Here is a 144179-nt window from a genome sequence, read left to right on the forward strand (position 1 = left end):
GCTGTGCCCCTACCTTCCCAACCATCTGCTCCCATTGGTGGTACATGCCCTGGTCTCCTCTCGCCTAGACTACTGTAATGCGCTCTATGTGGGGTTACCCCTGAAAACCATCCGGAAGCTGCAATTGGTACAGAATGTGGCGGCTTGCATGATTACAGGAATACCCCGCATTAATGTACGCAATGGGTCCAGAGCGAGTACGTAAACCGAAAATGTACTTAAAGTGAAGCACTACCTTTTTTCACTTGTGCCGCCACTGTGCCACCTCTCCTTCTTGCGGAGCCTCAAAGCCCTGAGCTAAAGCCTCTGCTGCTGCGCCGCTGCACCTCTGCTGCTGCGCCGCTGCACCTCTCAGCTGATCACGACTCCCAGCTGATTCGCAGTTGCGCGATTGCGTCTCTTTCCACCTCCTCACGCACCGAAAGAACAGGCCACAACCAAAGGTTAAGTGTCCGTTCTTGCGAAGCGAGTGTACATAAACAGGGGAATGGTGCTACTGTAAGTATGTCCGTACTCGCGAGTGTCCTTAAAGTGAAGGTCCGTATAGCGGTGTATTCCTGTAAAGGCAGCCGCTGGTGAGATCACATTACTCCAGTGATGAAGGAGTTGCACTGGTTACCAGTTGTTTCCCGGACCCAATTCAAGGTGTTGGTTTTGACCTTTAAAACCCTGCACAGTTTCGGCCCAGTCTATCTGAAAGAGCGTCTGCAGCATCATCAGTGATGCCGCTCAACAAGATCGGCCTCAAAAGACCTTCTCTCCATCCCACCAGTTAAAACAGCTAGACTGGTGAGAACTAGGGAGAGGGCTTTTTCAATCATGGCCCCCCACTCTGTGGAATTCCCTCCCAAATGATCTCCACCATGCCCCCTCTATGATGAGCTTCTGCTGGGCCTTGAAGACCTGGCTGTTCAGGCAGGCTTTTGGGGTGGGTTAGGTTTTATTATTATTATTTGAGATTTTTAATGCTCTAATGTAATTTGTATGTTTTTATGTTGTACGTCGCCCAGATAGGCTGGATAACCAGCCAGATGGGCGACTAATAAATTCAATAAATAAATAAAGAACTGGGCACCAAATTGAACATAATAAAAAACACAAGACAGTGATAATTGCAAGGTCACCACCAATTTCCAACTGCTGAGGTATAGATCTTGCAAAAAATCACATTCAACCATATTCAGCACACTTGATACCAATTTCGGTCCTAGCTCATGCACTATTTCTCTTTCTGTGCTTCTCTTAATTGCAAGTGCTCAATTTTTTTTCTACACATACACAAATGCTTCCTCTCTTTAACTGGAGGAGATGGAATGAGTCACGTTCTCTATGCTCCTGGTGGCATTCCATTAAAAGCACTCAAGAGAGATTGCCACCTATTTCCTAACCATTAGTACCCACTGAGGAAACATCTACCAATCATCCTGGCCCATTATTAAGCAGTAATTTAACAAAAGAAGTGGTTGGTCAGTAGCCCTAACAATGAATATTTTTCTGTACTACAAATCATGCATTTTAGTAGATTCAAAGCTCTTGCCAGAGTAAGGAGAAAAATAGGCATCTTTGCAGGGTCAAGCCTTTTTCAGTAGGGTGACCAGGCTGACTGAAAAACAAGATTGTAGCTCAAAAGAGGCAAGGTGAGATAAACTCCAAGGGGCAATTCAAGTAAATAAGACAGGTGCAGAGAGAGAAGCAGGGATGGGGTTGGGTAGGCTGACAGAATTGAAGGAGCAGAGAAAATCTTAAAATACCTGGGAGCAAAAAGGAAGAGGCTGTGAATTGCACAAGTACTTTGTTGCTCAAATTTTGCTTGCCAACGTTTGCCATATTTTCAGTTTTTTAAATAATTCTGATAATGTCCATATTTATATATTTCCTTTTCATCAAAGAAAACCTAATTGCTTTCTGTGCAATGATGACATGCATCAAACAGAAGAGGGCACTAAGTCAAAGAATTCAAGGTTGATGGAAGTTTTTGAATACAAACTGAACCAGGGGCAACAGGTCTGACATTAAACAATGCAGGCAGGATTGGTTAATATAGTCTTTTTTTAGTGGGAAATATTAGCTTTATTAAAAACATCTTAAAGGAAACACAGTTAACTGGTTGGTAAAAACTTGTTGTGTTTTATTGGGCAAGAGTGGACTGGGGCTATTTTGTCTTCAAAAACCCATTTATGATACAGATAATTTATGATACAGATAATAATCCAGCACCTGGACAAGAACCATTCTGATGTTCCCCTAGATACAAATCACCACAGTTGTAACCTTTTCCACTTGTTATAGATTTAAGCAGCATTTGTTTAACGAGATTAAACTTTATAAGCCTTGTGAAGTGCTGAATTGGCACGGTGAACAAATAAGGAAAGCTTTTTGTAGAACTGCTTATGGCGAACAGTTCATTGTTCCTCCAATAATTTTGTTCACAGACAAGTACTGTAATTTCAAAACAAGCTCATGCTTTCTACCTAATTTCTGCTACCTCACTTTTATAGGCTCACTTTGAAATGTGTTGCCCACTATCTTTATCCTTCTACCCATATCACAAAATTTACTGTTTGCACAAGTCCTTAAAACAGGGATGGGGAACCTGTGGTCCTCCAGATATTGTTGGACTCCTATTCCCCATCGGCGCTACCCAGCATGGCCAATGATGAGGAATGATGGGAGACTAAGATAATCTGGAGGGCCACAGATTCTGCATCCCTACCTCAAACATACGTATTGAATGAAACACAGCTCCTTGCTCAGTTTTCTTTCCCTTTCACAGTAAAGGAAAAAGGCTGAAAACCTGCTCAATAGGTTGTATGTTCCTAATTAAATGAAAGGTTCTTTATATAGCAGTGTTGTGTAACTATGAAACACTTTCCCTCCCAATTCCTCTGGAGAAAGGAGGCTGTTGCCAAAGCAATGTGAATTGAGGAAATTTTAGGATTATGTGTACAATAGCTGCGAAGTTCACACTAAAGTCATCCTAAAGAATGAGGGAAAATAGGAATAAAATGCTGAAAAGAAGATCCCGCCTCCTCTGAGGCTAGGGTGACAGGAAGCAAAGCAGAAAAGGGATCCTGTACCTTCAAAAGGTTTGCAGGAAAGGGAACTGCAGCTAGTGTAGCTTCTCAGCACTGCATGGCAAATCGCATTTGCCAAAAGTTTTGTTCCGTATAACCATTAAAGTTACAAGAACCTTCCCTTGAGAAATGTTCACCCTATCAGAAGATAATTTTTATATTGTTTTAAATTTTTAAATTGTTTTTTAAATTGTTTTTTAAAAGATGTATTTTAGATTGTATTTGTTTTTAGTTACTGTAAACCGCTCAGAGAGCTTTGGCTATGGGGCGGTATACAAGTATAATAAATAAATAAATAAATAATAAATAAATTTCATTCCCCCACAAACAGGTTAGTAGCTGATAGGTAGGAGGTGACAGGTTTAGTGTTTTGGGTAAGAATTATTTTATTAGAAGTACAACAGGAATTAGACTGTTTGTAATCCTCTTGCTTCAGCTTTTCATTTGGACTTTGGAAAGCAAGGAGGCAGGCTGATCACATGACGGAGGAAGTCAGGTGCTGAAAATGTAAAAAAAAAGGTGTTTGATATCATGCCTGGGGCTGGGATCTGGGCAGTCTTGCACAGTCAGAGTCAGCTAGGAGGACATTCTGACATCATCAAGTCAACCAGAAAAGTGACGCTCAGAATCTTGTGCTTTTTTAAAAAGCAACTGTATCTGCACATACCAGCAAATAAAGCTTTTCCTGGTGTGAAGATAAGTATTGTCTGCAACCTGCTGTTAAAAGTGTAAGAGAGAGACTGAGAAAAAAATTGTAGTCCTGAGTTTAGGTACCATTTCAAGGCAAAAAGCTGCAATCCTAACTGCAATGGAAACAAAATTATTTACTAAGTTTATATCCCATCTTTCCTTTGCAGAACTTAAGGCAGATTATTATTACTATTTCATTTACAAATTGCTTCCCATAAAACATCCTAAAGTGATTTAACAATGAAAACATCAATAATAAAAGCATATTTAAAAATAATTTCAAGTCACTACAGATACAGACTAGGATAAAAATCTCCATTTAAAAGGCTTGTTAGAAAAGGAAGGCCTTCAGCAGGTGCAAAAAAAAAAAAAAGATGGCACATGCCTGATATGTAAAGGGAGTATACATGGTTTGCCCCCATCATGTTATCAGAACAACACTGTGAAGTAGGTTAGGCTGAGAGATAGTTACTGAAGGTCACTAATGAGCTTTACAGCAACTAGGGATTTGAACTTGGGTCTCCCTGCTCCTATTCCAAAACTTTAACCACTACATCGCCCTTCCAAAGAGACTAATCATGAAGGATTTTGCATATAGATATGACACACTCAAATCTTTTAAAGGTTGCAATCCTATGCAGATATCCTTGGGAGTAGGCCTCATTGAATTCAGTGGATCAGGCTCTATGCCTGCTGTACAATGGGATAAAAGCTACTCACGTTTTTAGCATGAACAGTACAGAAAGCATTTGAACAGCAGAGTCTTGGTAAGTCATTGACAATTGGCCAGTCATATTTATATAGCTGGGAGAGTTAAGAGGTGGGCCATTTCAGAAATAATGATAGTTCAGTAATATGAAATAAAAAAGAATAAACCAACCAATTCTGGACCAGCCAATCCATGGTTTCTCAAGTAGGACGGCCAGATGAAAAAAGAGGATAGGACTCTTGTACACATTTTAATAATGTGTAGAAAAAGTAATTGAGCAGATGAAACTTGTTATGTAAGCTACATCTGGTGAAATTCCATCTTCTACACAACCATTAAAGATGTTAAGAGTCCTGTCCTGTTTCCATCTGGCCTCGCTATCCTTAGGAAATGGGTCAACAAGCATGCAAGAGTCCCTGATTGAAGGTCAGTGGCCTTGACAAAGTATCAGTTAGCTTAATTCTTAAACAAAGATTGATGAAATATTGCATTAGAGATAGACTATAGGTAGATTAGAAAGGATGTAACAAGGCCACAGGAAACAGCTGAACTGGTAGTCAGAGCTGCCAAGTCATAGCCCCCAAACAGTAACTGAACATATAAATGCCTTTAAATGTCCTTAGGCACTAAGCAAGGCACAATCTGCAGGGAGGCATCAAAGACTCTATTCCTCAAGTTATGCAGTACAGTCTCAAGAGAGCTGGCATGGCATAGTGGTGAGAGTGTTGGAGGAGGCCAGATGAAGAACAGGGCTCCTACATCTTTAATAGTTATGTAGAAGAGGGAATTTCAGCAGATTTAGCCTGCATAACAAGCTTCATCAGCTCAAATTGCCGTTTCTGTATAACTATTAAAAGTGCAGGAGTCCCGTCCTCTTTTTCACTTGGACCACCCTATCTCTCAGTTACAATGGGCCACTCATTATTTTTCAACTTAACTTCACACGGGGCAGGGTGAGGCAGGGGTGGAAAACAGATAGATAGATAGATAGATAGATAGATAGATAGATAGATAGATAGATAGATAGATAGATAGATAGATAGATAGATAGATAGATAGATAGATAGATAGATAGATAGATAGATAGATAGATAGATAGATAGATAGATAGATAGATAGATAGATAGATAGATAGATAGATAGATAGATAGATAGATAGATAGATAGATAGATAGATAGATAGATAGATAGATAGATAGATAGATAGATAGATAGATAGATAGATAGATAGATAGATAGATAGATAGATAGATAGATAGATAGATAGATAGATAGATAGATAGATAGATAGATAGATAGATAGATAGATAGATAGATAGATATAAGGCGGAGGTTTGTAGCTCAGGGGCAGAGCATCTGCTTTGCATGCAAAATGTCCCAGGTTCAATCCTTAGCATCTCCAGGTAGGGCTGGGAGACCCCTCTCTGAAATCCTATAGAGCTGCTGCAAGTCGGTGTTCAGTACCGAGCTGGATGGACCAAAAGACTGATTCAGTAGAAGGCAGCTTCCCATATTCCTTCGTATGCTGCCCGTGACTTTAGCCCTTCCTTCAAGGGGAAGAGAAATGTAATAAAATTAAAAAGACAATTTCTTGTCTAAACAATAACCACTACAAAGACAAATTTAAAAGTATAAGATTTAAAATATCATCACAAAGATCTATATACAATATATTTGCAAGTAAAATTACATAAAAGTTTTACAGATGAATGAAATTACTTTTACTAAAGAGCAATCATATGTGTCACTGAGTTCAATTAAACTTACTTCGTAGTACACCACATACCTAGGAGTAAGCCCCTTTGAATTCAATGCATAGAACCACATTGTGAGACAGTCTTCAGTGGACAATGCAAATTATTACAGGGCTATGACTGCAATCCAGTCCCCAGCTGGGGAATGGCAGGACTTAATGGAGAGGCAGGACCCCTGCCACACCCACAGCGGGCTGCTTATGCCAGCCAGGGCGGAAGGTGGAGAGACAGACAAATGATCAGGCCTGATGCCACAAGGAGATTGCAGTGAGGCCAGTTTGGGATCCAGTGGACAGTGGGCTGGCTCAGCCCTTCCCTGGCCCCCAGAAAGACCCATTTTGGAATTTTCTGCAGGTTGCTGCCAGCAGGGATCTGGCTTTATTCCATAGGTGGAGGCCAAGATTGGACCCTCCTCCATGTCCTGTGCAGACAGGTTTCAACCACAGCCTACAACAGTCCTAAGGAATAAGTTGAATCAAGCTGTGGGGATCCACAGCTGCCACAGCTATTTACCAGCTATGACCAATCCAATTTAGTTAAAGTCAATGACAGCATGGCATTGACTTAAATGGAGGGTGAACTGCACCCAGATGTTTATTATTTCTCCACTGGATTTATATACTGATTTTCTGCCAAAGTATCAAAGGCAGTGAAAATATCAAAATACCAAAACAAAGACATGGTACAAAATATAGAAAGTTATCCTCTCAGACTGATAGTCCCTTCAGGAGTGAATGGTATATGACCCTGGCCTGGGCTTCCTTACTTCTGCCTTCCCTCAGGATACCCAAGTAGGTCTAGGGAGGGTGGGTGAGGGTTTACTTTCACAGGTCCTGTAATAGTCCCTGAAGGAGTTTGATGACATATTGTTAGGATCTATTCCATTAGTTTGACTGTAATTTGTTTTAAACTGATTTCAATATTGTAATTTTAAATTGTAACCTGCCTTGGAACCTTATGGTGAAGGGTGGCTGAGAAATTGAATAAATAAATAACGTTCCCTGACCTGGCCTTTCTTGCTTCTGCCTTCCCTCAAGGCACAGACCCCTTACTTCTCAAGTAAAGGAGGTGATAGCATTTTTAGAGGCCAGGCTCTTCTTACTACCTGTCAAAGAATCTTATGGCTACTACTACAGAAATGGGTCAAACCCTAACTAAATTATATTGTTTTCATCTGGCAAGTCCACATGTATGAAGAAACTGAGATGCCCAGAAGGCTTAATCTTTGAAACAGGAGGAATCACCTTCTACAGTTGCCTGACATAAGGAAAGCGACACCTGATTTCTTATGTGTCAGGAAAGACAGACAGGAGCAGGGCCTCTAAAAGAAATGGAAGAGTCATGAGTGGGACCAGAAAATAAGCCGAATACAGGAGCTGGGCCGTTCTGTGATAACTTCTATTTCCTCTGCTTTCAATCCTTTCCCAAACAAGGCTTTGATAAAGATATCTTGAGAAATGAAACATAAATGAAAATAATTTGTTCACGATACTTTTCAGTTGTTTCCTACTCAGTTGTCATCCCTAGTCTCCTCCTCCTCTGCATCTGTCTCCTCTGTGGGGACTTTCCAAAGCTCTTCTCCATTCCACACAGACAGTTAATTTTTGCAAAGGGAGAGCTGAAGCTTGCTATTCTGCCCTCATAATCCTCCTGTCCCTTGATTTGGGATATTCTGGAGAGTGACTGCACTGTGATAATTTAGGGGTTTACAAAAGCTCAGAAATAGTTTTGTTTCACAAATTCTACAGTCTGAGCATTCAGAGCAGTGTTTGAGAACTGAACCCTGTGTGTCTCCTGGAGAACACACTTTTTTTAAAATAGCAGGCTCTGCTGTTTAACATATGTCTAGTGTATTAAACTTTAAGAGTTGAAGCACTTACTAGCAATATGCAGGGAACATAGCAACTGTTAAATGGCTCCTGTATCCGTTGTATTTCCCATTGTTGTTATATGCCTTCAAGTCAATTATGTCTTACTGCGACCCTATGAATCAGCGACCTCCAATAGCATCTGTCATGAAACATCCTGTTCAGATCTTGTAAGTTCAGGTCTGTGGCTTCCTTTATGGAATCAATCCATCTGTTGTTTGGCCTTCCTCTTTTTCTACTCCCTTCTGTTTTTCCCAGCATTATTGTCTTTTCTAGTGAATCATGTCTTCTCATTATGTGTCCAAAGTATGATAACCTCCGTTTCATCATTTTAGCTTCTAGTGATAGTTCTGGTTTAATTTGTTCTAACACCCAATTATTTGTCTTTTTTGCAGTCCATGGTATGCACAAAGCTCTCCTCCAGCACCACATTTCAAATGAGTTGATTTTTCTCTTACCTGCTTTTTTCAGTGGGGAGGAGAGCCTGGCTGGGAGTTCAGAGTCTGTGAGTTCAAATTCCCGCTTGTGTCTCCTGGGTGTAAAGGACCAGCTAAAGATCACCTCCACCGTGAGTGGCTCAGGGGTTACGTGCCTTGTCACCTGTGCAGCCGTGGGCAAGATGCATAGTCCCAAGGAGTCCAGTTGCCCCCCAGCTGGCAGTTGCGGACAATGAAGGGGCTGGCTTGTGCAGCTTTGGCAAACTGAACAAGTCCTAGCCAGCTGGGGAGGACTAGCCTCAGAGGGAGGCAATGGTAAACCCTCTCTGAATACTGCTTACCATGAAAACCCTATTCACAGGGTAGCCATAAATCGGGATCGACTAGCAGGCAGTCCATTTCATTTTTCAGTTTTCACATCCATACATAGAGATAGGTAATACCATGATCTGAATGATCCTGACTTTAGTGTTCAGTGATACATCTTTGCATTTGAGGACCTTTTCTAGTTCTCTCGTAGCTGCCCTCCCCAGTCCTAGCCTTCTTCTGATTTCTTGACTATTGTCTCCATTTTGGTTAATGACTGTGCCAAGGTATCGATAATCCTTGATAAGTTCAATGTTCTCGTTGTCAATTTAAAGTTACATAAATCTTCTGTTGTCATTACTTTAGTCTTCTTGACATACAGCTGTAGTTCTGCCTTTATGAATTAGTTTCAAATCATTACTGGTTTCTGCTAGTAGTATGGTATCATCTGCATATCTTAAATTATTGATATTTCTCCCTCCAGTTTTCACACCTCCATCTTGGTCCAGTCCCACTTTCCATATTTGTTCTGTGTATAGATTAAACAAATAGGGTGATAAAATACACCTGTCTCACACCCTTTCCCATGGGGAACCAATTGTTTTCTCCATATTCTGTCCTTACAGTAGCCTCTTGTCCAGAGTGTAGGGTGCGTATCACGACCAGAGCTTGGAAGATTACTTTTTAAAAGTAATAATTAGTTACAGTTACATGGCCCAAAAAAGTAGTAATTACCAATACAGTTACAATTGCTCTGAAAGTAACTGATTACTTTACTTTTCCTCCAAAGTAATCACTACAATTACATTTCAGTTACTTTAAAAAAATGCCTACAAGGTGCTGGCCTTGGCTGCTGCACATCTAACTAGCCTAAAACAACATTAAAAATAAACAAACACATACAGAGGTAGTAGAATAATTATTTTTATTCATAAGATAGCAATGGTGGTCTCTCTGCTGGTAAGGGTGGTGGGGAGGGAGGCTGAGGCCACTACTCAGATCTTTGCACGCCAAACCAAGTGCAACCCCCCCCTCAGCCAGCCAGCCAAATCTCTCTCACTTAACCACCTCCCAGACCCTGCCCTGCCACCAACTAAGGGACACTCACTCAAGCAAACATTTTCCCCTGAGATGCAAAAAAGTTAAAATACTGCAAATGCAGCACAGTAGCCAGAGAAGGTGGTGGAGGCCACTTCGTGTGCCAAGTCCAAACACAGTATTCACACACACACACACACGTTGTCATCTTTCACCTCCACAGTTCTTTATCTCCATTCTGCTGCTGCCTCCTTCTCCTGCTTTATCCATGTTCTTGACCTCTGGATCCTTTTCCCCTCCACTCCATTCTTCACCACCACTATCCATTTTTTAAAATAATTGTTTTCTCCACTCCACCCCGTCTCACTCTCTGCCTCCTCCCTCGTCACCTCCTGCCCATCCACAGAGCATGAGGAAAGAGCGATGCTGCAGAGAAGCCCAGTTTGAGGCACATGATTTTCATCCACAAATCAGAGGAGCAGAAGACTTCCCCTGTCCCCCCCCCCAAGTAATGCTCAAAAGTAAATTCTGGAAACGTTACAATTACTCCACAAAAGTAGTAAAATTACTCCTAGTTCTATTACAATCAAAATGTAAAGGAATTACCCACTCGTTACTCAAAAAAGTAATGAATTACAAGTAATTCGTTACTTGTAACTAGTTACTTCCAAGCTCTGATCAGGACAATCAGATGCTGTGGCACCCCCATTTCTTTTAAAGCATTCCATAGTTTTTCATGATCTACACCAGCCTTTCCCAACCAGTGTGCCTCCAGATGTTGTTGGATCACAACTCCTGTCTTTCCTGACCATTGGCAATGCTGGCTGAGGCTGATGGGAGTTGTGGTCCAACAATATCTGGAGGCACACTGGTTGGGAAAGGCTGATCTACACAGTCAAAGGCTTTGCTGTAATCTATAAAGCACAGGGTGATTTTCTTCTGAAATTCCTTGGTTCATTCTATTATCCAATGTATGTTTGTGGTATGATCTCTGGTACCTCTTCCCTTTCTAAATTCAGCTTGGACATCTGGCATTTCTTTCTCCATACATGGTAAGAGCCTTTGTTGTAGAATCACAACTACACCTCATACGAAGGCTGCAACCCTACCTTCCTGTTCATCAGCTCCCACTGGTGGTACATGCCCTGGTCACCTCTCGATTAGATTACTGTAATGTGCTCTATGTGGGGTTACCCTTGAAAACGGTCCGGAAACTACAACTTATACAAAACGCGGCGGCTCGACTACTTATGAATAGTCGCTGCCGGGATCACATCATAACAGTGTTATTCGATCTACACTGGCTTCCAGTTGTCTTCCGGGCCCAATCCAAGGTGTTGGTATTAACCTTTAAATCCCTATACGGTCTCGGCCCTGTTTATCTAAAGGAGCGCCTTCAACGCCACCAACTATGCCGCCCAACAAGATCAGCCACACAGGGCCTTCTCTCAATCCCGCCGACAAAAACAGCTAGATTGGTGGGAACTAGAGAGAGGGCATTCTCAGTGGCGGCCCCCACCCTTTGGAACTCCCTCCCACAAGATCTACGGCACGCCTCTTCCCTAAATGTATTCCGTAAAGCCTTAAAGACCTGGCTCTTTCAACAGGCCTTTGGGATTTCCGGGGAGGGTTAACTTTTATGACTGAATTGCCTCTTACCCTGTATTAGTATTGTTATCATCGCTGTACTGTTTTATATTGTATTATTATATTTTATATTGTATTATTGTATTTTATCGTATTGTATTTTAACTGTTCACATGTACGTCGCCTAGAGTGGCCACCGGCCAGATAGGCGACACATAAATTAAATTTATTATTATTATTATTATTAAATTTATTATTTATTAATCTTGAGCATTACTTTACTTGCATGGGATATTAAGGCAATAGTTTGATAATTACTACATTCCCTGGGATCCCCTTTCTTTGGAATTGGGATGTATATTGAACGCTTCCAGTCTGTGGGCCATTGTTTAGTTTTCCATATTTCTTGACAAATTTTTGTCAAAATTTGGACAGATTCAGTCTCAGTAGCTTGTAGCAACTCTATTGGTATGCCATCTGTTTCTGATGATTTGTTTCTTCCAAGTATTTTAAGAGCAGCTTTCACCTCACATCTAAAATTTCTGGTTCTTCATCATACAGTTCCTCCATGAATGAAACGGTCATCCGGTCATCTCTGTTATAGTGTTCTTCATTTTACTGCTTCCACCTTCCTTTTATTTTACCTTGGTCAGTCAGTGTGCTCCCCTGTTGATTATTCAACATCCCTACTCTTGGTTTAAATTTCCCTTTAATTTCTCTAATCTTTTGGAACAGGGCTCTTGTTCTACCCTTTTTGTTGTCCTCTTCTATTTCCTCCTTTATATCAGCTCAAAGTCCAAATTTACTACACAGCTGTGCAGCTCAGGCCCATACATGTTTACTCAGATATACATTCTTCTGAATTACTCCCAAGTAATGGCATATAACAGGAAGGGATAGGCTTGTTAGCCTGAGGGCCTTATTATCTTGTAAGCAACCTTCAGGGGGCCACATGCATGCAGTGCATACATTATCACAGTTCAGGCAGGCAAAAGAACCCAAGGAGGACATGGAGCAAGGCCAGAAAGGGCTGTTGCATGAGAAGGCGTTTCTTAGGGAAAGTCTCAAGAGCCAGATATAAAGCCCTGGAGGACAGTATTCAGTCTTCTGGCATGCAGGATTCCAGCCATGCGTTAGGTTCCTAAGCGTGACTACTCAGAAGTAAGTTTCACTGGGTTTAATGAGCCTTACTCCCTAGCAAACGTGCTAAATCCCACCCCTGAAGATAAAGGGCCATGGGTTTCCCTTGCATCCAAGATCTACCCGTACCCTCCAATCACCTAACGATCTGCTTCCCTAGGGTTGCCTTGTGTGTGCAGTTGGGTAATTTTAGACCCTTGAATTCATTATTTTAAAAGTTGGTGGTCCCTCAGGTGGAAACTATTACTTCAAAATGTAGCAAGTTAATGTGTGCGAGAGAGAGATAACAGGCATACACGTTGCCAAATCGGGTCAGTTGCTGCTGCTACAGCAGCAGCATGAGATGGTAATAACATAATAGTAGCAACAGCCGCTTTCTTTTGCCAACGGGCATGTGCGAGCTTCCCTTGCGCACATGCCTACTAGGCGAAGGCGCTTCAGGTGTGCGAGCATGTGCAGAAGCGTAGGCTAAGGGCCAGACTCGCGCACTCTGCCTGGCAGCCTTTGAGCGGGCGAGGCGAGCGAATGAGACAAGTGGGAGGGGAGGGTGACCAGCCGAGGCTATCGCGCGGGCCCAGCTCCCTCCCTCTCGTGTCTCCTCCCCTGGTGTTGGGCGGCTGCTGCTTCTAGCAAGCAGTTCTCCCTCTCTCGTCCTCCCTCCCTTCTCCCTCCCTCCCCCCCGAGCTGGTTTTCCCCTGGCTGTTGCTGCCGGCTGTTTTCCTCCCGCCGCTATTTCGGCCTGAGAGAGGGAGAGCGACGTGACGCTTCCCTTTGACATATAAACAAGGTAAGGGTTTCTAAAGGCGGGGGGTTAGTCCGCTGTTTGTCGGCCTGATCCGCTTTACTCCGTTGGAGGCGACATACCGAGCTTTTGGCCCGTAGAGAAATGGCAGCGGGCGCTCCGAGGCTGAACCCGGCCTCAGCAGCTGTGTCCGTGGAGGCTGAGGTGGACGAGCCCTCTCTTCGCTTTCCCTCCTTTCTGTGGAGCGGATGGGTCCGCAGATGAGAGTCGAGGGACTGAGGTTCCCTTCTCCTGTCCGGCATTAGGGTCGACCTTATCAGGGAGGACGGTGGGAGGCGGGCGGGCGGAAGGAGAGAAAAAACAGATAATTTATCTCTTATCCTCCTCCCAATGTCTTTCCCTCTATGTTTGTGAGTCTATGATCATGAAAAACTAATAGAGTAGGGAACGCTGGGCGCGGGCTGGAAAATCTCCGAGGGGTTGGAAGGAACCACCTCGGTGGGGGGGGAGTGGGCGATCCTGTTTTTTGTGGGTATGATCCCTCCATCGGTTTATCGTAAGTGTGTGCATGTTAATGGAAATCTTCTCTGGTCGGGGGAGGCTGGGCATGAACTGGCCCTGGAAAGTCCCCTTGGGAGTCCCCAGAACTGTGGACCCCTCCCTTCCTAGTTAAACGATTGTGCAATTTGTGTTTTGAGTGTAGTGGAGAGAATGGCAATGGGGTAAAGGCAAACAGATGCTTGATTAACCAGGGGAAGGCCGGTCTGTCAGGTTTTTGTCTGGGGGTGGAAAACAGAAGGGTATAGACAGTGCCATCTCTCTCTCCCCTTCCCCCCCATCTATTTGAATATTTGCAGGATCCACAAATCGTTGTTGGGGGGGTTGTGGAGAGACACATCTGGAAAAAAACTGCTTACAAACCGCAAAAGGGAATCTGTAAAAATACTAGAAAATCGTAGCCTCCCCCTCCCCCCCATCAGTGCTGGCTTTGTGGGTGATGCTGGAAAGGGAGAGGAGTTATGTGGGGTAAGCGAGGCCGTCGTCGCTGCCTGGAAGTGAAGCAGCTTCAATCCATTCCCTGTCAGTTGGGATGGCTCTACTTGTCTCATAGCCCTCCCCCGCAAGCCTTTACTTTCAGTTTCTTGTGTATTTGTTGCCTCCCTTCCCGGATAAGACTTGCATATGCAAATTTTAGTAGAGCGTCGGTTAAGGCTGCTGCTGTTATCAGAGCGCCTTTCTTCGTGGCTGCGAAATATAGAACTCCCTCTCATCTTTTTCTCTTCTCCTCAAACAAAACAAAACAACCTTGTACCCGCATGCCTTACAAATATTTTCCACGACTACCAAGAACGGATATGGAGCACTGGCCTCTGCACGTGACTGTTTTTTAAGGGAGGGGACTGTTGTAAATGTGTCCTGACATGTTCTCTTTGCTGTTGGATATAGGTTCTTGATTAGTTTGATTAAGCGATTGCTCTGTTTGATGCTTCGGCTCTTCTTTTCTTTTGGTCATGGGATTTGAATGGGAATTCCCGCGTCTTCTAATTAACCTAGTAGTACTAGTGATTAAAATGAATCGGCAGTTGATAGTTTCTGGAAGGAGAGTGGAGATTTGCACCTCATATGGATGCAACCCTTTTTTTAGCTGTCATTTTTGTTGCTTGTTTCATAGAAGTACTTGCTCATATCCGGAAGTTGATGAAGTAAATTGTAAATTATTGAGACAAACATCATAATGGAAATGGATATCTTTATATTTTTACACTAAAGAGGATGGAAAAAAAATTACTTTTGTAACTAGATTTAAGATGACAAGACTTTCAAAGTAATTATTAGGCTTTTAAAATACATGCTGTGCAAGAGGTATATCACTACTTGCAGTAGCACAGAAATACTGTTATATTTCATGGTAGTTCTGTTTGAGATGTTTAAGATGGCATTGATCTGTGTTATTTTAATATGTCAATTATTACTGGAACATTTGAACGGAACAAGATCTGGCTCTCAGGATATTCTACAAAATTGTGGTAGATGGATGTAGATGTATGGTTAGGGTGATTTTTCAAAAGAATTAACTTATAGAGATATTTTTTTTTAGAGACTGTCAAACTTGCTTGTCCTTGTTGCATGCAATTCACATGCTTGTATCTTTTTCTGTTGCTTTTGCATTTCTGTCACTATATGCTATTGGTTTTTTTAAATTATTATCACTAAGAATAAAATATTATGCACACTGTCTGTATACCTTTGGCAGAAATGTGATGAATTATAAATTGAATGTAGACTAAGTTAGGTACACTTGGATCCCACCGAAATAATTTAGTCATAGAAGAGTTCTTTTTGAAATAAATAATGCTTAGATGCAATTCAGCATTAGTATAGAGTTGGAGAACCACCTGCCCAGGATGGCTGCTGGGACTTTCCCCAGGCCATGCCTCTGACCCATTCTGTTACTTGCCCTCCCCCAAGTACTTTTGCCAGATTGGAACATGTCCCTGAACTGTGATGCTTGTCTGAATGGAAGATGGAAACTTCCACTTATCCCAACCACAACCAGCACTGCTGTGTTTAATAGAGGTGTGTATGCATGTTATATATAGTTTTTCTGTATATCACAGCAACCATTGGATGGTGTCTGACATTGAGAGAAAATTCTCCTTGCATTATGTCCATGCAGTTTGGCAGTTGTCTTGAAATACGTTTTTATTACCTTGATATATCATTTGTGGCAGTATTCTTCAGTCTTAGCATACCCAGAACCAACCTTTAATCCCAATCTGCAATATGAGACCCAATTTACATTATTTATTGCATATGTCTGTCTTTTATCTCTCTAGGATAGCCAGTTGCAATTGAGGACAGCATGGTTTCTGCAACTTTAAGAGCTGTGTAGGAGAGGAAATTTCAGCAGATGCAACTGACCATAGAGGTATGAGAGAAGCTGCACTGCTGAAATTATCTCTCCTCTCCAGCTGTTGGAGTTACAAGAGAACCTATCCTATTATGCATCTGATAATTTTCTCATATGTTTGTTAAAGCCTAAACAACAACAAAAATGAAATAGTACAGGTGGCACTGGTATAAGCCACATGTGATTCCCAACCCCACCAGTCATCTGTGGGATTGAAATCAGTAGTTATTAATTTGAGCAGCTCTGCATTTAGAAATCATAGAATTGTAGAGTTAGAAGGGGCCTACAAGGCCATTGAGTCCAACCCCTTGCTCAATGCAGGAATCCAAATTAAAGCATACCCAACAGATGGTTGTCCAGCTGCCTCTGGAATGCCTCCAGTGCTGAAGAGACTACCACCTCCCTAGGTAATTGGTTTCATGGACGTACTGCTCTAACAGAAAGTTTTTCTTGATATTCAGTCGAAATCAGGGTTGTAAGGAGCTGAAAATTGAATTGAGTAAAATGAAGCAGGAGATTAAAGATATAGGGGTCCCTGTGAGAGAGGTGACCCTGGAGATTGGAACAAACGTGGAACAGGAAAAAGATTTGGAGTCTATGGACTTTAGAAACAAAATCTATTGTTTGGAGACACAGGAGATTAAAGACATAGGGGTCCTTGTGAGAGAGGAGACCCTGGAGACTGGAACAGGGGTCCCTGTGAGAGAGGAGACCCTGGAGACTGGAACAGGGGTCCCTGTGAGAGAGGAGATCCCGGAGATTGGAACAAACGTGGAACAGGAACAAGATTTGGAGTCTATGGACTTTAGAAATAAAATCTATTGTTTGGAACTCAATGTTATCTCTGAAGAAATTAATGAAGATTCTAGAGATAAAGTTATCAATGGCATGGATAATCTTCTGGACTGGAATGATGTGATGGAGCCCAATATAGAGAAAATCTATGGAATTAACTGCAGCCATGTGACAATGGAAAAACTTTCAAGAGATGACCCAGTGTATTTTGAAAAAAAGAACAGAGATATGATTTTACAGCAGTATTTCAGCAACCTATTCAGAATGGATGGCAAGAAAATATTTGGGATAGAGGTAATTCCCATCAGACTCTTACTATATGACTATGGCTTTGACAGCAAGATTATTATGGAATACTGATAATGGAAGATTGGATACTGAAATTACTGGACTTAACAAGACTACTGAAGATGGAAGATGGAAAATGGAATTAATAGGGATAATAGAACAATGGCTACTGAAATTACTGAACCTAACAGATTCTGATGTGATGGATTAATTGAAATGTTTATTTTGACTATGGTTATGACAATAAGATTATCATAATTAGTAATGAGATGGATTAATCGATATGCTTATCTGGAAAAAAAAATTGATAGATATATTTCTTAAAGAATTGAAACCTCTCTTTGACTTTTTGTGGAAAGAATAAAGTAATGTTTATGAGATTTGATGATTAAGTAAGATAACTACTGGAGGAAAGTGATTTTATAATATGACTTAAGAGACAGGATTGTTATATATTATAGACTTATAACTGATTTGATCTTTGACAAATGGGAAGTCAATATTTTACTCTTTATTTTTTATTTTATTTTTTTTCTTTTTGTTTAACTATTTTTGATTTTGTTTTTTGTCTTTGAATGTTTTATGATTTCGTCTTGTATGTTTTATGAAAATCTGAATAAAAATTATTGAAAAAAAAAAAGATATTCAGTCGAAATCTGGTTTCCTGCAACTTGAGCCCATTATTCCATGTCCTGCACTCTGGGATGATAGAGAAGAAATCCTGGCCCTCCTCTGTGTGGCAACCTTTCAGGTACTTGAAAAGTGTTATCATCTCCCCTCAGTCTCTTTTTGAAGCTAAACATGCTCAATTCTTTCAGTCTCTCTTCATAGGGCTTTGTTTCTAGTCCCCTGCTCCTCGTTGCCCTCCTCTGAACTCGATCCAGTTTGTCTACATCTTTTTTTAAAGTGTGGTGTCCAGAACTAGATGCAGTATTCAAGATGAGGCCTAACCAGTGCCGAATAGAGGGGAACCAATACTTCACATGGTTTGGAAACTATACTTTTGTTAATGCAGCCTAAAATAGAATTTGCCTTTTTTGCAGCCACATTGCACTATTGGCTTATATTCAGCTTGTGATCAACAATCCCAAGATCCTTCTCACATGTCGTATTGCTGAACCAAGTATCCCCCATCTTATAGCTCTGCATTTGGTTTCTTTTTCCCTAAGAACTTGGCACTTACTCCGGTTCCATTTCATCCTGTTGATTTCAGCCCAATTCTCCAGCCTATCAAGATCCCTTTGAATCTTGTTTCTGTCTTCCAAGGTATTAGCTTTCCTTCCCAATTTTGTATCATCTGCAAATTTGATAAGCATTCCCTGCCCCTCCTCATCCAAGTCATTAATAAAAATATAGAAGAGCTCTGGGCCCAGGACCGAGCCCTGTGGTACCCCACTTGTTACCCCCCTCCAGTTTGAGGAGGAACCATTGATAAGCACTCTTTGAGTACAATTCTATAGCCAACTGCGGATCCACCTGATAGTTGTTCCATCCAGCCCACATTCAGATAGCTTGCTAATCAGAATATCATGGGGCACTTTGTTAGAAGCTATGCTGAAGTCGAGTTATATTATGTCCACAGCATTCCCATAGTCTATGAGGGAGGTTACCCGATCAAAAAATGAGATAAGATTAGTCTGGCAAGATTTGTTCTTGATAAATCCATGTTGGCTTCTAGTAATCAGTGCATTGTTTTCAAGGTGCTTACAGAGTGACCGCTTCATAAATCTGCTCCAGAATTTTCCCAAGGAAAATTCAGGCTGACTGGTCTGTAGTTCCCAGGTCCCTCCTTTTTTAAGATAGGAATATTAGCCCTCCCACACTCATCTGGCACTTCACCCCTCCTCCACGATTTCACAAAAATAATAGACAGTGGTTCTGAGAGTTCTTCAGCCAGTTCCTTCAATATTCTAGAATGCAGTTCATTGGGCTCTGGAGATTTGAACTCGTTCAAAGTGGTTAGGTATTCCTTGACAATTTGTCTATCACTCTCAAGCTGCAACCCTGGCCCTTCAACTTCATATTTGCAGGAGGGTTGTACACCTTTTTGGGAGAAGACTGAGCCAAAGTAGGAATTGAGCACTTGTGCCTTTTCTTTGTCATCTGTTACCATTTTGCCATCTTTATTGACTAGCTGTACCACCATTTCTTTTCTCTCTTTTACTATGGATGTACCTGAAGAAAGCTTTTTGTTGCTTTTGGCATCTCTCACTAACCTTAGCTCATTCTCAGCTTTAGCCTTCCTGACACCATCCCTGCAATTCCATGCTATCTGGTTGTACTCTTCATGAATGAAAAACAGAAGTCTACAAATGGGCTTTAATAACTCTGTAAATAAAACTAAATACAAACACCTATTCTCAATAGCCAGTTCTCTCTCTCTCTCTCTCTCTCTCTCTCTCTCTCTCCCCCCCCTCTCGTTCTATATGTGGTTAAGTTTAACTTGATATTGTACACACAGGGCTCATTGCTATTATTTGCTTTATATAAAATCAGTTTTACTCTCAACTATGTTTTCACAAAAGATAACGTATATAACTAATAAAAATGGACTTAAAAGATTTAAATTCCCACTATCTTAAAAAAAGTTAATTATCTTGTAGGAAAAATGAGTCAAAAACCAAGGGAAGTGACATTATTTCTGTGGATTTTATACAAATCTTCATGTCATTTTCTTTGTTTTTCCCACATTACCATTTTTTTTGTTGGCTGGCTCTGTTTTAATTTACTCCTTTACTTGCTAAAGTACATGGTGTGTGTTAGAGATGTAAAAGTTCTGGAATTTTTGTAGAAAAACCTATCTGCACTAATATTGAACCCAAATCTCTTTTCATCACTTTAAGGATATGAAAGGTATTGTTTGTCTGGTTTGTTGTATTGATGAAGTAAAGTGTACATTTTTGGTGGTACAGGCCAATCCAGGTTAGCCCTTTTAAATTCTATTGGCTTCAAGGGCAACTAAAATTGTTTAAATTTTTAATGGATTAAAGCTTTCAGATTTATTTGAACAAATATTTACAAATATACCCAGTGTTTGAAATGGACCTGCAAACTGCTGCATCCTAACAGCTTAAGCCTATGCATGCATATTCAGCAACAAGCACCACTTGGCCTATAATCTGTGCACATTTACTTAGGAGTAAGTGCTGTTGAACATGGTGGGAGTTACATCTGAGTAAAAATGCAGGTGTTATTGTAGGAGAATTCTTTCTCCATTGGGATCTTTTGCTGGGGGTCCATGAATAAAAAATTGAAGACACAGGCTTGAAGCAAAAAGGTAGGCCTTTATTCTTTACAAGCACATGCCAGCACATGCAGGGTCAGCCTCCAGAAACATCCAGGAGAGACTGCACTGAGACACTGTGAGCAAGCTCTTTTATAACTTAATAATACAACATGTGACAGTAATTCACCAATCTTATGAGTCCTTGCCCACCCAACATTACAGTTCCTCCTCTCTACATTCATTCCAAACCAATCAGAAAGCATTAGCTAACTCCAGTGGTGATTTCCAAAATTCTGTCCATATCATAAATGTTACCATTGCCCTACTGTTCCTTCAAGACAAATGAATTTTGGGACTAGCTGGAACAGTTCTTTCCGTGAACATGTTCTCAAGCATACTTTTGTACATCGTTGCATGGTTTCTGATCGGTCAGGCTGACTCTGGCACCTAGAAATATTTTGGACAAGTTCCCTGAGTTAAGTTTGGGTACTTAACTCAGGGTGTTTGTGAATATATGAGCACCCCCAGTTCCAATTTCTTTGCTATAGGGGTTCTTGTCCTTCTATTTTTCTCAGAAATCCGTTTTTCTTATTTATAAAATACATAGCTCATGAAGGAGGATTTTATTTAAAACACTTGAGCTCATCTTGAAGTTGCACAAACAAAGGAAAGCTGGGTGACTCTAGCCTCTTTGGATATATAAACAGACAAGCAGGCCACCCCAGATGTACCCCTTTTCTTTATGGAAAGAGACCTATAATGTTATAAATTTAATACAATGATTTATTTTTAAATCATTACTATTTCTCTTCATTAACACATTTAAATACTTATTTCCTAGATGGCATTCAAGAATCAAACACTGGCAATTCCTACTAATCAGAACTTCCTGAAATGTTCCTTGCTTCCGGACAATGAAATAATTAATCTTCAGCCTAGTCAAATACCAGTCCAGTTTGCCAAGAAACAAAAGATAGGCATGACCCGTTGCCATCGCAACGGATTTTTGCTGTTAGCCTGAATAAAATGCTAAGATTCAGGACTCCACTAGGCCTGCAATTCAATACTTAGTTCTTTATAATTATAAAAGAAATGTGCCTTCTTACTAGTCATGATCATACATGTGTGGACATATAGAATTCCCCATTATTTCCCCCCTTTGAAGCTAGAATAGCTTCACACAATTTCTTGGCAGCTCTGGAGCTCCTTATTCTTGCCTACAGCTGGGCCTACTGGAAATGTCCATTCACTGCTTCAAAATTTTTCAGGCAGTTCATCTGCTGTTGTGCTCCTGAGACCCTGTCCTTGGTCTCAGGTCCTGAGGATTGCTTGCGGGCGCTAAGGCTTGCTGCGAATCTTCCTAGGGGCTTTATTTTGGTCCATTTCCTTGATGAGAATGGAGTTGAAGATGTCTCCTTATTACATATTTTTGGACTTGATGTAGTGTGTCTTTCAGCGGTTTCCAGATTGCAGTTAAAAAAATGAGCTGAAGCTGCTTTGCAGACAAGTATCTGTAGTGTGCTGTATAGACCTCCTTTGATGACGAGCAGGTGAAGGCTTTGCAACTGCCAGATAAAATGGAAGATTGGGTCCTCTCATCCTCCTCTGGTACCGATGGCTTGAGTCTGGCTATGGGTGGCTTTCTTCAGAGCATGCTGCAGGACCAAAACCGTTCCTCTTTAGGTGGTTGACCTGTATTTAAACGATTGAACAGGCCAAAACTGGAAAGGAAGCTGCAGAGTAGAAGTTAAGTTGGCCTCACCCCCCTTTGATCGTCTCTCTTCCGAGTCTTTTCTTGGCTTCAGATTATAAGGGCAGGGAGGTGGATCAGGAAAACCAGGGCTATCAACCAGGTTTTCAACTGGGGTTCCACTGCAGTGCCAGTTAGACTTGATGCCATCTCATCAGAGCTGGAGCTATCAGAAAACCTTCCAGGACGTCCCGAAGAAAATGTGGAATCTCTCCTGTAGCTCCTACTTGGGCAATCAGGTCTGGATCAACGCTTTCATCTGTGGAATAGGACTGTGTTCTTAGCCCCTCTGCAGTCTCTTCTGTCTTTTCTGGGCAGACGTCATCCTTCTTGGGCTTTGGGGGTGGTCATGGCATGTCTCTGCTACTCAGGTCAACTGGGCTGTGAGCGTGACTTGTGTAGATGCATGCAATTCTTTCCTCCACTTGGATAGCTGTATTGGTGGTCATCAGGACTTGAAAGGGTCTCTGCTTGGCCCTTCACGAAAACATAGTCACCTGGCTGGATAGTATGGCAAGGCAAGGCTCAGCCATAAGAACTAGGAGAGCATTCACTACTAGGGGTATTCTGCACCAGAGAGGAGAGACTAATGGCAATGTTGGACAAGTATATAACACATTTAAGGAGGTCATTCCAATTAAAAGCCTTAAGTTTCCTGGGGTAGCTCAATGTCTAATAACAAAAGGTCTATCAAACAATATTAAAGAAAAAAATGATGCGTGTCTGAGCACATAAGACCACTGATGAGCGCTCTGGGTGGTTGTTGACAAATTGTTGACAAGTGTTGCAGGAGGATGCTATATATACTGCCTCCTGGTGAATGCTTCAAAATCTTTCAAAATCTGTTCAGCCATCCCCCCTTTGCTCATGTGAGCCATACCATGGGTCACCTGAACAAGATGTTGCACCAGGGGTCTGGGGTCTGGACTATACCAGATGCTCCTAAACTGTGCACAGTCAGTGTTGACCTAGACTATCTGCTTCCGTATAAGAGCCCCATTTTACAAATCTGCAGACTTTAGAATATTAACACGCACAAAGATAGTAATCTAAAAGAAAAAGGAGCTGAGGAACTGCAGGCAGCTGCTTCAGCTTTCCTATGGCCTAGAAAATAGAATCAATTTCATTAGAATAAGCTTCACAATACATAACGAAATAACAGATAAAAGAACAAACAAAAGAAGAATGGCATTCAAAAGAGCATGAATCAATTACCCATGATATATAATGGAACTAGAAAAGAATGAGAAATCCTCTGTGTTTTATCAAAACATAGAATGACAGACACCAAACGCACATTTAGAATCAGTATAGATAGTTGCAGCTTAACCAGAGGTGATGAGAACAACACAGATGCTTGAGCGCTCTGATGATCCCTGGAAGAAAATAAGCTTCAGGAAAAATATTACAATGCATTTCACAATTAGAAACACCAGCATAACCAATAACTTCCAATATCATTTTGCATGTGTATTCAATTCCCAATGTCATTGCATATGCAAGACCCATCAATATGTGATACCAAATTCCTGAGCATGTGATACCAAAGCAAGAATAGAGAAGAACGTGAGAAAGATCAATACTGGGTATAACAATCATTTGCATCAAGGCCCTGGGTCTCTACCCAAGGCAGTACCATTGGCAGGGTCCCAACCATGAGGTTCTTCATCTGTGGGACTGGGAATAATATAGGATTAAGAATTATACAGTGCATGATAATATCAGCAGATGAGCCCAGAATAAGAATTTATCATAATTAGGAAAAACACAAAACGGGGTTTTGTTGATGTGTGTGCGTTGTTGCGTGAAACAGCATACGTTACGTTGGAGTTAAGTTGCTCAAGAAACTTCTCAGATGCATTAGATCAGGTTAAGAGTCTTTTATTAAGACATTATGGCTTAAAGCTTTAAGATCCCCCCATCTAGGAGAGAAGTTCTCAGTTCAAAGACATTACACAGAAGACTCAGCTCAACACAGATAGCTGGTAGAACTCTCCCAGTCTATCTTGATGCTGCCATGACAACGGCCTTGGCTATCCGTTCCCAGACTGGGCAAAGACATAACTTCTCTTAGCTACAGATTTCCACACTTTCAGACTTGATGGAAAAACACTCAGTGACAGTGTGGTTCAATGGTCAACAATCCCCCCTTTTCCCCATCATGTCTGTAACTCATTACAACAATAACAACAATACATTTCTCCAATACATCTTGCAATACAGCTTACATTTCAGTATAGTTCAGAACATCTCTGTACATTTAGCTAACACTTTATTCAATCAAACTTTGGCTGAACACATGTCAAATACAAAGTGTCAGGATCCATGTCCACCAGTTTATGCATTCCAGGACTGGTAATTACCCTCACAGTATATCTTTCTGGCGGTTTCCCTATGTTTACTCTTGTAGAACATCTTAATGGCACTAGGGCTTCTGCTCTCTCTGCCCCCCCATCTGTGCTTGTGCTTGGCACAGCCTGCGCAGGAGATTCCATTTCCTCAGCCTTACGTTTCTTTGATCTTCGTTTCCCACAAATGAGCTCATTTAACGCATCTCTGAGAGGAATATGTGTGCCCTCCACCTTTATGTCTGGATTTGGCTTAAATGTTTGTGATTGTGTGTCATCTGACCCTGTAAGAATGACTGTTTCCCTTTGATCCCAAGGTTTTTCTGAGACTTTAATGCTTCTGCTCAGAATTAACTGCTGTGTTTCTGGACACCAAACTCTGAAATATGCATTCTGAAATCCCAAAACAAAACCTTGCAGTGCTCTGGGCGCAAGCTTGCCCCTCCTTTTTCCCTGTGGAATGTGGATCCAGCATCTTGCCCCGAATTTTTGCATGTGTTGTATTTTTGGTTTTCTGTCAGTGATTTTCTCATAAGGAGACATTCCAAGAATACCCTGTTGTGAATATAATTCGCATAAAGAATTGCTTCTGCCCAGAAAGAATTCCCTAAACTGCAATCCATTAACATGGCTCTCATTGCTTCCTGCAGCACCCTGTTTTTTCTCTCTGCAGTTCCATTGGAAAACGGGCTGTATGGAGCAGTAAAATTCTGTTTTATTCCCTTACTCTCAAGGAAGTCACTCAATGCTGTACTCGTTAATTCCCCCCCCCCTGGTCCGAGTGTATCGCTTTCACAGTGGCGCCATGTTGAGTTTCGATTCTCTTAATGAACAGCTTCAGCTTTTGCTCAGCTTCACTTTTATGCTTTAACAGAAAAACATGTCAAAATCTTGAAAAATCATCCACCAGTACCATGAAGAATTTCACACCTCCACGTGAAGCATTTATTGGCCCTGATAAATCAACATGAACTAGCTGGTAGGGAGCTGTTGTGGTTCTTTCAGCCTCCCGCTTAATTGGTGCAATAGTCATTTTAGCTTTATGACAAGAATCACAATCCATTAACTGTCCACAATCTCTTAAACGCATGTCTTCACTATGCATTGGGGTTTTCTTAATCGTGTCAAGGTTTGCATGCCCCAGCCTTTGATGCCATTCATGGACGCAGCCCTGATGTACCTGTGCCTCAGCATTTAACACAGCACACCCTGCTTGACTGTTCTTTATTACAAACTGTGAATCATTAAGGCTTCCCTGCAAACACACTTGATCTCCTCTCGTTACATAACATTTGTCTTTGTGGAACAATACAGAAAAATCACAACTCACCAGTTTTCTGACTGACAAAATGTTATGAGCTGATTCTGGAACAACAAACATTCTGAAAGTATTCCCAACTTGTCAAATCTCACCAGACCTCGGGCTTCCACACTCTTTTGCGATCCATCCGCAAGTAAAACAAAGTCCTGCTCATTTGTAGACGTGTAAAACAAACTCCTGTCTTTAATTAATATATGGCTTGCCCCGCTGTCAACAATCCAGTTAACAGGTGCTAAATCTTGAGACTTCTGTTTACAAACAAAGTTCACATTTCCCTGCTTCAAGCCTCCGTCCCTGGAGTTTCGCTTGACTGCACAGTCTTTCTGGAGATGCCCACGAGCCCCACAGGCATAACAAGCCTTCAGCCGTTGCTGTTCTTGCTTGTTTTCCTGTCTGCTGCTGCTTTCTTCTTTCAGCTTGGCTCTTTGCTTTTCCTCAGCACTTTTCGCCTCTTGTCTCCGCTGCCATTCCTGGGTCAGCTTTTCCTCAATAAACGCAACGTTCAGACCTCCGTCAGGCCTGGCTTCGAAAGCCATGACCATATTATTCCAAGTCCCATCGAGTGAAGCCAGGATCAGATAGGTCTTCTGAAGTTCAGAGTGTTCGACGCCTCGGTCCGTCAGCTCAGCAAACAAACGTTTGAATTCCGTGAGATGCTCACTCATTTCGCACTCACCCGTGAAGCGCATCTGGTAAAGCTTCCGTGCCAAACACAATCTAGATCCCGCAGTCTGTTGCACATGAATGCCTTCCAACACGTCCCACATCTGTTTGGCGTTTGTAACATCTCTCACGTGTAGAAGTTGAGAGTCTGATAGAGCCAGAAGTATAAAAGCTTGCGCCTTCTGATCTCTACGCGTCCAGGCCGCGGTCAGTACCGCCGGAGGGGGTCCATCTATAATGTCCCATAAATCCTCTTTTATCAGCAAAGCCCTCATCCTCGGCTTCCAGCTGGCAAAATTCTTTTCCGTCAATCTTTCCATTGGCATGCCTCCCCCAGACAGGTTTACAGCCATGTTGCTCACCTCTGTCTGGTACAATCAATCAAGCTGCCCTCTGGAACTCCATCTGCCTTTCAGACCAGCAACTTACTCTTGTGTAACATGCTGTGGATCTGGGCCCATAACCCCTGTTGATGTGTGTGCGTTGTTGCGTGAAACAGCATACGTTACGTTGGAGTTAAGTTGCTCAAGAAACTTCTCAGATGCATTAGATCAGGTTAAGAGTCTTTTATTAAGACATTATGGCTTAAGGCTCTAAGATACCCCCCTCTAGGAGAGAAGTTCTCAGTTCAAAGACATTACACAGAAGACTCAGCTCAACACAGATAGCTGCTAGAACTCTCCCAGTCTATCTTGATGCTGCCATGACAACGGCCTTGGCTATCTGTTCCCAGACTGGGCAAAGACATAACTTCTCTTAGCTACAGATTTCCACACTTTCAGACTTGATGGAAAAACACTCAGTGACAGTGTGGTTCAATGGTCAACATACAGTGCATGATAATATCAGCAGATGAGCCCAGAATAAGAATTTATCATAATTAGGAAAAACACAAAACGGGGTTAAATTCACAGTCAATAAAAGAAGCAGCCTTAAAATTCACAAAAGGCATTTTTCATAATCAATATCTCTTGTAATTAGGAAACTCAAAGTGGATCAGAACAGGAAAAGATATTTGCTCCTTAGCCAGTGGAATGTGAAAACACAAGTCTTAGAGAAAAGAGAAAAAGAAAATCACACACACAAAATTTTCCATTAACAACTGAAATATAGTAAGTGCACCTTGCTCCAAGAGAGGGGTTTTTTTTACATTGCAATGCATGGTGATGCCTACCTCCTCTTGGGCCAATGGGCACCTAGGGGGTTACCATAGGGAAGGGCCTGTTGTGTTTATAATGGTTCAGCTGTTAGTAGCTTCCCCCATTATCATGGGAGGCTCACAAAGACTCAGGACTTCCAAGGCCCAGTGCAGGAGGGTGCCTGCCCTGGTTTCTCAGTGCCCTGGCCTGTCACTTTCAGCCAAACGAAAAAGAAAACACTTGGAGTGAAATCCTGAGGAAATTCCACATATGTTCCATCAGGTGTACTGAAAATGTTATTATTCAATTTGCACAACAGATCCTACTATCAGGTTCACAGAAGTAGAGGAACCATCTGGGGTGCCAGAAGTAGAGCCTATCTGGCTCACCAAAATATTGGAAAACAGGAGAAAAGCATGTAATGGGCCAGGGGTTAGATGCCCAGGCTGGTTAACAAGATAAAAACAGTCAGTTCCTTCACCCCCACAGACTAGTGGCAACAATCTTTTGATGGTATAGAAACTCCTGTGTTTCGCCACAAATCACAGTCTTAGTAGAGGTCTTAGTAGGTGCAGAGATAATATAAGAAGACTCAAATCCTTTTAAATTGGGTGCACCCTGAAATTAAAACGTTGGAGCCCTTAGAGAAGATGAGAAACAGGGAGGTTGATGACAAGAGAGACTGGTTTAGGAAGACCAAGGTTTGGTGACACCAAGGTTTGGTGTAGTTGCTTAATAGGAGAAACATGGGTCCTCCTGTGGGTCAAATAGGAGGAAGCTGTCTTAGTCCATAATCCATAAGAATAGCCACATTATAAAGCAAATAAGACTTGGCTACAAAAGGCAAGATTAGCAGGCAGGAACAAACATATTTGGAAAGTGGCCCTTTGTCACCTTCTCAAGAAGCCACCATTATTTGTGTTGGGTTTTTATGCTGGATTGTGTATCAAGCTTATTGGGATTTTTACATGTTGTGATTTTTATTACATTTTATTTTATTTTTGTTACATTTATATACCACCTTTCCTCCAAGGAGCTCAAAGTGGCATACATGGTTCTCCCCCATTATGTTTATAATTTTGTTTAATACCTAGAGAACTTATTTTATAAGGCATCTCATAAATACAACTGAGTAGGATAATAAATATATAATTATTATGCAGAAGGATGTGGCCAACTTTAGACCTGTCTGTGTCCAGTTTCCCTTTTCTTGGAAAAGTGTTGAAGTATGCGATTACAGAGCGACTTCAGGTATTTCTGGATGATGCATCCTACCTTGACCATTGGAATGTAGTGTCATCATGAGACAAACTGCCTTAGCTGCTCTGGCAGATTATCTTCACCTTGAGTTTGATGGGGCAATGCAGTAATGTTGATACTACTCAGTTGTGGATCACTGTTAGTGCTGATCTTGTTGGACACCTAAACAAATTTAATTGGCGAGATAATTTGCCGTGTTGCAGTGGAGAATTGTTGTCATGCTGACACCTGATATATTTTATTCACTAAACATCTGTATGCTGCTATCTTTTCTGAATCAGTATCTGGAAGCAGTGAGTTGTAGTTGGATGAATGAGAGTAAATAGCCTGACCATGAATCCAGATAAGTCAGAGGTGTTGATAGTATGATCTTGGAGGACATGAATTTTCCTTGATATCCTCAGTTTTCCATTTTTATTGGTCTTCTGGAGGGAGCGCAAAAGCCATATTTTCGATTTTGGCCTTTTGTTTAACTGAGTAGCTTGTTTTTACTAGTACTACTTTTTCTCTGTGTTGCTGGTTTGACTAATCTGTTTTCTTATGCAGCTGTGAATATGGAAAAGGCAGCTAACAAATGGTTTTAATAAATTAATAAGTGAAGTCAACAGAACTTCAAAATATACATGCAAAGGAGTGCACTGCACTTGGTTGTAAATCTGTAGTAGCTAAGCATATGAAGGTCTTCTGAGTATAAAGTTAGTCTGTCACCAGGGTATTGGAATTCATGTTTGCCTTAAAATACGAACCTTTGAGAACAGATTTGGACATACAGTAGAAACTCGATATAGCGTGCTTCAGTGTACCACAGAATCAGATATAAAGTGGTTATGAACCTGTCCCCCAAGTAAAACATACAGTACAGCAGTTCACACACCTTTAAACTCACAAGATCAAATAACATGGCCGTCTCCCCTCTTTCCAAACAACTTTCCTCACTTCAGTGCCTGTCTAGGAACCAGTACTGTACTTTCTGGCTTTAACCCTTAAGGGTGAGCCTGAGTGAAAATGCTACCAGGGAAGATTTCTTGTTCACTTTTACAGCAGTCTTGCTTTCTACTTTATTTTTTGTTTGTTCTATCTTTTTCTTCATGCTAAGTGTTCCGTTCTCTGGTGAGCCCTTCCATTTGCTTCCCTGGGTGTTTCTGAGCCATTTTTTCCTGTCAGCGTTATTTTAATTTTTCTCCTGATGTTCTTCCCCAATCCATTGTTTTTCACCCTTTTTCCTTCCTAGGCTTTTTTCTAAGGTCTATCACTCAAGTCGTCTCTGCAGTTTTGATTAGTTCTCAAGTCCGTTTGCTGTGAAGTTTAATTTGTTAATTTATTCTTCCCTCAGTGTTACCTTTCCTACTTCTTCCTTCCCTGTTCAGTCCCTCAGCTGCAATGGTGGTGGTATTGCTTCAGCTGTAGCAGCGGCAGTTTCTCTTTTTCAAGCATTTCCCCCCTGTTTTTTCCTCTCGCCCAGTTACTGTGTTTGTTTGTTTTGGTTACTTCTTCTGATTCTGCCTGGATCCCCTTGTCTGTTTTATTAAAGAAAAAAAACACCATTCTAACTGCCTTTCAGTTTTCATTATAATGCAGGCGTATTCTTTGTCCCTTAACCACCAGTATAAATGAGGTTTTACTTTAACTATAATGGAGAATTAAATAAAATGGATTTAGTCAAGAATACTAAGATAGCTTTCTGGACATTGGCCTAGTTTGCATGTCACAGTAAGCCATTATTTAAAATAAAAGCTGCTTCATTCCTCCCTTTCACAAACTGGGAAACAAACCACAGAGCAGCTGATTTTAGCACTATCTGCAAACCACCACCTTGTGGCTTAATTCTGTCCAAAGTTTGTTCTTGGTTTACTACTTGTGGTTTGTATGGGAGAAACAAACCACGAACACTGGTTTGCACATAGTGCTAAGCCAGCCACTTTGTGGTTTGTTCCCCAGCTTGGGACAGGAAGGAGCTAAAGCGATTGAGCAGTATCCATGTGCTTGTAAGTCAGTTTATTTTAGACTGTGACTTACTGTGATGTGTGAATGAAACCATTGTGAACTCTGGGAATGGGTTTTGCACCCATGCTCAGAAATGCTGTTTGTGCTTGAGATTGGGAAGAAATTTTACTCTAAGCCAGTAGTTTATTAAAAAATGACTCTTCTCTACAAAAAGTCATGCCTTTGTCTTTAAAGGTATTACAATTTGTTTTTTGCTGCAACTGATTAACAGAACTACATTTCTAGAACTTAATGCTTGTTTGGCTTTAAAAGTTGAAACTTTGCTTGTGAGAAAATGTGTAGTTTCATATGGTTGTATTCAACTATAATTTCTTGCTTACATGCAATTGTTGAATAGTGTACTTTCCTGAAAATCTGAATGTCATTAGGAATAAACCAGTGGAGATAATAGGAATTGTCATGCTCATCACCCACTTTTGACTTTTATAGTCAATAATTGTAGTGCTCTTGTAAATAATATTTAGAGGTGGTTCCCTTTATTCTGCTGCCAGTTACCCACCGTAAGTATCCTATCCAAGGTGCATTCCCTAAAAGACAAGACAGGAGGTAACCTGTAACTGCCTCTAGGTCAGAATATAGTTTTATGATGGCTGCATATGTGGCACTCCCAGAGGACCTCAAAAATGAACTAGTTGTGTTAACACAATTGTTCATACAGAATTCGTCACACAGCTGTTGAATGTGTGAATCTGATAACTGCCTGCAGCATGCACATTATGGCAGCTGCTTGATTCCCTCTCTCTGGAAGAGTGTCTGCTAACTGCTACCATTTTGTTTCCTGTCTGATGTTGGGTTGGAAAGAGGGAAGGATTATTGGCATGATAATTCTACAAATCATCTATTTCTTTCTCTCTCGATACATGTATGAACAAACATACTCCCACTCCCACCCACCCTCCTTTGCAGATGAAGCTCAACTTTTTCTTACCTTTGCTGTCTTAGCTAGATGTACATATGGGCAATTCTATCACTGATTTGGTCCTTACACTTAGTTTCTCTCATTGTTTCAGGTGGGTCGTCTATATTATATGTTTTAAAGTGTCACTTAGTTATTTATATATTTCTATTCAGGGGTCTATAAATTTGTGGTGGAACTTAAATCAGCTGGACATTTTCTAGTGGCCGGGGAGAAAGCTAGAATAGTTGATCTTGATTTTGGCATTGTATAATCTTCTAAAAATTAGTATAATCTGTCTGCATACCTATTCATTTAATGAGCTGAAACATAGTTTGAAGTAAATGTTTCAACACTACCCCAAATCAGTCTATGTCTCTCTTTTTTAATAAAGTAGGTGTCTGCTGTGGGACACAGTGTGTCTAAAGGGATTAGGAACAGGATAGGAGGTGTTTCCTACCAGGGCTGTGGAGTCAGAGTCGGAAGCAATTTTGGGTGGAGTCGGAGTCGGAAGCAATTTTGGGTGGAGTCGGAGTCGGAAGCAATTTTGGGTGGAGTCGGAAGCAATTTTGGGTGGAGTCGGAGTCGGAAGCAATTTGGGGTGGAGTCGGAAGCAATTTGGGGTGGAGTCGGAAGCAATTTGGGGTGGAGTCGGAAGCAATTTGGGGTGGAGTCGGAAGCAATTTGGGGTGGAGTCGGAAGCAATTTGGGGTGGAGTCGGAAGCAATTTGGGGTGGAGTCGGAAGCAATTTGGGGTGGAGTCGGAGTCAGTAGAAATGTACTGACTCCGACTTCAAAATAAAATTAATATTTTAATATTAATATTAATTTACTAATATTAATACATTAATATACATTTGTCATTTATGAAGGAGTCAGTCAGAGTCAGACAGTAGAAAAGTTAATATACATTTGCCATTTATGAAGGAGTCGGAGTCGGACAGTAGAAAAATAGAGGAGTCGAAGTCGAAGGTTTGACATACCGACTCCACAGCCCTGGTTCCTACTAATGGTAGAGGCTTTCATATCTTTGCAGAAAAATAGTGGGGGATCAGTTTGACCATCCCCTGAATTCCCTCAGGCAAAGATTGTACACATGCACTTCACTCTACCAGGGAATATCCCTGGCAGCAAAGGGCCTCCTGTGAGAAGAAATTGTCTTGTACAAGTTGTTTCTCCTTAGGTCAATGCAAGAAGCTATGGGGAGGCTGTGCTAACAGGCTTCGCAGGGTCCTCTTGGTCATCACCTTTAATTGCATTAGCAGCAGAGGAAGGCACCCTGCTTCTGACACTGAAACAAAGTGTATACAAAAATGTAAGAATATAGTGAATCCTTAAGAAGCAAACTAGGCCTGATCCAGCTCAGTGTTCTGCATCGAGTAGTGGCTAGATGAGATTGCTTCAATTCATGGGCACAGGATCCTAATAGTTTGGCATTTATTTATTGAAGTATCTTTAGAGCAGTTTATGACCTTACAGCTTCCCAAATGGCTCACAACTATAATATTAATAAAAGCAACAGTTTATGAATATGTAGTTCCTGAAATAATAAAAAGCATGAGTTAAATAAAAGTAACTGAAAATGGAAGTAAATGTGTATAGTTAAACATATTGTAAGGGAATGAGTCCTCCACATATTAAGTATAAATTTCCTAACTGTCATGCGATGGCAAACAGATGCAGCCTTCCTCAGCTTGGTACCCATCAGATGTTTTGGATTGCAATTCCTATCATCCTTGAACATTGGCCATGCTGGCTGGAGCTGATAAGAGTTGTAGTCCAAAATATCTGGAGGGCACCAGATTATGATTGTAAGTTACAATTATATTATTTGTTCATATTAATGTTAAATGATGCCCTATTTTGATGTACAATTGTACACATTACTACAAGCAACAACATATTAAAATGTACCAATGCTCTTTATGCTCCCTCATTAGGACTTCTGGAAAGAAGTTGATTTTGGAAACATTCTTCCTTGTTTACAAACCTCCTGTATCTCAGCTTTACTAGTTACCATCACTGAGAAGATTTACATATTTTGCCGTCAGCCTCCTAATCTTTCCAGGGAATGCACCATGACATCAGCAGCAGTTGACAGTGGAGGCTTGGGTCTGGAGTTTGACAGCAATGGAGTACAAATTCAAGGAAAGGTCAGAAAACTGTGTGCAACCTTTCTTCATGCACTTTTTGTAAATGTTGATTGTGGACGCAAAAGATGCATATTGTAACGGGAGAGGACCATGTCTTACTGCATGCTCAGAGGGAATAGAGAACTGTAGTGTCTAATAAGTCACAGGTGCTGACTTGGGGAATATGTATCAGTGCGCTTATTTAGATTTTAATGTTTGAATCATTAAAATAACTTGATTTATTTTAAAATAACTTAGTTTTTAGAACAGACCATATGTAGTTCATGAGAATCGGTACAGTTTTTGAAAAGCAAGATCTCAGCTGGAATATAAAGTTTGTAATGACAAATATCTGTTAAAAATATTCAGGTATGTGGACAAGGTAAAGGAATAAGCAGTGATGAAAAGCCCAAATCTGGGACATGTTTAACTATCACATTGAAACCAATAGGACTTTAAGAACTTAGTCCAAAGTTGCACAATTTAAGTTCACTTCTAATTATTTATGTAATCATGTACTTTGTTAACTGCCAGGATCATGGAAATTATATGCTGCTTGTTAATTATATGCAATAATGTTTGTATACTAACTGTGTTTCTGTGGTTCATGGTACATTCCTGATGTGGTTGATGCATTCTCTCTATCTTCTCCCTGACCCTACCCATGAGTGTATCCAGATTTACTTGTAATCCATGAATTCTATACTTTTTATTTTATTTAATGTTCAGTGAAAGTCATGAAGTAGTTAAGAGGAAAATAGAAGGGATTATTTGGATTAGGATGGTAACACATTCTCTTGCTGTGCCCTACAGGAGAATGAACCTGTCTCTGAATATCCAGCAGTGATTGTAGAGCCAATACCAAGTGCCAGAGTAGAACAAGGATATGCCGCACAGATTTTTGTTTATGATGATGAAACTTACCTTCTTCAAGATGTTGCAGAAGAACAAGAAATAGAGACTGAAACTGTGAAAACAGGTAAACCTTTTTTATTTTTTGCTAGGGATGTAAACTCTGATCAATTGATATGAGTTGCTAATGTTTTAATTGCGGATTTAATGGGAGCAGCTAATTAAAAAAAAAGGAGCAGGACCTGGAAATCTTAGAAGGCCTGTTGCTATGCATGTTGCACAAATGTGCTTGCTCATTTTCTGCATGAAAAATCTGAAGAAATTTAGAAGATGCTTTTCCTTCTAGCTTGCATCCCATCTAGTAGAAAGCTTGTGTCTTATGGTGAGACTGCTATGGTTTTCCTGTTAATAATGAAAACCACAGCTAACAAGCCAACAGTACTCATTTAGTCAGTGTGGTTAAATCTGATTTGGAATCCCCCCCCCGGGGATAGGGCGAAAGAGATTATTCAAAACTATTTGGTGTTACTATATTAGAAGCTGCTTGATATTTTCATATGAAATGAAAATAAGAAATACAAACTGTAATGAGTGGAAATGCTGCACTTTTGTAAATAAGCTACTAAAAAGCTGTTTCCTTTGGTATCCTTAAGACACCTTAATTGAGGTTTGCAATATGTAAGCAAGACTTGGATTGCAGCCTTAGTTGATCAATTCAGTGCATAGTTACCTGGGAGTACGTCCCACTGAACCCAGTGGAGCTTACTTCTGAGCAGACATGTATTGGATTGCAGCCTAAATGGATAAAAGAAAGTCAATGAATTGGTTAGGACTGTATTATTATTATTTTATTTATTACATTTATATACTGCCCCATAGCCAAAGCTCTCTGGGCGGTTTACAAAAATTAAAAACATTGAACATTAAAAACAAATATATAATTTAAAAAACCATACAAAGTTTAAAAGCAGGAAGCAACAGATAAACAAGGTAAAAGACCTGGGGTCAGAGCTCAGCACATGCTGTTAGAATGCCTGGGAGAAAAGGAAAGTCTTGATCTGGCGCCGAAAAGATAACAATGTTGGCACCAGATGAGATGTAAACTAAATTTTAATAAAATAATTTTAATATTTGCTGTTCTCTGGCTAATTTTAACTGATAGTTGGATTATAAATATACTTTATATTGAAAAAAGTTTTACTGCAATTTGTGGGTTTTATTTCTAATTGTGCTTTTACTTTAGCTCTGCTAGCAGACTATTTTATTCGTAGAAGGTATGAACATAAGAAGAGCTTGTTAAATTGGGCCGATGGCCCATCTAGTCCAGCATCTGGTTTTCATAGTTTATCTTTGCTGCCCAAACTATACGTAAGAGGATCCTTTTGTAGATATTAATATGCTATTTTAACGTTGTACTATCATGGTTTTGTTACTTTTTATTTTATAATACATGTTTTTTAATCTTCTTGCTAAACCACTTGTATATCGGGTCTATGACCGTACAATAAACTTGTTGTTGTTTTCATAGTGGCCTACTAGATGCCCATGGGAAACCTGTAAGTGTGACTCGCTCATAAAGCTATTATGACTTAGTTCAGTGAGACTATACATCTGCATTTATTTATTCATAAGAGCATTTATAAACTGCCAACATTAAAAATTAGCATGGTAGTGTACAATAAAACAATTAAAACATCATAAATACAAAACAAATGACCAACACTAAAATCTAAAAATGCTTGATGGAACAATGTTCTTAGCAGATGACAAAATATCAAAATTGTAGGCGCCTGTCTGATTTCAATAGGAACAGTGTGCCAAATTATTGGTGCCGCTATGCTAAAGGTCTTAGTTTGTTAGAAGCTAAACAAATGTGTGATAACTATGGGACAGTCAGGAGGGGTTCTCCAGATGATTGCTATGATTTGACCGGTGTATGAGGGACAAGGTGGTCCTTCAGGTGAGCTGACTCTAGGCTGTTTAGGGCTTTACAAACTAACAGCAATACCTTGAAATTAGCTTGATAATGGAATGGCATTAGTAAGGTTTGGATCTGTTCTAGTTCAACAGAGTAAAGTGCCAATAATGACAGAACTCTGTTTAATTCTTTTCACTAGTAGTGTGATCAGTTATGGTCGCTTGTTAAAATAGCATACACCTGATTGTAGGGTTAAGTGAGCTTAATACTTTTCCCAAGAACCAGCAAGCCTGGTCCACAACCAGCACTATCCTTTCTCTGTCATGCAACATGCAATGCTAATTGTAAAAATTTTCTAGGCGTAAAGAGAAGCTTGGGGTATATGGCAAAGATGCTGTAAGGAATGAGGCAGTGAGAAAAATGAAAGCCTCATTGACTGCATAAGCTTGCCATGCACAACTCTGAGTTGTTCTCTCTTTCTGAAAGGCAGAGGCAGCATGCCTTTTGAATACCAGTCACTGGAGAAAAGCAGTGGGAGAAGGCTATTGCACTCATGTTTTACTTGTGGGCTTCCCATAGGCGCCTGGTTGGTCACTGTGGAAAACTGGATGCTGGACTGGATAGGATTTTGGTCTGATCCAGCGGGGCTGGCTTTTTAAATCTTTTGCTCCCTCTCCTTGAAGTTCTGTCACTTTATTTATTTATTTATTTTTAAAACTTATATACCGCCCGACTAGCAATAGCTCTCTGGGCGGTGAACATAGATACTTTAGTTCCTGCATTTAAGGCAAGCCTGTAAGAATCCTGCAAAACATACGTAGTTGAACAAAAATATATCCTTATATGTTTACTGTTGTGTTTCACCTAGAGGAACCAGTGATGTGGTGAATTCCTTTGAATAGATTTTGCATGAGATACCTTACAAGGTCTGAACTAATTATGGCCAGGATTCAAAGACCTGCACACTCAAGAGAGCCTTTGGGCTTCTCAAACAGCACTTCCCTGTGCCGCATTGCAAATTGTTTATGAAACTGAGAGGGCAGTATCAAAAGTAGTTTATGATTTGGTGGGGAGAGGGGCTCTTTTTTAAAGGCAGAAATTCCACCAGGGGTGAACAAATGGTATTCTCTGAGTAATTTTTCAGATCTTGGTGTATATAATTAATTTTTTTTCTGAATTTTATTTTTGTCAGTAAACTTGTTTTGGGTTTTGCAGATTTGATTTTGAAGGTAAGTGACTTTTTAGCTGGCTGAACATAATAAAAATAGTGATTTAATACAGTGAACTGTACAGTTCTGGTCGCCGCATCTCAAAAAGAATATTATAGAGTTGGAGAAGGTTCAGAGGAGGGCAACCAGAATGATCAAGGGGATGGAGCGACTCCCTTACGAGGAAAGGTTGCAGCATTTGGGGCTTTTTAGTTTAGAGAAAAGGTGGGTCAGAGGAGAACATGATAGAAGTGTATAAAATTATGCATGGCATTGAGAAAGTGGATAGAGAAAAGTTTTTCTCCTTCTCATAATACTAGAACTTGTGGACATTCAAAGAAGCTGAATGTTGGATGATTCAGGACAGACAAAGGGAAGTACTTCTTTACTCAGCACATAGTTAAACTATGGAATTTGCTCCCACAAGATGCAGTAATGGCCACCAGCTTGGATGGCTTTAAAAGAAGATTAGACAAATTCATGGAGGACAGGGCTATCAATGGCTACTAGCCATGATGGCTGTGCTCTGCCACCCTAGTCAGAGGCAGTATGTTTCTGAAAACCAGTTGCCAGAAGCCTCAGGAGGGGAGAGTGTTCTTGCACTCAGGTCCTGCTTGCGGGCTTCCCCCAGGCACCTGGTTGGCCACTGTGAGAACAGGATGCTGGACTAGATGGGCTACTGGCTTGATCCAGCAGGCTCTTTTTATGTTCTTATGAACATAGCAGAAGGTGGATATTTTGTGTACTTGCCTTCTTGAAGCTGCCTCCACTCTCCTCTTCTGCTCTTTGGGGCTTGTATGCAGGATGGGGTTGGCTTGTGTAGAACTGAAAATAATGAAAATCTCAACAAATAAACTGGCACCTTAAAGACTAAGACAAGTATTAAAGCTTTCATGGACTATAGTCCTCTTAATCAGACACATGAAGTGTTGTCTTGAGTTGCAGGTATGATTTGGGGGCGGGAGATTGTAAACGTTGAGGTAAGAAGAAAATGGAATGCAGAAAGCAGAGCTTATGATAATGACATAATTATTCACTAATAGGCAAAAACCCTTGCGGTTTAAGAATGTACCTATAGTCAACAGATATTTCTATCAAACTTTAAAAAGCAGGGAAATTGGGCAGCTATAGTGAAGGCACCAGGGGAGCAGGAGACCTGACCTCCTGTCTGAGATATTGTACTGCCCTACAAGTTTGTCAAAATGCCAAACAACATTTGGGTTGGTGTTTCACAGTCCAATCCACTTCCTGTGTAGTTTGGAAGAATTTGGTACCATTTTGCCTATTAGTGAATTTCCCTGCTTTTTAGTCTGGGAGGTAAGGAATGGGAGGCCGGCAACCAAGAGGACTTCTGTATCCTGGTCCTTTTAGCTCCCATGGCATGATAAACCAATGCTTAGTGTGTTGTCCAAACCCAAACTCATGGTTAAGCTCTCTCCTCCTTAACCACAAGCTTTAGCCAGGGTTCTTCTTGGCTACAGCTCGTGCTTAATTAAGGAGAGAGCCTAACCACAAGCCCAAGCTGACACACTGACTCTAACCTTGGTTTAGTTGCCATGCTGTACTGAGCTAAAAGGACTGAGGACCAAAGCAACTGCAGTCTCCTCCCTGGAAGCCCATGTGTTTGTGCTAAGCCAGCCATTCCCAACTTTTGGGTCCTCAAGATGTTACTGAATTACAACTCCCATCAGCCCCAGCCAGCATGGCCAGTGGTCAGGAATGATGGGAGTTGTAGTCCAGCAACATCTGTGTACCCAAGGTTGGGAAAGGTTGTGGTCCGCCATAGTTTGGCTTAGGTTTATGTATGAACGTAGCCATAAAATCAGGTACATTGGATTGTGTTGATGCAGCTGAATTGGTGGCAACATTTTATTCCATTTTTGGTGACTGAAAAGCCTTTAGGAAGTTGTTTATTGTCTCCAGTCCTGGCCTCAGCCCTATCTTATGTCATACTAACACAACAACAGAATTTGTTGCTTCCCTCTGCCTGATACTGCACACTTAATTAAAAGCACAGAAGCTCATAGGACTGTACCAAAAGGGAGGTTAGCATCTTTCCAGTGTTTGTGGATTAAATGGAGGCTGCATTAAACTTCTGATTTAATCCTAATAAATGGGAATAGGCAGCCGTATTGGATGCTACAGCATGGAGAAATCCTTATAGCCTATACATAAAGTATGAGAGACTTCCACCCTACAGGCCAGTTTTGGCCCACCAGGGGGTCCAAGTTGTCCCTCAAGGCTGTTTTCCCCAAAACCATAACCACCCACCCACCTGCTAACATAATTCATAACATCTAATTGTCAGGAGGGTGGGGTTAAATCTTGTGTTGGCTGTACACATCTGTTCCCAGCCAAAGGAGCAGGATTTAACCAACTGCTCGTCAGTTGATGAGCAAAGGTAAAATGCTGCTCAGTTTGATAGGATCCCATGCAAATGGTGGAAAAAAATTTAGGAGTGCCTTGCAAGGTGCTTTGAAGTCCTGACTTTGGAACTTCAAAGTACCTTGCACCTGATGTTACCACCTGTCAAATTTGGCCCATGAGCTCAAGCCTGATAAGAATCTGCCCTGTAGAGCCAAAATGATTCCCATACATGTTTACTCTGAAATGTGTCCCACTGAATTCACTATGACTTACTTTCAGATAAATGGCTTTGGATTGCAGCTGTTGCCTACCCTTGCGTTTTATTTGTTTTTAAATTTTGAAAAGTGATTTTAGTAATGTTCAATTGTTATCCATCTTGACTTTATTAATTAAATGTCCATTAGTCATAATAGTTGGGCCTCTAATCTGGATGCAGTATGCCTAGAGTACCATAGGAACATAGTTCCAAAGTATTTAACTTCAGCTTTTGCCTGCATATTCCAGTGGTATCCCAGCAAAGTTTGAAAATCATTTGCAAGACATCTGCTTGCATCCTGATGGAGCAGATAAGACTCGGTGAGGTCAGTGTGAGGACTTATGAGCAATGTTCAAAATGGGAGGGGGTGAGGGGGAAAGATGTGTGCCTGAAAAGAAGTAGGATTACATCTCTTTTGAGCATTGCTTATCAATAAACTTGCATCTTAAGCTGAAAAATCCATTAGAGGTCTCAACATCTCAAGCTTAATAGGTCTTTCATCATAGAGGGTAAAACCATGCAAGTATGCAATGTAATTGCAATGACCGTACTTGTTCTGTGGAGTGTGTATATGAGGGTGTCTTGCAGGTGATTTGCAAATTTGCATATGCATCAGACTTCCACCTGCAGTAAGAAGCTACCTTCTTTTCTATCAAGTGATAGAGACCAGTGGCAATTGACTTCATGCCCTGTGTGTGAGATGCACCAGGCAATCATCAGTGTGTTGATCTTGGAAGTTATGAAGCTTTATTTATGTGGGAGTGAGATCTCTAATCTCTTTGTTAGCTGGTTTTTCTTGGTGTAGAGTGCAGGACTCTGCTAGACACAGATATTGCCTACTAGCGCCGTCGAATGAAATAAAACTCCTACACGATATAGTTGAGATATGATAGCAGTTGACCAGTTCATAGAGATGAACGTATTTAAAGCAAAACTCAGTTAGGCTCGTTGTAAAAAAGCCTTTGGGTGTCCTTACTCAAATTCCAGAATTCTTTATTCGGCGGCACTTTCGGAACTAAACAGGGACAAATATTAAGACTGCTCTTCGGAGCGGATATAAACGGCGCTCACTCCGTTCCTCAAGCGGTACCTTAAAGAGAAAGGGGCTGCGAGACCAATAACGTTAAGAACAGTGAAGAAGCGGCTTCGCGCCATATCTAAGGCAGAATGAAAAACAGGTCTGGCAACAATGATTCCATTCAAGCGCGGGTACTTGTTTCATTCTCACCTAGCTCACCCTCTAATTGCATGGAAGATAAGAGGAGAGGAAAGTGAGCAACTTTTTCTTTGGCTGGACCGACTGAAATGTGAATATCTGGCACGAAGCCTCAGAAGCAGGTGAACCTAGTCGTGACGGTGACCGTCATGGCGACCGATGGGTGAGCGGATCCTTTCCCTGCTGCCGTTCGTTCTGCCTGCTGTAGAAGAGGAAAAGGGGAGGGTGAGCGTCCGCCTGGCACTTCCTGTCTGCGAGTCTAGTGGCGGAAGGATCGCGTGCGCGTCGTTTGAGAAGGAAGCGCTTCTCGCCTGTCGGCCCTGCTTCTCTTGGCCGCCGCTGCTGCTGCTGCTGTTGTTGCCGCCGCTACATGCAGGGGGGGGGAAGGAGGGGAAGCGGAACCTTTTGCGTGGCTAGTCGGCCGCGGGAACGAGCGCGCGGAGAAAGATCCGGCTGAGGCGATGTTGGTTGGCCCTTATGTGTTTGTGTGAGGGCGCGCGCACGCTGACGAGTGGGGCCTCGCGTGCGCGCGTCCGAGCGCCAGGGAGCCCTTGCGGGTCAATGCGAAGGCGCCGCCGCCGCTTGCTCCAGCGGCATAAACATGGCGACTTCCCTGCATGAGGGGGCCACGAATCAGCTCGACCTGCTCATCCGCGCCGGTAAGCGGCGACACGAAATGGCGGGACGAGGGGGCGTTGGTAAAAGAGAAGGGAGAACCAAAGGGTGGGTTATGCGGAGGGAGGTGCGGACGCTGCTCGCTCTTCTCGGGGGCGGCGCTGGAGTAATGGAGGGACGACGAATCCAGGAAGTGATCACCTTGGCGTGGGTTATGCGCTAGCAACCTGGCCGCGCTGCACCCGGGGAAAGCGGGCAGCGGCCCTGATTGCCCAGTGTTGTGTTTTGCGTGTTTGTGCGTGCGTTGCTGGTATGAGCGGAGCGGACGCCGCTGCTTTTTCTTTTGGAGCCAAAACCAGGAAGACTGGTGATTTTTTATGCTTGCCGCCAGCCAGCCGCGCCACGCGCTATCTGTGGAACAGAAAAGTGGCTTCCTTTTTTAGCTCCTTTTAGATAATAGCCTTCTTCTTTTCTTGTTTTCAATAATTGTTCCTTGTGCCGAGGTTCCTCTGGCGGGTGTAGGGGCTACAATGGGTTCAGGGTCCTCTTTTAGAGGTGTCTTTTGCCCTCTAAATTAAGTGGTGTACTGTGGAGCATGTAGGAGCAGCCCGAAATCATAAGATGGGGGATAGTGGTGTCACTGAGCCTAAGGCTGTTCCTTGGTGAACGGCATGTGCCGTCTGGAAGGAAGGGTATTGAGCCTATTCTCTCACCCACCCCCCCAATAGCGGAAGCGCGAAGCTCCCTCAGGAGCCCCAGTATGCGGGGTGGGGAGGAGGCAGTGACGGGCCTGGCCGGCCAATCAACTGTCAAGAACGTTCGAAATCAGAAGGTTGAGGTCTTCATTGGGCGGGGTTAGGCTCCGTCAGGCCAATAGGAATGAGGGAAAGGCTGAGTGGCAGCGCTTTCTGGCGCTGACAATGCAAGCACGGAATTGGAGGGAAGAGGAAGGATTGTAAATACGGAAGCGAGGGCGGGGTTGGTGTGAGGCGGGGGAAGAATTGCAGTGGGTTTATAGCGTTCATAAATGTCCTGTGCGGAGCAGTGATCCTCCAGTAGTGGCCGTGGCTCTAACAGATAATGGAGATCGTTGCATATCTAGTATCAGCATATTCCTGCCTTTTAGTTATCGTCCATTGATGATATAGTGAACTTTATTTGTTCTATTATTTGTTATCCTTTTCATTCTTTAAAATAGCCTTACACGTATTCCTCCCCTCCCGCCAGTTGCTTTCTGTGACAGCATTTTCAAACATCACTATTTGGTATTGCTTTCCTCACAAGTTTTCATTGATCTAATGATAATAGTACAAACTAATGTTCATAATATTGTGTGATTGACAGGTCAGTCACAAGTGTAAATATTTTTACTTTAGTGCTAAACTTCATTTGGAATGTCTGATTAAGATGTCAGTGGTTACTTTCTAGTTTGAAGAATATAAACATTTGTTGTCCCAAAATAAGAACTGATTGTTTGAACCCTGTGGTCTTTTCATGAACTTCAAAGTTGTGATACACCTTTTTTTTAACTGATACTGTCTTATGTATCCATTTCATTGGGATGAGAGTTAAAAAGAATGAAGAGTAGGTGAGTTTTAAGGATGCACAAGCCATTGTGTTTTCTTAGCCCCTCCCAGCTCCTGTTTTTTTTTGTCTATTTTACTTTAGTCAGGAGGCTTCTTGCATGATTACTGGTGCTGAGGGTAACCTGTCAATGCTTCTTGTTTGGCAAGCTTTAGAACACCACATTGGTGTATGCTGCTGATCTTTGTTAGATTTATGTATTTATTCATCCCAGTCTTGGTAATTTCAGTCTTAACAAGTCAGTGCCAAAACTGCTGAAGTCAAGATTCTTTCTCTCTAGCTGCCCTTGTGTCAACCTTTTTTCATGCTGGCAGACTTATTTATAGCTGTCTTGAGAACTCATAACTGCAACCACACTGAAAACAAAACACAAATCTTGGTCTGGTTTGTTCCTGGATGTGTGATTGCTTGACAACCTTATGCACACTGCTTTGAATTCTGCAGAAGAAAGGATAGGGTAGGATATACATATAAGAGTGGAGAAAAACATATTTAAGCAAAATGTAATATATATTTAAAATAATATATCTGTACTGATTTATCACATTGGAAACTAATACATATATTTATGCATACAAGAAGGGACCCCTTAACCTTTCTTAGGAAAGGGATGGGAAGTTTGGATTCTGAGAGAGCAAATGTTAGTAGGCCACAACTTCCCCGGGTTTCTTAAGGCTTAAAGTGATTTTTGGAGGGCAGGAAATTGCAAGGAAGGCACAGATTCTGGGGTGAATTCCCATTTTCCATTCTTTAAATTGAGAAGGGAGTTCACTCACTGCTTAAAAAGTAATTGGGATGAAATGGTCTTGGAGACTGTGGTGTGCATCTTCTAAGCATTGTTCTTTATCTGAATAAGGCCCTAGGTGAAATGAAAGCATGTGACAAACTGCTTGCTTTTCTTAAGCATGTCTGGTTCCCTTCTCCAGCTTGCCAAGGGCTTGTGTCTGTGCATTGGTGTCTGTTGCTATGGTTCACTTGCAACACAAAGGTGCTGTACATGCACAGCTCCTGCCCTTGCCATTTTTGGGGATTTGGAAGAGTAGCTGGTTCCCCTAAAGGTTTTCTCAAAGATTTGATTGTTTCTTCACTGTGTCCGTCCCCCCAATTTAGACTCCCAAGTATATTCTCATGTAGCAATACCTAGTTACTAATATGTGGTTATAACAATGTTGCATACCTGGTGTTTCACTTTGCCTGCTACCACCGATAAGCTACGCTACTGTGACATTATAGAATGTTTAGAAATACTCTAAATGGTAAGGGGGGGAAGATAAATGTCAAGAATGCTGCAGCTTTAATGAGGAATGTAATTCGATAAATCTTACATTAGGTCTTGATATAAAGGAGTTGCGTGCTATTATGAGGAAAGGAAGCCTGTGTGGTTCGGAGAAGGGGTGCTGAAGGAGAGAAAGGTTGCAGGAAATGAGAAAAGATGAAGAAAGATAGCCTGGGTTGGAAACATTACAGGTACAGGTGTACCTCCATATTGTTGGGGAAAACAGGATGGATATGTGTAGGCAGGGGAGGAGCAAGCTTAGGGAACAAAGACTTAGGAAGATAATAGTGCTGAATTTCCTGTAACTGAAATAAGTAGTCAAATAGTAGTTACTAATATGGATTTCTCAAAGAGTCCTAGTTGAATGTATTGTGCTCTGTATGCTTTATAAACTTATGTGGCTCTTAGGAATTTGAAGTTGTGTCCATAAATATGGTAAGGCAGTGGTTCCCACACCTTTCTCCCCACGGGCCACTTGCAAAGTGCTGAGGGTCTTGAAGGACCACTTAATGATTTTTCTGCTTATAGTAGCAATTGCACTGCATTGTGCTAGGTAATGTATGCTTTTGATTGTATTTTTGCAGACATGCTGTGGACCACCTAAATGAAGCTTGCAGACCATCAGTGGTTCATGGACCACAGTTTGGGAACCCCTATTGTTAAGGGATTTATCTCCCTGCACACACTCATTGAAAAGAGTCTTGTACTTGATGCTATTTGGAGAAGCAGGTCATGTCAAACTCAAAGTTTACTGTTTCTCCATGTCGGTAACTCCAAAAATGCACCTACTAGTGTATGATGCAATGTGGGCTAGATATCACTGTGCAGTAAATAAACTCTGTGCTACCTAACCTTAAATACCCCAGAACACAATAAATTTGTGTTGAATGCTACAGTGACAGCTGTTTAAGAGGACAAGCCTAACTCCTGCACAAAGGCCAAGAACTGGAGAAGCCTGCATTCAGGTAGCCTTGTGCCACCCAGCAAGTTTTATGATTTGAATATACTTGTTTTTGTGGTATGTTCACCCTGCCTAGTGAATTTGATCACTTTCTTTTACTGTCTCTGCCAATAGCCTATAGTTTAGACATATATGTTGACAGATTTGAAGCTGAGGAGAGGGACTTGTACCTTAGTATCAACCAAGAACAGAATTTAAACTTGTATTGCTTATTTCCTAATACAGCAAGGGTGAGGAATCTTTGGCTTCTGGCCAGCTTGGCCTGTGAGGGTATTTCGCCCAAACTACGCCCACCAGCTGACTTCACTAATAAGGGTACCCATTTAAAGGTGATGGGGTGATCAGAGTGTGCCTACAGTCTCCTCCACGCTTTTCCTTCAGACTGCAAATGTCTGAAGAAACAACTCGGAGGGATGTTGAAGATGCGCTGCCATCTGCCTGTCAGCTGATGGATTGATCAAAATGTGCTTTCAACCCCCTCCGCATTTGAAAGCCCATTAGTTTGCTTTGAAGTCCTGAAAATTAGGGCTTTGACAGGTGGGCTGCCCCACTCGTCAACTTTGGCTCACCAGGAGTGGGGGAGATTCAGTTCTGGCCTTCCGGCCAGAAAAGATTCCCCACCTCTGTAATACAACATTCTTTACTATGAGCTACCGCATCAAATCAGAGTTTCTTTGTATTGTCTTTGCCCATTTCTGTTTTCAGTTACCACCACACACCTCCTGTTTTCAGTCCTTACCATTTTAACATAGTTACTACTGTAAAGAAGAGCCTATGCAGATGAATTGTAAAACATTGTCATTGGACAGTTGTTAATGCTCAGAAATAGGGAATGGTGCCATCTGCTGGGGAGCAAGATTTGAACATGTCTCCTGATTCCTAGTGTAATACCCATGGAGCTGAAGCATGGGGCTAATTGTTATAGGAATAGCTGCTCTTTACACTTGCAAACACAACTATTAATGATTGGGAGAAGGAAGAGGAATCGGATGAATATTTGTAGCCATATAAATGTTGTATTGTTGTGGCAGTAACTTGTGCTTTCTCTATACCAGTGATGTGAGCTTGAAAACTTTCTAGTGCTTTATTTTTCTGTGGAAAAAAATTCATTTCCTAAGTTCATTAGTAACAATGAATGGATGCCAATTGCAAATACAACATTAGCTAGTTTCAAATTTTTTAGCTTTAGTTTACTAAATAATAAGTAAAATAAACATGCTAGGGCAGGGGTGGGGAACTGGATCTGGTCAGTGGGCCAGATTGTTAACTCCTCCACCCTTTGCAGGCCAAGTTTGACAGGTGGGTGGAGCTGCCCATCTGTCAGTCACCTGATATCACAATTGTGTCAAGTGACTTTTTTGCCCTTTTAAGGTGCTGTGCTTTGCAGGCACCACCAATCAGCTGATTTGCAGAGCCTGTAAACCGCCTTTTGCATGGGCCAGGTCTTTACCTGCTCCACACCTATATGATGTCATGTGTAGGGCAGGTGGGCATGGCTTGGCTGAAATGGTTTCATGGGTCAAATGGGGAGTTCTGGCAGGCCTAATTAGGCCTGCTGGCCAGAGGTTCCCTACTCCTGCTCTAGGGCATCAGAACATTATACAATGCAAATTGGAAAAATTCAAAGTTTTCTGAAAATCCCACATTACTGCTGTGTATACTATCTAGACATATTGTCCATAGATGATGTAATGTCATAATTGCTAGGGGGTTTATGCAATTGCTGTGAATTCAGAAGGAGTTTTTCCTGCACTTAAATCTTTTTTCAAAGTTATTCATTTGGCCTATCCAGCAATTTAATTACTTAAAATGCTGCATTTTATAGGATTTTTATTTACTTACGGTATTTATATACTGCTTTTCACAAAGCAGTTTATATAAGTCTTACAGTAATCAGCATCATTTTTTTAAAAAAGCATACAATAAATTAGAAAAGACAACTATGTTTAGATTAGATGAAGCTGTAACTGCTGCTTCTTCCCTTCCCTCAAGGCAAGATGGTCCTTCAGAAGCCCCTGTGTTGGCAGTTGAAGGAGGGAGGGAGCACCCAGTGACAGCTGGATGGTAGCAACTCATCAGGTTGTTTTGTTCTTGTGCTTTATCTGTGTTTAAATGAAATTCTGGATCAATGTGAAAACTAAAATAAGAATGTTTGCAGACTTGGAAACATTGACAGAATTTTATTAAGTTGAAGTTCAGTTCTGCTAGACTTAATTGCTAAGTTTAGGGGTGGTGGTTTTTTTTGTAGCTTTTGAGAATCTCATACACTGTTCAGAAAAAAATAGCTGCTAATACAGGTAGACGTTTAACTTGACTGGAAATTTAAGAGCAAGTTATCATTTAAATAAAAAAATGTTTTTGGACTTTGTGGATGCCTTCTGCATAATGCCCATCTTATTTTAGAAAAACTTGATGTGAAAAAAAAATTAAATTCTTTGTATGAATGGTCAGGTTAGACTTTGCTTTCAGAAGTTGAGCCTATATTCTCACAATGTTTGCCTCAACTGTGATACTTTGTTATTAATTCTATAAAATACACTATTGCCACAGTGAGGTCTTAGCTTGCTTTTCACAAGTAATTCATAATTAGCTTACTGCTGTGGTGGGGGGAACATTAAGGCAGGGGTTGGTTACTTGTGGCCCTCCAGATGTTGCTGGACTAAAACTCAAATGCTGGCTGGGACTAATGGGAGTTCAGGACCACCGGTTCCCCATCTTTGCAGTAAGGCATAAACTCTGAGTGTAGGCTGATAGCTGAGAGCCTGGCTTGTAAACTAGTAAGTTCACTGTTCAGACTTTGCTTGCTTGCCTAATGTTCTTAGTGAGCAAAATAGATGGTTGATCTATTCATATGATTCTATGGGACTATTTTGGCTAATTTGGATCGGGGAGGAAGGTTGATGAGAGGCGAAACTTGCTGCTTCCCAGAGCTCTTGGTCCAGGCAACCATTTTTCTTGTCCAGAAGCCCTCAGGAGCAATGCTAAAGGATGATGAAGCATTATTCTGTTGGGAATTCTGGGGTGAAAATAGCATTCTTCATCATTGTTGATCCCAGTGGCTGTCAGGAGAAGTTCTACTCAACTGCGAGTTAGATCCCTTCCACTTGCCAAGGTTTTTTTTTGGTCCTCCTCATACCCATCCAATTCAAGTTGAATGTTCGCCATGGAAAACTAGTGGATCAGTGCTAAAAGAATACTTAGAATTGAATATTTTTAAAGGTAGCTGTTACAACATTATACTAACTTTATCAGAATTTATCTGGTGTAAATGCTGAAGGTAGCATATAGCTGTTGAGGATATGGTTCTTTCAGCTTCATCTGTTCTGCTGCAAAACTAGACTGTCAGTGGATGAAGGACCTGATCTACAGAAGAGAGGGGTACAGCTGTGTTCCATGCTGCAGCTGGAAGACATTAACACAAGTTTTAGAATGAATTGGCATTAAGTGCAAGGGTGGAAGGTGGTAATATATGGATTTTGTCAGATACACAGCCTTCCATGTCCATGAGAAGCTGGAGTAGTGTTTAATAGGCCCTCAGTGAGATTGTGGAGAGCGTTGTCTGTCAATGAGGATAGGCACTTCTATGATTACTGCATGGCACAGATTTATCCACAACATGATAATGTATTATTGGAATTTGAAATCTGGCACAGAGACTTTGAGTAAATGAAATTCTAAATAAATAAGCTTCTAGTCCTTATAGTTTTGGAGGAAAAAAACTAAAAAATGTGTAAAACCTGCTTAAGGATTAGACCCCAGATGGAAGCTTTGAGTAGGTCTCCTGTGGTAAAGAGGTATCCTATATTGTTGTGGTCCCTTTCTGTGACTCCTGGCCTGTGTTGTCATCCTTTTCCCTTACCCATTGCCTCTCTACTCTTTGTTAGATTCTGCAGACAAATTTCTGCAAATTTCCATGTTTGTGTGCAGAATTTGGTTTTGTTGGTGCAGATAGGGGGTAGTACACCTGACTCCAACTAATGCTTTCATTACATTATTTACAAAAATTGATTGCCACTGCTTTAAGATGCTATAATCTTCTGATTGATACTGCTTAAGGATAAGTATATTGGAGGATTCCTTTTCATAGCTTCCTGTGAGTTGTTTATAATGTCCAGTGCTCCTGTTCTCTCCTTTAAACTGCTTTAGAAAGGGGAGGGGAATGGAATTGTGCACATACTCCATTTTCTGGTAATTAACTCCAAGGTTGGTTGACTAGCCCTATCTGTTAAAGGTAACAGTTTATTCCTTTGTACACTCTCTTCCATTTAGGGTTTTTTCTCTATCTGTTGCTTAGAGAGAGACTATTGAGAGATGCTATTCATCATCTATATGAAGCTGTTGGCAGTGGTCATTTGGAGTTTTGGAGCAAGGTGTCAGCAGTATGCTGATGACATGCAGCTTTATTTCTCCATAACATCTTAATCAGGAGAGGCTGTGAACGCACTGGATCAGTGTCTGAATGCTGTAGTGGACTGGATGAGTGCAACTAAACTGTGTTTGAATCTTGGGAAGATGGCTCTTTGGGTAGGTGGCTCCCAAGTCTGGGAGATAGGCAAATCACCTGTTCTGGATGGGGTTGCGCTGCCTCTGAAGGACCAGGTCTGTAGCTTTGGGGTACTCCTGGATTCAAATTTGTCACTAGAGGCCCAAGTATCCTCTGTGGCTTGGAGCGTCTTTTACCAGTTTTGCCTCGTTTGGCAGCTATAGCTGTTTCTGGGCAGGGATAGCCTGACCCCTGTAGCCTGTGTGTTGGTTACCTTGAGGCTGGATTTACTGCCGTGTGCTCTATGTGGAGCTGGCATTGGCCCTGGTTTGGAAGCTCCCGCTGGTGCAAAATGCGGCGGCCAGACTGGTAATGGGAGCATATGGCCGACAACATGTGACACCACTCTTAAAACATCTGTGCTGGCTGCCCATTCACTGCCGAGCCAGGGTCAAGGTTCTTGTATTAATGTACAAAGCCCTGAACAACTTAGGTCCAGGGTATCTTAGGGATCACCTGAACCCTTATATCTCAGGTCGATCACTAAGATCATCTGCAGGAGCGGTTTTGCTTGTCCCCTGAGTTGGCAAGGCTCATTTAACATCGACATGAAATTGAGCCTTCAGTGTCATCAGCCCAATTCTCTGGAATGTTTTGCCAATAGAATTTCAGCAGGTGCCTTCTGTTTTTACTTTTAAATGTCTGCTGAAAACCTTTGTGTTCCACCAGGCTTTATGCAGGCAATTAAGCAAATGTCCTTTCACAATAGTTAACCTTTATTTTTAATGTTTTTATTATATGGTGGTTTTCTGTTTTGTTTTTAACCTGTAAACTGCTTTGATATTTTTAATGAAATAGTGGTATACAAATATATTTATAAATGAGCCAGTGTGGTGTAGTGGTTAAGGTGTTGGACTACGACCTGGGAGACCTGGGTTCGAATCCCCACATAGCCATGAAGCTCACTGGGTGACCTTGAGCCAGTCACTGCCTCATGACAACCCTATTCATAGGGTTGCCATAAGTTGGAATCGACTTGAAGGCAGTACATATTTATAAATAAATAAATGCTTCCTGAAGATAAACCTCCCTCTTAGTACCGTATCTGAGAGGTAAAACACATGTGTACAGCTATGCCCCATTCTTAAACACTACAGCAGAAATGACAGATGGCATCAGTCATTGCAGTGTACAAACTAATGGATGTCTCTGTTCTGGGACTAAGGGGACTGTACTTGAGAGATCGTTGCTATCCCATTTGCTGCTAATTAGCTCTGTGTGCACATAATAGTTCATTTTTCATTTATCTGGTACTTTTTAGAATATTTTGTATTCTTTGTAAGGGCCCTGTTTGAAAGATGGAGATCAAGCCAGTGTCATGGCCCATGCTACCAGCTAGTCAACAACTATGCTGGGATTATTTTTCAGGTTTAATTTTTCAGTAAGGCTGTGGCATTTATCTGATGATGCAGGCATGTGTTACTGGCTCTCCAAAACCTTATTATTGTTCTGTGTTTTTTCCAAGCCTTTCCTTTTGGTAATGCTAAGGCTTGATTCACACAGGCAGCTTTCTTTATGCTGGGTTTGGTGAAAATCCATTCAATCATATGGTGAGCTGCTTTGGAAAAACAGGTTGTTGTTTATCAGTCTCCACATATTGGATGTCAAGCAGCCACCCTTATGTGCGAATAGGGTCTTGGCAACTAAAGCCTTTTTAAAAAAGGTTCTTCCTCCTTACAAATTTAATTTTGAATATGGAAGTAACTGTATAGCCATCATGAAGTTCTAGTAGAGAAGCACTAGTTGAATGCTCATTAGCTTACTGGCAATAGGTGACTGTATTTATTCTAAAGATAGATGCTGGCAGCCCAGCTGGAATGGTTTAGCTTTGAGTAGATTTCCATAAATGGAAAGAGCAACTGGAGAATGTGTGTGTGTGTGAGAGAGAGAGAAACAGACAGAGAGAGAGAGACCTTTATGTGTGTGGATGATATGCAGCAGGTGGCTATATACTGATGGTTTATAAAATCTCCACAGCAGAAAGGAAGATAACGTGTGTGTGTGTAAGCTCAGAGAGGCGGTGTTTGTAAAATGACCTTTTAAAAACACTGTTTTTTTTCTAATGTATTTCTGAGCAAGTTCCTAATACAAACAATGTGTATTCACTCATGTTAAGACTTGTTTTGTTGCAGAATTTATAAGATTATAATATCAATTTGTCTGAGCAATACAAAACCAATAGTCAATAATCATCTCCCCCCCGGCACCCTTTAAGAAAACAAAAATACAAATGTCATGTGTGAAGCACGATACTGGAGCACCAGTTAGTGGAAAGGTGGGATAAACTCAACAACAAATAATAATATTGGGTCAGACATTGATGGAAAGTAAACTAGCAGCACTTAGTATGAAAAATAGGACTGAAAACTCTAATACTGGGAACAGCAGTGTGGTGGTGCCTCATCCCCCTCCTTTTGCACCTGCTGAAGCCACTTTGCTTTTCCTGATTTTTTTTTTTTGAGGGGGAAGGGTTTTTAAATTTACCTTAAGACTGCTGCCAAAGACTCCAGCATCTCAAGCTTTTTCTCTTTCTTTCCCAGTAATGTCTCTGTGCTCCACATAGGCCAGGAGGAATTCAAAGGAAAGGAAAGGAAGAGGGTGAGCATAAGAAAAGCACTGCTAGATCAAGCCATGGGCCCATTTAGTTCAAAGACACTGTTCTCACAGTGTCCAACGAGGTGTCCATGGGAATCTGGCAAGCGGGATCTCAGTGCAGCAGGGCTTTCTTCACTTGCGATTGCCAGCAACTGGTATTCAGAGGCATACTGGCTTTACAAGCCCCTTTTTGAGGTTAGGCGACGAGAATTGTACATAGTATTCCAAATGTGGTCACACCATAGACTTTTATAACAGCATTATGATATTGGTCATTTCAATCCCTTTCCTCAGGATCCCTAGCATAGAATTTGCCCTTTTCACACCTGCTTCACATTGGGTCAGCATCTTCATTGAGCTATCCGCTACAACCCCAAGGTCTTGTTCCTGGTCAGTTACTGTCAGTTCAGACCCCATGAGCGTGTATGTGAGATTAAGATTTTTTGCTCCAATATGCATCATGTTAGATTTTTTTAAAAATTGCATTTGCCATTTTACCACCCATTCATTTAGTTTGGAGAGGTCCTTTTGGAGCTGTTCACAATCCTTTTTGTTTTAACTACCCTGAACAATTTGGTATATCATCTAATGAGGGTCCTCCACAGTGTGCTTTCCTGGCTAGATTTCTCAGAGCTCAAAGCACTAACTCCATTTTGCAGTTAATATTTTGATGAGTAATACCATAATTGATCAAACACATGAATTAATGGATGAAAATGTAAAACTGTCTAGTGATAATAAAACAACTTTTCTAGGCTGATAAAAAGTACTTGCAGATTAGAAGTACTTGCATCTAAGCACCTATTCACAGGAGTGTTTGGTTTTAAAAAACAAAGGCCATGAAAGGGAAAAGGTGAATTTCTTTTATGTGTATAGTATCCTCTTGCATATATCTAATATTTCTCCTTCAGAAACATTTCTTGTTCCTCCTGGGTTTTGGCTTGTATGTATTGGGCCATATAGAACTATTGATTCTGAATACCTGTAAACCAAGCATATTTGTATGATTTTGTCTTTTGCACAGTGGAAGCATCTGTACATGGCAGCAATGTGCACTGTTCAGATAAGACAATTGAAGCAGCAGAGGCATTGCTTCATATGGAATCTCCAACCTGCTTAAGAGATGCTAGAACTCCAGGTATGTCAGTGATACAAATCACTATTTTGCCCTCTTTGAAATAGTGGCTTAATTTGCATTAATTGTACCTGAGACTTAATTTGGAAGTAAACTCCTTTCAGACACATGAGCCGTCTACTCCATGCTTAGCTTTTAATACTCTTTAAGGGCTAGTCTACAGGTTACACATTGTATATGCTGCCAGTGTGTTGTGTAATCCTCACACAAAAGGGCTATTATAAATAGTGAATTACTGTACTTTGAAACAGCTACCACTTAGAGGCTGATTCAAGTCATTTCCAGCAGTAAATGATGAGGGAAAGAAAGGCATGTAGATCACTTATAAACCATCTCAGCAATTTATAATGTATGGTTTCCAAGTGCTCACAGCTTTATTATTATCATAATTAGTAAATTTGATTCATTTGTATAGAATGATAGGGCATTAAAATTGTCCCTCCAGACTTGGGTTAGTCATTCTGTACAAACTTTTGAGGCTGATTGGGAAAACAGAATGGCATTTTGGTTTTCTTCCATTTATAGAAGTGCTTTTGAACTGGCAGATTTAAATTGAATTTGAACATTGCAAATATTGTAATAGGCTTCCAGCATTTTATTTTTAAAGTGCAAAATTTACTTTGCATCAAAAATTGCATATACACATGGCACAATTAACTCATGAAAGACAGGAATTCGCTTATAACTGTTTTACAGTGGTTAATTGAAACTGAAGCTTCACGTAATGTAATCAATAACTCAGTTCTGTTCTGAAAAGAAACTCAGCTAATTGCTTTCTCAATTTATAAAGCACATGCAAAGTATAATGAAAGACACATAGAAAAGTATAGGGTCTAGTCATCTCCAGTTTTAAATCTATATGAACTTTCCCATTTCTGGAAGCAAGTATTTTGTACTTTAAAAAAAATGCTTGTGTTACAATAAAGAATGTAATTTATCCTGCACTGTGATACATGTAAGAAGCCTGTTGTTCTTTGTGTTTAATGATGATGCAGCTTTGAGTTTCATTTAAGCCATCTTTGGAACATTTTCATTTTTTTTGCAATCTAGAACTATCTGGATTGAAAAAAGCCTTAACTCATTTATTTGCTTTCTTTAGTGGAAGTTTTTGTCCCACCTTGTGTGTCAACTCCAGAGTTCATTCATGCTGCAATGAGGCCAGATGTAATTACAGAAACAGTAGTGGAGGTATCAACTGAGGAGTCTGAACTAATGGATACATCTCCTATTCCAACATCTCCAGAAATCCTTGAGCCAATGAAAAAAAAGAAAGGTACTTTGCATAGGGGCAGTGTAGGGCAGTAACAACTAAAAACAATAAAACAGTTACCTATAATTTGATAAGGCACAACATACTTTCTGGTTTTGAACGCTGCTTTGAATACTCTTTGAAGTGAAGATTTGCTACATAAATAGTAGCTCATACATTACTGTTTTGATTTAATAAAGTTAGGGTAGGTTAAATATAAAGTTGTAAATATTATTCTAATAAGTTGTATGCATGGCAGAAATAAACTCTTTCAGTTTTAACACCCTCTGGCTGTAGATTGAACTTACTGACCAAATGAATGGTTCAAATTCCCCCTCTAATATGAGCATTCTGGGTTACAAATGGGAAATATTCATGACCTCCTTTATAGATTTGTTGTGAGGCACGATGAGATCAGCTAGATACTACTTTTGCTGTCTTGGATGTTCTGTTGAAGGGGGTCTGTGGTATAGAAATAATATTTATATTGTCCATGGATTAGTCATATATAGTTTAATTACACAAGGGGAATGATTGTAATGTTAATGTAATTGTCAGTGTTAGAACATGTAATTGAAATAACTTCTCTCAATTCAGCATCAGATAAAATTGTGATTCATGAGGCATTACTTATATTTTCATCATCTTAGCTTACCACCAGATAATAGTCCATTTATTCAGATTTGAATGAAAACCTAAGCCGTGAGGCAATTCAAGCTGTGAATCACTTCTACATGCCTATTTCAGTCTTTCACACTGTTCTTTGCAGCTGGCCGCAAGCCAAAAACCCAAGTGCCATCAGCCGTTTCCACTGCATCTCCAGACTTGGGTATAAAAAAGAAGCCAAGAGAAGGCAAAGGTAATTTTTATTCATTTTTATATTTTCTTTTATTTTGCTTGTATATTCCTCTTTTAGTATTGTGATGTACCTAGTAAAATACTTTAATACAACAACAATAATGGTAGCTTGTCTTTTTAATGTAAATATGTTCAGTTGCCTCATGCAAACACTTGATACTGTTTATTTGCCGCTAGATGTCTTGTTCCCTAGATACCTTCTATAAGTAAGAAATGAACGTGCACCCATTCAAAATACTGAAGCAATGTGCTTCTCCGTTCAAATTTGCCACTGCAACTGGAGATCTGCAGTTGCATTTTTCAGAAAAGCAGAGCATGTGTGTTCCTGTTCAGTAATAGTGGATTGAATTACTATGCCCAGTAGTGGCTTGAAACTTCTTAGTTTAGGAGAGCTTTGTGAGATGTTTGCAAGACACAGGACTGCCATTCTTGTAAGATTTATCCTGCTCTTGTGGCCCATTTCCCTTTTTTTGTGCTGCTAAAAATAGAGTGATACACCAGAGAACTGACATCAAGCAAGTGCCTGAAGGCAGTGATGGAGAACCTGTGGTCCAATCATCAAATCATCTTGTGAGCATTGACCATTTTGTCTGGGGCTGATGAGAACATGGGTTGCCACAGGTTCTTCGCCATTGGCCTAAAGGCGTTGCAGCTTTTTAGGGATGGAGAATATTTATCACGAGATACTAATTTTGACCTTGTCCTTATGCATTCACTTCACTTGATCACTTATCACTGTTCATTTCAGCTAATGCTGGATTATTTTCCTCTGTAAGGTTACTTAAGTGGCTACTTGGTGCTTCTTGATGCGTGGATGAAGTTACAGTTGTTATGAACTTTGTCATGTTTTGAATATCCTCTTAGTACTGAAGATGTATGAGGGAGAAAGAATGAGTGTTGGGTAGAATGAGCCTTCAGGTTTGGCATTTCCTTTACAGACTTTTTTTTTGTCAACCATGACTGAACCTTAGTGTTTCTAAAATCACTTTTTGCTGACATCTCCCTGATATTGTGTGTGTAATTTTATGTGTGCATATGCGTGTGTGAATATATGTGTGTGTATCCTCACTTTATTTGAGATGAACTTTATAATGTCCTCTCACAATATGTTCGTTAATGGAAACAAAAAATGTGTATTCAGTTAGATACTGACTCTAGTGGTAGATTGGCCCCTACTGAATTTCCAGTATCACAGCAGTGTTGTTGCTGCTGCTTATTTATTTATTATTTAATTTATGAATTGCCTTTTACATGTATCTGAAGGCAATTTACAATTATACTATAAAAACAGTACAGAAAAACAACTAACCAAAGATGGAAACAATACAGAATTGACATGCAAGGCATGGACCTTTTCATCCAGCTGGAAAAGCTTGGCTAAACATAAATGTCCAATTGTTTCCGGAAAGTACAGATAGGAGGTGCCTGTCATATCTCAGCAGGAATGCTGTTCCACAAAACAAGGGCAGCTACACAGTAACTCTGGAGTATTGTGGAGCAAGCTTCTGATATTTTGGGGACTTGAAGGATAAACTCTTCTGCAGAACACAAGTATGTAATTGTGTCAAATATTTTTCCTAGTAAGTCTGTGGAAGGGTCTAGAACTGCAAGTCTTTTTGTTTGATTAGAGGTCATCAAGTATCTTAACTTTCATTTTTTCTTGGCAGTTTCCTGCTGTTTAGAAGTCTTTGTTAAAGTGAGCTGGAAGATTTAAAAATAATAATTCTTCAGACAGAAGAAGAGTGGATTATGTCTTGATTTGAGAATACTTTTGCAAAACATTATGCTGGTGGTTTCTAATACTCTTCAGAAACCTCTTGTGACAATTATATATATATATATAAAATGCTTTTTAAAGAGACTGTGTTCTTGTCTCAAAGAGATGACATTTGCTGATGCTGTCATTCATACTGGAAAAAGATGACTCTTCAGTTGATCTCAACATGCTACCTCAGTAATCCTACTTTACCATTGCCAAAAACTCTTGTTAAAAGTAGTTAGGATTGGCTATTGGGGGAGGTAAAGAGTTTATTTGAGGGCCATGGAAAAATAAATGCCCTAAAGCTCAGAAGTTCCAGTAATTCAAAACAACAGACAGGAGAGAAGAGGGTTTAGTGTCTACCAAGAACTTCACATCATGTGGATATTTCTGACACCCACTCTTACACTCAATTCTGGAAGAAGAGGGAGTAAATTCTGCTTTCACGGCTGTCTCCCTCAAATATGGGCTGCACCCATTGTTAAAATTCAAAAATTCGTGTTCACATGTAATACACTAATTGTAGCTAGCCATGCAAGAACATCATGTAGTTTTCTGTTTGGAGATCTTTAAATAGGTTAATTGACTGACATTTCTATCTTTATTGTAGGAAATACAACCTACTTGTGGGAATTTCTTCTAGATCTTCTTCAGGACAAAAATACTTGTCCTCGATATATCAAATGGACTCAACGGGAGAAGGGCATCTTTAAACTTGTGGACTCTAAAGCAGTGTCCAAACTATGGGGAAAACACAAGAACAAGCCTGACATGAACTATGAAACAATGGGAAGGGCTCTGAGGTAAAAAAAAAAGGGGGGGGGAAGGGTAACAAAGAACGTTAAAGTTTTTTATTTAAACAAACTGTTGTGTGTGTTACAGCTGATTAGGTGCTTCAGTGCAGGCTTTTCTGAGATTTTATTTGATAAAAGGGCCTTATGTTTTTTTAAACCAGTGGTTTTCCAGTTTTTATATTATATATAAAGTAATTATTAAAATGTTCCCCTGTTTTTACCTTATATGCTTTTTAGAGTTCCATATGCATGGGTTACTTAAGGGAGGAGAAAACGGGTCTCTGGCCCTGCCAGTAGGGTATCTTGCTGGTTAAAGACTTAAAAGGAAGAAGGTTGTTTATATGAACATTATATAAACTTTCCTGTACTTCTTGTTGCAGGTACTACTATCAGAGAGGAATTCTGGCAAAAGTTGAAGGGCAAAGGCTTGTATATCAGTTTAAGGAAATGCCCAAAAACATTGTGGTTATTGATGACAAGAATGAATGTGGCAGTGAAGATTTATCAATCCCCACAGATGAGAAATCATTGGAACGAGTGTCGTTGTCTGCAGACAACCTCTTGAAAGCAGCAACCTCTGCTCGTGCAGGAAAAAATGCTTCTCAGTTGAACTGCGCAAGAGCAGAGAAGCCCATTACCAGAGTGGTGAATATCTCCTCACCTGGGCATGAGATGTCATCTTGTTCTCCCGCCACAGCTACCGTTCCAGCAACAACAGCTCCCAGGTTAGTGCTGCAAGATTTGCCTATTGGGTGTGCTGAAATTCAAGGCATTAATATGGTACCATTCAATGAAGTTGCTCTTGTCTTTCTAAAGTATTCTCAGTCTGGTCTCAGAATGACACCTGTAATCCAGATTACTCAAGCACACAAGTTTTAAATGGAATCCGTTAAATGTGAACTGTTTAGCCATTCTTGTCCTGCAGTTTAAAACAAACTTTTTGGTATCTTGTGATTCTCAAGCAGTAGAATAAGTAGGGACAAGTACAGTCCTTGCGTGAAATTGGGCCTGGGGAAGTTTCAAATCTTAAGTATAGGGGATGACATTTTTCCTTTATGTGCGAACAGCACTAGATCTGTGGAAAGTAGCTTATTTAGCATATTTGTCTTAAGTTGCTTGTTTGGTCTTAATACAATGTTTATCTTCATATTTGATAGAACTGTTCGTGTGGCCATGCAAGTGCCTGTTGTAATGACATCTCTGGGACAGAAAATATCGACTGTTGCAGTGCAATCAGTAAATGCAGGGTCACCATTGATTACCAGCACAAGCCCAACAACAGCAGCAACCCCAAAGGTAGTAATCCAGACAATCCCTACAGTGATGCCAGCATCTTCTGAAAATGGAGAGAAAATCACAATGCAGCCTACAAAAATAATTACCATCCCTGCTACGCAACTTGCCCAGTGCCAGTTGCAAACAAAAACTGGTTTGCCTGGGACAGGAAGTATTAACATAGTTGGAACACCACTAGCTGTGAGGGCACTTACTCCTCTGTCTATAGCCCATGGGACACCAGTGATGAGACTATCCATGCCGGCCCACCAGGCAGGTAGCCATACTCCTCCCAGAGTTATTAGTGCAGTGATAAAAGGTCCAGAGGTCAAATCTGAAGCAATGGCCTTAAAGCAGGAGCGGGAGCTTAAAACGCTGCAACTTGTTCAAGAAGAAAAGCCAGCAGATGGAACCAAAACAGTTACCCATGTGGTTGTTGTTAGTACTCCATCAGCTATTGCCCTCCCTGTAACTGTGAAAACAGAGGGAATGGTAACGTGTGAGAAATGAAGAAAAGGCAGCTATGAACATGAATTATAGACCATTGTGGAATTAAGCAAACTGACATTTAGGGAGGCAGGGAAATGGACACAATCAAGAAGTAACAAAGAACTGGGATTTTAAAAATTGTTAATAGTTATGCATATATTTGAAACTTACTGGAAATGAATTAATATCCCATGTTTCAGTGGGAATTGAACCACATCCTCACGCTGACACAATTGCCTCTTGCAAATTGGGAAGCTACTAAGTTGATGAAGAAGAAATTTTTTAGGGGTTGACAGGAATCGAGAGGCTCACTGCATTATCAAGTTACACTAAGACATGGAATACTAAGCTGGTTCTGTGAAGCGTTCTTGGTTTATGTCTATGGGGGAGGGACAGCAAGAAGAGTCTCACTGTTACGTGACAAATCTGACGCATTTAAAATGTGCATACCAGCAATTACTACTGTGTATTCACAGTATTCAACTGGTGCTATGTGAAAAACTCTGCTACTAGGTATTTTAGAATGTGAATTAAAGGAGAGGATTAAAAAGCTTCTAAAAGAAGACAAAGATCTAGAGGGATTTTTGTATCATACAGCTTAAGCAGATTTAAAATGAAAGCCTTAGACTGATTTTCAGTTATCTTTCTTGAAATAAGCTAATGGCTTGTTTGTGTAAAGCATTTTTTATTAAAATAATTTTTTAAAAAATCTTATACCTAGCACAGTATTGTTATAGAATTACATGTAACATATTTTGTATGGTAGTTAAGTCTGTCAGTTTCTTAATTGTGGACAAAGTGGCCATAGGGTTGTGTTGGCCTTTTGCTTCACCAGGCCTGGGTCACCCACTTAGTCTTGACATCTGTGCATACATTTCAATTTCAGCTTCTACTCTGTCACTTGAAAGGTCACGCTTGGCATGAACTCTTGTCAGGTAGTTAAGAGCCTGTACATTTTTTTAGTTGAAGTTAGAGGGAAGTACCAGTGTTCAGAATGAACTATAATAGTTTGTATATTCAACATTTAAAGTATATTCTATTTTGTTGTACTCTTGTTTCAAAGTGTATTCAAGTAGGTTTTACTGAAATACAAACATGAAATTTAAGTTTAGTCTCTTCCTTTATAAAAAAAATCTTAATATGCCCTCTGGTGTTACTCCAGATACACAGTACAGCATAGCTTTGTTCTTCAGGGTCCTGAAAATTAATTTCAGAACGATGGTAGAATTTGAAAAGATAGCAAATAATGAAGTATCTTGGCTTAATTATCACGCTGTTGAAAATGTAGGGAGATAACAGATCCTACAGTATCTTGCTTCTCTGATTTTGTGTTCACAAGTTTGATTTCATAATACAAAGGGTAACACAAAATGGTGGAGGGAGAGTGGTAAGCACCAAGTGAGGGAAGAGAAATGGGCAAGAGATAGACTTGAACTGAATTGGTACAGCAGCAATATTCAGTTTATACCATGAGCAAGAGGAGTGAATGGAAAATAGCTCTACAATCCTTTTAATTGAAATTAATTAATGGAGAGCAGGAATTAGGTGAATAGTATCTTTTGGACACCTTTCTGTTCTACCACATACTTGATGAATGAATTTGGAAGATGGTAATTGCTTATTTAAGAGAGGTAAAGGGCTAGATTAATTGAATTTCACTGAATGCGGGGGAGGGTGCACACTCCTAGTTTCAAAGATAGTTTTCCTCTTGCAACCAACTTCAGTGAAGGTAAATATGTCTGTCTCATTCTTTGTATTTCAAACCTGTAGCTGTTATGTTTAGAGAAGACAAGGAAGCAGATGTTCCTCTTCTTCCATATTCTCCAACACATTGGCGAAATGGGGAAGGTGTTGCACTTGTAATGGGTTTCATAGGGGTTAGACAAAATTGGAGGTTGTCAACTGATTGGCTTTGAATTACTGTCTTCTATGCTTACAATTCCTATGGTCATGATACACTGCTGTAAGATGACAAAGGAAACCAGTCCTGTGGACAAGAAAGCAAAAACCACATGTAAACTCTCAACGGGTGGTGAGCTATGCATGGAGAAGCTTCACAGATGTCTGTGGCTTTTATATATTCACCCACACTGAAGTGTGTTCCATGTTGCAAACTCATGTTCGTTTTGGCCAGTAAGAGCACAAATTCCTTTTAATATGGAGTTGCCCTTTTTCTTCCTGGAAGGGACTAGTTCAGTGGCTGAGCACATGCTTTCCATGATCCCAGGCATCTCCAATGAAAAAAGGATCAGGTAGCAGGTAATATGAAAGACTCCCTTGCTCCTGCCAGAGCAGATGGTATTGCACTAGATGGTCTGACCTAGGACAGCTTTCTGTGTTTCTATGATTTTTACCCAGGCTAAAATAGAGGTCTCACTTTAGGAACAACATCCATTTATAAAATGGAGGGTGGAAGCAAACTAGGAGTCTGCTGCCCCTCTTCATTCCAGCAATCTTCTGGATTGCCTCCTTTGATACGGTAATTACTGCTTTCAAGAAGGCCATCTGCACTCCTGCCATTGGCAAGTTAGAAAAGAGGATTATGGTGCAGATTACTTTCTTTAAAGTCACTGAAACCTTATGTGATACATCTCTTGATTTTGGCAGTAGTTTTTTCACAGGGTTGAAAAGGTGACTTTCTAAATGAGGGCTCCTTGTATAACACTCTGCAATGGCTACATTCCCATGATTTACCATGAATGTGCAGATTGCTCCCACTTTGCTCCTCCATGCTAATAAGTGGGAGCAACAAACCATGATTCTTGACTTTGTGTTCACAAAGGGGAACTAGGGATCATGGTTTGTTTTACTCAAAACTAAGCACAATTAGTAGGCCAAGAATGAAACTTTGCTTCAGCTCATGGTTTGGAGCGAAACAAACCGGAAGTCCCAGTTCAGATGTACCATGGTTTGTTGCTCCCACTCACTAGTGGGGAGGAGCAATCCATCTGTCCAGGCTGAACCATTAACCATGACTTATCATGATGTACAAATGCAACCATTGTCACCACTGCCACAATAAACCATGAAAACTGAGCTCGGTCTGGACTAACAGTTCCTAAGGTATAAAAATAAGCCAGATGGCAACATTTATAATAACTGTCTTACAGAATGCATCGGGTAAGACTACATTCTGTAAACTGGCCTTCCACTCTGTTTCCTGTAAGGATAGCTACATTCACCTCTTTATATTTTAAAGGACAGTTCTGTAACGATATCAAAGACCATATGGAGAAGCATCTGGTATTTTCCATTCTATCATGTGTTTTTACAGCAAAACTGACAGCACAAGAATTTATTACATTTATATCCCACCTTTCCTCCAAGGAGCTCAAGGTGGTGCATATGGTTTTTCTCTCCATTTTATCTTCACAACAATCTTGTTAGGTAGGTCAGGCTGAAAGGCTGTGACTGGCCCAAGGTCACCCAGCAAGCTTCATGGTGGAGCGGGGATTTGAACCCTGGTCTCTCAGGTCCTAGTCCAGCACTCTGATCACTACTATTTGTTTATAATCTGTGAAGGGAAATAATTTTGGAAGCACAATGTATTTATGTTGAAAGTACCTAAACTATAATGTGAATTAACTTGCTCCACCTCACTGCAGATGTTACTTGCCATCTCAGTTTCACAATGTGCTGGATCCAAGATGCCCTGTTGCATCAGGAATGCGTCTTATGCTGGAATACTGTATGAGAAAGAACCAAATATAACCATCTTTCACAATTTCTTGTGGCTGTATAAGTGCTATAGAACCTACCTCACACTGTATCAACTTTTGTGTAAGGTCTTGTTCAAGTGTTAGGACTTGTGGAGTTCACATGATGTACCATTCACAGATACACATGTCTACACATAAGCACCACTGAGTTCAATGGGACTTATTCCATGGTAAGTGGGTACAGCAGGGATGGAAAAGCTTCAGTCCTTAATATAATGTAACGCAGAAGGAGAATAGCTTTCCCCCTATCCATTCAATGCTAGGTTACCCCATGGGAATGCAGCCCTCAGTAGGGAAAACTTCATATTCTCTCCTTTTAAGTCACAAAGGGATTAAGATTTACAGCCATTTTTGTGGTTTAATCAGTTTTGGAGATTGTACAGGACATTCCTACACGTGAAGAGTCAGAAGGCAAGTGCTCTGCATTTACAGAGATGGGTAGGGAACCCTTGACTCTCCAAATGGTGCTGAACGAATCTTCCATCATTCCTGACCATGTTTGCCAAGGCTGATGGGAGTTGTAGCCATCCAGCTCTTGCTGGACAACAAGTCTAAGCCAGGCTCTCCTGCAGTTATAAATATTAATGGCAAGTGGACAGAGGTCTCTTGGTTCAGATTCGGACTTGTCCATGCTGTTCTAAGAACCCCCCCCCCCCAAAAAAATGTATATGCGATGTAGGAGGTGAAAAATATCAGATCTTGCAGCCCATGTGTGGTTAGGCACTCTCTTCCTACTACATATACATCTGTAGAAATAGTATCCACAGTGAAGGTAACAAGCTCAACAGCCCTTCCATGCTTGATGGAGCTTGCCTCAATTTACTCAGGAAAAAGACGTCGTTCAGTGCAAGTTCTGGAATATTTTAATTAACTTACATTTGTGTTATATAGTCCTTTACAAATCCAAAATAAAAGGTGTTACACTACCAAAATTTGGTCATTCAGCACAATGTTCACTGCAGTATGGAAAAACTACCCTATTGTGCATTCTACCCTTTTGGCCCACAGTGTTTGCATACAGGGTAACCGTGCTAAGTATGAACAGGCAGTGGCAGCTGGTGGCTCCATGTCAGTGGAAGTAAAGCACCTTGGACATCTTGAAAGTTTGGACTAAAACCCAAAGTGGATTTCACTGACATAGAGCCACAAGCTGCCACTGTGTATGGGGCACTGCTCTAGGTAAATGACCTCAAGGTCTTAGAATGAAGATCTGTATCATTTGTTATCAAATTGGTCCTCCCAACACAGGAAATAAGAGCAGAACGTCTTCAAACCCGGAGATGGCAAAAAGATGAAGCATGCCTCAAATAACTAGTCAGGTTTTGTTTTTTACTGTCACAATAAGGTGTTCAATGACAAGTATCTTCCAAGGATATAGTTGAAAATAAAACCATTAGTTCTCCATTCATAATCTCCCAAAGTCTTCAGGAGCCCATTTTAAAAGGCCACTGCATAAACACTGTATATATTTTTTTAAAAGCCCACACTCATACATCCAACTATTTCCACCTCTCTATAAAAGCCTGTCGGGATCTTCATTAAATGTGAAGTCACATACTAAAGACAGATGGTCTGAGGGGTAATTGAAAGATGGTAGCCTGTTGGGTCCAATTTGTTCCTCAGTCAGGAGACTGAGAGCAGCATTTGCTTTTAAGGCATGTTGTGAATACCAAATGTAATCCAGTGTGTGCTTGCACTCTCCAGAGGGACGGATCTTCCATGTTGTGTATGAAGGTTCTGACAGTCCATCAGTACTCAGCAGCTTATAAGCACTGTTTAAGTTCAGGCTGGAGTTTGAGAATTCCTCGTACACCTCTTCAGTGGGCTCAGCGTTGAAATCGCCACAGACAATGAGTGGGATCTCTGCTTCTTGGGTGATCCTTTTCAGGTTCTCAAGAAGATCGGACCCTTGTGCAGACCTAAATCTCTCCCAGCCGTTGCGAGCTTTCAAATGTGTAACAGCAATGCAGAATAGTTTGCCAGTTTCGTGACATTTCAAGGTCTGAGCAATGGCAACTTGGTTGGTTTTTAGCTTCATTGCAGTCAGCCTGATGTTGGTGCTGTTAATGAGAGTAAATCTGTCCTTAAGAAAGAACAAGGCACAGCCATCAGGCCCATTGTTACACTCCACATCTAGACAGGGAGACCATGGCTTAGGGAAGAAAGTACATTGGTAGCCCAGCCGACTGAGTAGTGGCTGAAAGGTATCAAAGTAGTGGTCCACTTCTTGTAGGCACATGATGTCCGGCTGATACGCAAGGATCTCTTCTAGAATGAGGCATTTCCTTTCTTCCCACCTCAGAGCTTCCATTGGGCACTGAACAAAGTTGTCCTTGCCTTCCCCGAGAGCTGGAATGAAAGCAATACATGCGTAGCAGTTAAAGAAGCCTAAAATGGGGGGGGGAGGGTTAAAGTTCTGTTATTCAGTATCTCTCTTGATTTCCTTTATTTTCTTTTTGTATTATTCCTGTTATCATTTTTTTACTATCCAGTTACCAGTGTTATCCTTTCAGCCTGTTTTTATGTTTGTTAAACTTTTAGGAATGTGTATTCAGTGAGGAAACTGTTCTCATTTGAATGTGATTCTGGGTTTTGTACTTTGCACTTAATTTTTAAGTGTTTTTCTTTTCCACAATTTGTATCTTTTTAAAATAAAAACTTAATTTGAAAAACTGGATAGAACAAATAGTCTAGAACAGGGCTAGGAAAACTTGTCAGCCCAGAGGACCATATCCTTGGGTCCCCCACCCCCAGCAAGCCACCCACCTGACAGACTCATTTTTCCTTTGCAGAATGGCTTGAGTTCATGCCACGCCATACAGGAAGATCCTAGCCAATTCCAGTGGGCTTCAAACTTTGCTTTCAGCAGGCATTGGCCCCTCTCTGGAACTTTGAGTGGAACCAGTCTCGGTAGACCTTGCAATTGGTGCCAAATTTAAACGGCATCGAGTACAATCCCCGCTTGCCAAGGAATAATCAGAAGCACACTTCAAGGCCCCCAATTGTTCCTTTGCAGCTCCATCTTTAACTGCCCCACACACGATGTCACATGTGGCTATCCTAGATGTTTTATGGACATATATGGCTTTTTTCCTTTATAATTTCAATAATGATTTCTTCTGTGTTTTTTAAAGAAATATTTATTTTACTAAAGTGACATAAGGTCTACATTCACACTACACATTTAAAACTCTATTATTCCACTTTAAGCACTCTTGACTTTCCCCAAAGAATCCTGGGGACTGTATTTTAAGGATCCTGAGAGTCGTAAAAAGACACCCCCTCCATTCCCCTCTCTCAGAGCTACAGTTCTGTGGGATAAGAATCACTCTTCCCAGGGAACTCTGGGAATTGTGGCTCTGTGAGGGGGATAGGGGTCTCCTAATAACTCTCAGCACCAGGGCTGGCTCCAGGCATGCCAAGGCCCTTGAGCATCAGCTTGCCCTGGGCCCCCCACATCTGTGTTGTGTGTGCGTGCAGCCCCCCAAGCCCCCCCACCTACCTGTCTCCTGTCTTTTACATTGCCCTTAACGAAGATGGTGGCCGCGGTTTCCCTAAGGGGATGATGCCTCCACCGCCATCTTTGTTGATGGCACGCGTGTGTGCTACACGTGCGCATCTCTACCATCAACTAAGATGGCGGCAGGGGCTTCGGTAGCTTAGGAAACCACAGCTGCCATCTTTGTTAAGGGCAATGTAAAAGACAGGAGCCAGGTAGGTGGTGTGTGTGTGGGGGGTGGATTGTGGAAGGGGAGCTGAGGGGGCCCCTGTAGCTCCAGGGGCCCTCGGGCCAGTGCCCCACCTGGCTGCCCTTTAGAACCGGCCCTGCTCAGCACCCTTAACAAACAATATTTCCCAGGATTCTTTGGGGGAAGTCATGACTGCTTGAAGTGGAATAATAGTGCTTTAAATGTATTGTGTGAATGCAGCCTTGGTGTGGGATGGGCGGGCATGGCTTTGGCCTTGTGGGCCAAATTAAGATTCCTGCCAAGCCTCATTAGGCTTGTGTGCTAGAGCTTCCCTGCCACTGCTCAAGAACAGCAGCTCATCTTATACTGAGCATTCCAGGCTACAAATGGGGAACAGCTTATCTGAATGATCCTAAATATAGACTTGTGCAGTCTTGTTCCTCATTGGGTGGGTCTTTAAGATAGAACCAGACATAGGTCCAGGTGCAATGCCACTCATTTAATGTTTAGTCCTTTTCACTGTTCATGGATATATCAGATTATCTCATGATACACAGTTGTTGAATGGTCCGAGATATAGATCTGGCTTCAACTGGAAAATGCCAATTTTTACCAATAAGAGGAACGTCAAATCACTGTTAATTAACCAACTCCTAAGAATGTCCAACCCACAATATTTTAATTTTATATTATAATTCCATTAGGCACCGATTCTGGTTACTCAAATTTCATTATAAAATTTGTCTACTAGCTGCTCACAATCTCAGACCTTATTCTTATCTCACTTATTAAGTTCATTTTACACTGAGTTATGACAGTCACCCTTTATTTAGTTAAGGTTTATTAGCTTTTATACGTTAAGATTTTGCATCTTTGCTGTGAGAAATTATTCCACAATTCTGTCATGGTTTTGCTGAATCATGCAGGTTGAATCATCCGCTAACTTAGTTAATTTATAGAACTAATCCTCTGTGTATGATTTGTTGTTTTGCTAATAATGTACTGGGAAATTGGGTTGAATTTCTGAGACACATTTGAACCCAGAAAGTGAAGGGGGACCTGCCCAGCATTGTCAAGGAATAAACTTCCTTGGAACAGTTTTGTAAAGTAAGCCCACAAAAGTTACTAGCCTATAGTACTGAAAGCTGAAGCTGTTTGGATGCTAAATTCTAAGTTCAATTCCAGATTTTGCATTCTTTCTGCTCATGCATGGATGTGCAGACCTGCTCTCTCTCTCCCCCAACGAAAACAAAGCACTTGGAAAAAGTACTACCTTTTTCAGGAATGCAGTCAGTTTTAAGAAGCTAACCCAAGCACCATTTTAGCTCTAGGAACACCACCTGTTTGGAAAAATACAACCAACACTGCATTTTGACTCTACAGTGGCTCAAGACGTTTTCTTATCAGGGCTTATACCTTGTGCAAGTATGTTCCACTGCATGACCCTAATGGGTTGGTGGTTTCTGGCAAAGCTGGTCCTTAGGTTCACAAAGTCTCTTTGGAGCCGGGCAGGGCGTTTCTGAAGAACAATCTGGCATTCTTCAAGCAGATCCTTGGGATCTATGGGATCCAGGAGGTCAGGATCTGTCTGTTCCAGATATTCCTGATGTTTGGAGACGACACCAGTACTCCACGTCTTTGCAAGAGTGCTATATAGCCTGCTTGTACTGTTGCCCATGGAATACACTGCAAATAAAGCAAGGAAAGGCTAATTCATGCAGTCATGAACGAGTCAACAGCAATTTTTGTTAGCTAACACAGGGTAAGGTTTTCTTCATGTATATTAAAGCAAATGAATTAACTTCTGGATTTCTCCCCTATGATCCAATACACACAATACAAGAACCAGTGTGGTAAAGTGCTGGACTAGGACCAGGAAGGCCCTGGTTTATACCTTCACTCAGTCATGAAGCTCACTGGGTGACCTTGGGCCCGTCGCCATCTTTCAGCCTACCTCTCAGGGTTGCTGAGATGATAAAATAGGAGGTGGGAGTGAACCCTTGATCCACTCACCATAGCCCTATTCAGCTGCAGTTCCATCATGTGAGGGGGAGAGCAGGGACAAACCCATGGCCCAGCTGGAGGCTGAATGGCTCCAGCAGGGAACCTTGAGTAGGCTCCTCATATGACGTATAAACTTGATCCCTTAAAAAACGTGTGCGTGGCACTGCAAGAATGGCAGCAGGGCATGCAGGAGGGGCAGGGCTGATGCCCCCTCTGCAATGGATTGCAATGGTAAGTGTGTGCGAGAGAATAAATAGAGCTCCTGCTTCCCAAGTTTCTTTTGTGCAAGTTTCTGATACCTGATTATCAATAGCTCTGAATTTGCTGGCACTTTTACTTCAAAAATTAGGTACCGTGTCAGTCAAAGTCCAAAACTGCAAACAAACTAAAAACCAAGTTTTGGTATGGGAGGACGTTAATTTCACTGGACTGTTTCACATGATCCTGCTTCAAAACACACCCACTCTTATAGATAATGGAGGGATGCAAAAAAAAAGTCTTCAAAGCTTTAAAAGAGTTGTTTTGTTTCAATGTATTTTAATACCTGTTATGATGTTTTAAAGAGTTTTTAGTGGTTTTGTTTGCTGCCCCAAGCTCCTGCTGGGAGGAAGGGTGGGATATAAATCAAGTAATAAATAAATAAATAAATTTGGATTATAAGGCATAACAGAACAAAGATATCAAAAATGGGCAAAGGGGAAAGACAGATAATATGGGACCAACTACAGACTTGGAAAAATTGTGCATAATATAACTTTCCTCCAAGTTCTGGCATGCCTTCATTTTACAGGGTAACTCAATTTTTACTGGTTCTCAAGAGTAAATCACTCTTGAACCAGACATAGTTAATAATCTATGACTAGAGAACTACCACACTGTACAAAAAGGTCATGTACAGATAACGTATGTCCCCCAAGCTGAATGTGCACAGTTTCTTTCTTAGATCTTGTAAATCTCAGCTCTCAATTTTACAGTTTTTCACTTATGGGACTTCACTTAGAAAATGCGAACACTTCCTCATGGGTGCATCATCCTGGGAGCAAGGCTTCTGTTCTCACAATCTGTCCAAGCCATGGGAACCTGCTAGTTCCTTCCAGTGTTTTTTTGACTCAAATCCAAAAATGACTTATTTATTTAATTTCATTTATATACCGCCCTAAGCCTAACGGCTCTCTGGGCGGTGTACATAAGAGATAAACAGACTTATTGCATGCTGGACATTTTGTGTCAGACTGTATCATGCAACTTATTCATGCCAATAGCAGCAAGCTACTAAAAGTGTCGTAAAACAAACAAAGAGGGCAGTTTTTTACTAAACCGTCTGGCTCCTTATGTAATCTCTCAGGCCTGCCAGGTTTTGTAATGCCCAAGCTGACTTACCACCGGAGAAAGGCCAAATCGGTCATGAATCCCCTGTGCAGTCTCTTTGTGCATCATTGACATTTTTACAAACACAGAAATGAAAGCTGTTGCAACTCCCATTCAGCTTTATCCACTAAAGAAATGATAAAAAGGAGGGGAGCCTCTGGATTAAAAAGGTTTGGCTAGCAAAACATTATCACCACCAATTAAGGTTGTACTGGAGGGGCTAGGAGCTTTGACTTTCAAAAACAAGCTTAGTCAAGGGGCTGGGGAGTGTCAACCCAGCAATCAGACTGAATGAAAAAAGAGAGCTCCAAAATGCTTATAGGACTGAATTGAGTTTTTAATTTGTTATCTGAAAATAAGTTAGTGTTGTCCTTTTCTGACTTCTCAACTTCATTTTCCACAGAAAACACAGGTCTCAAACATTAATTGCCAATTGCCAATGTTTCCTCACTACTATAACGATTGCAACTTGTGTTTTAGTAGATATAAGATTGCACTCTTAAGTCCCACTGGGTTCTATGGGGTTATTCCCTAGTAAGTGTGTATATGACCGCTGCTTAACTTTCCCTAAAGCTCCCAAATATCAAATATATGAGTAATTTTGGAATTCTCCTCTTGCATAATCAACAGAAAAATGGCAGCTGTGTCTTGAATTAAGATCAGTTTTAAGGGCCTCAAATCACAATCACTACACCCTTTTTAACAGGAAAGAAAACTCTTGCTGCTTATTTATAACCATGCTTCTGAAGACACAGTAAGTCTGTTCTCCTTTGTAACTGTTTATGTTCAACAGTTGCTAGATACAGTAGGAACGCCAGACATCATTTATATAAACTTGTAAACACTTCTAGGGTTACTAGAGTTCTGTTAGTCCCAGAAACGAAACTTTGCAATACATCTAATGAAGACAGAATATTGACTGAGGCTGTTAATTTTGAATACACACCTGAAAAGCTGGAAGAATACATCAACGTGTGGCGTAAACAAGTCTAATGGTGAATCTCACACAGAATAGCCAGACTCTGATGTCATGTGAGCAATCTAAATAGGTTAAACTGGTCTATTGATGACACCTAGTGGCCTCATAGAAAATCATTTCCAATGGAACTCCATTCTCACAATGAACCCTAGCAATTCTAGAAGTCTAGATTTAAAAATTGCTTCTTGCATTTTAAGTCAATGTCACCACATGCTGACAAAAAAAAGGCCACCTTATGGTATGAAACACTTGTGCCATTGCAGGGTGGGTTTTTTTGGGGGGGGGACTATTCTCTTCCTCACCCACTCACTGTCCCTTTTGAGAAGACTATGACACACAGGCTGCACTTCACATTAGCTTCCCTTAACAAGAAATGCCCAGCTTCTACTTGCTCTTTGTACAGTGCAACCCAGACACCTTTGATCAGTATCATGAGAGCAGCACTCTTGCTCAAACACCTTACAAGCCCCCTTACGCAACCAGCCTCCAACATGCCTTTTCCTCTTGAGGACTTCAGTGAGTAAGCAGATCTTCTGTTATCAACGCCCTTTCAGCTAAATTCATTGGACCCTGGCTGAGAAGGCACTTTATAGGCAAATGAGGAGAGAGAGTTATGACTTCAGCAATATATCCAGGATTGGAATGTGCACTCTAGAAAGCCACTTACTAGTTTACAGTAAAATCCTAGGACGCAGAAACAACTCCTGCTGAGTTCAATGGGGCTTAATTCCAGGAAAGTGGGTATATGCTTCCAACATTAAATAAATAGTGCTCCACCTTTTCAAATATGGAACGGTGCCTTTGCCTCAACTTGGAACACAGGAGCCACTTCTACAAAAATAATAATTACAAAACAATTGCTATGTGTCCCTCTCCATTTCTTTTTTCCAGTCCTACACAGGAAGTTGCCTTATGTTGAGTCAGACTATTGGTCTATTTAGCTCAATATTGTCCACACTGACTGGTAGCAAGCTCTCCCAAGATTTCAGACAGGGGTCTTTTCCCAGCTCTAGCTGGAGATGCCGGGGATTGAACCTGGGACCTTCTGCATGCAAAGCAGATATTCTACCACTGAATTACAGCCCTTCCTCAAAGCTACACTCCTCTCAAAAAAAGGTTTTATTTATACCCGCCACAATGACCTAAAACTTAGTAGCACCCCTGGTATGATCCACTTCTGATAAGGACAAAAGCCACTTGTGACTGGGTCCCAACTCAACAGTTGCAGATGAGTGACCTAAATGACAGACTGCTTTTATTTTGATCAAGCAAAGCACTGAAAGAACTTAAGAGGACCTACCAGAATTCCCCAGATGCCAAGGCCCTACATGTCATCCCATGCAGCAAATAATATTGTTCTGATTTAGGGCACAATCCTATGCACTAGTGCACAGCAAACAACATCAGAAAAGCTCTGAAAGGCCATGCATGTTACTTGGGCATTTTCATCGATGCTTCTCCCTCATTGTCTTTGAGCTGCTTCCTTCCCTTTGCATAGGGTCTGCTGTTAAAACTCATGCCACCCTGGGCTCCTGCTGGGAGGAAGGGTGGAATATCAATCAATCAATGTTTTCTGGTAGCAACAGTGCAAAGGTACAAAGAGGATACCTGCACAGGATTGCATTTGATCACATAGCTGTCTTTCTTCTCCCCCCTAGCCCAAGATCTTTCTTGTGCAACTGCAATTACAGATTCATGCTGAATCATCCTGAGTTGCTGTAATGTCCTGGGGGTGCTTTTCTACATTGGTTAGCAATGCAGCTTGCAACCTGATCTTAGCTGTTTTCTGCAATTCATGGTGCTTAGCTCAATCATACAAATGGACACATCTCTGACATTGGAAATGGCAATATTCAAAAGGGGGGCATTTCAACCACCCAGGGCACTCTATATGTGACCTCAGAGTGGCCGTTCTGGAACAAAGAAACTTTAAAGGGAGAGTGCAATGTGAAAATACTGAATTATTATACCTCAAGACATTCAACGGAATCATTGTAGACTGAATGAAAGCAAAGGATTTTTAGCAAATTATATGTAATTAGTTTACCAATACCAGAATGCCTGCATTGTCAACAACTGTTTTGTGAATTGCCACTCTTAAGCATGTAATTATCACCATCTGTAGTTTTCTGCATTTCATTTCTCTCTGACCTCACTGTTTACAATTCCCTTTTCCCGCAAACCATATGCATATGCCTACAGTTTAGGATAACAGTTCATGCTTCTGGTGAATTGGATTGTAGTCCACAAGAGGTTTGGTTAGTTTCTAAAGTGCCACAAGACTCTGCAAGAGACTAACATGGCTATTCCTCTGGAAATATACTGCTTTATTAACACTGCTGCATTGCCACAGAACATGCTGCTGCAGCAGCAGCATATATCCTCAGCAGAGCACAGCTATTTTCCAAAGAACATATATATTGCCCTGACGGATCAGCCAGTCAGATCTTCCTCAGAAGCCTTAGAAGCTCGGGCTTTCAAAACCTTTCTTCGTAAGGAAGATACTCCATTCCATTGCCAGTCCACTGAAATTCTTCTCGTATTGTAGACTGCTTATCACATTTGATGTACTTTATGAGTAGTTCCCACATCTCTTGCTACCTGCTCTTCATTTGGGGATTTTTATTATCTGCTTACTGTGTTATAACTTTACGTCTGGGTAGTCAGAGTTATAAAGTTTTGGGCTAAGAAAAACCCAGGAACTGAAGAGTGTGGAAAGTCTACCAAGACTGAGTGACTTCTATTCTATCTAACCTTGATAAAAAAGAATGCAGCTTCCAAAAGGACAGGGAAGTTGCTTAATCATTCCTATGTAAGCTACAGCAAGTTACTCAATAATGCTTATGTAATGACAGCAGATAGTTAACACAGAAAGCTGATATGGACAAATCAATCCAGCACTCTTGAAAGGATGTGCTCATACCAGTAACTGTCAGAGCCACTGCACACATTGCATGTTTAATAGGGCAATCCTAAAAGCATGTTTACTCAGAAGTAAATCCCACTCAGCTCAATGAAGTGTACTCCCTAGAAGTGTGCCTGGGATTGCAGCCTAAATTATACTCATAAGTCGGTGTAGTAAATTCAACAGCTGTGCTACTCTAAACCTGAATGTGCCAATTCTGAGCATCTTGCATTGCAATGGGGCAGCTGAATGTTCTGAGGATGACTCTGCACTCCTGGCAAACATTGGATTATAACTAGGTTTTATAAAACCCTGGAAACAACAAGGACGTTCCCGGCTTCATGAATCTTACAGGGTCCAATTGGTTCCCAACCAAACAATCCTTTAGCTGGACATGACATCTTAAACCCAAGTGCATTCATATCTACTGTTTTGCCTCCCTCTTTTGGGAAAGGCTGATGAATGAAGTGCTTGGGATCCAAGAAGCACGCTGACATTCTTGGTTTCATTGACCTCCAACAGCCCCATTTAGATTCTGGGCATGACACCAGTCTTTGCCTTGAAATCTACAGAGGTACTGCAATGATCATAACATGTTGATGTCACAACGCTAAGACCAGGTGGGTGTTTGCAGGATTGTTCTTGGGATGTTCCACTTCTGGGCAAAGATATTTTTTGGGGGGAGGGAGGGGCTGTTGAGTGTTCAGCTGTGCTTAGGATCAGGGTGTAACAATGCTGAAATCTTTTTTTAAAAAATCATTCTTATCATAGGTGGATCTAAAGCAGGGGTGAGGAACCTTTTTCACCCCAAAGGCTCTCATTCTCACATGGAAAACCTTAAAGGAGGTGTCAGTAGTAGGCATGGCCAGATTTAAAAGGTGGGCAGGGCCAGTGGGCAGTACAGATGCAACTCTTACCCTTTACAATAGGCTACATTACACAGCCACGTAAAAGTCAGAATAGCTTAAGCATACACACACCACATCTCTCCATCCAGGTAAGCAAGAAACATGATCACAGTTCAGTGATAATGTAAAAGCATTCAAGGAGCGCATGGAGCAGGGCCTGTGGGGTGTGTGGCCTGTGGGGTGTTTCAAGGGCCAGACAGAGAGGGCTGCAGGGCCACATTTGGTTGGTTTCCCCACCCCCCAGCCTAATGGGATCGATTTAAGTACAGAAAATTTAGCATTTCAAACAAATATGAATGTCATGGGTGGCATTCAACTAAGTCATACTCAAGAGTAGACTCAATGAAATAGATGGACTTAAGTTGATAATGGTTAACTTAAGTCCACCAATTTCAGTGAGTCTATTCCGAGCATGACTTCATCAGATACCACCCCATGTATGTGTTAAAAAACAAAGAGAAAATCCATTACAGTACTTCCTGTCTGAAATGAAAAAGCTGTCTTACACATTTCTCTCTTTCTCCCCTCCCCGGCTATGATTTCACAAGGACCAATAATGTTCCACAAAACTAAGCCAAAAGACCTCTGCAAACTACTTTGAAGCCCTTCACTAGTTTTGAGTGTGAAGATATTGAATGTGTGGAAACGTTAGGATATTGAAGTACCTCTGAAAAACTCTCATCCAGTCAGACGACCACAGGAAACCATCTTGCATCAAGTCAGGCTACTGGTTCATCAAGGGCAGTATCGTCTGTACCAGGGCTGTGGAACCTTTGGCCCTCCAGATGCTGTAGGACTCCAACTCCCATTAGCCCCAGCCCCCACGGCCAATAATCAAGGAATGGGAGTTGCAGTTAAGAAACACTTTGGAGGGCCAAAGGTTCCACAGCCCTAGTCTATATTAAATGGCAACTGCTGTCCAGGGTTTCAGACAGACCATCTTTCTCATCACCAGTTACCTGATCCTTGGGATGCCAAAGGCTGAACCTGGGACCTTCTACCGCTGAGCACTGTACCTTATCCCTGAGCTGTAGCCAAGGTCATAGTGATATGGCAATTTATGAGTAGAGGCACATAAAGGAGGAAGATAAAAAGTAAAGTTGATCCACAGTTCATAGGCCATGTACTCCAAGGTAGTGCAAATGGATGTATATAGGACTCCTCTACAGATAAAAAGGCTCGTGACTGAAGCTTCCTTACAGCAAGCCAGATGATCCTTCCCTCTTTTTTTACATCATTTGCGGAGAAGCATGCCAAAGAACAATCTGCTCTCTCTCCATTTGTGCAGCAATGTGGGTGAGAAAGTGACAAGAAGCATTCACTCCAAACAGCCAGATTTTCACAAGTATGACTCAACTTCATAAAAACATAATATTCCTCAAACTTAAGTTACACAAGAGGCAGACTTCCATAAAAATGATGTAAAACTGAACACATGAGTTTGAGGGTTTCCTGTTTTGAACACTTTTTTCTGAAATTATTAGTGGTCAAAGAATAAGCACATCCTCACTTTACACAACAGACACACTTTTCAGTGATGACAGCCCACAAGAAGATATTACATTCCCTGCCAAAAGGGTCCCTAAACTCTTGAGGGTATCCTTGAGTAACTTCTTGATGTAGGCATATAGAATACCAGCTGCTGAAGATCGTAAGCGGAGAGAGTACTATTGCACTCAGGCCTCCTTGCAAGCTTCCCATTGGCATCTGGTTGGCCACTGAGAGAACCAGGATGCTAGACTAAGTGGGTGTCTGGCTAACCCCAGTGGGGTTCTGGTGAATTCTTAGATGCATTCTTGGTGAATGACTGAGCTACCCTCAGAAACTCAGCAGCGCATAGGCTCAGACAGGTTAAAGAGAACCCAATATCTTTCATCGTAGACAGCAGCCACTGATAGCCTTATCCTCTATGAATCTGCCTAATCCTCCTTTAAAGCCATCCAAGTTGATGGTCATCACTGTCTCTTGTGGGAGCAAATTCCACAGTTGAAATATATGCTGTATTTTGTCTGCCCTGAATGAACATTCAGCTTCATTGGATGTCCACTAGTTCTAGTGTTATGAGAGGGGGAGGAAAACCTTTCTCTACCCACTTTTTCAACACCGTGCAGAATTTTATACACCTCTATTATGGCTTTCCTCACAGGGATGTTGCTCCACTCTCTTGATTGTTTTGGTTGTCCTTCTCAGAAACTTATCCAACTCTACCATATCCTTTCTGAGGTGATGCAACATTTTTAACCAATACTTTTGACAACCTGTGTGACTAGTGGCTTACAAGTCAAGACAAATTTTATTTGCGTAAAGCCATTCATCATCGTGCAAATGGAAAGACACACATACACAGAGCACGCAAATCAGCTGGCAAAACACAACAGAGGGGGAAATGCATGACAGTTTACCCCAAGTGGTCTCCAAAGCATCACATCACATTTTGCAAAACAAATGTGCACCTAGACCCAGGGCAAATATGGCAATCTATTACTTATCTTCCTCCTTCATATATACCCTTGTAGATATCCTCAGCATCATTTTGAAAATGATAGCAATTCTCTTCAAAAATTGTTAGCAATTCTCTTCAAAAATATTTCCTTAGGGCAAGTAGATAAAAAGCAGTATAATAGACACTTCACAGTATCATCTGCTTTTCCCTGGGGACAAATACATCAAACAGCAATTAACAGGAACTCTGGCATATTTAGAGGGGAAAGCCATCATTTGAAATCCCAAAGCAGCACTCGCTTTTCTCAGAGCGGAGATAATTCAGAGGAATAATCAGGGAGGCCAAAACCTATCTTAACATGGGCGTAAAACTGAAAATGTTGCTTACTGGGTACGTAACACATGGCTCTCATGAGATCCCATCCACCGGCTTAATGGGAAAAGCAGCTTTCAATAAGTTAACCGCCAGTCTTTTTTAATGGATTGTCTTGAGTTCATTAGTTCACTTAATGATGGGGTTGTTCAAGGACTCCTAGCTTTTTTTTTTTTTTTAAAGTAGAAGTCTTGGGTCTGGCATGTGTCCAATCTTCAATCAATACAGAAGCAGAGCCATATGGATTCTGGATAGAACCCCACCCTTTAGCTTAGCATACTGGTGGACCAGAGACCTGGTGTCAAATCCACCTTGGAAAACTCACTTCCATGCACTCTCGCTTATCCCAGCGTAAAATGAAACTGTGACCTACCTCACAAGGATGCTGTGAGGACTAATAAGCTAGTGAAAAAATGCCATAGAGATAAGTCAACCATCTATATAAGATAAAATCGTTAGCTGGCATACATCCCTCTAGCAGTCCTTGCTGGAACAATCAACTCCCGTTCCCCCGCGGCGCCTAATTAGAACACCCGAAACCCATGGAACCTTCGGCCCCCGAGGGTTCTAAGCACTCACCTGCTTGAGAATTCGCCGCCCCGGAACTGACAGCTGCAGAACAACCGCAATGGGGGGCAGCGGCGGAGGAAGAGGCCAGGAGGGCAGGCGGAGAGAGGGCTCTCTTCACCGGGGCCGGAGATCGAAGCAGCCGGGTCGAGGAGGTGGCGGAGGAAGGAGCACAGCAGAGGTTAGAGAGGGCCGAACACAGGGAGCGGGCAGGGCTCTGATACATAATAACGCTACCTTCGGTAGACCAGACGAGGACGACGGAAGAACCGGGGGAAAGCCTCCCCGGGAAGACGAAAAAGCCGAGCTGACCTGCTGCGTAGCCTCGCCGGCTTCTTCTTGCCTGACGGAGCCGGAGAAGAGACACTCGCCTTGGAAAAAGAGCCGTAGCAGTTACTGGAAGGGAAATCCCAGGAGGATGAGAGCTCGCTAGTCTGTTCAGCACAACCACGCGGGCAGCGCTCACTGCAGCGGACGGGAACTCAAGCAGCAAAAGGGCTGCTCACGCCTCCAGCCGGCACTGACGCAAGCGGGCCGCTCCCAAGTGCAAGCGAGGGGGGTGCGGGAAGTGCGAGTCGCCTCTTCTTCCCCGCCCGCAAAAAAGCCCTGCAGGTCTTTCTCCCAGCCACGCTCTTCGATTAAACAGACGTGCGTCGACTAACGTCTGAAGCAGGGGTATGGAAACGCGACTTTCCACGGGGGAAAGCCTCGGCTGGACTTAGTTCACTGCGCGCGCGCTCCCCCCGCGCACAGCATGGTCCACTCCGGTTGCGGTAGCCGCACCAGGGTTCCCAGAAAGCTCCTGCTCTTGCTGACGTCACGATTAACGTTCTTTCACGGGGCGAGGGCGTTGACAGGGAATCGCCTCCTTCTCAGCTGTGTCGTGGGGCAGGTGGTGGCAGAGGCTGACACCAAGGGATCCTATCCCTATCGCGTTCTAACGCGTCTGTTTTGAAGCCGCCCTTTCCTCTGATTAAGGCCGCCTCGTTCGGTTTAACAAGGGACGGTGTAAAAGACGGAACGGAACAGGCCAGAACGAGCCCTTTATATAAGAAATTAATGCCAAAAACACTGGGATGTGTTAGAGACACTTGAGAACAACATTTAGGAACAAAAACCATTTAGATAGGATTTTATTAACCCTTTAACAACCAAAATGCCCTCTGCAACAGAATGAAACAGCCTGGAACGGCGACTTCCCAGCCAGCCAGACCTCCGAAATTCACCAGTCCCACGTGACTACATGGGATGCGTGCAATAAGACACAAAACTTCCACATAAGCCACGTTCCATGCAATAATACATCTTTCTGAACAGAGCCCAGAACAACATCTGAACCAGCCAAGTCAATCAAATGCACCAATCATGCATAACTGTATGAGTCAATGCTCTGGGCCACAAGCTTTCACAGCAACCACTTTCACTTGCATACACACAAGCAAAGATTTGTGCTATGTGCTCCAATTGTTTTCAATGGTATATAGCCAAATATAACTTCAGTTAATTTAACAGCAGAGACAAATTTCATTTGATGTCAAATTTAAATTGGTACTGCTGAAAGTTAAGGGCACACTCCTGTATTTTTGTGAATACTTTGATTCTCTTATGTTACTGTAATATATATTAAAGATGACCTTTCATTCCAATGAGCGGTAGTGTTTATTTATAAATTGTATAGTCATCTACACAAAACATCCTGAATGAAATGTTGATAGTATGCAAATTTAACTGCAAAACAAATTGCTCCAATAAATATTATTACTTAGTTGGCAGCTCTAGTAATTATTAATGAGGTATGTGTGTGAAAACAATATAGTACATTGTTGTTTTTCTTTCCTAGCAAGGTTTTTGTAGTAAGCTGTACTAGTATTGAATGCAACTACAGATAGCTTTTGGTGCTAGAGAGTAGCTGCAGTTTACTCTTCTTCCCACTAGGGGCACTATAAGATCTGCTGGTCTCTGCAGAGACAGGATGATCCCTTCTTTTTTCAGACCAAAAAAGGCAGCAGCCCAGTTATGCTATATTTATACTGTGGAGGTGGCTCAGTGGCAGCAGGTAGTGTCTTCTCTCATTACCTACAGCAGAAAAGCCATGAGTAAAAGCCAGCTGACTTGCCCCTCCAATCTCTCTTTCTCTCTCTCTCTCCTGTTCACCAGCCATTTGCAACCTGGTAGCATCACCAATAGTGCTGCTTAGTGGACCTACAAACAGCAAGAAAGGGTATTGCTGATCACCCCAGAGGTTCCTGGGTCATCCTGTGTTATCTCCCATTTCCCAACAAAAGGTGAGGCAGCAACATGTGGGACTGGTGAATTTGGGAGGTCTGGCTCATTGGGAAGTCGCCGTTCCAGGCTGTTTTACGTAAAAGCGTATTATAGCCCGGAACGGGTATTGGAATGTGGTTTTCGTGGAAGTTTTTTGTCCTATTGCATGCGTCACATGTAGTCATGTGGGACTGGTGAATTTCAGAGGCCTGGCTTGCTGGGAAGTCGCAGTTCTGGGCTATTTCATTCTGTTGCGGAGGGCATTTTGGTTGTTAAAGGGTTAATAAAAATCCTATCTGAATGGTTTTTGTTCCTAAATGTTGTTCTCAAGTGTCTCTAACACATCCCAGTGTTTTTGGCATCAATTTCTTTTATAAAGGGCCCGTTCCGGCCTGTTCTGTTCCATTCCGGCTTTTACACCGTCCCGTTTCACAAAGCAAGTTAAAGAAATGCTTCCAATCAATCCCCCCCCACAGCTTTTCAAATCATTGAAGAAGAGCCCTGTTGCTCCAGATTAAAGGTCCATGGAGTCCAGCAAACTACTGTTCCCACAGTGACCAGCCAGATGTCTCCGTTTAGTAGGGAGTGCTACACACCAGCTTCTGTTCCTTCCTATTGTATGTCCCCAGTATCTGGTTTATAAGAGGTGCACTGCTTCTGAAGGTGGAAGTTCTGCATAGCTGTCATGTCTAATGGCCTATGTCTGTCCTGTAGCATATATCTAATTTCCTTTTAAAGCCATCTGAGCTTTAATTATGAATTTAATTAATTAAGCCTGAATTATAGTTAAAGGGGGGAGGAATGCAAACAATGTTACCTGTTTACGGAGTCCCCTGAAACATTGCTGACAGGGGATGTACTTTTTTGGGGGAGAGAAAGGGGAGGCATTTTCACAAAACACATTTCCTCCTTTTTTCAGTTCAGCAGTTACAGATGCCCATGATGCCAGTTTCTCCTATAAGAATCTTTGACTTTAAACAGCCTCACAGCAGTTAAAATTTTAACTTGTAGAACTCAGTCTTCAGGACAGGAAAAACTGCATATATTGAATATTTATTATGCAAAGTCCCATGCTTCTATCAAAAAAATAAGGTAGTATCTCTAAAATGGGCTCATATTCAGTAGCAGGTAATGTTGTTGGGTGGAGGCTCTTGCTTACCTGATCTCTTGACAGGAGAGTCACTGCTGCTAACAGGGAATCGGCAGCAGCAGGTGCAAATGCACCAGCAGAAATGCTAGATTGGCTCTGCTGATGCATTTGCACCATGTTGATTTGGCCACCGCCTCAACCCTCCTGGTAAGCAGCAGCGACTCACCTGCTGGGAGGTCAGGTAAGCGTCTCCTCCCCACCATGCTGTCAGCTAGTACTTATATTGGTTATGTGAACTCAGTACTTACAGTGCTGCCTTTCATGTGACAAATTACCAATGAAAAGGAAGAACATGACCCATTTGGTGTCCAACTCTGCATTTACATTTATGTGATAATGGTAAAATAAAGGTGCAGCACTACACACACTTGCTAGTTGTAAATCCCACTGGATGCATAGGATTGGAGTGCACCATTAATCTGGTATAGTTATTGCGGCCTCTGGCTCTTGATGACTAATCTATTGATTAATGATGCCATTTGAGTTCCAGGAAGGAAAAAAGAATGGAAGTTCACTCACCCAAGACTTGCTATTCATAATCTATATAAAACCAAACAAGTGTAACTCTAAGCTGAGCAGGATGCTGAGACAATGAGTCATATCTACACTGAAGTTACAGAGCATTGTGAAAATTAGGAAATGGAGATCATGGTTCTTATTTTTAGAGATTCTGCTAATCCCCCTATGTGATTTTGATTCATTATGTTGTAGATCAACATTCAAGGATGCATAATGCTAGGCAACAAGAGACAACATTGCACATGGAATTGTTGCTCAGACAGATTTAAAGATACCTTAGGGCTGCTGTAAAAGAGATTGTTTTTGTACTTTAGTATGCTCCATATCACGTATGAATGTTACATTATATTTTACATATGCATGTATGTAGCATTTATTTAGAGAGTTGGTGTAGTGTAGTGGTTAAGAGACTGAGTTAATTAATCAGGAAGCCCTCAGTTCAAGTCTCACCTCTGCCACAAATTCACAGAAAGCCTCAAACTGAGCAATACGGGAGAAGTCTGGAGGATGGCAATGAGAGAGTGGCAATGTGAGTATAGTCACCCCTTGTCTATGGAATGATCTCCCCAGGGAGGCCCACCTGGTGCCAACTTTGTCACTGTTTTAGGCAAGCACTCCCCCCCCCCGGACATTTGGGCAGCACCAATAACTGAATGTTTGTCCTGCTTTGGTGTTCATCTTAACAGGGCCAGCACTAGGCATGACTGGGCCGTTCGTCCCAGGCCTGCCTTGGGCCTGTGGTGCCGTAGCCCAACACCCCCCCATGCAGGTGGCGTGAGGCTAATAAGCCCATCCGCACACCCCTCCTACCTCTTGTGTTGGGTGAATGACGTGCTTCCCTAAGGGGCTGATTCCCCTGCCGCTATCTTAGTTGATGGCAGGCAAACGTGCATAGCATGCATGGCATTCACACTGACGGGAGAGGCTGGTGGGGCGTGCACGCATGCTTATTGAAGCCTACACTGTCTGTATTGGGGGGGTGCCTGGCAGCTCCGTCTCCGTGATGTGCAGCAGGGTTGGGTTGCAGGACCCAATGCTGCCATGAATCATAGAACAGGTGTGCTACCCTCTCACCCTAAGGAGGGGCCCCAGGATGCAACCTGGCTACCCTCTGGTGCCAGCCCTGCATCTTAGATTGTGTGATTTGGTTTAGATTGACTGGGTTTATATGTTGTTTGCTGCTAAAAAAAAGTCTGAAGCAATTTACAAGCAAGTGAAAATACAATGATAACATCACATAAACATATTAAAAACAAATGTAACAATCCTATCATAACAAACATCATTGGTGCTGCCCAAATTCCCAGGAAAGCAAAAGTATCTTTGCCTGGCAGCAAAACAATGACAAGACCGGCACCAGGTAGGTCTCCTTGGGAAGATAATTCTTGGCTAACAGAGAGAAAGCTTGTACTCTCATCGCCACCCTCTGGACTTGCCTCAGAGATAGCACACAGAAAAGGGCCTCAGATCACACTTTCAGAGTCCAGGCAGGTTCATATGAGGAAAAGCAGTTTTAGGGAGCAATCCAAACCCAAGATTTTCCAGGATGAGCAGAGTTTGGAATTGATGGATCGCTAGCTGAGTGGCTGAAGTCCCTTATCCCAGCTCAGCTGGAGATTCACTGCTGTAAGTCCCCCATCCCGGCTCAGGCAGATGAGCCAAGGTCAGGGCAGGTCCCGAAAAAGGGGTGCTCTGGGAGTGTGGCAGGAGCAAGGTGGGGCGGGGAGACTTACCTCTATTCCAAACTCCATTCAGCTCGGTCATGGGACCTAGCAACTCAGCGGAAGTTACATTGGCAAAAAAGGTGGTGTAAGTCAAACTCTGTTTTAAAGGCTTGTTTCGCCTCTCCCAGGCTTGGGCCAGCTCAGCCAGCAATAACCCTGCTCCACTGTGGAGTTTGGGATAGGGGTAAATTAAACCTGCATAATTTATCCCAGAATAAATTATGCTGGCCTCCTATAGTTTGGATTGCTCTGTTAATTAATTAATTACACCTTGGAAACACGTTCTAGAGTGGCTGAAGAAGTTGAAAAGAGGTCAGCACACAATATTTTCTTCCACAAGCTCCCATTTGCCTTCTTACAGTCTGCTTTGTTGCATACCTGTTCAAGAAGACTCAGTAAATTAGATTCAATATAGATGCACATTTATTTATGAGAATGTATGTACACAAATAGTGAGAAAAGGGCAATATACATTGTATGTGTTATTTATACACAGTCTATTGCAGCTGTTATACTTGGTTTACATAGTTTTTGTATTTTAAACTTTGGCAGCTTGGTCTTAACTGCATTTACTCAAAAGTAAATTCAGGCAAGCTTGCTTAGGATTGCGGTCATAGTTTTTGTAGATCATTTTGGATTTTTACCATCATGCCACCTGGCAGATACAAAGTGAAATGAGGGGAACTGCCAGTGACCTCTAACAACATCCAGCTAATAATGCATCTGGCACATATGACGATCTTGGATCTTTTCCCCCTCTAAATTAATGTAAAATAGTGCTTACAGTGGTAGAAAATGCTCAGTTCTGACTTTCAGTTCAGGCAGTTTATTTTTTATGCAGTGCCATCAGGCTATCCCTCCACCCCATGGGCCAACACTGGGACTACCTACCTGTCAACCATCTGCCATCAGATGATTTACAGGTGTGTGGTCCCACCCACCTGCCAAAGTTGTTATATGGGAGGAGATAGTCACCAAGCAGGATTGAACTCTCCATAAATCAGCTGATGCATGTGGTGTTCAGTTCTGTTTCCTGCAGGGTTTGGTTGTGTGAGGCAGTTCCCCCATGGAGAATTCTCTCTTGCACCCAAATCAAGCAAGCTTGAACTCCTCTCACATCAGCTGATGTGCAGGGACTTCAGTCCCGTGTGAGCAGCCAATCTGGCTGGATCTCTATCTGCATATGATGTCAGGTGGGGGGCAAGTGGACGTAGGTTGGGGAAAATGGCCTTGTGGGCCACATTTGGTCCATAGGCCAGAGGTTCCCCACCCCTGGGCAATACAGCAAACTGCCTGAGTTTGCTTCCCCCTTCTTCCCTTTTGCGTTGGGTCTGTATGCCTGAGGGCAGGGACTGTCTAATCAATTATATTTGTAAACAGCTCTGAGGAGCCTTTTTTGTGGCTGAAAAGCAGGATAAAAAGGCTTTGATGTTCTACAAGGGTGCTTTACAGAGTTTTCATGCATGCTTTTCTTCTCAAATATATGCAGGTTAATTTAGTAAGCATTGATTAATTTACTTGGCCATGTTGACAATGAAGCAAGCCAGTTTGTTGGTATAGGACACATTTGTTTTTCTTTTCTTTTTTCTATTAAGTCTGCAACCCTCTACCCATTTACATGGGCATAAACCCCACTGAATTCATTTCTGTGTAGATATGTAATAGGCTTGCACTGTAAAATAATGTTTCAATTTTAAAAGTAAAGTCTGGTGAAGTGGCAGGACTGCAGTCCTGTTTGGGCATTCACCTCCACCTGTTTTCAGAAAGCATGGAGGGAGGAGGGGGCCCTCACACACTTGCCCCCACTGTCCCCATCCTTGCCAGCTGCAGTCTCAAACCTTTGCACATTAAGTGGGAAGATCTGAAGAAGAATCTTCAGAATTGCACACAGCTGAATCCTAAATGCCAGCATTCCCCAATCTGGTACCCTCCAGATAGTTTGGACTGCAACTTCCATCAGTCTCAGTGAACATAGCCACGTGGTCAGGGATAATGACAGAGTTGTAGTCCAGAACATCTGGAGGGTGCCAGGTTGGGGAAGGCTGCTCCATGCATTTGGGAAACGTGCCCTATTGGGGTACTCATTTATGAGGATTCTAAGCACATTCGGCCGAACACCCAAAGATTCCCCCTTGAGACCTCCCTGCTCAATGAGGCAAACACTTGACCGGGCTCCCTTACTGATTTGAGAAGTCCAGCCTGTTTGGAACATCTTGAGGCATCCCATTTGCTCTTATGGAAAAACAATTCTACATGCTTAGCTAGTGTAAAGGAAGTAATTATTTGAACGCTCTGCATAGATTATATATTTTGACAGGAGGAAATATTCCTATGACCTATTTTTCCCCAAGCCACTGTATTTCATAGAATACGTTTAATAACCTGGAACTATTCCTCTGTGGTCATTTCCCAGACAAATCCACATTGGCTGCCAGGTGTTTTCCATTCTTGCTCTATATCAAGACACTATTCACTGTATTGCTTCATTTGAATGGTAGCTACAGCAGTCCTAACGACACACAGGCTGGAGCTTGTGCTCCTGTTATCCTGTTCTGCAGCCTTATTTGCAATTCCTTCCTTAAGCCAGAGATGGGGAAACCTGTGGCTCCCTTACATTGAATTCTCAGCCAGCCCTCATATATATTCACTATAAAGTGAACTTCAAAAGGCTTAGATTGCTTTACAAGTTCTGATGTATATACAAACACTTGTATGAAGGCATGCTGAGTAACATGTCCTGATTAACCATGGGCGACATATTGGCAGGAGTGGGGGGAGATTTCTGTGCTGATTTAGAATTAGGTTTGAATTTTCATTGCACCATGGACTTAGGCAAGCCACTCTCTTAGACAGGGTAGAGGCACGCTTACTGTTCTGCTGGTTCCAGTACATCCCAAACTCTTTTCTGAAAATGGGGACACACAATGCTAGTCAAACTCTGTCTCTTTTTACTATAAAACCTGGTGGGATCAGCTCGAGTGCATTTTTTTAAATTCACTTCAAAGAGTTTTTGCAACTGATCAGCAGATCAACCCACTCCTCCTCCAGGTGTGACCAATGGAAACACTTTGCTGTAGGTGACTAGTGTGCTCATGGCCACCACCTTCCTATCTGAAATATGGAGATAATACTGATGTGCCTTACAGAATTGTTGTAGGGTTTACAAAACAATCTGTGTGAAGCACTTTGATTTCTGAAAATCATTGTGTGCACTCTATCAATCAGTATTTTTTTTGGGGGGGGGTAGCTCATAATGATTGCAAGGCAGTTTCTCCATCTCATTTTATAAGCATCTGAGTGTTGTCTCCCCCTTTCTGAAGACACTGATGGCATTCTAATGCATACTGTTGGCAATGAAGGCAGTTTGGTTTTGTGTACTCCTCAGGACTTAGATAATAAATTCTCAAAGCCCCTTGTGTAAAATGGCTATTTGCACAAATGGCCAGCCCCTTATGACCTCACAGGAGCTAGGAAAGTGCAGCTGTGACTACTCTTCCAGCATAGGGCCACTGTGACATCACAACAAATTATCCAAATACATCAAGAGAGATAGGATAAAAAAAGATGAGAGGACCAGGAGAAGGCTGGAAGAACAAGGAAGTGAGATGACAAAGAGTACCATCAGGAGGGAAGTTTGACATAATTCATAACCTGGCATGTTATCTATCTACCTTCCTACCTATTTAAAAAACAGACACAAACAAAGAAGTAACATGCCATCCACTATAGAAAAGTGGCATCTCTATGGGCTGATTCAGATGACTGACATTCTTCTCTGTGAAGCATCCCCACTGATGCACACACACAGAGGAAGCAACATCTGAGCCAGCAAGTCCATATTTATACTCACTATTTCCAAGTGGCGCTTCACATGGTGACACATTTGTCAGCCACCTTGTTTGCTTGAACTGTCACTGGGAAGTGACACCTGCAAAAGTAGACAAACTTGTCATTTAGTCAAAATGTACAGATTTATCATTTAAATACCTGTTGTAATTAGTATATTTTCTCCCCGATACATACTTGGAAAACTGAAGCACATCAAAGATGGATATTTGCAATGCCAGTTCTAAGCTTTGAAAGAGCCTTGGGTGAGATGACCTCCATGGAACCCACTCAAATGATAGGGAAGGAGGCAGAATGATCCTGGACTCCATTTACCTTTTGGAATGTACCCCTTAGCTACTATTTTCAGAGGTCTATAGAGGGACTTAGTCCATTGATTTCAGTGGGGATACTCTAAGTATGACTTAGCTGGATATCACCAACTATATATATGTGTACACAACAAACGTGCATTTGTGGGAGCAATGGAAGATCATATGTCTCCAACATAACCAGCAATAGTTACTTCATACTTGAGTAACATGGTTTTTAGCCAGACACTCACTGTGGTTCTGATTTTTCACTCCCTTTTAACATTGACCCCTACAGATCATGTCAGCTAACTAAAACTCTTCTTCAGTTAGGAAAAATCTTTCTCTTTCTCCTCTTTCTCTCTCTCTCTCTCTCTGTATGTGTTTGAAGATGAGAAAGAAGAAAACATTTCCAGGAACAACCCCAAGGGTTTCCCCCCACCCCTTTCTTTCTTTTCATCTCTTCAGGTCCAAAGCTGCAGAAACTGGGTCCCAGATTCAGCACAGCAGATAAAATTCTGCCTTTTCTCTCTCTCTCTCTTGGATATATGGGGATTTCATTCTGCCTTAAGCAGAAATTCATTTGTTTTTCTGTCAAGATGAAAGGAAAATCCCCCATGGAAGCAGAAAGGCCAGAAACCAAGTCCGTAGAGCATTATGATGTGACAATGTTGCATTTTGCATGTATTGACTTTTACGATATCAGCTCCCCATCTGGGACTGTATCTGGACTTTTCTCTGTACCTTTTTGTGTGTATTCATCAAATCCCCTGTTGTGTGGCCTTTCCCTCTAGTCTGTCAGTGGTGTGCAGAGAGAATTTTCAGACCAGCTTTTCAAAGATGTCAGTTTGTCAGAAGCCTCTTTAGGACCAAACCAGACATGGAATGTATGCATGCATGTGTTGTTGTTGATGGCAATGGCCCATGAGGAAAATCCTAAGCACACCTCTCCCCCACCCCCATGACTCGATTTCAGTTAAGGAAACATAGGGAGGCTTCCTATCAGAGTTCTGTGAGCAGAGCTATCAGTATGGGTTGTACAGAGGCAGGACCTCTTAAAACGTGACCAAAAAACTGTTGACAGCCTGTAATATTCAGGTGATGTGCCTTAATGGGAGCTGTCTTCTACATTTTGAAAGAAACCCTGCCTCTTACAAAATGGCACTCTCTTCCCTTTGTGAATTACAGAGACCTCATGGTTGTTGCAGAATTGAGCTGCTGCCATCCTATGGTCAAAGACTTTACACATTTGTACATAGACCTCCCTCCCCCTGAAATAAGGTGGAGGGAGAGAGGTAGTGGTACAAGGCCTCACGGTGGTGGTATAACAACAACAAGAAAAACAAAAACAACAGCTTTGCACATACCATGGACTGCGAAAAAGACCAATAATTGGATGTTAGAACAAATTAAACCAGAACTATCACTAGAAGCTAAAATGATGAAACTGAGGTTATCATACTTTGGATGCATCATGAGAAGACATGATTTACTAGAAAAGACAATAATGCTGGGAAAAACAGAAGGGAGTAGAAAAAGAGGAAGACCAAACAAGAGATGGACTGATTCCATAAAGGAAGCCACAGACCTGAACTTACAAGGTCTGAACAGGGTGGTTCATGACAGATGCAATTGGAGGTCGCTGATTCATAGGGTTGCCATAAGTTGTAATCGACTTGAAGGCACACAACAACAACAACAATAACAACAATAATAAAAATATAATTATTACCACCCACCCTCCACCATAAGGACCTAGGAAGGCAGTAATTCTGTGACCTTTTAGGGTTTAGCATCTAGACTTATTGTCCAGGTATACTGGTATTAATTACCTCTGGTACCTGTGGAATTAAAGCATATTTATTTCAGAAACGGATGAGTACAGGTCAGGGACACAGCAATGGGAGAAAAGAGTCATCTGGTTGTATTTGATGATGATGACTGGTTATCTTGACCTTGCAGTAAGAAGTCTGCAGGCTTGGACTTGATGGGACTCAGATTGTGCAGGATTCCTGTTTTGTTCAGAAATCATTAATAGGCATTTAAAGGGCCTGAGACAATGATGAAAGGAATCGCACAGTCAAGGTGAACATGTTTATCATGTGGTCAGAGTACCAGCCAATTATGTTCCGCCACTGGGCAGGAGGAGCTGTCTCAACCAGCAGAGACTGGAATGGGCTTTGGATAATAAAATCCTAGTTAGTACATGACTTCTAGGCAGGCATGAGCTCTAGTACATTGCACTAGAGAAGTTAAATATTTTCTGCAGACATAGGGAATTGGTGCCTCTCCAGATGTTGTTGGACAACACCCATCAGCCTCCTGGCCAGAGCCTTACCATTGTTTTTTTCTACAGCCCCAAATCCCAAGCTATAGCCCAGCAATCTCGTGTCTCCCTGACAATGCTCATACATCTACCATTGAGACTCTCTAGAGTCTTTTCTGTCTGTCTTTCTTAGTATAACCAGAACTGAAAAATCAAAGGTGTATCTAGGTATTTGATGATGGCTCCCAGAAATATGACATTTCTAGGAATCCACATTTCTCCTCAGTGGCTTGGCCTTAAATATCTGATGCTTGTGTCTGAGAATTGCTTAAATGTCCACTGTATCTTTGCAAGGGAGGAGGATGGAGAGAAAACCAGATTAAGTCAACTCCATCACCGATAACTCCCTGGCTCCACCTACTACTAAATGCTCTGTTATGTAGGGGGAAGTGACATCTGCTTAGCAATGTAGTAACTTCTTTTATCCCCAAGTCTTGCATACAGGTAATGTCTTTACTGAGGCTTGGGAAGAGTTACGACCCCCAGCTCTCCTCCCTTGCAGACACTGCAACATGCCAGCTGCCTGCATCTTACTCTACCTGTGGGTGCCTGTGAAAATAAATGACTAGGCAGGAAGGATTATGAAATGGACAGTAGAGGATGAATTCTGGAGCTCTTAAAAAACCTTGAGAGAGCTAATATCATGCCTGAACATACAGTTCACTTATTTGTTGCAAAGGAACACCCAAGGTTATTTTCTGTAAAAGTAATGATTACAGTGGGGAGTAAAATCCAGCATTTTCTGGTTGGTTTACTTTGTCATTTAGCAGTACATTGTTCACAGGCAGTGTTACTAATTAATTAATATTCATGACCTCTTCTGACCTAGCCTGTACTGGTGTAACCAGTAGTGGTTCCTGCTGCCTCTAAGGGCTCATCCAGACGACTGCAAAATGTGTGACACGCGCGCTATGTGTGTGTATTATTTTTCGGTTGTCCAAATGACATCGCACGGTGTTACGCATTTTCGCAGGTTAAATCCGCTCCTTCCAATACCAGCAAAAATGCGATTTGCTGTTTGAAATCGGGAATCTCGCTGTGCCACAGAAAAAGCGTTTTTTCCAATGGGAAACAGCGGGGGGAAAGGGCAAAGTGAGGACTATCAACTGACAACCCGAATAGGAAACAGTGGATTATCCCGCTCCGTTTGGATAAGCCCTATAATCTAGGGCAGCAGTAAGTCAATGTGGTTGTTGGACTACTGCTCCCATCAGCCCCAGCCAGCATGGCCAATGGCCAGGGATAGGGATGGCGGAGAAATTTGATTCAGGTCACATTTAAAGCCAAATCTATCAAATTTGTACTTGCCAGGAGTGATCCTTCAAAGTGTGCTAGTATCCGAATGTTGCAGTACAGTTCTCCAACCACTGTTTACAAAAATGCATATATTTGGGGAAAGTGTGCATAAAAAAGAATTTATTAGTGAAAACAACATACAAGAATACATTCTATTAGGGGAAATTGATTGCAAAAATGTGTACATTAGTCAAAACTGCACACAAAAATGTATTTGTTAGGAAAAATTCACACTAAAATGCTAAAGAATTTTCATGAGTTTTTTTAAAAAAAAAAACAAATTGCAAATTGCTGCAGAAATGTGGAAAACTAAATTTAAGATTGGAAAAATGAGAAATGGAGATTGGCAGATCCTTCCATCCCTAGTCAGGGATGATGAGAGTTGAAGTTCAGGAACATCTGGACTGTTCCACATTGGCTATGCCTAATCTAGTAAAATTTAGGGGTATCTGCTCACCACTCACTCATGCAACACCCCTATGAGCCCTGGTCCCACACAGCTCTCTCTCTTCTGCACCTTATGTCTCACACTCCTGTAATTCTGGTTTTCCCAGTTGGGTCCTCTCCAGCAAGACTGCATTTCTTTGATTCCTGTGTAATAAAGCTCTAACAGCAACAGCTTCCTCCTGTATTTTTCACCATGTATTTTTATTGCATTGCTAAAGCCTATGGAATTATTTGTTTATTTACATATTTATATCCCGTGTTTGAAGATGAGACTTCACAGAGCAACTTATAATAACAAATGCAAATATAACTTAAAACAATACAAATAATCATGAAACAGCAATTTCATAAAATATCAATCTAATTATATTTAGAGGCACAAAGCACTGGCAGTTAAACATAAAACCCAGCAGAGCACTTTAATAATAATAATAATAATAAATTAAATCAGTAGTGCTTTAAAATTGTAAAAACTCAGCATAGCATTTTAATTAAAGTAGATTGGAACAGGAATGTTTTCAAAGTCCTTTTATTATTATTTTATTTATTATTATTATTTATTATTTATTAAATTTATATACCGCCCGACTAGCAATAGCTCTCTGGGCGGTGAACATAAAATAGTATAAAAATACAATGAATAACAAAATAATATTAAAATACAATCAACAATACAATAAACATTATTAAAATTAGATCAATGTAACTTAAAATGCTTCAGAGAATAGGAAGGTTTTGACCTGGCGCCGGAAGGAAAGCAGAGTCGGCGCCAGGCGTACTTCCTCAGGGAGACTGTTCCATAGTTCGGGGGCCACCACTGAGAAGGCCCTAGATCTTGTCATCACCCTCCGGGCCTCCCTGTGAGTTGGAACCCGGAGGAGGGCCTTCGTAGCAGAACGTAGTGCACGGGCCGGTTCATATCGGAAGAGGCGTTCCGCAAGGTATCGTGGTCCCGCACCGTATAAGGCTTTATAGGTTAATACCAACACTTTGAATCTAGCCCGGAAACATATTGGCAACCAGTGCAAGCTGGCCAGAACAGGTGTTATATGCTCGGACCGCTTGGTCCTTGTCAGCAATCTGGCCGCCGCATTTTGCACTAGTTGTAGCTTCCGAACTGTCTTCAAAGGTAGCCCTACGTAAAGCGCATTACAGTAATCCAAACGTGAGGTTACCAGAGCATGTACCACTGATGTAAGGTCCTCTTTACTCAAATAGGGACGTAGCTGGGCTACCAACCGAAGTTGGTAAAACGCATTCCTAACCACCGAGGCTACTTGAGCCTCAAGTGAGAGGGAAGAGTCTAAAAAGACTCCCAGACTACGAACCCGGTCCTTTAGGGGGAGTGTAACCCCGTCCAGGACAGGGTATATATCCACCATCCGATCAGAGAACCCGTCCACCAACAGCATCTCAGTCTTGTCTGGATTGAGCTTCAGTTTGTTAACTCTCATCCAGTCCATTGTCGAGGCCAGGCAACAGTTCAGCAAATCGACAGCCTCACCTGAAGAAGATGAAAAGGAGAAGTAGAGCTGCGTGTCATCAGCATACTGATGACAACGCACTCCAAAACTCCTGATGACCTCTCCCAACGGCTTCATGTAGATATTAAAAAGCAGGGGGGACAAAACTGACCCCTGCGGGACCCCATATTGGAGAGCCCGCGGTGTCGAGCAATGTTCCCCAAGCACTACCTTCTGGAGACGACCCGCCAAGTAGGAGCGGAACCACTGCCAAGCAGTACCTCCAACTCCCAACTCCGCGAGCCTCTCCAGAAGGATACCATGGTCGATGGTATCAAAAGCCGCTGAGAGATCAAGGAGAATCAACAGAGTTACACTCCCTCTGTCTCTTTCCCGACATAGGTCATCGTACAGGGCGACCAAGGCTGTCTCAGTGCCAAAACCGGGCCTAAAACCCGATTGAAATGGATCTAGATAATCAGTTTCATCCAATAGCGCCTGGAGCTGGCCAGCAACCACCCGTTCCAAGACCTTGCCCAGGAATGGAACATTCGCCACTGGCCTGTAGCTGTTAAAATTGTCTGGGTCCAAGGAAGGCTTTTTCAGGAGTGGTCTCACCACTGCCTCTTTCAGACAGCCCGGGACCACTCCCTCTCGTAAAGAGGCATTTATCACTTCCTTGGCCCAGCTACCTGTTCCATTCCTGCTAGTTTTTATCAGCCAGGAGGGGCAAGGATCCAGTACCGAAGTGGTTGCACGTACCTGTCCAAGCACCTTGTCCACGTCCTCGAGTTGAACCAACTGAAGCTCATCCAACAAAACAGGACAAGACTGTGCTCCGGACACCTCACTAGGATCTACTGCTATAACTTGAGAGTCTAGGTCCCGGCGGATACATGAGATCTTATTCTGGAAGTGATCGGCAAACTGATTACAGCGGGCCTCCGATGATTCCACCCTGTCCGGAGGGTTTGAATGGAGAAGCCCCCGGACAACTCGAAAGAGCTCCGCTGGGCGGCAAAGAGATGATTTAATAGTGGCAGCAAAATGATGTTTTTTAGCTGCCTTCACTGCTCCTACATAGAGCTTAGTCGAAGCACTAACCAGCGCATAATTGTATCCGTCGGGAGTTCGTCTCCATTTCCGCTCAAGCCTCCTCCTATCTTGCTTCATCGCTCTCAGCTCCGGAGTATACCATGGAGCTGTATGAGCTCTACAAAGGAGAGGGCGTGCAGGAGCGATCGTGTTTACAGCCCGGGTCATCTCCGTATTCCACAGAGCGACCAGGGCTTCAGCAGGAGCGCCAGTCCTATCAGCCGGAAAATCCCCCAGAGCCCTTTGAAAACCTTCAGGATCCATTAGTCTCCGGGGGCGGACCATTTTAATAAGTCCCCCACCCTTGCAGAGGGAAGAGGTTACTGAAAGTCTAAACTTCAGCAAGCAGTGGTCTGTCCATGACAAAGGGAGTGTTGTAAAACTCCCCACATCCAGATCACTTTCCCCATGCTCAGTAGCAAAAACAAGGTCTAGAGTGTGCCCTGATACATGTGTTGGACCACTAACATATTGAGACAGCCCCATGGCTGTCATGGAAGCCATGAAGTCCTGAGCCGCGCCAGACAAAGTGGTCTCGGCATGAATGTTGAAATCCCCCAGTACTATTAGTCTGGGGGACCTCAACAATATATCCGAGACCACTTCCGCCAGCTCAGTTAGGGAAGCCATTGGGCAGCAAGGTGGGCGGTACACCAAAAGGATTCCCAGCCTGTCCCTCTGGCCCAACACAAGGTGTAAACACTCCAGGCCAGTAACTGAATGAACATGGTGCTTGGTGAGCGAGATGGAACTCTTATAGACGACAGCGACCCCACCTCCCCGACCCTCAGATCTACCATGATGCTGGACCAGGTACCCCGGTGGGCAGAGCTGAGAGAGACCAACTCCTCCCTGCTCACCCACCCAGGTCTCGGTTATACATGCCAGATCGGCTGCCTCATCCACAATCAAATCGTGGACGAGGGAGGTTTTATTATATACCGATCTGGCATTTAATAACAGCAACTGGAGATCTGAGAGATGGCTGATAGGACTACCAACGACCTTGCGGATGTGGGAAGGACCGGAACAAGGCACAGCCACAACATGTCTGGACCGCGTTCCCCTTACCTGGCACGTCCTTCTCACAGCGCCATACCTTCCTTTGCCCGTCACTACGGCAATTGGGGCCCCCTCAAGTCTCCCCGCCTGATGGATAAAACTCTCTCTGAAGCACATACTACAACTAAAATATACAACAATTAAACGTATAAAAACAGCTATATATACAGCCATATATACAGCATATAAACAAACATACATTCATATAATCAGGCACCCATTCATCTCAAATTGCATCAACACACCAACAAAAAGTAAAAAAAAAGAAAAAGAAAGGAGCAGCACAGCAGCAGCAGCAGCCTCTCCTTCCCTTGGGGCGATGCTTTCTTTCTCCTGCAGGGCCTGGGTCTCCCAGGCCACCTCAGCCAGCCGGCTTATGTATCCCTCCAAAGAGGGACAGGTGGTAAGAATCAGTCCTGGCTGGCTGGGTACCTGGGGCCTGGTCCTGCCAGGCAGAAGTCCCTCTGGGAAGGGTGGTGGAGGTGGTGGTCCCGCAGCAGCAGCAGCACAGCAGCAGCAGCCTCTCCTTCCCTTGGGGCGATGCTTTCTTTCTCCTGCAGGGCCTGGGTCTCCCAGGCCACCTCAGCCAGCCGGCTTATGTATCCCTCCAAAGAGGGACAGGTGGTAAGAATCAGTCCTGGCTGGCTGGGTACCTGGGGCCTGGTCCTGCCAGGCAGAAGTCCCTCTGGGAAGGGTGGTGGGGGTGGTGGTCCCGCAGCAGCAGCAGCACAGCAGCAGCAGCCTCTCCTTCCCTTGGGGCGATGCTTTCTTTCTCCTGCAGGGCCTGGGTCTCCCAGGCCACCTCAGCCAGCCGGCTTATGTATCCCTCCAAAGAGGGACAGGTGGTAAGAATCAGTCCTGGCTGGCTGGGTACCTGGGGCCTGGTCCTGCCAGGCAGAAGTCCCTCTGGGAAGGGTGGTGGGGGTGGTGGTCCCGCAGCAGCAGCAGCACAGCAGCAGCAGCCTCTCCTTCCCTTGGGGCGATGCTTTCTTTCTCCTGCAGGGCCTGGGTCTCCCAGGCCACCTCAGCCAGCCGGCTTATGTATCCCTCCAAAGAGGGACAGGTGGTAAGAATCAGTCCTGGCTGGCTGGGTACCTGGGGCCTGGTCCTGCCAGGCAGAAGTCCCTCTGGGAAGGGTGGTGGGGGTGGTGGTCCCGCAGCAGCAGCAGCAGCACAGCAGCAGCAGCCTCTCCTTCCCTTGGGGCGATGCTTTCTTTCTCCTGCAGGGCCTGGGTCTCCCAGGCCACCTCAGCCAGCCGGCTTATGTATCCCTCCAAAGAGGGACAGGTGGTATGAATCAGTCCTGGCTGGCTGGGTACCTGGGGCCTGGTCCTGCCAGGCAGAAGTCCCTCTGGGAAGGGTGGTGGAGGTGGTGGTCCCGCAGCAGCAGCAGCACAGCAGCAGCAGCACAGCAGCAGCAGCACAGCAGCAGCAGCACAGCAGCAGCAGCCTCTCCTTCCCTTGGGGCGATGCTTTCTTTCTCCTGCAGGGCCTGGGTCTCCCAGGCCACCTCAGCCAGCCGGCTTATGTATCCCTCCAAAGAGGGACAGGTGGTAAGAATCAGTCCTGGCTGGCTGGGTACCTGGGGCCTGGTCCTGCCAGGCAGAAGTCCCTCTGGGAAGGGTGGTGGGGGTGGTGGTCCCGCAGCAGCAGCAGCACAGCAGCAGCAGCCTCTCCTTCCCTTGGGGCGATGCTTTCTTTCTCCTGCAGGGCCTGGGTCTCTTGTGGGCACCACCTTGCTTATGGTGATGCTCTGCGGTGGCTCCACTATACTTCCTGACTGACCGTCCCTGAGGGGAAAGATACTAACTCCTGAGAAAGAGCTGAGGCTTGTAAGTACAATTGAGGCAGTTAGTTTTATTATTTTCATTTTTGTGCCAAGAACCTTTATATCTTGTTTGTTATATACCTTGCCCCTTTTGGGTGTTGGTTTTAGGATTTGATTTGCTGCTCCAACTAATTGTATGTACCTTTTTATCTTTTGTACCCCTTACCCTTTTCTTATTTTCCTTTTTTAATAAACTTTACTTATTTTAAAGCAACGTGTGTTTATTCCAGAGAAGGGGTTCAGTTACTAAGTTCAGTCCTGGCTGCTTGACCAAACTACCGTGTACTAGAGGAATATTTTCACTTAAGACTTCTGAAGGGGCCAGGAGGGTATTGAGCCTCTGGTCCTGAGAGGCTTGAGTGTTCAGTGGGCTCTGGGGGTCCCTTCACCCCAGAGTGTTTAACCAATAGAAGGGTGGTGGCAGTACTACCGTGCAGGGTTGGTGTAAAGCATACACAGCCCTAGCAGACCAGGTTGGCTAGGATCAATTGCCCAAGGTTGGGGATTGATTCCTGGGACAGTAAAAGTAGGAGGAGGGGAACTCCCTGCTTTCACTACATTTTAAAAGAAGGATCGTATGTATTTTCCTTGGGAGGGAGTTGTGAAGATTCAGCCACCACTGAAAAGGCCCTGTCTCTGGTGCCTGTCTATCTAATGTGATCTTAATGATAGCTTAAAAGGCTATCATTTAAAAACCTAAATGATAGGCTTAAGATCTGAGGCTGATCTTAAGGCCTGGGCATGTTCATGTGGGCATAGATGGTCCTTCAAAGAGCCTGGTTCCAAACTGTTTAGGGCTTTATCCTTCTGGGGAGACTGGCTGAGTGGGGAGAGGGAGGTACTGCATTGCAGTGGTTCCGCTCCTACTTGGCAGGTCACCTCCAGAAAGTGGTGCTTGGGGAACATTGCTCGGCACCCTGGACTCTCCAGTATGGGGTTCTGCAGGGGTCAGTTCTGTCCCCCATGCTGTTCAACATCTACATGAAACCGTTGGGTGCGGTCATCCGGAGCTTTGGAGTGCATTGCCATCAGTATGCTGATGACACGCAGCTCTATTTCTCCTTTTCATCTTCTTCAGGTGAGGCTGTCAATGTGCTGAACCAGTGCCTGGCTGCGACAATGGACTGGATGAGGGCTAATAAACTGAGGCTCAATCCAGACAAGACTGAGATGCTGCTAGTGGGTGATTCTTCTGACCGGATGGTGGATGTCCAACCTGTCCTGGATGGGGTTGCACTCCCCCTGAAGGAGCAGGTTCGTAGCCTGGGGGTTCTCCTAGAATCATCTCTGTCACTTGAGGCTCAGGTAGCCTCAGTGGCACGGAGTGCCTTCTACCAACTTCGGTTGGTGGCCCAACTACGTCCCTATTTGGACAGGGATAACCTGGCTTCAGTTGTCCATGCTCTGGTAACCTCTAAATTAGATTACTGCAATGCATTCTACGTGGGGCTGCCTTTGAAGATGGTCCGGAAACTGCAGCTTGTGCAAAATGCAGCGGCCAGATTGGTAACAGGAACCAGACGGTTCGAACATGTAAAACTGATTCTGGCCCGCTTGCACTGGCTGCCTTTATGTTTCCGAGCTCGATTCAAGGTGCTGGTATTGACCTATAAAGCCTTACATGGATTGGGACCACAATACCTGATGGAACGCCTCTCCCGATATGAACCCACCCATAACACTATGTTCAAGATCAAAGGCCCTCCTCCGGGTGCCTACTCCGAGGGAAGCTCGGAGAATGGCAAGAGGGAGAGGACCTTCTCAGTGGTGGCCCGCAAATTATGGAATGCTCTTTCTGATGAGGTGTGTCTGGCACCAACACTGTTATCTTTTCGGCGCCAGGTCAAGACTTTCCTCTTCTCCCAGGCATTTTAGCATGTGTTCTATATTGTTTTAAATTTTTAAATTGTGTTTTAAATTGTTTTTTAAAAGATGTATTTTAAATTGTATTTGTTTTTAGTTATTGTAAACCGCCCAGAGAGCTTCGGCTATGGGGCAGTATACAAGTTTAATAAATAAATAAATAAATAAAGGTCAATACTAGTATTTTAAATTGAGTTTGGAAATAAATTGGCAGTCAATTTAACTGCTACAATATAGATACATGTTTTGGGTGTCTGCATTCTGTACCAGTTGTAATTTCCAAACTATGTTCAAAGGCAGCCCTATATAGAACACTTTATAGTAGTCTAGTCTGAATGTAACTATGGCATGTGTAACTAAAGCAAGGTCCGCTTTCTCCAGATAGGGTCATAGATGGTGAACCAACCTGAGGTGGTAAAGGACACTCTTATACCATGTGCTTAAATAGCATTGAGTCCAGGAGGGTCTGCCAAGCTACAAACATAGTCTTTTAGGGGGAGTGTAACCTCATCCAAAACTAGTTGCAAACCTTTATCTAAATCAGCTGATTTTTACCTTTTTCTTATCTGGGGAGACATATCCAGGGTCTGATGGTTTCTGTATCTTTCATGAGTTGAAGCTGAGGGCAGGATAGTGAGGAGGGAAACCACACTTAGCATACTTTTTGTTGTCATATAGAACAGCAACCGCCTCAGAGTTTAGACTTGGCAATTCCTACTCTAGATGCTGATGGAGGAGTGCAGCTGAAATTCCTTTGGGAGTACAGTGCTAAACAGTATGTACATTGCAATTAAAAAAAGGTTTTCAGTTAACTGTCATGATAGGTGGAAAATACTGGCTGCTTCATGTGATGTTTCCATTAACATTGAAAACTCTTCTCATAGTTAGATGCCTACGTTTAAAGGCCAAATCGAATGTTTACAAAACAGTGTTGAGGAATTTGTCAACCTAACTCAGCTGGAAGATGATGCTCTTCTGGATATGCTTAGCGAAAGTAGAAGCAGTGCTGGATTGATGCACAAGTAAAGTAAGCTACAGTTTAGGGCTTTAGATTATGAGGGGCCCCTAAATACAAAGAAAATTACTAAATTCCAGGTTTTACATATGAAATGTATCATGAAGGAAGACATCACACAGAGGATCTAACAATAACAAGAACTTTACTATAACTAATTATATACAGAGAACAAGGCCCACAGCACAGTTTTTCTTATAAGGCAGGCCTGGAACTGAAACTGCCACAGCCTGGGGTGACTCAGCAGTTCCTGGTATGGCAAGCCGGGAGAGCCAATACACTACAACATAATTGGTTAAAAATAAAGGAAAAAAGGAAAACAGATTCTAAAGCAGATATTGTTGTTCTGATATGACAAAATATACTTATTGTTTCTATTTTCATTGTCCATTTTGCTACAATAATACACATTTTTTTTGGTACTGCTTTGTGACTCTTAGACAGCTGGTATAGCACAGTGGGGAGGAGAGCCTGGCTGGAGTCCAGAGTCTGTGAGTTCAAATCTCCGCTTGTGTGTCCTGGGTGTCAAGGGCCAGCTAAAGATCACCCCACAGTGAGTGGCTCAGGGGTTACGTGCCCTGCCACCTGTGCAGCCGTGGGCAAGCTGCATAGTCCCAAGGAGCCCAGTTGCCCCCCAGCTAGCAGTTGCGGACAAGGAAGGGGCTAGCTTGTGCAGCTGTGGCAAGCTGAGCAGGCCCTAGCCAGCTGGGGAGGACTAGTCTCAGAGGGAGGCAATGGTAAACCCCCACTGAATACCGCTTACCATGAAAACCCTATTCATAGGGTAGCCATAAGTTGGGATCGACTTGAAGGCAGTCCATTTCCATTTGTGACTCTTAAACTTCTGGTACATCTCTCCTGATATGAACCTACCCTGGAACCTTAGATGTTCTTCTGAGGCCCTTCTCCAGATCCCCCCTCTGAGGGAGGCTCAGAGGATGGTGACAAGGGAGGGAGCCTCTTCAGTTGTGGTGCCCCATTTGTGCAATGTGCTCTCCAGCTAGGGCCATCTCGTACCTTTGCTGACATTGTTTCGGTGCCATGTAAAGACGTATCTTTTCCCCCAGGCTTTTGATAGATATTGTTTGTTATTAGTGTGCTGCCAAACCTTCCTGTAGCTTTCATGTTTTTTTAATTTTGTTTTTATGGTATAATATATTTATTTGTGTTTTTAACAGTGTTGTAAGTTGCTTGGAGGCCTTTGGGTAATATTTGACTAACAAATCTAATAAATAACATCATCATCATCTTGACATAATTTAGGGTCTCAGCATGTCTTAATCCAACCCTTAGACGGGTGCAAAAAATCTTTTCAAAAACCTCAAAGTGAGATGAGGGGAAAGAGAGAGTGCTTTGTGGAGCAGCAAGAGGAGAGATCCTGTTCTTCTTAGGGGTACTGTCACTATTTTGTGGGAGGGATTCAAATGCATACTGGAAATTCAGGTTTGTGCAATTAAAGTGAATTAAAGTGCTCTGTCACCCTAGAGCCATAAATCAACTTAACATACACAGAGACTATTTGTGGTTAGGAAAGTAATGGATGAGTGTGGGGAAAGTGTGGGTTGAATGAATGATTAATGGGAAGATGTATAAGTACCCCACAAGCAAATCAGAATGAAGGGTCATTGTTGTATAACCATCCCAAAAACAAATCAGAACAAAGGTTCAATAAAGACCAGACATAGTCTAACTTATGTGTAAGCTTTGTGCAAACTAATCAGGATGAGTGCTCAATAAACAGGTTGGCTGGAGGTGCCTTTAGTGTGTCCTTGGCTACTTCCATAGTAGACAACATTTAGTATGGAAATGCCATGCCTCATTCACTCACATTTTACAGGAATGGTGTCAATGTCATCGTACATTTGAAATCTCATTCCTTTTTCCACCTTTTTTCTTACCACAGAAAGTCAGCCTTTTTTCTTATGGTCCAGAGTGGCATTCATGCTGTATTGTTGCACCCATGGTTGTATGTAGCTTGAAATGCACAATGTGCTGGGGTAACAGAAATTTCAAACATGGTTTTTAGTTACGATTATGGGGCAGGTGGGATGATAAAGTATGAGAATCACTGTATTAGAAGAAACAGAGCTGAGAATCTTAATTTATGCACAAATTTATTTTAAACCTTTATATATTTTTCTTCAGCTATATAACATCAAAGGGGTTATTCATTACCAACAAATATTAAACATTAATATCTTAAAGTTTACTATATGGGCAAAACAGTGAACATCAATAACATTTTATAAAATAAATGAAGTGACATAAAAAATTACAAAATTCAGGTAAAACTATCAGTCAAGCTAAAAACATACAAAAAGATTAAAATCAGCAGTTTGAATTGAGCCAGGAAACAAACTAGAAATAAGTGCAGTTGTTTCAAGTATGACAACTAGCCAGTCACAGTTGTTAACATAGCAGCTGTATTTTGACTGACAGTAATTTCTAACCCCCCCTCTAGGATGCACACCTTAACGTGGTGAGGGGGTTTGAGAGTGTTGAAGAAGCTAAGAGCAATGCCGTCAGGAGTCTAGCCGGGGTTCTTAACTTTTTTTGTGCCATGGACCCCTTTGGCAGACTGGTGAAGCCTATGGACCCCTTGTCAGAATAATGTTTTTTAATGCATAAAATAAAATACATAGGATTACAAAGGAAATAAATTATATTGAAATACATTTATCAAAATATTGTAAAAATTGTAATATAGTAATATATGTGCTTCTTTATTAACGCATTAAATAACAAAACAATACATTTAAAATATAGGCAAGTTAAAGTTTATTTTTTAAAGACATAGTGTGAAGGCTGTTGTTGATTAGCTTGAATAAGAACATTAAACTGTGGGGTGGTCTTTGACAAGGCAATACGCATGTCATGTTGGACATCCAATCGATTTTGATTTTTTGTTTTGATGGTTACAAGTGTTGAAAATCCTGATTCGCAAAGATATATTGTTGCAAATGGAATTAAAGTTTCCATAGCTCACTTTACAAGGCGAGGACAGGCTTCTCACAAGGAACACCAGAATTCTCCAAGGCTTTTTGAGTTAAATTCCAACTGTAGCAAGCTTTTGTCCTAAGATCAATGAGTTCATCTTTGGCTAGGTCAACATCTTCGATATAGTTTATATCAGAAAGAAAAGGATTGCGGATCCATGGTTCAACTTTAATGCCATCAAGATAGAAATAACTTTTGAAAGAGTTCTGAAGTGTTTTCAGGTGTTTGCAGATTTCTCTTTTCAAAGAAATTGACAGAGAATTTTGTGTCTCAACTCCACCTTGCACTTCCTCCAACATTTAAAAGTTTGTAAGGATGTCGGCCTCTACTCTGTTCTTCCATATCAGCAGCTTAGCCAAGAAAACTTGTAATTTTTCAGTAGCATCAATAATGGTGACTTCAGGACCTTGAATTGAAAGATTTATCTCATTCACATGGTTAAAAATACCTGCCAGGTAAGCCAACCCAAGGATAAAACCCTTTCTTTCAAAGTATTCCAAGAGTGGGTTTTTTTTCCTTTCAGAAAAAGTGAAAATTCTGCCCTTAGTTCGAACAAGCGCTTCAAGACTTGTCCTCTTGAAAGCCAGCGAATTTCTGTGTGGTAGAGAAGCACTTCATATTCTGCTCCCACTTCTTGACAAAATCTTTTTAAAATGCGATGATTCATAGACCTGCTTCTGATAAAGTTGATGACTTTTATAGCTGTTGACAAAACTTCTTTCAGGGTTGTTGGAAGAGTCTTTGTTGCCAGTGCATGTCTGTGTAAAAAGCAACGAGTGATGATGACATGAGGAGCTTCTTTTTTCACTAAAGTAGCAAAACCAGATGTTATTACCAAGCATCGCAAGAGCTCCCGATGTGCAAAGTGTATGAAGCTTTTCTTTCCAGTCAAAGTTTTGTTTGGCAATTTATTTTTTACCATTTCCAAAACATTGGTGGCCTTTGTAGTTTCCAAAAGGGACTCACAAAATAAGAATCCTTCTTTGATGGTGTCAGCATGCACATAGCGAACAAAAACAAGGAGCTGGCTACATTGAGAGATGTCTGTAGTTTCATCCAGTTGCATACTGAAGGGGAATGGCCAATTCCTCAATGGCCTGCTTCAAAATGTTAAAAGAAATATCAACTATTCTAGAACGTATCACATCATTTGACAAGGGAACCACTTCCAGTTTTTCCTCTGTTCCTGTCCACAAACCAGCTTGACCATTTCCAGTGCACATGGCTTTACTAAAGTATCTCCAATAGTGTGGGGCTTCTTTTGTTTGGCAATCTGGTAAGCAACTTTATAGCATGCTTCAAGTAAAGGTTTTTGTGAAATGGCAAATCCAAGTTTTGGAAGTGTCCCAGCTTTTTCAAATTGACTTTTCTTTGCACGAAAAAACCCTGCATCTTTAGATGCATTGAACTTGCCTGGTCTACACTCGTAGCCTGTGCACCTATCCGTGTTACAAAAGGCCGCGCCGGTTTACGGAGAGTTAAGAATTCTCATTTGAACTGTCCAGTTTTGCAAAACTTTAACAAACAATGAAAACAACTCACCTCCTTCCATGTATTGGTCTACAAACAATTGTAGATAGGGAATACTGGAAAGCAACGTAGATGCCTGGGTCACCAATGTGAGAACACGTGACTTCACCGTTTGGTGGCTGAACGACTACTAGGCACAGAGTTGCCCGATAGTTGGCCAGCTATGTCGCACAAGCGTCTGTAGACAGGAAGACTGCGATCACATGCGATCTAGCAGCAGGTCTAATAACTACTGTAATTTCGAAGTAGTGATGAACATAAACAGTATTTCAAGATATCTGCAACAATTGTAATGTGATATGAAAATATCTGTGATTTCTATTAGTGACAAAGTCACAGGTACTGCTAATACTACTGTGGTTTGTTGCCTACATTCATAATGGAAGGAAATGCTAAATTTCAGTTAGAGGTTAGGGAACATAAAGATGTAAATTTTTTCCCATCCAAGTTCATGGACCCCCTGAAATCTATCCATGGACCCCTTAGGGGTATGTGGACCCCAGGTTAAGAACCCCTGGTCTAGACCAAGACGCTAGACTCCTAGCAGGGGCACCCAAGGTGGAATGGTCAAAGCTGAAACACCAGACTAAGATGCATCCAAACTCAGAGGAAGGCAGTGGTAAACCACCTCTGAATATCTCTTACCACGAAAACCCTATGAACAGAGTATCCAAAATGCAACACAAGATCGTGCTGGAAGATGAGACCCCCAGGTCAGAAGGCACTCACCGAGCTACTGGGAAATAACAAAGGACAAGAACGAGTAGCACTGTGACTAATGCCGCAGCTGGGTCAAAGCCGAAAGGAAGCCCAGAGGCTGGTGCGCACAGATGTGAAAGGAGAGTCTGGAGTTGTACGTCACACACAATAGGGACATGGAATGTGAGAAGCATGAAATTTAGGGAAATTTAGAAATTGTCAAGCAAGAAATGGAAGGCATCAACATTACAATACTTGGTGTGAGCGAACTAAAATGGATGGGAATGGGACATTTTCAATCAGACAACTACAAAATATTTTATGCAGGAAATGGGAAATGAAGAAAAGATGGGATTGCTTTAATAGTGAGAAGTGATATAGCAAGAGCAATTAGGAGCTACAACGCAAGGTCTGAGCAAGTGATATCAGTGAGATTAAACAGGAAACCTATCAACATAACCATCATCCAAGTCTATGCTCCGACGGCAAACGCAGAAGAGGAATTGGAGAGATTTTATGCAGAAGTACAGGAAGAAATTGATCACACACCAAAACAAGATGTGCTGATAATCATGGGTTGGAATGCAAAAGTAGGGAGCAGAGAAGAATTAGGAATTGTGGGGAAATGGGGCCTAGGAGACAGAAATGAAGCAGGAGAAAGGCTTATTGAATTCTGTGAAGCCAATAATTTGTTTCTTGCGAATACATTTTTTGAACAACCGAAAAGACGACTGTACATGTGGACATCACCAAATGATCAATATAGGAATCAAATTGATTATATAATTGGTAGCAGAAGATGGAGAAGTTCCATACTTTCTGCAAAAACAAGACCAGGAGCAGACTGCGGTACAGATCATGAACAGGTCGTATCGAAAATCAGAGTAAAGCTAAAGAAGACCAACAAAGCAATCATCATGCCAAAATACAATTTAAATAACATCCCAGAAGCATATAAAGATAAAATAAGGAACAGGATTGAGGCTTTAGACTTAGTTGACAGAGAACCAGAAGAACTATGGAGTGAAGTCAGAGATGTTATCAGGGAAGAATGCAAAAAGACAATACCTCTAGCTAAAAAGCGAGAAAGACCTCAATGGATGACTGAAGAAACTCTTCAAATGGTTAAAGAGAGAAGGAAAGCAAAAGCAAAAGGAGATAGAAACACAGTCAGAACCCTAAATGCAACAATACAGTGACTAGTACGTAGGGACAAAGAGAACTACTACAATAGTTATTGTATAGAAATAGAAGAGGACAACAAAAAGGGTAGAACAAGAGCCCTATTCCAAAAGATTAGAGAAATGAAAGGGATATTTAGACCACGAGTAGGGATGTTGAATAATCAACAGGGGAACACACTGACGGACCAAGATGAAATAAAAGGAAGATGGAAGCAATACACCGAAGAACTCTATAAAAGAGATGCCATGATGACAGATTCATTCATGGAGGAACCATATGATGAAGAACCAGAAATTTTAGAATGTGAGGTGAAAGCTGCTCTTAAAATTCTTGGAAGAAACAAATCACCAGGAATTGATGGCATACCAATAGAGTTGCTACCAGCTACTGAGACTGAATCTGTCCAAATGTTGACAAACATTTGTCAAGAAATATGGAAAACTAAACAATGGCCCACAGACGGGTAACATTCCATATACATCCCATTTCCAAAGAAAGGGGATCCCAGGGAATGCAGTCATTATTGCCTTAATATCCCATGCAAGTGAAGTAATGCTCAAGATTCTACAACAAAGGCTCTTACCATATATGGTGCAAGGAATGCCAGACGTCCAAGCTGGATTTAGAAAGGGAAGAGGCACCAGAGATCATATCGCAAACATACTTTGGATAATGTTGGATAATGGAACGGAGCAAGGAATTTCAGAAGAAAATCAGTCTGTGCTTTATAGATTACAGCAAAGCCTTTGAGTGTGTAGATCATGAAAAAACTATGGAATGCTTTAAAAGAAATGGGGGTGCCACAGCATCTGATTGTCCTGATGCGCAACCTATACTCTGGACAAGAGGCTACTGTAAGGACAGAATATGGAGAAACCGATTGGTTCCCCATCGGAAAGGGTGTGAGACAGGGGTGTACTTTATCACCCTATTTATTTAATCTATACACAGAACATATCATACAGAAAGCAGGATTGGACCAAGATGAAGGAGGTGTGAAAATTGAAGGGAGAAACATCAATCATTTAAGATATGCAGACGATACCATACTACTAGCAGAAACCACTAATGATTTGAAACGAATGCTGATGAAAGTTAAAGAGGAAAGCCAGGACTACAGCTGATCGTCAAAAAGTCTAAAGTAATGACAACAGATTTATGTAACTTTAAAGTTGATAGTGACATTGAACTTGTCAAGGATTATCAATACCTTGGCACAGTTCATAACCAAAATGGAGACAATAGTCAAGAAATCAGAAGAAGGCTAGGACTGGGGAAGGAAGCTGTGAGAGAACTAGAAAAGGTCCTCAAATGCAAAGGTGTATCACTGAATGCTAAAGTCAGGATCATTCAGACCATGGTATTCCCGATCTCTATGTATGGATGTGAAAGTTGGACAGTGAAAAAAGCGGATAAGAAAAAAATCAACTCATTTGAAATATGGTGCTGGAGGAGATCTTTGCGGATACCATGGACTGCAAAAAAGACAAATAATTGGGTGTTAGAACAAATTAAACCAGAACTATCACTAGAAGCTAAAATGATGAAACTGAGGTTATCATACTTTGGACACATCATGAGAAGACATGATTCACTAGAAAAGACAATAATGTTGGGAAAAACAGAAGGGAGTAGAAAAAGAGGAAGTCCAAACAAGAGATGGATTGATTCCATAAAGGAGGCTGCAGACCTGACCTTACAAGATCTGAACAGGGTGGTTCATGACAGATGTTCTTGGCGGTCACTGATTCATAGGGTTGCCATAAGTTGTAGTCGACTTGGAGGCACATAACAACAATTTCTAAACCATCTTCCGTGATGGCTCTACATCCAACACATTGGAATATAATCCAGCTGGGATGTTATACATGTTGCAGTGAACACTTTGGTGAATTTAACTGTGCTACAGAACTTGTGAATGATTCAACATGTGGTCTACAATCTAAAAAAATTTGGTCAGCCCAAGAGGACTTTCCAAACAGAAGCCCATTGTGAACTACTGTTGAGGCTGAAATGACTTCTAAAAGCTGATTTGTGGTATGGAAAGTTACTGTTTACAGGAAAATAAAAGGTAAAACAAAACAAAACCAACAGGCATATCCAAACCATTGAGCATGCCTAAATAAGCTGTTTGGATCCTGGCCATGGTCCAGATCATGACATCTTAGTTCCCCCCATTTTTCTAAATTTATTGAGGATGTGGAAAGTTCTATCTAGTTTGGTACATGGTGAAGAACTGACAAGACCAGTACAATATGCCCCAATTGCCTCGGGAGAAAAAAAGAATAAAATTATGTTGAACATATAATATTTTTAAAAAACGGTGGTTGTAACCCAACTCTCAGTAAATACCTCATTTGTTACTGGAACAACAGAACACGGTGCTATCTAAGAGCTGTATTATCTTCTTTTGAAAATTTCTTAAAATAAAGCGCAAACTTAATGAGACATAGAATTCAGTGTCTAGGATCCAAAGAAGGAGATTCCCCCACCGCCTTTCTTCCTTTGAATGGTGATACCATGTGCCAGATCATAAATTGCTTTTTGATACTCCCATCAGTTTAGAACTGTGGTTTGCTGTGTGGCACAGAAAGCTGTTCAAGGAACACATGCCTGAATTAGTTGCATGGATTTTGGGATCAGTCCTGTGTGTGTGTGTGTTTAGAACTCAAGCTCTCATTTCAAAACATCATTTGCACCTTTATTCAGCTCCTTCTGCTTCTCTGTGGCTGCTTATTTCATTTTCTGAACTTATTTCTCCAACCAAACATTCAGGTTTTTCTCACTAGATGTCACTGTTTATACATAAAACGTATATGCTGATGACTGTGGTGTTTCTAACTGGAAAAAGCCACCCTCTTTCCAACCCCCCTGAACCTATTTAAATTTACTTCCCAAGAAGGCTGCCTTTGCCTTCTCCAATTTGTGAGAGATGTTAGTTTTTGCTTAGTTTTTGGTAACTTGAAACTCTTTGAAGACCATTGGAAAGCAGAAGAATAAAGACAGTGTGCTTTCTTTTGTCCCAACCCCATAGCAATCTTGGATTAGACAGGTGTGTGGATTTCAAAACATCAGCACTGGTTATCTTCTTTCCCTCTCTGCAGTGTGCAGGTGGTGAGATTGATTGTATTTTAATCTTTTTTTCTCTAGAGGCAGAGACCAAAACAAAGCTTCCTAACTGCGTATATAATATTGACACAATTTCCATCTCTTTCTTGATTTTGATCTGCTCCTCCTCTCCTACTGAGGAATTTCTATGGGCTGTTTAATTAAAACGAGGCTGTGAACAAAATACAAAGCAGAATGCTGAGCGCAGGCTTCCCTCTTGGAGCAACGAGAACCGCAAATAGGCTGCCTTTGAAAAAGAAATGCTGCTTTAGCATTTGTTTTTACCTTGTCATAGCCAAAGCATGGCTCCAAGACATTTCTAATTGCTCTAATTATGCTTAACATAAATGATAGATGGTGTTCTGTGACACTTGAAAGCAAAGAAAAAGAAAGCAAATTTCTCATACTTGTACATGTGCAGAAGTTTATCATCGCAGATGGCCCTTAAATTGTAGTATTTGCTTCCATCTTGTATGCCAAGGAGTGCTGCATCTATTCAGTTATGCAAATAGAGTAAATATAATTGAAAGCTAGTCTTGTCTTATAAACTTATTTTTTAAAAAACACTTTGACAGACTGCATTGTCTTATTGCTTAACCATTTTAAGACAGAAATTGCCTTAGATGCAGATTGCAGGAGACAAAGCACCCTGAGATTCATAATACTGGTAATTTCCCAGAAAACTCAGGGCCAGCTGAAATATTTGTGATCAAACCCCTCAGAAAGGTAACTCAAAGTGATAAGCTGGCACCTGCACAATAAGTCTGATAGAATGCCTTCTAGCAGTCTAATCCTAGACTGATCTAGGGTTGCCAAATCTCTCATCCAAATCCAGATCATGCATGTGTCTTTAATCATATGTCTCTAACAGCAAAATATGATAAAATTGTAGCTATATTGCTCCTTCCCTGGCCCTTTCAGCCATCCCCACCCCGTTGCCATGAGGTATGATGAGAGATTGGCTTGCTTCAGCTGTCAGGGAAGTAGTTGGATGAAGAAACCCGGGGAAGAGCAGGGCATGAGAACTTATGGCTGCATCATCTCAGTTGCTTTGGAGTCACTTCTGACCAGAGCCTGGAAGATTACTTTTAAAAAGTAATAGATTACAGTTACAATTACATGGCCCAAAAATAGTAATAACTGTTACAATTCCAATTGCTCTGAAAGTAACTGATTACTTTTTCTCACAAGTAATCACTACAATTACATTTCAGTTACTTTTTAAAAAACCGCCTATAATGTGCTGGCCTTGGCTGCTGCACATCTAAGTCGCACACACACACACACACAGGTAGCAGAATAATTCTTTTTATCTGTAAGATAGCAATGGTGGTCTCTCCGTTGGTAAGGGAGGCAGGGAGGGAGGCAGAGGCCACTATTCAGATCTTTGCACCTCAAACCAAGTGCAAACCCCCCCCCCCACACTCAGCTAGCAAGCATAAACTCTGTCACTTAACCACCACCTGGACCCTGCCCCCAACTAAGGGACACTCACCCAAGAGTATATTCTCTCTCTCTCTCTCTCTCTCTCTCTCTCTCTCTCGCACACGCACACGCACACGCACACACACACGCACACACACACACACGTTCTCATCTTTCAACTCCACAGTTCTTTATCTCTGTTCTGCTGCCGCTGCCTCCTTCTCCTTTATCCATGTTCTTGCCCTCCGGCTCCTTCTTCCCTCCACTCCTTCCTTCACCACCACCATCCATTTTTTTTAAACAATTGTTTTCTCCACTCCACCCTGTCTCGCTCTCCACCTCCACCCTTGTCGCCTCCTACCCACCTACAGAGCATGAAGGAAGAGCGATGCTGCACAGAAGCCCAGTTTGAGGCACATGATTTTCATCCACAAATCAGAGGAGCAGAAGATTCCTCCTGCTTTCCCCTCCCAAGTAATGCCCAAACGTAATGCTGGAAACATTACAATTACTGTTCAAAAGTAATAAAATTACTCCTAGTTCTATTACAATTAAAATGTAAAGGAATTACCCACTCGTTCCTCAAAAAAGTAATGAATTACAAGAATTACTTGTAACAAATTACTTCCAAGCTCTGCTTCTGACCTGGGCAACCCTAAACATTTCACATTTTTGCCTCTCTTTGCATGAACGATCACACTTCTGTATTGTAAAAGCAGTTTTCATGTCCCGCAAGGAGTCATTACATTTTAAACATGTTTCATTTCATGTGGCCTCTAAAGGTAAAGGCTTTGCTGATGGAGCCATCATTATTTGAGAGCTAGTGTGGTATACTACTTAGAATGCCACATTAAGACTGTTGGAGTTCAAAACCATATTCACTAATAGGCAAAAAAACTTGCGGTTAAAGAATGTACCAATAGCCCACAGATATTTCTATCAAACTTTAAAAAGCAGGGAAATTGGGCAGCTATAGTGAATGCACCACGGGAGCAGGAGACCTGACCTCCTCTCTGAGATATTAGATTGCCCTACAAATTTGTCAAAATGCAAACACAATTTGGGTTGGTCTTTCACAGTCCAATCCACTTCCTGTGTAGCTTGGAAGAATTTGGTAACGTGCCTCTGAGCATATGGTAAGTGGTGGCAATACCTGTCATCTCCAAAATGGAGAATTATATTTTTGTATGTTTGTTGGTGTTCTTACTTTGCTTCTTTCCTGTGTTACTAATGTTTCTACAGAAAATCTAAACTAGAAAATTTTATTTCCCTTATGCTAGAAATCTATGTCAAATTTATTTTTATTAATTTCAATGCCTTTTTATTGGTCAGTGTCATATGATGGTGAAGACAGCCTTTTGTATTTCAAATTGTTGGCTATGTTCTATTTCTATCTTGAGTGCATTAACAGTTGAATCTGAAACTGCAGTTTGATGTAAAATCAGACTGATATGTTGCTACTTCAGCAATGACTCTAGCTATTGGAAAAAAGAGGATGCATGTTTTCAGCCTGCTATGTTTAAACTACTTCATTTAAGGAAGGTGGGCATGGTTGATTAAAAACATAGAGCACACCCAGAATTTTGCTAGATATATTTCACCTTCCACTGTTTTATCTTGTGCAAATTGAAACACTCCTGAGGTCCACTGAAGACTATTCCGCAGAAGTCAGTACCATTATTCCACAATTACGTTTGGAGTTTTTTTAGTGTAAATTTTGCAAAGTGTTGCTGTACTTCACATATTCACAGAAATAGAAATAAAAGAAAATGATTTCCTATAGGAAACCACTAAAATTGCAAAGGAAATCAGACATATTTAAATTGACCATCTGAACTGTCTTAATATTGTTGCTTCCTCCCTGCTAAAACAAGATCAGCACAGCACATGTCTTTTTTCTATTATTTGGGCTGATTGCAGGGGTTGCCACCACTCACCATATGCTCAGAGGCACATGTTACCAAATTCTTCCAAGCTACATAGGAAGTGGATTGGACTGTGAAAGACCAACCCAAATTGTGTTTGCATTTTGACAAATTTGTAGAGCAGTCTAATATCTCAGAGAGGAGGTCAGGTCTCCTGCTCCCGTGGTGCATTCACTATAGCTGCCCAATTTCCCAGCTTTTTAAAGTTTGATAGAAATATCTGTGGGCTATAGGTACGTTCTTCAAAGGAAGGGGGAGGGAAGTGGCAAGAGGGAGGGGATAGGAGGGAGAAAGGAGGGTGGGTTTGATCTAGGGTTACCTGACTCAGGGCCTGAGAATGGTTCTGTATCTTTAAGAGAAGAGAAAATTCAGCCAAGTACAGGTTTTCTTGCAACACTGTAATGGGAAAAACTACGAGGTGAAATTCTCCCTTCCCCCTGCACGATTTTTAAAGATACAGAAGACCTCTTGGAGGCTGGGCCTGGCAATCCTAGTTTGATCATTTGCATACTTTTTGAGTTCAATGGGATTTATTTCTGTGCAATCATGTTTGAAAATGGAAATGGACTGCCTTCAAGTTGACCAGACTTATGGCGACCCTTTGAATAGGGTTTTCATGGTAAATGGTATTCAGAGGTCGTTTTACTATTGCCATCTTCTGAGGCTGAGAGGCAGTGACTGGCCCAAGGTCACCCAGTCAGCTTAATGGCTGTGTGGGGTTTCGAACCCTGGTCTCCCAGGTCCTAGTTCAACACTGACCAGGGGAGAGGGAGGGGAGGAGATTGAGTGGGTTGGCACTGGGCAGAGGGGAAAACCCTTTCCTTTCCAAAAGGAAAACATTGTGAACAGTATAATTGCTTTTCAGCATTTATCTCAACTTTTTATTCTACAGCAGGCACATGTAGCCTCCCACCTAAATTTAAACCAAAGCTGTCCCTAGCAACATCCACACCAGGCCTTTATTTCATTTTGGACAGTCATGGCTTCTCTCAAAGAATCCTGGGAAGTGTAGTAAGTGAAGGGTGCTGAGAGTTGCTAGGGGACGCCCTCTTCCTCTCACAGACCTTCAATCAGAGTGGCTGACTGTTAAACCAGTCTGGCCACTGGAGCTCTGTCAGTGGAATAGGAGTCTCCTCTCATCACCCTTCACAAACCACACTTCCCAGGATTCTCTGAGGGAAGCCATGACTGTCTCAAGTGAAATCAAAGTCTGGTGTGGGTGTGGCCTCCTGATTAGACAAGCCAAGCAGCGGTGAGTCTGGCTTTTAGAACACTGACAGTTGGTTCTTACTGAGCATGCCCTATGTTATCATAGGGTTCCAGCCAAAATTTCTTAAATTAAAAATCAGCCAGGCATTTTTCAAACTTTTAAACTGCAGAAGATGAAGGTCAGGGTATGGGGCAAGGTCAGTATTAGGATTACAGGTACTCTGTGAACATGGCTGATTTGTAATGAATTTCAACAAATTATGAGAACTCTGAAAGAAAAAAGTCCAAAAGGGGTCTGGGTTTCCCCCCTCTTTTTAGACTTTAAACTCTCGATTCTCTTTGACTGTTTTGTATATCGCTATGAAAATTGAGAGGGTTGTTAAGCAAGCGTTTCTGAGTTCAGGATTGTAAGTTTTGTAAGGTTTTGTTTTGAAATGAGCTTATGGGAAGCATCATAACGGCATGGAGGTGTTTTCAATTTAATATTGCGGAATGTGAAAAATCCACGCTGGCTATAGTATACAGCCACTCTTGTGGCTGTATAATTTGACTTTTAATCTAATTTATTCTCAATGGAACAGGTTTAATACACCCTGTAGTTAAGGTGGGGCAAGTGGGTGCAATCCCCCCCTGGATTTTTTTGAAAATTATCTTTTTAATTTGTGCCATGACAGATAATGACAATCTCCATTTAAAGAATGTTGAAAGCTTGTTTTAAGAGGAGCAGCAATTTAAGAATAAGACCCTCTGAAAAATTCAGTAATAAGGCAGGGCAAGTGCACAACAAAAGCCTCATCTGGAAGAGCCCCCCAAAGTCTGCTCACTGAAGAATTTCCCTAAGGTGGATTTTTTATGATTACAATCACCCTATAATTACTTAAGTGATCTTGAAAAAAAACCCCAGCCTGTATAGCAACATAACCCTTGAAGAGTGAAATATTAGAACTTTGTATTATGGTCTAGTGTTAGGCTCCATCCCTTGGACTTCCCTTCACTCTGCTTTCTATTTCACTTTAAGTTGTGTTCTTTAACCAGCCAGCAGTAAGAAATAAGAGTTTGTTTATTCTGCAGTTATTATGATGAGTATAGCAGGACTGGATGCCTATTGCTAATGGTGAAATAAGGAGATAAATTAAAGTAATCTGAAAAAAATATCTACTCTAAGTTAGCCTTTACATTTTAAAAGCACTCACTATACTCATAATCATAGTGGCTATTTCTTTTTCTTTTTCTTGAGTAGTTGATGACAATGGATGAAAACAGCCCTAGAGGAATAGAAACACTGCCATGCACACGATAGTTAGCTGGCTCTCTGGCCATGTAGGCTGTAACTCAGGCCTGATTTTTCCCCCAATGTGTGCCTTTTCAGGGTTTCTGTGCAGAAAAATCAACCCAGCAACCAGTAAAAAAAGAAAAGAAATCCCAGTTGCTTTCCACAATTAGTTTCCAATCACTTAGTTAGTCCTTTATATAGCAGGCACTTTAAAAGTTTTCCCTTGATCGCCCAACAGGAATGAAAAGCTAAAGGTCAGGAACAAGATAAGGAGGGACCCTCAAGGAGGAGTTCATTTCGGTATCCCCTTATTCACTGCATTCTTAACATCTTTTTTTCCCTTATGAAACAAAAAATATTCCAGTCATTCAATTCCTGGTATTCATGTTAATTTTTCTGTTAACTTGACCATTACATAGCCCATTATGTAAGTTAACACACTCTCTGTATGGAGGAGGAGTGATGGGGAAAGTCACTGCCTTTCCCTGCCCCACCTAATATGGAGGGCTGGCTACAGGGCTGGTTTAACAGAGCTGTGGCTGTTTTTTTCAGTCTTTAGTTCCCCTGAACATGGTGACCTTTGCCAGTCACTGTCTCTCAATTTAACCTACCTTGTAGGCTGTTGTAAGAGGCCCAAAGTGGGGCATGGAGGGGAAGAAATATGTATGCCACCTTGAGCTCCTTTAAGGAAGGATGGGATTAATTGAAATAAAAATGAATGGGATGATGTGAATTAAAACAAAACAGTGGCCCTTTGTTATATAGCTTCGGAAACTATCAATGAGTGAAAGGTGCTTTAAATGTACAAGAACATAAGAGGAAAGAAAGAAAATCATGCTTCAACAAATGATTTGTTTGAATGAGACTGCCTGCTTGTACTCCACGATAGAATCATTTTCCTCTCCACAGACTAGCTATATTGGGCATGTGCTAGATCAAAAAGCATAATTGCCCACAAGAGGGTGCATGCATTGCATCCTATTTTTCAGTTAGGCAGGAAGGGCAAATAAGAAAAGGGAGGCCATTCAAAGTTAACCCTACAGTTTTGAACAGTATCTATTTGACTGTGCTCTGAATGTATCAATTCCTTTTAATGGTGCACTGGGACAGCCTTAGGACAAAAATATTAGATGTCTGAAAATTAAAAGACCCATTTCTCTCCTGGAAACCAAATTCTGATAGAGTGCTACCATTTATAGAGTGGTATCATTTAGGATTAAACATTCCCTCTGGGGCCTTCTCACCTTCAGTGGGTGAATGCAAGTCCTACACAGCTGCTGTTCTCCCTTATGATACCTGTGATAACGACTGACTGAAATTATCATTCATAGATATCATTCCTTAATAGCAATCAAGCTCTCTGCTGATCACTCAGTCTCCTTTTCTGTTCTCTTATCTTGTTTATGAAACTATTATGCAATACAAAATTCATTTGCTGGCTGAGAAGGGACATTCTGTTTACTGTGCCCCTCAGGGTCTGAGGCGTAATTTGTCCTCTACATTATAGCAAGATCTAAAATGAATGAGATTTTTTTTAATGTACTTAAGCAAGGATGGAAGGGGTTTGTGTCATCTTATTTGTAATCAATCCTGGTGTGATTCTGGCCTGTCAGCATGACAGTGCTTTACGTTATGTGACAAATTAGTTTCATCTTCTTATTTCAACTGTTGTTTTTTTAAAACCACAGGTGCATAGTTTTTCTTTTCTTTAATTTTTCTTTTTTTAGTAACCTTTGTATGTCAACATCTGCACATGCTTCTAGGGAAAATGATAGATCCCGAGCACTGTCGTTTAAAACAGAGGAAGTTGACCTAATGGAGTGACAGACTTGATAATAGTAAATGACAAGTTCAAAATAGTTGTGTTACAATTTGGCCTAAGTTAGTAGTGAGGCAGACATTGATTTATATTCCTGAAGTGGGTCATGATTGAATTAACATTGTATTTCTGGACAGATTTCCATTGGGAGCTAGATGAGAATGTATAGCATAACTTACTGTTGACAAGTTCCAAGGGAAGGAACAAGTAACACATATTTTGAGAGATCCATATTTGGTGTAGCGTTTGTAGAATTTAGCCAAAATTAGCTTATTTTGGGCACTACTGACATTTCCCTGTGTCAGAAATAGATGTCTCTTACTGTCAATGAGCATGACACCTGTTGCTCGTTTTAATGGGCAAGCAGACCCCCAAAATGAGGCAGTTCAAAAATTCAAGTCATGCAAAAGTTGTATTATGTTTAGGTGATGTACAAAACCCTGATCAAGAATGCACATTTCTCCTTCCCCTACCAAAAATGCTCCCCACAGATTCCATTGCTGCTCTCTACAGAGTGTTCACCAATATTTCTAATATGAAATAAATAATTCTAGAAGATGGAGACCCCTTTTCTGACAAGTCATGTGAAATTGTCAATGTTATGGTAAGGGTGGTGAGGTACTTCTGCCTGTGTACTAAGAAGGGTCTGCAGGCTGGCTGTACTGTGTTTGTGTTTCTGTGGGTTTTTTCTGTTTTTAGTTTGTTTTTGTTTTTTTAAAATATCCCTCACTCCAAATAAAACTTTGTTGGAGTTCATGATGCCTCTTGTGTGAAGCTTCTGTATTAGTGCTGTCAGATTCCCAGTTCTGAGAATTTTCTCCAACTCTGTGTCAGAGCTTGGAAGTAATTAGTTATAAAAAGAATTACTTGCAATTCATTACTTTTTTGAGGAATGAGTGGGTAATTCCTTTACATTTTGATTGTAATAGAACAAGGAGTAATCTTATTACTTTTGAGGAGTAATTGTCATGTTTCCAGCATTGCTTTGGGGCATTACTTGGGGGGGGGAGTTTTCTGCTCCTGTGATTTGTGGATGAAAATCATGTGCCTCAAACTGGGTTTCTGTGCAGCATCGCACTTCCCTTGTGCTCTGTGGGTGGGTAGGAGGCGACGAGGGAGGAGATGGGGAGCGAGACAGGAGTGGAGTAGAGAAAACAATTGTTTAAAAAAATGGACAGTGGCGGAGAAGAATGTATTAGACGGAGAAAGGAGCTGGAGGGCAAGAACATGGATAAAGGAGGAGAAGGAGGCAGCAGCAGGATGGAGTGGTAATTTATTCCTTTTCAGACCATGTAACAGTAAGTGTAATTTATTCCTTTTTAAAAGTAATCTTCCAATCTCTGTTGTGTGTAGGCTTCTAAATGTCATGACATGGGACTCTAAGCAAGAAAGCATGTATGCACACACACAGAGGGAAAGTGCAGAGGAGTGTTATAGCGGTGCACACTTTGCACATGAATCATAATCACACCACAGGGCAGTACTACATTTTTGTTGAAAAGACCCTGGTGACACCTGTTGCTTTTGGTCTCTTTTTAGAAAAGAAATAACCATACACATATATAGCCATATACAGTCTAGCATATTGTAGCACACTATTATTTATTTGGATGAGGAACAGGGCTGGGGAGATAAAGCATAGGAAATTATCTCTGACCATTGGCCATGTTGGCTGGGCTGATGGGAGTTGGAGTCCAACATCATATGCAGGGCAACATTTAGCCTTTCCATTGACATCAGCATTTTGAACATAGTTATGAGAATTTGTCCTTTGATAACCCAACAACTGGTGGAACGTCTCTGTGCCCTGTTTTCACCTTCCTACAAAACATGCCTCATTCTCTTGGATAAAAATTTAACTACTATAATAGTACACAAAGGTAAGCATTAGAAAGAGGTCCTGTGTTTTATTTCTTCACATTTCCCCTGTGGGTCCTCACAACCCATATTAAATCTGGACTACTCATCATTCCACTACTTGTAAGGAATAGTATTTGAAGAAAGGCTGTCAGGTGGGAAATGCAATTCCCTGTGCTTTACCCCACAGATATAATGAAACAAGTACAGTTCTGTGAATGGATTTTATGAGCTTGTGAGGTAATTCAATAATAATAATAATAGAAGAAGAAGAAGAAGAAGCAAGTGCCATGGAAGTGTTTCTGTTGCCAAATCAGGGGTGCTGTTGCCACAAAACAACAGCATGGCATCAGTGGTCATAAAAATCAATTGTACATGCCACAGGGGAAAAACATTATATACACTACACACACAGGCTGTAATCCACCTACTTACATCCAGTGAAATAATGAATTAATGTTTCAGAATAATTATCATGTACAGCTTGATCCACAGCCCAGTTAAACTGAATTACTTATATTGTAGCTTATTTACACTTAGGTCATAAGTAGACTTTCTTAGAAGTGAGATCCATTGATTTCACTGGAATTACTTCCAAATCGGAGAGAAAAGCCAGATTTCCTTGTAATAAGCACAGGCATTAGGCAAGCTGGAAGGAGGAAGAATCTCTCAAAATCAATATGTAGCAAAATTGTAAGAGCTCAGCAAACTGCCCATCATGAATGTCACTTTCCCCTTCTACCTTTAGGTACTTTCCAAACTGTCAGCATGGAATATGTGCATGGCAGGGAATGTAACACATTTGATCATTTTCCAAATTACACAAACTTTTCACTCTAGTGGCCTGTTTTATATAGCCACCTCTGATGTAAGCTGTTAAACCTTCACTTCCTAGTGCAGTATATTAGGCCACATGAGATGTGCCCTTGACATAAAAATCTTGCTACTCTGTGCAAAATACTTACTTCTCAATTGCAGCTTTAAAAATAAGTTACCATCAATTTCAACTCGATCTTGTCCAGATATCTTGATAACAAAAACTTGATAATGAAAACTTGATGTAAACAACAAACCTCAAGCAAAGCAAAATGTAATCTTAATACATTTAAAACCTGGTGAGGGGGTTTGAGTGTGTTGAAGAAGCTGAGAGCAATGCCGTCAGGAGTCTAGACCAAGAGGCTAGACTCCTAGCAGGGGCACCCAAGCAGGAATGGTCAAAGCTGAAACACCAGACTAAGATGCATCCAAACTCAGAGGAAGGCAATGGTAAACCACCTCTGAATATCTCTTACCACGAAAACCCTATGAACAGAGTATCCAAAATGCAACACGAGATCATGCTGGAAGATGAGACCCCCAGGTCAGAAGGCACTCACCGAGCTACTGGGGAAGAACAAAGGACAAGTACGAGTAGTGCTGTGACTAATGCCGCAGCTGGGTCAAAGCCGAAAGGAAGCCCAGAGGCTGATGCGCACAGATGCAAAAGGAGAGTCTGGAGTTGTACGACGCACACAATAGGAACATGGAATGTGAGAAGTGTATACAATGGACTGCAAAAAAGACTAATAATTGGGTGTTAGAACAAATTAAACCAGAATTGTCACTAGAAGCTAAAATGATGAAACTGAGGTTATCATACTTTGGACACATAATGTGAAGACATGATTCATTAGAAAAGATAATAATGCTTGGAAAAACAGAAGAAAGTAGAAAAAGAGGAAGGCCAAACAAGAGGTGGATTGATTCCATAGGGGAAGCCACAGACCCGAACTTACAAGATCTGAACAGGTGGTTCATGACAGATGCTCTTGGAGGTCACTGATTCATAGGGTCGCCATAAGTTATAGTCGACTTGGAGGCACATAACAACAACAACAACAATGTAGTATAGTCTATTATCTTTGTGAAATTATGGAGGATGGGTGAAGTGCCAGATGACTGTAGAAGAGCTAATGTTGTTTCTATCTTCAAAAAAGGCAAAAAAGAGGAACTTGGGAGCTACAGACCAGTCTGACATCAATACCTGGGAAAATTCTGGATTATAAAGCAGTCAGTCTGTAAGCACCTTGAAAACAATGCAGTGACTACCAGCAGCCAAAATGGATTTATCAAGAACAAATCCTGCCAGACTAATCTTATTTCATTGTTTTGATTGGGTAACCTCTCTGGTAGACTGTGGAAATGCTGTGGACATAATATATCTCAATTTCAGCAAAGGTTTTGACATGGCATTTTGATGAGCAAGTTAGCTAAATGTGGGCTGCATGGAACAACTATCAGGTGGATCCACAGTTAGCTACAGAATTGTACTCAAAGAGTGCTTATCAATGGTTCCTTCTCAAACTGGGGGGAGGTAACAAGCAAGGTACTGCAGGGCTTCATCCTGGGCCCAGTGCTCTTCTACATTTGTGTTAATGACTTGGATGAGGAGGGGCAGGGGATGCTTATCAAATTTGTAGATTACACAAAATTGGGAGGGATAGCTAATATCCTGGAAGACAGAAACAAAATTCAAAGGGATCTTGATAGGCTGCAGCATTGAGCTGAAAACAACAGAATGAAATTTAACAGGAATAAGTGCAAAGTTCTACACCTAGGAAAAAGAAACCAAATCCACAGTTATAAGATGGGGGATACTTGGCTCAGCAATACTACATGCAAGAAGGATCTTGGAATTGTTGATCACAAGCTGAATATGAGCCAATAGTGTGATGTGGCTGCAAAAAATGGCAAATGGGATTTTAGGCTGCATTAACAGAAGTATTGTTTTCAAATTGAGTGTAGTACTAGTTCCCCTCTATTTGGCATGGTTAGGCCTCATGTTGAGTACTGTGTCCCGTTCTGGACACCACACTTTAAGGATGTAGACAAACAGGAACAGGTTCAGAGGAGGGCAACAAGGATGATCAGGGAACTGGAAACAAAGCCTATGAGAAGAGACTGAAAAAAAGGGCCACGTTTAGTCTTGAGAAGAGAAAACTGAGGGGAGATATGATAGCGCTCTTCAAGTACTATAAAAGTTGTCTCACAGAGGAAGGCCAGGTTCTCTTCTTGATCATCCCAGAGTGCAGGTCACAGAATAATGGGCTCAAGTAACAGGAAGCCAGATTTCGACTGAACATCAGGAAAAATGTCCTAACTATTAGAATGGTACAACAATGAAACCAATTACCTAGGGAAGTGCTGTGCTCTCCAACACTGGAGGCATTCAAGAGCAGCTGGACAGCCACTTGTCTGTTATGCTTTAAGTTGGATTCCTGCACTGAGCAGGGGGTTGGACTTGATGGCCTTATAGGCCTCTTCCTACTCTACTATTCTATGATTCTATGATCTCCCTGCCTCCCCCAGTTGTGATGATGGTGCTGCTGGGGTTGGGACAAGATGGGGTGAACCGCAGGCCACCAAGTTGCAGTGAGGAGGACCAGCAATGGTGGCAAGGGACAAAAGAATGTACTTCACACAGAAATTGCTTCCACAAGAGACAGTGAGACAGTGACAAAGGAATTCCATAACTTAGGGGCTGCCATAAATAATGCCCTCTCCTGGGCCACCAGTCAAATTTCTGAGGGTGGTGGAACTACCAAGAAGGCCCCCTCTGCTCTTCTTAACACTCAGGAGGGTCTGTAGGGAAGGAGACAAGCTCTCAGATATTTGAGGCCTGAGTCATTTAGGGCTTTATACACAAGTGTAAGTATATGGCAACCAATGCAATTGTTTTAAAACAGGGGTTATATAAGATCTAAAAGCAACCCCAGCCAATAATCTGGCTGCTGCATTTTGGACCTCTTGAAGTTTCTGAGTCATCTTCAAGGGTAGCCCCATGTAGAGCATGCTACAATAATCCAGTCTGAAGTTACCAGAGTATGGAGTACTGGGGCCAAGTCATCTCTTCCAAAAGGGGCTGGAGCTGGTGAACAAGCCAGAGTTGGAAATAGGCACTCCTAGTCTTTGAGGCCATCTGGCCACAAGTGAGAATATTAGATCCAGGAGTACCCCCAGACTCAACCTGCTCCTTTCAGGGAAACCCAACCTCATCCAGAACAGGCTGTCACCCCGTCTCCTGGACTCAAGAACCTGGAACACATAACACCTCTGTCTTTTCAGGATTCAGTTTCAGTTTATTAGCCCACATCCAGCTTATCACTGCCTCAAAACACCTGTCTAGCATCTCAATCACTTCTCCCAGTTCGGATGGAACAGAGAGATAGAACTGGATGGCATCCGCCTATTGATGTCATTTCACTCCAAAACTCTTGCTGACAGCTCCCAGTGGCTTAATAGTGATATTAAATAGAAAGGGGGACAGAATGGAACCTTGCAGGACACCATAGGAAAGCTCCCATGGTGTTGAACAATAGCCTCCCATAACTACTTTCTGGATATGTCACTGGAGCAACACCACTGAAGTACAGTGCTCCCAACCCCTACCTGGTCAGTACCATGATCAGGCCTAAATCCAGATTGAAATAGATCCAGATGTCTGGGTATCTCCTGCAAGCATGCCTGAAGCTGGACCACTACCACCTTCTTTAGCACCGTCTCCCAAAAGGGGATATTTGTCACTGGGCAATAGTTGTTTAACACTTTTGGGTTCAAGGCAGATGGTACTTTACCTTTCTCCAGTGAAGCATCTATCAACCCCCTATGGCTAGCCAAGATGGGCAAACGTCAAGGAGACAGGTGGTCTATTGTACTTCTCCAAGTAGCTTGTCCACATTCTCAGGCTACAATAATCAAAACTGATCAATCGAAACACATGGACCAGACAGTGCACTGGATGCCTCCATTGGACTTGCTCTAACTGTGGTTGGTCCAACACATGTTGGAGCAATTTTGTCCCTATAAGTGCCTCTCAAAGTTGTTACAGTAGGCTGTCGATGGTGTCAGAGCAAAACTCTCTTGGTCAGATGACAAAAACCCATTCATCACTCAGAAAAGTTCTGCTGGGTGGCTACTTGCAGATGCAGTAGTGGAGGAAAAGTAAGCTTTGTTTGTCACTGCTGTTGTTACATGATAGCTGTCATGCCCTCGGACACTCAAGAGCCACGGGGTGCATGCTTCAGACCCAGTTCCCCCACCATGGGCAGTTGATCTGGAACCCAATACCCAATTTCCCCTTGCCAAGGCTGTGCAGACCAACACCAACCCTGCAAGGTAGAAGATAGGCTGCCACCACCCCTTCAACTGGTTCAGCTCTGAGCTAGGGGAACTCAGAGCCCAGAAATAGGTAAACCAAGGTTCATAAAGACAAGAGCCAAACAAACACTCCTTGCCAGAAACCTCTGGTAAACCCAAAATACACTCCCTCCTTTTCTTGGTAGTTTGTGGTCAGTGGTCAAGGTGCTGGATTCAGAACCAACTTGGTCTCGCTCAATGAATACACCAGGTTAATAAGAAGTAGCTTTATTAAAAATGTAAGTGCACATTTAATATATATAGCAGCAAAACAATTCCTCAAAACCACACCCAACCAGGGGTTTAGGCATAACACAAGAGAGTTCAACACACAACAGAAAATAATAAACTAACTAGCCTGTTCTACTTACTGAAGAGGTAGTTGTTGGTAAATCTCATCTCCCCTCAGAGAGAATAACATCAGGTTGGTAAGAAGCAGTGGAACCCCATATGGCATCCAAAGAACAACCAGGGGACCATTCAAGAGAATGCCCCAGGGGAACAAAGGCTATAGGTCTCAGCCCCTATACTTAAGGAAAAAGGCACACAACGGTTCAGGATGAATCAGCCAATCAGGGGGCTTTCTGATGCAATCATATTCCCGAAGCTTCTTCACTTTTTTGCGCCTTGCAGGCCCCCCTACCTTCTCTGATCTCAACCTTCTCAGGCCCGTATGGCCTTCAGTACCAGGCTCCCAGCAGATTAGCAGAGATAAACAAGTGTTTCTGTTCAGGCCTCTCAACTGCTTGCAGCTGGAAACAAAACTTAAAATTTTCCTCTCACAGAGGCCTGTCTCCTTCCAAGATGTAACTCCCACAATTCCCTGTATCTGAGCCATGTTACAAGAAAACCAGGTTAACAAATTGCACATTCATGACAATAGCTATGATATGATCTGACACGTACTTGGTCAGGTTCAGACTGAGATTTATGACACCTGTGCTATAACCATTTACCCTCCTGCTTCATTGCACAGAGGACACTAGAGTACCAAAGAGAACTACATGCTCCACAGTTATGGTGAGGACACTCAGAAGTGATCATGTTGATGGCTCTGAGCATCTCACTATTCCAGAGTATGAGAGCCTTGACAAGAGCACCAGCCATGTCAGCCAGAAAATCCTCTAAAGCATTCAGGAATACTTCAGATTCCATAAATCTCTGAGGGCAGATAATCTCAATAGGCCCCCTACCCCTGCAGTGTGAAGTGGCCGCATTCCACCCAAACCTCACCAGAGGATGATCTGTCCATGACAATGGACTCACAGTCAGTCCCTCAATCAATGGAGTATTACTAATCCAGTGGCGATAACCAGGACAAGGGTATGTCTGGATACACGTGTTGGACCAGTGATATACTAAGACATATCTTAGTTGTCAGAGAGGCCGTCAAATCCCGAGCCAACCCATTTGAGGCAGCCTCACCGTGGATATTGATTCCCCCCAAACTACAGTGAAGAGATTCTCCAGCACCACATCCGAGACTACATTTGCCAGCACAGTTAGGGAGGTTGTAGTGCAGTGGGGTGAATGGTATACTAACAACATCCCCATTCTGTCTCTCTGGCTCAGCACCATGAACAATCCTTCAAACCCACAGTGTGGATTGGTCCCCTGGCAAGGGAAGTGGAATTTGTACGGATGATAGTGACTCCTGCTGCCCCTCTGGCCTGGACTGGTGCTGCATTGAGTACCTGGATGGACAGAGCTGGGAAAGCATAGGGCCACTCGGCCCATCCACCCAGGTCTTGGTTATACATGCCAAGTCAGCCCTCTCATATTTTTTTTTGGACAGACCTGGCATTTAACAGCAACACCACCAAACCAGGGGGTCGGCTGACTGGCAACCTCCAATTCCTTGATTCATTGGGCGAAGCAAAGGGGGCAAGGGCTTTGATGTAACCAGCCTTCCTCCCCCTCATGTATACCTTTGCCCACCCATCATATCTCCCTCTTCCTACCATCACAGGAATGGCAGCCCCACTCCCCTCCTCTCCCTGTCCCTGTCCCAGACACATAATTTCCTTAACCCACCTCTAATCACAGCAATAGAACACAGACAAAACAATAGATCTAACCATTCCAGTCCAAAACAGAAACCAACCCATCTGTCACCTGGCTCTCACCCAAGGGGATTTTCTGCCACTCCCCACTACAGGCTCTCATCCTGGGTGGGTCAAGTGGCTTTGTCCTGCCCTCACCCTCTACACATAAGTGGTCTCTCACCTCAGCAAAAACATTCTCAGAAACAGGACACAAAGATCCAACAAACATCCTCAGGTAAAAATAAATAACAAAGAAGGGTGGTGCCTTTGCCCTTGGACTGACCCGAAAGGGACAACTGGCCACTGGAGCTCTGTTAGGTGTCTCCTAACAACACTCAGCACCCTTCACAAACTACGCCTCCTAGGAGACTTTGGGTAAAGCCATGGAGAAACACCATGTTTGGTGTGGATGTGGCCTCAGTCTGCTGTCCAGGTGCTAACTGTTGCTAGGCAACTTCAAGGCCCCCTCCTGCTCAGTCTGCTCCCCCTAACTGTCCCTCCTGCTCCCCCTTCTTATCTGTAAGATGGACTTGGATGAAATAGACCTTCAAATAAATCATCCCTTTACATAGAGAACTGTCCTATGTAAAGCAGGGCACATGGTCACCCCAATAGAGCTACAGACATGAAATCTATGAAGAGAACCATTGCCACTTCACAGATTGGAACAGCCCAAAGTCTGGAGCCTCATTCTTACAGAAAGTAATTAAAGCTGGGAATGTCAAGTTTCAAAGGAATTATTGTCCAAATCCCATTGAAATCCAGCTTGAACTGAGTCAATGTCCAACTGTCTTGGAATCCTGGCTTTCGTGAAAGTATGAGGTGAATTAAAAATAACAACATAGCTCTCAAAGTGGTAGAAAAGAAAACAAGAGTTCTTAATGATGCATACCGTTCTAACTAGGAACATTGTAGAATGTTCAGACACTCGCTTGTGGTTGTGATTTGAGGGCTGAATACCTGTACTGCAAAATACACAGTGATTAGGAAAGGATCTGTCCCTGCTTGTGTATATGTCAGAGAGATAAGCAGCCAATAAAGCATGGTTCAAATGTGATGTGCAGCACATGGGGTATGTGTGTGTTTGATTGGCAGCTCCAGGACTGGCTGTACCATTAGGCAGAGTGAGGCAGCCAGCTCAGGCAGGAGATTCTAGGGGGCAGACAGCAGCAGTGTGATGTTGGAGAATAGAGATGGGCATACAAAATGCCCTTCATTCTCTGAGCTAGTCTGCTGCCCTTAGATGTAGTGGAAGATGTTGAACTGTTAAGTAAGGTTCAATTACCAGTCTAATTGGCTGCAGGACATAAGACTGCATAGGGTGGGTAGGTGGGTGCCGTCCTGGCTATCCAGGACGATCCAGATGACTGTAAAATGTGTGACATGATCGCTTTCATTATTTTTCGGTTGTCCATATGATGCTGCGTGCTTTTGTGCATTTTTGTGTGGTTAAATCCGCTCCTGCAATACCGCAAATCATGCAATTTGCTTTTTTAAACCGGGAATCATCCACTGTACCTTCAGGTGCTTGGATGCAATACCGCAGACTTTACAGCTGTGGGCGTTTGATGGGCGGTTCTTGGGCGGTTCCCCATATCCCTTCCCTCATTCTCAGCCAATCACGTATTTCCACTGTTGTGCATGTGCACGAATGTCCGGGGAAAGCCCGGGAAAAAGGAACCTATCAGAGCAATGGTGTGGTGTTGGGGCCCCCCCTGCAACTTCTACTGCGCAGATGCAAAAAAGCGCATTTGCGCAGAAGCAGCAACAGCAGTTATGTTTTAGCCAGCCTGAAAACTGCGCAGCCGCTCAGGGTGAGATCTGCAGTTGTGGTTGTTTCTAAACTTTTTCAAGGGAGAAAATATTTATCTTTGCCTAACCTCCACCTCCACCCCTCACCCCCCGCATCGAATGCCCTTCTTGAACGCATTGTTCTGTGCTTCTAGGCATCCAGAGTCGAGGGAGAGGCGGGGAGAAGAGAAATAGAGGCTTTCCTCTTGGATTACAGACCCTCATGCACCCTTAGTCAATTTCGCTTTCCTGCCTGCAAGGCTACTCTCTTTGAGTCTTGTCAATTTCAACCACAGCCTGCAGGTTCTTCCCAGCCCAGCTGAGCTGAAAAGCATACAGTTGCTTTTGCGAAATATCGCAAATACAAGCAAAAAACCCACAGGAATTATAGGCATATAAGTGGTTTGCTAGAGCGTCTCAGCCACCCGCAACCATAGAGACTGGTGGTCTACCTTCCTAGACATGACACATCGTTACTTGCTGTTCTGGAGAAATAAGTGGAATTGCAATCGTGTATCTCCAGAAACGTTAAAGGTAGAAAAGCATACAGTCGGTTTTGCAAAATATCGCAAATACAAACAAACAAAAATACAGGAATTATAGGCATATAAGTGGTTTGCATGTTTCTTTTATCAGAGGGAACACTGCAAAGCCAGTGCTGGTTGCTTCAGCGCAGATTGACACAGCAGCACGTGGGGCTATTTGCCCGCATTCCCTGCCCGAGGTCAGAGCGGCCACCCATGGGGGGGGCTGTTTGCTTCCCTCAGGGGCAGCATTCCTGCCACCGAGCTGCATAACGGTCTGGGGCTGAACCCTGCAGTGAATGAGCCCAAGGGTTACAGAGGATTCACCCAGCAATTACAAGCGCTGATCCCTTGCACTGCCCACAATCCCCCTGGATGGTCAGGTGTACCTGGAGACACACACCCCAGCCGACGCTGCTCCAGAGTGATGAGCGACAAGGAACTCCATTACAGCCACTGCTACCAAACCATCAGGTAATTCAAACTTTCGCACTTGTACGTTCAAGCGCATGAGCCTTGTTGTGCTTTGTTGCAAAGGGGGAGAGGAGCGTACATCATATTTTTGCAGACCAATTGGCTGATAGAGGGGAGTGTTATGGGCGGAGCTGGGAAAAAGTGAGAAGAAGTATGGGTCCTCTCGGCGTGTGTGGGTGCAAAAAAAGCATTTTTTTTTATTGGGAGAGAGCGAACAAACAGGCAAAGTGAGGACTGTCAGATGACGAACCGGATATGGAAAACGTGGATTATTGCGCTCCGTTTGGATGAGCCCTTAGACAGCAAAGTTTCTTGAGCTGGCCCTTTAGAAGATCATACCTGAGAACAAAAAAGTATTGTTTGAAGTAGCCCTGAATCAATCATTGGTTGTTAGTGATAGGGCTAAATAACCCTGGGGAACAAGAATCCTTCACAGAATACTACTGAGAACTCCTCCCCCCCCATCTGAATGTCTGTTTGTGATCTGGAAAAAAAACACCTTACCTTCAGAATAGTTAAGTCCTTCTCTGTGACACGTAGCTCTGCCAACAGGGGATTTGCTAATGGCCAAGCTGTAGTTTGAGCAGAGATTTATGATCACCTTCCCAGTCAATTAAAATTCCTGATATTGCTAAGGCAGAAATCAATCGAGGTTAATTGGGGCTTCTGAAAACAGCTTTTCTAAAGGGAAACAACTCTGGGATTGTAGATCCTGTAGGTGGGGGTGGTGTGCTGTGATGGGGGTTTGTCAGCTTTAAATAACTTTGAGAACTGTGAGTGCTGGCACAAATAGAATCCTCCTTCAGACCTTAAGCGTTGGTTGCTTTGTGTTGCATTTCTTTCTATCATAATTTATCACGGTGACTGATGGTTCTTTTTATATCTTCTTCCAGAAGGGACTGGATGGATAGATAGATAGATAGATAAACAAACAAACAAACAAACAAGACCCCAACTTAACATGGATTTTTTCCTCCACAGGGCTCAGTGATCTGAGATGAAATAAATCTGTTCTAGGATGTGATATTTCAGTAACAATTATCCAGATAACTATCTAGAAGAGTGATTTATATAGTTTTAATGACCGATCAAGATTCTAGACCTTTAACAATAACAACACGGAGAAAGAAAAGAGAAAATGCAAATAGCAAAGCTATTAAAATGCAGCTCTGGTTTGCTGCTGTAGCCTAAATTTTATTTTCTTGGTGGCAAGGACCATTGTGACAGTTTAGCAGCACACTTGATTGAGCTGAGAAAACACATGAGACTGTATCATGAAATGCAGAACATGTAGCCCTCCACTCAGAGTGCAATCTCATGGAGGGATGAAAAATCATCACAGTGATCTGTTTTGTCAGAATCTGCAAGCTATTGTTTACTGTGTGGGGACTAAGAACCCACAACAAGGAATTTAAAGAAAGGAAGAAAAACAATAAGAGAGGAAAATAAATTATGACTGTTTAGGTTCAATTTACTTCTCACACCAATAGCTGTATTGCTGGTTGATGGGGATGTTTACCTAAATGCTGTTTTCTGCAGCTTTGAAAGGTGAATTAAAATTTTGTTTTGTGTGCAAACTATGTGTGTGCTTTATTTTTATTTTTTTTAAAGGCAGGTAAAAGCCAATATAAAAACCCAGTCTTTGGCTACCAGTGATACAGCATTTTCTTCTTTCTGAGGTCGATAAAAAATGATACTGTAATAAAGATGAGGGGCAGGGGAGGACATTTTACTGTTAAGAATGAGGTGTATAATTAACAATGGAGGTAGGAGGAGTCTCTAGTAGTTAACTAATTAATTATCTGTATTCCTCATGGGAAAGAGTCACATTTATGAGAGATAAAGTCAATAACTTTTAAAAGAAAGCACAACCAACTAATGATGTCCTGTATGAAACATGGTGCATGTTGAAAGGTAAGGAATTCAATCTTTGATTTCATTAAGGGACCTTTTTTTTTTGCAAAATTTGAAATGCTTTGTCACAACATACTTTGATGATGAAGCAGTGTGGTTGGAACAGATTTGCATTGAGAAACATATAGCAGAGAGGATAGAAAATGCTAGATTCACTAGTGTGGATGAAGTGACCGATGAATATAGGGACTTTAAGGCTACAGTTCCATACCCTATTAAGTCTTTCTGAACACACGGGGCTTTGCTTTTGTTTGAACATGCACAGAGTTTTCTTCTTGTTGCTATGTGCCTTCAAGTCAATTACGACTTATGGCGACCCTATGAATCAGTGACCACCCTGTTCAGATCTTGTAAGTTCAGGTCTGTGGCTTCCTTTATGGAATCAATCCATCTCTTGTTTGGCCTTCCTCTTTTTCTACTCTCTTCTGTTTTTCCCAGCATTTTTGTCTTTTCTAGGGAATCATGTCTTCTTATGATGTGTCCAAAGTATGATAACCTCAGTTTCATCGTTTTAGCTTCTAGTGACAGTTCTGGTTTAATTTGTTCTAACACCCAAGTATTTGTCTTTTTCGCAGTCCATGGTATGCACAAAGCTCTCCTCTAGCACCACATTTCAAATGAGTTTATTTTTCTCTTTTCTGCCTTTTTCACTGTCCAACTTTCACATCCATACATAGAGATCGGGAATACCATGGTCTGAATGATCCTGACTTTGGTGCTCAGTGATACATCATTGCATTTGATGACCTTTTCTAGTTCTCTCACAGCTGCCCTCCTCAGTTCTAGCCTTCTTCTGATTTCTTGACTATTGTCTCCATTTTGGTTATTAACTGTGCCAAGGTATTGATAATCCTTGACAAGTTCAATGTCCTCATTGTCAACTGTAAAGTTATATAAATCTTCTGTTGTCATTATTTTAGTCTTTTTGACGTTCAGCTGTAGTCCTGCTTTTGAGCTTTCTTCTTTAACTTTCATCAGCATTTGTTTCAAATCATTACTGGTTTCTGCTAGTTGTATGGTATCGTCTGCATATCTTAAATGATTGATATTTCTCCCTCCAATGTTCACACCTCCTTCTTCTTGGTCCAATCCTGCCTTCCGTCTGATATGTTCTGCGTATAGATTAAATAAACAGGGTGATAAAATACACCCCTGTCTCACACCCTTTCCGATGGGGAACCAATTGGTTTCTCCACATTCTGTCCTTGCAGTAGCCTCTTGTCCAGAGTATAGGTTGCGCATCAGCCCAATCAGATGCTGTGGCACCCCCATTTCTTTTAAAGCATTCCATAGTTTTTCATGATCTACACAGGCAAAGGCTTTGCTGTAGTCTATAAAGCACAGGGTCATTTTCTACTGAAATTCCTTGGTCCGTTCCATTATCCAAAGTATGTTTGCGATATGATCTCTAGTACCTCTTCCCTTTCTAAATCCAGCTTGGACGTCTGGCATTTCTCGCTCCATATATGGCAAGAGCCTTTGTTGTAGAATCTTGAGCATTACTTTACTTGCATGGGATATTAAGGCAATAGTTCGATAATTACTGCATTCCCTGGGATCCCCTTTCTTTGGAATTGGGATGTATATGGAACGCTTCCAGTCTGTGGGCCATTGTTTAGTTTTCCATGTTTCTTGACAGATTTTACTCAAAATTTGAACTGATTCAGTCTCAGTAGCTTGTAGCAACTCTATTGGTATGCCATCTGTTCCTGGTGATTTGTTTCTTCCAAGTATTTTAAGAGCAGCTTTCACCTCACATTCTAAAATGTCTGGTTCTTCATCATATGGTTCTTCCGTGAATGCATCTGTCATCCTGGCATCTCTTTTATAGAGTTCTTCAGTGTATTGCTTCCATCTTCCTTTTATTTCATCTCGGTCATTCAGTGTGTTCCCCTGTGGATTATTCAACATCCCTACTCTTGGTTTAAATTTCCCTTTCATTTCTCTAATCTTTTGGAATAGGGCTCTTGTTCTACCCTTTTTGTTGTCCTCTTCTATACAGTAACTATTGTAATAGTTCTCTTTGTCTCTATGTACTACTTGCTGTATTGTTGCATTTAGGGTTCTGACTGTGTTCCTATCTCCTTTTGCTTTTCCTTTCCTTCTCTCTTTAACCATTTGAAGAGTTTCTTCAGTCATCCATTGAGGTCTTTCTCTCTTTTTAACTAGAGATATTGTCTTTTTGCATTTTTCTCTGATAACATCTCTGACTTCATTCCATAGTTCTTCTGGTTCTCTGTCAACTAAGTTTAAAGCCTCAATCCTGTTCCTTGTTTGATCTTTATATTCTTCTGGGATGTTATTTAAATTGTATTTTTGCATGATGATTGCTTTGTTGGTCTTCTTTAGCTTTACTCTGATTTTCAATACAACCAGTTCATGATCTGTACCGCAGTCTGCTCCTGGTCTTGTTTTTGCAGAAAGTATGGAACTTCTCCATCTTCTGTTACCAATTATATAATCAATTTGATTCTTATATTGACCATCTGGTGATGTCCACGTGTATAGTCATCTTTTTGGTTGCTCAAAAAATGTGTTGGCAAGAAAGAAATCATTGGCTTCACAGAATTCAATAAGTCTTTCTCCTGCTTCATTTCTGTCTCCTAGGCCCCATTTCCCCACAATTCCTGGTTCTTCTCTGTTCCCTGCTTTTGCATTCCAGTCCCACATGATTATCATCGTATCTTGTTTTGGTGTGTGATCAATTTCCTCCTGTATTTCTATGTAAAATCTCTCCAGTTCTTCTTCTTCTGTGTTTGATGTTGGAGCGTAAACTTGGATGGTGGTTATGTTAATAGGTTTCCCATTTAATCTCATTGATATCACTCACTCAGACCTTGCATTGTAGCTCCTAATTGCTCTTGCTACATCACTTCTCACTATTAAAGCAACCCCATTTCTTCTTGATTTCTCATTTCCTGCATAAAGTATTTTGTAGTTGCCTGATTGAAAATGTCACATTCCTGTCCATTTTAATTCACTCACGCCAAGTATTGTAATGTTGATACGCTCCATTTCTTGCTTGACTATTTCTAACTTTCCCTGGTTCATGCTTCTCACATTCCATGTTCCTATTGTGTGCATTGTACAACTCCGGACATCTGTGCGCATCAGCCTCTGGGCTTCCTTTTGGCTTTGACCCAGCTGCGTCATTAGTCACAGTGCTACTCGTACTTGTCCTTTGTTCTTCCCCAGTAGCTTGGTGAGTGCCTTCTGACCTGGGGGTCTCATCTTCCAGCACTATCTCGTATTGCATTTTGGATACTCTGTTCATAGGGTTTTTGTGGTAAGAGATATTCAGAGGTGGTTTACCATTGCCTTCCTCAGAGTTTTCTTAGAAAGGTACAAAGAGGGCAGCAAATGAAGAAACAGTTCTGAATAGTTAAGGAAGGTCCAGAATATACCCAGGAGCCTATGAATGTTGACTTGGCTTATTAGCCAGTCATTTTTTGTTGTTGCCATCAATCCCCTTGCCAGCATCTGCCGACTTTGGAGAAAAGCAGGGGCTTCTTTGTGTGGGATATTGGGAAGGTAAGACAGCAGTAGTCTTTCCTGCTGCTTGGAAGAGACCCTTGCTGTTTCTTCCTGCTTAAAAACCAGAGTGGAAATAAGACTTGAGCAGGAGGGATCTGTGTGGTGCTAGGCATCTTGCTTACCAGAGGGCTGGGAGCAGTTGCCCCTGGAGAGCTGGCAAGTGGATTTGTGATTGCCTGAATATATCTCTGACTTCCTTTCCCCCCACACTTTTGCCTTTCCTCCAAATGCAGGCTTGCATGTATATATTCATCTTCCATGGGAAGTTTAACAGCATCTGAGCTTAAGTTGCCTTTTTATGGGATAATAAAAATCTGTCTTGGTAAACCTGTCTGGTGATGAAAAATGCAAAAGGAGGACTTTGCCAGCAGTGTATGGTGTTAGCACTGCTAGAAAGCTCTAATAATTCTGCTAATAATAACTCTGCACTGAAATCTGAAGTATCTCTTATAAAAGCCGGGGAAGCTCTGCTGCAGTCTGCGTCTCCTTATTTAGGCAAACACAAGAGTCAATGCTGCTGCTGCCCTGATTTTAAACACCAGCTAGGGAATACTTGGATCTAGAACTGGAGAGGGATGTAAATGTTCCTGTCAACCTTGGGTTTTTTCCAGACTCACTGTCCAGACTTATTTAGGCCTCAGTATTGCTAGGTACTTTCACGTCAAACAACCACCCTTATAGCAGGGATGGGAAACCTGTGGCCCTTCAAATGTTGTTGGAGAACAAACTCTCATCAGTCCCAACCATTGGCCACACTGGCTGGGCCTGATGGGAGTTGGAGTCCAAAAACATTTTGAGGACCACAGGTTCCCCGTTGCTGATATATAAGAAATATCTAGTATGAGCAAAGGTAGAATACAATCAATCAAGACAAGACATTTATTCTAGGGAAATAGAGCAAATGTCAAGATTAGGCACTTAAAAACAAAACAAAAATACATTTCCAGCTTAGCATTGCCCTATTCTAGGTGTTACACATAACTGGGTACAGATTCTTGAATACCGTCAGCCCATTTTTCATATTCCTGACATGAAGGGGGCTCCATCATTGAAGGTGCTATAGGTCTACACCTGTTAGTTTGGTTCCTGCTGGTCTCTGCTAGTCCTGCATATGGCCATTATGGGAAGTGAATGCGCTAAATAGAGCAGCCATGATGAATCAAAATGGATGACATTTTGGCCCTGTCTGTGTCATTTTTGCAGGCTGCTTTGATTTCTGAAAGCATTGTCACTGCTGCTATCCAAAAGAATGTAAAACTGTACCAACTTGATAAGGCATTATCATACACAGCTGTGTGAACATATGACAAAAGTGAAAGCATAACATACTTGTTTGCCAGAACAGTGTTGAACTGGGTAAAAGGTGCCTGCATGGAAAATCACTGATGCAGAGGGCTCAGTTACTCCACTTTGTCTCCCTTCCAGACAGATTATGATAATTAATATGTATAATTATGTATTATGGGAGTCCACCCACACCTACTGAAATTAATGTAAATTTATTGGATAATTCCCTCCCGTTCCAGTTTGTTGTTTGATTTAAAGGGCTATTCAAATTTTGGATTAATTAGATCTTCTTGGGGTGGGAAAGTGCCTGTAGATTGCTTTTTCTTCTTTCTTGCTGCTATCTGCTCTGTCCTGCTTTCGTGTGCTTTGCTTAGCTGAAGGCTACAGGCCTACCCACTCATAGTAGGTAACTATGACTTTCTTTAGTCTAATATTCTAGGAAATTTAGAGCTCATTCACAAGCAGTGGTGGTGGAGGAAGGTGGACAAAATAATCATTTATAATTTATATAATCATTCATAATGCTTGCCTTGCCAATGCTATCTTTAGTCATTATTACATGATGCTAATGTTGTTAGCTCGTATTATTGTCAATTTATTCTTAATTCATTTCATTATCAATCATTACCTGGTTTAAATATATATATATGTAAGTTCTTTTACATTTCCTATCATCATTCCTATAACACTATTAAGTTTATGCAAATAATATATAACATTGCTTTAACATATTTCTTGTTACTTGGCATTGCTGTAATTTCAAATATTATCTTTGTTTCATTTTCTGCCATTTCATTATTGTGTAATCAGGGTTGCCAGGTTCATGGCTTGAGACTGATCCTGTATCTTTAGGAGAACAGAAAGTCAGCCAAGTGCAGGTGTTCTTGCAACACTCTAATGAGAAAAACCACAAGGTGGAATTCTCCCTTCCCCCTGCACAACTGGGCCTGGCAACCAAGAGGTCTTCTGTATCTTTAAAGTTGTGCAGGGGGAAGGGAGAATTCCACCTTGTGGGTTTTCTCATTACAATGTTGCAAGAACACCTGCATTTGGCTGACTTTCCCTTCTCCTAAAGATACAGCATCAGTTTTAGGCCATGAACCTGGCAACCCTACTTGTAATACCATTAAGCTTTGTACATAAACCGGTGTATTCATTTCAATTACTGTTTTGAGTCTATTTTTTCTGAGGTTGTGCTTTGTTCCCTGTTCCACTGGGTTGCTCCTGAGCAAATTGAACCAAGATTGAAATTAAGATTGAAAGGATCCAATGAAAGGTGATGCATGCCAGTATTTGATATGGTATGTATAAGCCTTCATTAGATCCACTGATTAACATACACCACTGGCCCAACCCCATCTGTGTGGTAAACTAGCCTTGGGCTAAACATCCTTGTGTTGAGCATGAATGTTTGCAATGGGGAAGTTTACACATGTAGACCTCTACACACATAGGGAACTCTATGCTGTCAGATTCCAAAGTGTGTGGAAGCCTACACACAGAGGGGGTTATGCACATGAGCTTCCCAACTGCAGATGTCTGTGCTCAATGCATGGATGTTGAGGACAGCCCTAGTTTATGTGAACATCAGAGGGCCAGTGATACAGTTGTCAGCAGATGGAACCCCTTCACATGAGTTATGCATGAAGGGGGTTATCCATCCATTCTACAAACAGAGCTTGTTATTCCAGGCATTAAACAGAGCATTCTCTGGTTCAGGGACAAGCTAGAAGCATCCATATAGGGTCATGACCTTTCTGTAAAATGTTGCTCAGCAATTTTGAGGTGGCTGATGTCACTGTGTTCATGGGCTAATCATAACAGCTTTCCCATGGGTACTCTGTGGAACTAAAGTTATTCAGCTATGCAAAATATAATAAATAAGGGGCAGCAGGGGAAATGAAAAAAAGGAAGGGGAAAGACAGGGTGTAAAGGGATACACATGCATGGCTGCAATATGGTTGTTCACAACAAAGTATCAGTACTTATGGGGTGAATGGGTTGTTGATGATCCTGAATGGTCCATTACATGGCAAGGATTGAAAGGCGCCTAAATAATCGGGAAGGTCTTTATGTGAGAGTGGGAATAAGTTTTAAATATGTGTAGAGAAAAGTAAACAAATATAGCAAACACGACCGGTCTCTGGATAACAGAAACATAAAAGAAAAATGCAGAATATTCTGTCTCTAATGCAGTCTGCTCTGTGTGGGAATGCACATCTTGACACATTAAAAGTAGCAAACAACAGCAAGGTCATCCCCATCAGGAAGGCATCTGCCCATTTTTGCTCTTTGAAGGCTCCTCTGCTAAATAACTCTTCAATAGGAGAACAAGCTAGGAAGGCTTTTCTTCTGAAGGTAATAAACATTAGCATCACTGTTCCTCCATAGCAAAGCAATATCCTACCTACTGCAGGGGGATGAGATACTGAGTTACCACCATTGAAGGGTCACTCATGGAAGTATTGCATAATTGGCTAGAATAGTCTTGAAAAGGTTCATTTCAGGTTGTTAACAAAGACTGTAAGTCAGGGATGGGGAATCTTTAGCCATCTAGATGTTGCTGAGCTACAACTCCCATCATTCATGATTACTGACCATGCTTGCTAGGGCTGATGGGAGTGTAGTTCAGCAACATTTGGAGAGCCAAAGGATTGCCATGCCTGCTATGATTAAAGCCAGTATCTCCAACCTTCTTTTCAAGGCTTTATAAAGAACGGCCACTAGATGGCAATAAAGGCTTTTGCAAAACTCTGCACACAATTTTTGTATCTGAAGGTGCTTGTTGCTTTGGGATCTCTCAGAAAGAGAAAGACCTTGACTATCAATCCCACATGCACTAATGATTTCATAATGCATCCTACTGACTGGGAGGTTGCATTTCTCTTTTTCTTTCTAACCACTTTCATAAGAAAACTCCACATTCAACAGAGGAGATTGTTCATTTATGTCTAGTATGCTGCCGATGTTAAATTTCCATTCAAAGAAGAGAAAAAGTTAAGTCTGTCATGTGTACAGATGCAGATATCTATATGATGTTAATAGTGAGCTCCAGGACAGGTGACATAAGGGATTAAAATGCACAAGGTGAAATCTTGGACCTAGGACGTTATTCGTCACACCAAGAATAAAAAAGAATTTGTTGTTTGAAATGTGCATTCGTTACCCTGTTGCACGTTGCTGAGGTCAGAGAAAAGTTTTGTCTAAAGACTGGCCTCATTTTGTGAGTACATGAAGGAGGAAATAAACACCGGGTTTTATCTTGTGATTTTTGTCTGCAGAGACATGCTGTTACCCTGATAATAACATGAGAAACAGAGAGAGAGAGAAAGAGAGAGAATAAGTGACAATGATGGAGGTAAGAGATTATTTTTTGTAAGATGCAGCTAGAAATCTGTCAGTTCTTCCTGCTTCTCTTTCTCTGACCTGTTTGTGGCTTTCACCCATGATTGCACACTATAACTTCAAAGCATATTCAAAGCATATTTTCGCCCTCAAAGAATTCTGGGTGCTGTAGTTCACCTCTCAAAGAGTTACAGTCCTCAGCAACCCTTAATAAACTATAGTGCCCAGAATTCTTTGAGGGAAAAATGTACTTTGAATGTGTGGTAAAGCTATAGTGTGTACAAATGCATTACACAGAAATGGAAGATTAGAGAAATCTGGGGGTGTTCAGGCTTAGAGCGATGGGCATTCAGAATGCTCCACTCCTTATATGTGTTAATGATAAAAGGAGCTCACTGTATGGAAGTGTATTGTTTGTTCTAGGGTCCAGCTGCTCATACTTACCTATTCTCATATAACACCCGTTACAAAGTTGTGCAGAGGATACAACTGTTTACATGCAGAATACTTTAAAATGAATGCAGCATTTTGCATGTCCTCTGTATTTCACATTCATATTGGAAGTAATTTGCAGTGTCTTTATATACATGAGTGGCTTGATTGTCAAATTAGCTTTAACAGAAGCCTTAACTATATTTACACAAATCTCTTTGATTTTTAATAAAGGGCACGGTTAATTCATGGATTGGTTTCCTTTACACTTCCTGCAAAGTTTCTTGTATCCAAGCCTGTGGAATTTTAGGCCATAGTACAGAGTCAATACTCTTTTTATTTGCTGAAGGATATTAATTTGGAGCTGGGGCTATTTTCATATTTAATGCCTCTCTTTAAGGAAAGCTGTTGGATTTGTTTGGCTTATACTGTTAATGGGTCAAAGTGTTCACATGCATTAGGTGCAGTTAGAGGCAGAGATTAACAAAAAATTGGAAATTTAAAAGTATTGAAAAACCAAACCAAACCAACAGGAAAATATCACCCATAAAGTCAGCAGGCAGAAAGATGTGTTTGAAATGATAGTGGAAATGTATATGTATGAGGTTCAAGGAAACACATGGACTGCAGTTACAATGTATGCTTACGTGAAAGCAAATTCTGTTGCAATTGTTTATTTTTAGTCTCATTTATTAAAAACATTGACATTCCACCTTTCATTTTAAAAAAATGGGTATAAGAAATGGATACCAGAAAAAAATACATTAATACCCCAAATTACAATACATTACAAAACCAAATTACAACAATAACAATTATCCACAGCAGTAAAAACAAATCAATAAAAATCATCACTAAAAGCTTGGGGGAAAAACAGCAAATGCTTGGGTGAACATAGGCAGGTCTTTAAGAAAGGCCAAAAATGATGTCATGTATGGCACCTGTTTTACCTCAGGGAGAAGATGACTCCAAAGGCTTGAGACTTGCTTCCAAGTAATTTTATTTTATGAGTTACATTATTTATATACTGCCAACATATCCTTAACTCTCTGGGTATTTTACAAATCATTAAAAGTAGAAAGCAGACCAGAACGAGTTTAGGATTAGCATAATGGTGACTGGGGCTAAGGATGAACCAGTGGGATACAAGGTGATTCCATCCCTTTGTCCAATAAATCCATACACAACCAGCATTTGAAATCTACTTGGCAGAACAGACTGCTATCTTGCCCATTTCCACTTTGCAGGGCAAATATCTAAACAACTAAAACTGTGCCCTGAGAAAGTTATTTTCAAGCTATGCATTAATGTAAGTTCAGAGGGCAACACTCGTCTACTTCAGAGGGTTGGCTTTCTATCCCCTCACTTCACCTTCTCTTTTTGATATGAAATGCCACTTTTATATTCTCCCTTCTCTTAAAATGTACAGTGTTTCCAGGCTTTCATTCTGCTTCATCATATAATACTGACTCTAAGTTTCTCTTGAGCCTAGTATGTATTTTGTATTTTTTTCCCTTTTTTTGCAGCCTGGAGGAATTCTTATGGCTGAATTATTACTCCTAATTTCTTCCTTTTTTATATATTTCCAGCCCATATTTTATTGACCTTTTTCTATAATTGGTGATACTGTGCTCTGTGGAATAACACCCGCCCCCATTGCTGCAGGCCTTACAGCTCGTGTGTGACACCATCTTTTTTGCTACCTGATATTACAACTGATGGATGCCTTAGCACCTTTCTGAATCTGACACACAATTTGTTCCCAAACTATACAGGATGTTCTAGTAAACAATTTCATTACTTTTCTCCCCCCTTCTCTTCAGAGACAAACCATTCTATATAATGGAATTGGAGTTCGTGATGGAAGTTTGAAGAGCAGGAAGTTGAAGGCTATTTCTCCTCTAGATACATGCAATCCCACCTTTTGGCCTCCTAGTCAAATGTTGTCAATGAATACTTGTCAAGGAGATTCAACAGGTGATGTATTTGGCTCCTTTGTGTATGTGTTCTAGAGAAAGGGGGAAGGAAATTATGAGTATACAGTTGTCTATCTCATACGTACAATATTGCAGTGAAGGATTTCTGTGCCTTCTAATGATATGTTGCAAAGGCCAGCAGAGTTATTATACAAATGGGTGCAGCAAGAGCACATTATTTCCAAAGCTGTCATTCTTAAAGGACTGGTGCCAAGATTAAGGGTGCCCTGGGCAGCACCCTCTGCAAGCTTGCAAGCAGATGCTCTGACAAGATGTAGTGATGGCCCCAACTTGGCCGGCTTTAAAAGAGGATTAGACATATTCACGGAGGACAAGTTCATTAATGGCTACCAGCCATGATATCTATGTTCTGTTTCCACTGTTGGAGGGAGTATGCCTCTGAATGCCAGTTGCTGGGAATCCCGTTCCGTGCCCGGTACCTGCCGGGCAAAAGGGGCGTGTTTGCGGCTGCTGCCGAAGCCAGG

At 41.8% G+C, this 144179-nt stretch overlaps 2 protein-coding genes across 6 annotated transcripts; one reads left to right on the forward strand and one right to left on the reverse strand.

Moving 5' to 3' along the window:
* The first annotated feature begins 12937 nt into the window (after positions 1–12937).
* ELF2 (E74 like ETS transcription factor 2) lies at positions 12938–62133 on the forward strand. 4 transcript variants are annotated; one of them, XM_061584961.1, is made up of 9 exons: positions 12938–13390; positions 33886–34098; positions 34891–35056; positions 54493–54606; positions 55703–55876; positions 56622–56711; positions 59080–59272; positions 59644–59988; positions 60421–62133. In XM_061584961.1, exons 2-9 carry the CDS (start codon positions 34024–34026, stop codon positions 61046–61048), a joined length of 1785 nt encoding a protein of 594 aa, XP_061440945.1. In that variant the 5' UTR covers positions 12938–13390; positions 33886–34023; the 3' UTR covers positions 61049–62133. The 4 variants fall into 4 exon arrangements, with proteins under 4 accessions (XP_061440945.1, XP_061440946.1, XP_061440944.1 ...); XM_061584962.1 differs by lacking the exon at positions 12938–13390 and adding an exon at positions 13824–13901; XM_061584960.1 differs by lacking the exon at positions 12938–13390 and adding an exon at positions 33170–33260.
* Positions 62134–65586: 3453 nt separating this feature from the next.
* NOCT (nocturnin) lies at positions 65587–80979 on the reverse strand. Of its 2 annotated transcripts, none has more exons than XM_061584965.1 (3): positions 79994–80979; positions 69852–70121; positions 65587–67095 (listed from the first exon to the last, which is right to left on the reverse strand). In XM_061584965.1, the coding sequence occupies exons 1-3, from the start codon at positions 80205–80207 to the stop codon at positions 66260–66262; spliced, it is 1320 nt and encodes a 439-aa protein (XP_061440949.1). In that variant the 5' UTR covers positions 80208–80979; the 3' UTR covers positions 65587–66259. The 2 variants fall into 2 exon arrangements, with proteins under 2 accessions (XP_061440949.1, XP_061440950.1); XM_061584966.1 differs by lacking the exon at positions 79994–80979 and adding an exon at positions 72754–72845.
* Between the last annotated feature and the right edge of the window lie 63200 nt (positions 80980–144179).

Source organism: Rhineura floridana, chromosome 9 (genome assembly GCF_030035675.1).
Source record: "Rhineura floridana isolate rRhiFlo1 chromosome 9, rRhiFlo1.hap2, whole genome shotgun sequence".
Classification (NCBI taxonomy): domain Eukaryota; kingdom Metazoa; phylum Chordata; class Lepidosauria; order Squamata; family Rhineuridae; genus Rhineura; species Rhineura floridana.

Bases quoted from the DNA above. Each gene is read 5' to 3' on its own strand.
- ELF2 (XM_061584961.1), top strand. From the start codon at position 34,024: ATGACATCAGCAGCAGTTGACAGTGGAGGCTTGGGTCTGGAGTTTGAC. The intron at 34,099-34,890 runs GTCAGAAAACTG...TGTGCCCTACAG, and splicing joins GAGTACAAATTCAAGGAAAG to GAGAATGAACCTGTCTCTGA. The intron at 56,712-59,079 runs GTAATTTTTATT...TCTTTATTGTAG, and splicing joins GAAGCCAAGAGAAGGCAAAG to GAAATACAACCTACTTGTGG.
- NOCT (XM_061584965.1), bottom strand. From the start codon at position 80,207: ATGTATCAGAGCCCTGCCCGCTCCCTGTGTTCGGCCCTCTCTAACCTC. The intron at 70,122-79,993 runs GTGAGTGCTTAG...CTTTATTTGCAG, and splicing joins GGCGGCGAATTCTCAAGCAG to TGTATTCCATGGGCAACAGT. The intron at 67,096-69,851 runs GTATAAGCCCTG...CTTTCATTCCAG, and splicing joins GTGGAACATACTTGCACAAG to CTCTCGGGGAAGGCAAGGAC.